This window comes from Borostomias antarcticus (genome assembly GCF_949987555.1).
Source record: "Borostomias antarcticus genome assembly, chromosome: 24".
Taxonomy (NCBI): domain Eukaryota; kingdom Metazoa; phylum Chordata; class Actinopteri; order Stomiiformes; family Stomiidae; genus Borostomias; species Borostomias antarcticus.
The window spans coordinates 11,086,919-11,231,097 of NC_140257.1; the positions used below are offsets into that span (position 1 = coordinate 11,086,919).

The 144,179-nt window shown below is 42.6% G+C and overlaps 11 protein-coding genes across 12 annotated transcripts; 5 read left to right on the plus strand and 6 right to left on the minus strand.

Annotated features, from left to right (window-relative positions):
- Positions 1-13,672: 13,672 nt before the first annotated feature.
- snap47 (synaptosome associated protein 47) lies at positions 13,673-19,809 on the minus strand. Its single transcript, XM_084458441.1, has 6 exons — positions 19,693-19,809; positions 18,845-19,356; positions 17,358-17,866; positions 16,791-16,915; positions 14,444-14,641; positions 13,673-14,023 (listed from the first exon to the last, which is right to left on the minus strand). The coding sequence occupies exons 2-5, from the start codon at positions 19,339-19,341 to the stop codon at positions 14,495-14,497; spliced, it is 1,278 nt and encodes a 425-aa protein (XP_084314567.1). The 5' UTR covers positions 19,342-19,356; positions 19,693-19,809; the 3' UTR covers positions 13,673-14,023; positions 14,444-14,494.
- Positions 19,810-20,060: 251 nt separating this feature from the next.
- On the plus strand, positions 20,061-22,839 carry jmjd4 (jumonji domain containing 4). 2 transcript variants are annotated; one of them, XM_084458404.1, is made up of 6 exons: positions 20,061-20,487; positions 20,577-20,742; positions 20,845-20,970; positions 21,170-21,437; positions 21,592-21,738; positions 22,292-22,839. In XM_084458404.1, exons 1-6 carry the CDS (start codon positions 20,235-20,237, stop codon positions 22,568-22,570), a joined length of 1,239 nt encoding a protein of 412 aa, XP_084314530.1. In that variant the 5' UTR covers positions 20,061-20,234; the 3' UTR covers positions 22,571-22,839. The 2 variants fall into 2 exon arrangements, with proteins under 2 accessions (XP_084314530.1, XP_084314529.1); XM_084458403.1 differs by having other exon boundaries at positions 22,235-22,838.
- Positions 22,840-22,967: 128 nt separating this feature from the next.
- iba57 (iron-sulfur cluster assembly factor IBA57) lies at positions 22,968-24,850 on the minus strand. The gene is made up of 3 exons (XM_084458405.1): positions 24,490-24,850; positions 23,715-24,058; positions 22,968-23,475 (listed from the first exon to the last, which is right to left on the minus strand). Exons 1-3 carry the CDS (start codon positions 24,846-24,848, stop codon positions 23,087-23,089), a joined length of 1,092 nt encoding a protein of 363 aa, XP_084314531.1. The 5' UTR covers positions 24,849-24,850; the 3' UTR covers positions 22,968-23,086.
- A 1,647-nt stretch (positions 24,851-26,497) lies between these two features.
- On the minus strand, positions 26,498-27,760 carry gjc2 (gap junction protein gamma 2; the record flags this gene model as incomplete). The annotated part of the gene is made up of 1 exon (XM_084457799.1): positions 26,498-27,760. One exon carries the CDS (start codon positions 27,758-27,760, stop codon positions 26,498-26,500), a length of 1,263 nt encoding a protein of 420 aa, XP_084313925.1.
- A 14,177-nt stretch (positions 27,761-41,937) lies between these two features.
- LOC311325327 (5-beta-cholestane-3-alpha,7-alpha-diol 12-alpha-hydroxylase-like) lies at positions 41,938-43,536 on the minus strand. Its single transcript, XM_084458004.1, has one exon. It carries the CDS (start codon positions 43,519-43,521, stop codon positions 41,983-41,985), a length of 1,539 nt encoding a protein of 512 aa, XP_084314130.1. The 5' UTR covers positions 43,522-43,536; the 3' UTR covers positions 41,938-41,982.
- Positions 43,537-49,029: 5,493 nt separating this feature from the next.
- Positions 49,030-49,998, plus strand: LOC311325525 (fibronectin type III domain-containing protein 11-like; the record flags this gene model as incomplete). The annotated part of the gene is made up of 1 exon (XM_084458239.1): positions 49,030-49,998. One exon carries the CDS (start codon positions 49,030-49,032, stop codon positions 49,996-49,998), a length of 969 nt encoding a protein of 322 aa, XP_084314365.1.
- Positions 49,999-52,673: 2,675 nt separating this feature from the next.
- LOC311325355 (5-beta-cholestane-3-alpha,7-alpha-diol 12-alpha-hydroxylase-like) lies at positions 52,674-56,162 on the minus strand. The gene has a single exon (XM_084458041.1). It carries the CDS (start codon positions 55,490-55,492, stop codon positions 53,954-53,956), a length of 1,539 nt encoding a protein of 512 aa, XP_084314167.1. The 5' UTR covers positions 55,493-56,162; the 3' UTR covers positions 52,674-53,953.
- Positions 56,163-62,581: 6,419 nt separating this feature from the next.
- On the plus strand, positions 62,582-63,367 carry higd1a (HIG1 hypoxia inducible domain family, member 1A; the record flags this gene model as incomplete). The annotated part of the gene is made up of 3 exons (XM_084458486.1): positions 62,582-62,657; positions 62,843-62,977; positions 63,167-63,367. 3 exons carry the CDS (start codon positions 62,582-62,584, stop codon positions 63,238-63,240), a joined length of 285 nt encoding a protein of 94 aa, XP_084314612.1. The 3' UTR covers positions 63,241-63,367.
- A 1,797-nt stretch (positions 63,368-65,164) lies between these two features.
- Positions 65,165-70,621, plus strand: ccdc13 (coiled-coil domain containing 13; the record flags this gene model as incomplete). The annotated part of the gene is made up of 15 exons (XM_084458240.1): positions 65,165-65,373; positions 65,623-65,771; positions 65,985-66,127; positions 66,271-66,357; positions 66,488-66,601; positions 66,697-66,801; positions 67,408-67,578; positions 67,674-67,850; positions 68,323-68,529; positions 68,792-68,889; positions 69,109-69,171; positions 69,268-69,414; positions 69,690-69,858; positions 69,907-70,067; positions 70,453-70,621. 15 exons carry the CDS (start codon positions 65,165-65,167, stop codon positions 70,619-70,621), a joined length of 2,169 nt encoding a protein of 722 aa, XP_084314366.1.
- A 12,401-nt stretch (positions 70,622-83,022) lies between these two features.
- tmie (transmembrane inner ear) lies at positions 83,023-91,981 on the plus strand (the record flags this gene model as incomplete). Its single annotated transcript, XM_084458241.1, has 4 exons — positions 83,023-83,130; positions 86,353-86,470; positions 87,009-87,158; positions 91,692-91,981. The coding sequence occupies 4 exons, from the start codon at positions 83,023-83,025 to the stop codon at positions 91,979-91,981; spliced, it is 666 nt and encodes a 221-aa protein (XP_084314367.1).
- A 2,875-nt stretch (positions 91,982-94,856) lies between these two features.
- Positions 94,857-133,005, minus strand: pth1r (parathyroid hormone 1 receptor; the record flags this gene model as incomplete). The annotated part of the gene is made up of 13 exons (XM_084458470.1): positions 94,857-95,222; positions 95,310-95,351; positions 95,680-95,821; positions 95,987-96,081; positions 96,213-96,279; positions 97,592-97,652; positions 98,120-98,273; positions 100,551-100,737; positions 102,753-102,847; positions 106,318-106,442; positions 108,737-108,847; positions 113,354-113,456; positions 132,937-133,005. The coding sequence occupies 13 exons, from the start codon at positions 133,003-133,005 to the stop codon at positions 94,857-94,859; spliced, it is 1,617 nt and encodes a 538-aa protein (XP_084314596.1).
- Positions 133,006-144,179: the final 11,174 nt, after the last annotated feature.

The following is a 144,179-nucleotide window of genomic DNA, read 5'->3' on the forward strand; positions in this document are numbered from 1 at the left end:
TCGCGTCCAAGGTCGGACTGGAGACATGGGTTTTCCCATTGCAGACGCATACTGTATTCACTGGGGCCACTAGACTGCACCCCTCCCTCACTGTTAATGAATGTGTCTACTCTCCATCCATTCTCCTTCATTTGTAAATAGACATACTCCCATTATTTCCTGGTGGACGCCCTATACAAATGTCACCACAATACGAAACATACTTGAAGCGGTCCATTATAATCCTATAAAGAGATTTCTTTCAATGCATCCGCACCCAGCGATTGATGGGGTGAGGGATATATCTTCAGTCGCGTGTGTTCGTTCATTCGTCCGTGCCAAGAGTGCTGTTATAGGATCAGATGTTCCTGTCGCAATAGTATGGTCTAAGATGCTAGTAAAGAAAAGTTTAGTAAAGTAATTAGTAATCTGATTACTTTTCATTGAGAGTAATCAGTAAAGCAGTCTAATTAAATTTGTGAGCTGTAATCAGTAACTTTACTTGATTATTTTTATTAAGAAACTTGCCCAAGACTGTTGATCACAGAAGGGCTCTCCTTTCAAATGTAACCGTTCAAAGAAAACATGTTCACCACAAACGTTCACCTCTGTTTGCTGAATTTGAACGCAGCCCTGGTCTTACAGTCAGGAGTCATGGGTTCTAATCCTGATGAAGATTGAGGTGTCAAATGAGGTGCAATGAGGTGTCAAATCAACTTTAAAAAGATAGATGTCAACTTTATTTCAGAATCAGAGTCAGTTTATTGCCATAGTAGTTTTTCTAAATGCTAGGAATTAGCTTTCGGGCGTGGTGCACAACATTGAGACAACATTGGACAGGGTTCAGGGACGAGGTGGGACAGTGCAAAGGGCAAGTACAAAATGCCAGTGCAAAAAAACAAGAAAGGGATAAGCTAAGAGAGAAGAACATTATACAAAAGTAGTGCAGTCAGTGTATACACAGTACAGTGAGTATGCAGAATATAATGTGTGAGTTTGTGTACAGTATGTGTGTGTGGCGTGATGTGTGAGTGCGGTGCATGCGTCCTACACATACATACTTACAACATACATACTTTCAGGTCATGTGTAAGTGTGTGCATGTGTATATGTGTGTGTGTGTGTGTGTGTGTGTGTGTGTGTGTGTGTGTGTGTGTGTGTGTGTGTGTGTGTGTGTGTGTGGCATGATATGTGAGTGCGGTGCGTCCTATACATAACATTCAGGTCATGTGCAAGTGTCTATAGAGTGTCTCTCAACTGTGGTGGGGTCCATGGTGGGGCGGGGGGGGGGGGGCGGGGGGGAGTCAGAGGGGGACACCAGCCTTGTTGAAGAGGCTGATGGCCGTGGGGAAGAAGCTGCCTCTGTGGCGTGCATACGTGGTCCTGATGGACCGCAGCCTCCTGCCTGAGGGGAGCGGCACGAAGAGATTGTGGCCGGGGTGGGAGGGGTCAGCTGCAATCTTCCTGGCCCGCTTCAGGGTCCTGGAGTTGTGCATGACCAGGAGGGAGGGCAGGTTGCAGCCGATCACCTTCTCGGTGGATCGGATGACGCGCTGCAGTCTGGCCCTGTCCTTGGTTGTAGCGGTGGAGTACCAGGTGGTGATGGAGGAGGTGAGGATGGACTCGATGATGGAAGTGTAGAACAATATCATTATTTCCTTTGCTATTTGTTTGCTGTTTAAAGCTCAATGAGCTAACTTTTTATAGTTAAATATTCACCTTTACTTGCTATTAGTTTATGAATTGGCCTTAGCAAGACCCCAAAAATTATTTTCGTGACATGAGACTGCATGAGACCCTGTGAATTTAATATTTTTGAATTTTGGTGTACTGGCTAGTACACTGGCGGGAAATCTTGTGGTGGAAGCGGAAGTGACACGTTTTGCGTGTCACAATATCAGGAAGACAACAAACACTTCGCCCTGCGAATTTATCTACGTGGACATAGAATAAAGAAGACCGGTATATACCTGCATTGAAGCCATTCTTCCAGAAAGTCCATTGAAGTTGCCACAATCTTCCAATCCAGTCTGCTCCATGCACGTTTGTTATCATATTTTTTTCCCATCATTACAGCGAGTGAGTGGGGAATTGTGGGAAGTGTTGTTCTTAAAACGCAGTGCTGATTTTATCACGACCAGAGGGGCCGCCAAAGTGCAGAGATCTCATAGCTTTAAGCAAATAATATTATATTATCTTTCTATGCATGTAAAACTAAATAATATCTGATTCTTGAGAAACAAATCCAATAAACACGGTATTAAGAAAAATAACATTTTCTTAGCCTGGTTCCTTTGGTAGGCTATTACATGTAAACTTGGCTGTGCTCTCTGAGCACCCTTTCTAGTTAAGAATAAAACACTTACAATACATACTATAATATCAGATATTATGTGGTAATTGTACAGGCAATATTACATCTTTGTGTTTCCCCTCTGGTCTAGTATTCCTGAGCCCTCACAGGAATGCATGTGAGGGACAGGCGTGGGACCAAGGCTGTCTCCAAGGTCTCCCAACTGCCTGAATCTAAACTTAAAGGTCATTCCTCCGCTGCCGGACCAATTACACACGCACTCGGCTCTGTGGATTCTCAACCAGACGCCTTGGGTGAATTGTTCCAGCACATCCTCCTGTGGGTTTACATTGGAAATATGGGCTGCCAAGGACTGACATTTTTTCATCAACCACCAATATGGAGAAAAAGGCGAGGAGGACAAGGTGTGGCGTTGGGAATTGATTCTGCACATGCCAATTTAGTGGCTGTCTGACACAAACTGGCACCGTGTGGCTTGAGACTCCGCCTCATTTGTTTCTTATTTTGTTCCGATTTTTTTTCCCCCAATGTGACATTTACAATGTAGTTTAGGGCTGGAATAATATACGCATGCCAAAAATACAATCCTACATTGTGAATCAACGTCTGAGTTGTGGGTTACGACACATTATGAGACACTACTGCATGGACAGGATCTACAAGATCACCAAGTGAGCTGCCAATTGGTAAAGCTTTGTAGGAGCCTGCTGTGTCCATAATATTTCTAGCTGATTAGTGGCACTGGGACAGCTATTTGTTGACACGCATTTTTATTAATCCCAAATCTCTTTGGAGACATGGGATGATTAGATTTGTTTCTCAGAGGACTGTGAATGCTTTTAATGGCTAAGACTCAATGTCATTGACATCAGGCACACACTGCCAGACACCGCTTGGTGGGGTGACTCACCGGACTTGTCTGTATGTGTTCCATAGCCTGACGTCCCTGTAGAGAATCCCATTACAGGGAAAATGGGGCCGGTTGTTTTTGTGATGGGAGGATAAATCTAGAGATGTCAAGGCACAGACGTGCAGAGACTACACTGGGTTCGGAAAATGCGAGATCCCCTCCATGTGTACAGTAAGTGATATTAATGACCAGACACAACCGATGGGTCTGGTGGGACGAAGGTGACGTCAAACTAGCACAACAATCAGAGGCGGGTCTGACTTTTAAATCGGTCTAAAGTCAACCATCATCAATGACAATGAAGTCAAACAAATAATTGGAGATGAGGCAAAGGAAAGGTTTTGTACAGCATTGTTGGAGTTGGACAAATACTTGGTAATCTAATCTATTATTTTTGGTACCAAATAAAACCTTTCCATTGACTGGTGAACTGAAACGTTAATTTCAGGCCCTATTGAAAGTAAATGGTCATTCTCTGTTCCTACTGAAGGCCCCCAGACAGAATATGTCCATTTTGATTTATGGAAAGGAAATAGTTGCGTTCTCATAGCGGGTGGGCCTGTAAACCTTGTGTCCCCCTCGCTCTGGCCCTGGACCTCCTCGCTCACGCTAGCTGCAGCTCTGGCGGGAGGTCACCAGCCCCAAACTCCGGTCCCAAGGCTTAAATTACTGGCCTGCTCACTGTGGGGAAATACCCCCCAGATGGGTCTTTAGCATGAGGAGTCAACCAGAAGGAAGAAGCACAACAATCCCCCTGAGCTCTGAGGGGGCCGGGGGACCGATTTGTGCCATTTTCATCGACAGGCTCGAAGACCCTTGGCCAGAGTGAAAAAAGACACCTCGGGTAGCGTGATTGATCAATGGTTTCCCTTTTCAAAAACATTCCTTTGGCTTAGTTTCAATACTGCAAAGGTCAACTTAACCTAAATGCAGGCAAAGAAAAACTGAGAAATAAACATGTATCTAAGTATTATTTGAGTAGAACGGAGGTTATATCACTTACGCATGTAATCCCAAAACCAGACAGAGTATCATTGCTGAGAACTCTCATTTACTGCATCTATGCCTCTGAGTCCCTCTGAAATGGACTATAAAAAAGCAGCGTGTGTCATATGATTTCCCATAATCGACCGTGGTTATTACCTCCCGAGAGACCTGCAGGCAGACAATGTATCTGGAGCAGGTGTGCACACATTATAAAAAACCTCGTCCTACATCGCAGCATATGACTTTGCAAAAACCAAGAGATTAAATAACTTTATTCAACACCTGGAAGAAATTATAATAATACAGCACACTGGGTATATGAAACTAAAAAATCACCCGAGAAGGCTAACAGGGGTCCCTGACCATGAAGAGAAATATTATGGCTAAGGGCTCCGAAAAACAGGTGTCGAGGTTGGTTTGTCTATATATAAAGGAGGCCATTTTCTGAAGGATGATCTAGGTCAGGCTTCCACAAAGATATGACATCTATCTTGGACCGGTGATGATGTAATGATGATTAGGTGGTGGGTTTTTACATGGACTCTGCTGGTGCTCCCATGCAGTCATGGAGCCATGTGTTAGTCTGCTCCCAGGGTCTACGGGGCCCTACTGGGAGGAAGCTGCTTAATAGTTCTGTAACTGATCTAACGAGCACAAAATTTATTTTTCATATTCTCACAAAGGTCAGGCGTGTCTCTCCGGAAAACAAATTGTGAGGACCAAACTAATAAATTCTCGTTTTTATATTGTGAAATGTTAGACCCTTATAAATCAAGTTAAGAGACTTGTGACAATGGGTGTGAGCTAGTGACCCACGGAACACTGCTGTTTCACTTATTGGGGTTTTGTTGAAGTAAATTGAAGCACTGTTTTAGATATGACGTACTTATTTCCGAATCATGTGATCAAACACAGTTATGGGCAGAATCATAGAAATTGATTTTATATAGTACAAGCTAGGAGAATTGCTCTTAAAGTTAACACCTATTCATTGTACAATTCATCAGGGTTCATTATAAATTGGGCCTCTTACAGAAGTTCTGATCAATTGATGATAAAAAAAAAGAATGTTGAGTGAACTGCAATTTACATATTTCATCATCTCTTCTGAGTGACTGACAGGTAGAGTCATACGTTTATACTGTAGGTACAGGGCAGAAATCTTCATTGCACCATCAAAGTGGGCAGTACCACACTGTCTGTGAGAAGGCTGCTTAATGTTGGTTTTCAGGGTGTGTTATCTGGGTGAGGTTCCCCAATGTTGATGTCTCTTAACTCCAGAATTGTTTTAATTCTGTGTAACCTGTACTCAAATAAATCATGTTTCCCTCACGGAAGCCTTTTGTTGAAGTAGGGCTTTAGAGGACTCAACTAAGTGTTATTTCATCATTAAAATCATGTTTGGTATGCAGTCAAGATTATTGTGTTATTACAGTTTAATAATCAAACATTTTTCCAGCCGTATGGAGAAAGTCAATAGGACTTTCACCACTTTGTATGAACACTAGCATATCCTGAAAAAGTAACCCAATATTACATTAGGGCCATAATACATAGCCCACTCAATAATCCATATGCATCTACCATTACCTGACACCTGGAAGGGTGCAACAGCGGGGGAAAAAAGTATTCTCATCTGCATTTACATTTATGGTTATGTTATATACACTAGATATTCTGACCCACTGGATATAGTGGCATTGTATACATTAGTTAGTCATTCAGGTGCCGGATGGGAAAGAAGGAAAGAAAGCTAGGGAAAGAAGCTCTTCCTGAGTCTCTCCATGTACCACAAAGTGTGTGCGGTACCTTTTCCCTGAGCAAAGCAGACAGACAATCCATTTCCTGGGTGGCAGTGGTTCTTCAGGATCCTGTTGGCCTTGGTCTTGCATCGTCTGGTGTAGATGTCCTCGAGGTGGGGGAGTGGCCCCCCTAGGGTACGTTCAGCTGACCGTACCACTCTCTGTAGGGTCTTGCGACCCTGTGTGCTGTTGTCCCTATACCAGGAGGTGATTCCCATTCAGGATGCTCTTGATCACTCATGGGTAGAAGCTTCCGTCGAATCTGGTAGGACGCTCTGAATTTCCAGTTGTCTGAGGTTGTGACATGCTTTCCTCACCATAGTGTCTATGTGTGTTGACCATGACAGGTCCTTAGCGATCTGGTCACCAAGGTATTTGAAACCGTCCACTCTCTCCACAGGGTGCGTTCATGTGTTGGAGACCTCATGCATTCTTGAATGGTTCTGCATTCATATAGAGCTACTGTATGATCTTGATGTGCTTTATGGACAGGCCTCACCTCAGCCAGGGAGCACTACGAACCACAACCACCCATCAGGCGTCTATCGGAGAGGGGGGGGGGGTTGTCTCTCGACTTAACCCTCTAATTTGGAGATTAAAGCTCACCACTAATGAGAGAACCTCGCAGTAACTTTGACTTAGAATATAGATCTCCCTAGTCCGGCAGAACCGCAGTGGAGGGGAGGAGGGAGGAGAGTGACGCACTTTGTCATATATATAGACGGGGTGATTCCACCTCTCTCTCCTCAGAGCGGAAAGAATGTGAGTGTAGATCCACCCCAGCAAGCGGCTGGGGAGGGAAAACATAAACAACTACAGGATTATTCAGACCACTTCTTCTATCACCTTATGTGCCTCTTTCTCTAGAATGGCACCTAAAAATGTAAGTTATTGCAATACGCATATGGTCAACATAAACAGTGTTTATTCAAGATCAGTCTCCCATGACATTTTGAGGGTCATATTTGTGACATAATGCAGTAAAGTGTCAAAATAAACATCATACAGGTTGTTGTGGCCTGTGAAAACAGTGACATCATATCCTTCCACAATCTGCTAGCTCTCAAATCTGACATGAGATGATCTCAAGGAACTTGGCATGGTAAATGGACTGCACTTATATAGCACTTTTCCACCTTAGCGGCACTCAAAGCGCTTTACAATGGCCTCTCATTCACCCATTCACACACCAATGGCAGTAGCTGCCATGCAAGGTGCTAGCCTGCTCATTGGGGTTAGGTGTCTTGCTTAAGGCCACTTCGACATGTGGACAGTCGGAGCTGGTATTCGAACCACTGACCCTTCGATCATTGAACGACCCGCTCTACCAACTGAGCTACAGCCGCCCCCAAGTTCATGAATGACTACCAGAAATGAACACTGAACACAGCAGTGACACCTTGAGGGCAGCACTAGGTCTCTAGTCACAAAGGTTGCCTTCTAACTGCGGGCAGCACTCATCTTCGATTGAATGGTTGATTCCAGTACTGCGCAATGTATCAAGTATTTAAGGGTCCTAGACTGTACACTGTTCACGTAGGAACCCTATTGTTGGTGGCTTTACAGTTTTCCTGGAAATTCTCGAATAACTCTTGAAGTCCTGGACCAAAAATGCAATAAATCGCCAGGTCCAAACTACAGACCATGAGTAACTAGGTCACAAAGAGTCACCACGATTGGCCGATAGGTGGCGCTATAATAAGCAATTTAGTACACAATGTGCATACAAAAAGTGTCTTCTCATAAACTGTAATTCTGATCAGTCTGAAATTTCACATAGCCTACGTACAGTATGTCTCCCCATGTTAACAGCTAAGAATTCCAATCCAAAATGGCGGAGGGCATAACCATGTTCCACCATGTCGAAGCATTTGCAGATATCTCAAACAAGGACATTTGAAATGTGTGCCCATGGTAAATGTGTGACACAAAATCTGCTGGATTAAGATATGACCTCAACACTCACTCCTCAGTTCAGCTGACCTTCAGGTCATCTAACTCCTTCAGTTCATCTGACTCCTTCAGTTCATCTGACTATTTCAGATTATCAATCCTTCAGTTCATCTGACTCCTTCTGTTTATCTGACTCCTTCAGTTCATCTGACTTTTTCAGTTTATCAATCCTTCAGTTCATTTGACTCCTTCTGTTCATCTGACTCCTTGGCCCCTGTCTGTCAATCTGACCGCTGTCTGATCGTAGGACCCCGCTTCATTGCCGCTTGCGGCTATATTTATTATTACTGTTATTATTATTCATTACTTGTACTGTATTCAGGTAAGAATTTAGGTTTAGGTAAACTTCTTAAATGTCTCTTAAAACTGAGCAGAACCACAATAACCCATCTCGATGGTTCTGCCTAATACACTGTATGGTCAGATGTTGCTTTTAAAATTGTTTTGTAATAAACTCGGACTCCTCCTCAAAGAGCAAAACACAAATATTCAACGTTTCTGACTCTGAAAACATTGGGTCTACCACAGGTGCAAGCTTTCCATACCAATTAGCAAGTGCTCCACCCACAAATTTTCCATCAAAATAAACTGGCGACACATAAAAAATGCACATTAAAATGGGAGTGATATGTCTTTGATATTCAATGCTTTAATTGAAACCAGGCCGCAGAATTACAGAGCTCTGTTTTGACGGCTTCATGGTTTCCATCAGTATAGGGGATTCCTGACTGATATCCCGAGGAACACTAGATTTCCTTGAGAGGAAAACCAACCGCCTTTGCACGTCATTGTTTTCCATTGGCTTCATGGTCAATATGTTTTTTTTTTTCTATGTGTAATGGAGGTCAAAGGTTCACACGCCCTCTCTCTCTCTCTCTCTCTACAACTCAGACATCTCGCACATAAGTTCAGCATCCACCTCACATATGGCGGGACTGGGTATATATACATCTGGTCATTTTTCTTTCAGCTTCTCAATAGCTCACCAGGCTATGGTCTCTCTGTGTGTACTCAATCTTCTCCAATTACATACTTGCTGGCTGTTCCCCTGAGGTTACGTGGACAAACCGTTTGGGATTGCGGAAGGGGTTTCCACAAAATAGGTGTTGTCCAAAAATTCCTTGCAGTTATGGAAATAAACCCAAAGAAGGAGACAGGGAAAGAACAGCGGATGGAGATAGAGACAGAGGAGAGAGAGAGAGAGAGAGAGAGAGAGAGTGTGTGTGTGTGCCCCTGCGCGCAGGCATTCCTGTTTGTGTCTATGCATTCTCGCGTGTTTATGCATCCCACATTGTATATTCAATCTTGGAAATCTTACGTTTCTAATGGAAGCCATCTGTATAGCAGTTTTCCGTGGTCTTCCCATTGAGAGCACCCCAATGTGTCCTTTGTGTCACAATCCAATTGTGAATGATTGCACATAGGGCCAGCAAAATGCAATGTTCAAAATAATGTTCATCCTCACTACTTCTAAGAAAACAGAAATATAAAAAGCATGCAGCTTATGACCATGGCACACCGCCATTATGAGGGAGGGATCTTGTCAAAAGATTGCAACAAGTGCAATCTGAATTCCAGGAACTCTGTGTCAGTAAGTAAGCACAAGAGTCCCTTCATTTATCAACTGCTTAACCTGCGGTATCACTGGTGAAGGGATATCCTCCATAGGGTCTTTTCTTGGCATGGCTGTGTGCAGTTGCCACCTCACGGTCAACAGTATGAGGCTGACGGTTTCCGTTTGGAAGTTCTTTAAAGTCCACGTCACGGTTGATTCCGAGCTGACCTTGTCGGTCCACGCCCTCATTAAAGGCGAACCCCCTTTGTCCTGGCACAGGCCGACTCTGTCGAACAAGCCCCCTGCATTCTGTTGCACAAACCTGTCTGGAGCCCGTTCGGTCTCCTGTGCTGCCGCCTTGGAGTGCATCTGGACAATGAGTTCCCAGGTCGCTCTGTCGAGGCCATGCTTACCATGCTGGCGGGAGGCCAGACGGGCTGCTGGCTGAGAAGCCTTTCCCAAGTCCCACCCAGACGCTGCGTGCGCCGTCATCCAGCTGAAATGTAAACCCAGGATTCAGCTGTGTTTGTTATGGTTGCGCCGGCCTTCGGTGGACACACAACGTTGTCACAACGTAGCTATAACAGCGGGGCAATATTTCAGCAACAATCTGTTTGGTCAGCTGCAATTAGATCACAAGGTGGTCAAACCCAACTTAGCAAGCATGATAATTAGGATTATTTCATGGCCAATCTTAGCAAGGGCAGCGTGTAGGTCCTATTTTCTCTCACACCTGGCCATTCAATACAGCAATTTAAGTAAAGTACCTTTAAGTATGTTGGTACAATGTCTGGGCTTGACCCTGTTGCATTGTGTTTGAAACCCGGCCTCTCATTTTAAAAGGAGCTACTTAATTTGATGACACAAGTTGTATACAATTCTATCCTGTAATCTTATTCAATACACCAAGGATAATAATTTGGATAAGATGCTGTTTTACCCTGGAGAGTACTGACCTCCCACACTAATGGGTGTTTACCAAGTCTCTAGACAAAATGAATAGCCAGACACTCGACCGTATCCTGGAATGACCCCAGTCTCAGCCCCACTGAGGCAAGAGAGGGACATGTCTTGAACCTTTATCAAACTCAGCCAGAGAACACTGCGCCCTAGTGCAACAACCTCCAGGTCAGTGGTTTTGTTCCCTTGTTTACTTGTCTATGGTCAGTTCATGAAACTCATTTTCATTGTACTGTAATACTTTTGTCCTGCCTTGAAAAGGACCTTATCTGAAAATGTTGTTTCCGCGCGCCCATCGAAAAGCACTTTGCGCCATCCTGACTGCGTCGACTGTGACTGGGGGGAGGGGGGGGCAGAGCTGGGGGTCTCAGCAGAGTGGCATCACTGGGGTGGGTAATTTATTGTGGGAGCTAAGTGTTTCCATTTGCAGCAAGAGCCACTAAAAACAGTCTCGCTGAAGGTTTCTGGGGGGCCCACTCGTAAAAGTACAGATGCGGTGTGAGCTGGCTCCTGGCCTGACAACCTGTTTGGGGAGCTGTATAGATGAGATTTTAATGAATATATAATCCAGTCATCACAAAAGGACTCCTCACACCAGCCAAACGTGTACTTCTGACCATTGTGTTTTTGTTCACCCTACGCAGGGTGAAGAGTGTGATGCATTTTTAGCAAGAGGTTTCTGAAAGAAAACAAGACCAGTGAGGAAATTCGGGTGGACGGTTTCCATTACCTTGCTCACTGTACATTTCCATATGTTAGAGAAGAAGAAGAAGAAGAAGAAGAAGGAGGAGCAGGATTTTTAATTTTAGATCATAACATTCAAATGAAAGAACCCTCTATTGGGTTTAAAGCTGAGAGACTGACTCACCCACTAGCCAGTTCCAGTTACCATAGAACATGTTCAAGCAGTAGCTCATAAAAATCCACAAAATCAAATACAAGGTAAGGATTTTATGTTGTAATTTATTTCGGTTGCTATACAATCGCTCACATTGTACATCTATCCCAACTTTGTTGTAATGACCTCATATACAGTGGGTTGGATGCCTTCACGTCAGGACTAATAGTCTATTAATTAATGACACTAAACATCACCTCAAAAAGCAACTCACTGCCGCCCTCTATTGATTCTGTTTTCAACCATGGGACATGTTGTAATGCTGCCACCTCGGCCTCTCTGTGCTCAGACACTCAGCCTCTGAGCATGAGAGATAACAGGCCGTGCTTACTTTGGCCCGGCCGACTAACACTAGCAGAGATGAGACGACTTGCTCTTTGATTTAAGTGAAACACAAATCCAACGAGTACCTCGGAGATGAAAGAAACGATAACAATAACAGGAACGAGAACACGAGCAGATGATATCACTTTGTCTCTCAGGATCTGGTAGGAACAAAACACGCCGTGTAGTCCTGTCTATGAGAATATCAGCGGACAGATAATCATCAATCCAGTCAGTGGTCCAACGTGTACAACCTACAGTATCACCACCACTCACAGGAAGCAGTGTGTCATATCTGTCCTGTATGGAGAGTAGACCCCCCCCCCCCCCCCCCCCCCACACACACACACACACACACACACACACACACACACACACACACACCTCCACCCCGGTTGGACTCAACCATCGTCCAGGAACCTTTTCTCCCAGTTCTAACATTAACCAACAAGCCTGATTTCCTGAAACTGGAGCCTCCCTCGGCAAAGGGGAACGCAGCAACACCTGCGCCAGTCAGCCGCCAGCCAGAACATGAGTCAAGAGACCAGCCATTACAGTCAGACATGCTCTAATAGTGCTCCGAGATGAAAACCTGATGAACACGTCCTCGCGTGTTAATCAATCTAAAATGAACAACATCGGTGCATCAATATTTGGACAACTGCCGATAGGCAAAGCAGTTCATCAACCAGATACACATTAGGGGTCCATGTGTGTACTATTAAGTCGGACGTTATCCCCTACGAGATGTCAAACGCCTCCGAATTCAAATTGATGTTTTTCCCTGAAGGGGAAAAACAAACCAACACCATTCACCTCAGAGGGGAAACGACAACTCCAACTTTGAATCATAATCAAGTCTCCTTATTTTGGAGAGCAGAGCAACCCACATGTGCCTGCACGGCGTCCCACAAAGTCCCTGCAGCTCTTTTCCCAGCGCGCTTGATTGATCGGCCATCAAGAGACACGCTCGCTCATCGTACGGGAACCCCGCCGCAGGACTGAGGCACGTAAACAGAGTTGGAAGTCGAGGCCAGCAGAGTCCCTGGTGTCTCTCCATACCGTCCGCTAGGAAGGCAAAGCCGGATCCCGTGTATCTGTGGTCAGACAAGACCGCCACCGCTTCCTCCTATTGCGAGGCTGCTTCGAAAAAACCAAACCCCAGTGTGTGCTCAGTTTCCCTGGCCTTTTTTTTTTTTTAAGGGGTTGGAATTCACATAACCATGTGGTATGCTTCTGGAGTTCGGAACTTCCAAAATCCGAATGTTTATCACTGAAATCAACAAAAATAAACGGGCCTCAGTGAAAACACATTTTGATCAAGACTGAAGTATTTGGGCCGTCGCCATATTTTTGGCAACACTTTCTATGTCAGGTAGCCTATGACAGACCCTCAATCTATATTAGCTCAAATCAGAAGATCATGATCAACAGAAGTGATAAGAAGCTAATGACTCGAATGGAAGTATTTGGGAAGCTATTGGTCTTCTATTAAATCACTTTAACAAGACTTGTTCCTCCAGTTATAATTGAGAGCGGCCTGTTGGCTGCCAAATCAAATGAATCTGTGCTCTTGGCTCCCGGTGGTCTCGCTTGCTCCTCCGGGGTGGCGAGCAGATGCCAAAACCTTGGTGCCAACAGGATGTTATAATAACAAGCCTGTTTACAAAAGAGACCCGCTCCCAATTCGGGGGGACTCGCAGCACTCAAAACACTAAATAACTTCCACTTCCATGTTTGCCAGTGTTTTGACGTTCCCCGTGCCAATTTGTCACATGTGAGCCTCGTTATAATGGGTGTTGCCCGCCTGCCTTGCCTTGCGTTCTGGTCATTACGATGCTGTTCTCCATATTAATGCTACAACAGAAAGAAAACCAGTGCCTTTTATTCACCAAGGCCAAGCCAACAACTCACAATCTTTCACATGTTCTAATGAGGTAGGCCTATGACACAACAGGACAAAAACATGTCTGATTTTATTTCAGGCCTGAATAAATACACGTTAATCACAAATTCACAATAATAGAACTACATAATTACAACAGAAATGTGCAAGTCATTTATATACAGATAAGATTATACAGACTTATATAACATGGTCGAAGTTAGGGATATGATGTAGTGTGAGCTGCTGCCTGCTTGCACTGCATGTCACAGTAAAACAGTAATACAGTTGTTTATTTCTACTCTGATCTTCAGGGTACCTACAGTATAACTTAAGCACTGGTTATAAAGCAGCACATTCAGGTATGACTCACCAGCAATATGGAGACATGCAACACTTGGAGCTTGAGAAAGCAGACTGTGTGCAGGGAGACATGGGGATGCTTGAAAGCTGCAACTGAAGAAAAATAAAACACACATATTAGCGTATTAGTGACATATTAGTGACAATTCATCATAGGCGGGAGATGGAAGTGAAACACCAGACACTTGTGGTATTATGTTTCCAAGGTCCCTTTGGAGCTAATGAAGCATGCATTGTGCATGGGGCACACAGGGAATGAATGAGCCCGTTTCTTGGCGTAAACGCCATCTAGTGGACGTGGAGGTAACTACTGGTTTGAGATAAGCAGTGGATAATAATAATAAATACATTTCTAAAGCACTTTTAATTGTCAGGCGATCTCAAAGTGCTGACACAATCACAATAGGGGTGCGCCGACAAGTGTTTCAACCTGGTCGCTTCAAGTGACAAAATAAACCATTTCCTTTTCTACCGCCGGACCCCAATATGGCCACTTGCGACGAGCTGACTTACTGTCCATCTCTTGTCAGTGAGCGGGGCCGGTCTGGTCCGGGGTGCGGCTGGCTAGAGCAGCTTCTTCATACGGCAGGTGTGCTTGTCGATGTGCATGGTGGCCCGGTCCGTGGAGCTGGTCAGGACGTCCAGGGCCTCGTCCTGCCGCTCCAACTCCGTCTCGGCCTCTAGGGCCAGGTTCTTCAGCTGCATCAGCATCTGTACGCGCACACACACACACACACGCGCACACACACGTATTAGAGCAAGGAGCTCCAGTGTATTACAGTAGTATACAGTACATACCGTAGACTACCGAAAGAGAAGTGAAGAGGGCTGAGTGAGCAGGTGGGAAGGTGGCTGCTAGAAAAGAATGGAGGAGACTAGCAGGACATGTTTAGACTGGATGAGAATGGATGTGAAATAACAAAGCAGTCTGCTTATGACACAATCATAGCCCACATGTGACAAGTAGGCTACATGACACAACGCACATGGTCAAGAGAGGTCCCTGCTTGTCTCCTGAGGTCATCGATAGCATGCAGTCAATGACATTTGTTATTTCAACTTTCCATGTGCTCAGGGAATTCTGCAACTCCATCTCCATGCTCCAACAACTGTGTATGTTATGGTCAATGGAACAACTTAAATAAACCATGATGTGCCAAGCAAAACCTAATAAACACTCACTCCAAACCCCACCACCATGGTCTCTAAACTAATATTATGTTATCCTACACATGCTCACACACACCCACACTGACATTATGTCAGTGTTCACCGACCAGTAAACGTGGACACAGCAACAGAGTACAGGAACTGGCCCAGACAGCCGTGAGCAAACAGATAGTATTTCAACGCACACCAAATGACAACTGCGTTCACTTATGGTGGATGATTCCCTCTTGTAGGTTTGAGATGAACAGGCCTAGACAGGGTCACTAGAACAGTCCACAACATGCATTAGCGGTGCTTTAGGTTAGGAGGAGCACACTTCATAACGGGATTTGGGTACCAGAACAGCACTTTTTAAAAATTTATAACTGACTACTATAAATAACTGACGTTAGAGATGTTCTACTACATCTATGTCGCTTTTGGAGGACAGAGAATATACAGGTATAACTTCAACAAAAACAATTCTCTAATCGGAAATTCCATATTTTTGACAAAAGGGCCTATTTGCTATACTGTAGGCATTGGCAATGAAATAAGGCTGAGAGTGACTGAAGTGGACTCACTAGGTAGGCATTAATGACTGAGGAATTAATTACTCTGAGTGGGGTGCGTCAAAAAGAGTGCCATTTAGCCAAAATTGGAGCCTTTGATCTGCTGATAAGTTACTATTATAACTTATCAGCATAGACATGCCATTGATAGAGACAATACACAGGCCAATCACGTAATTGACCAAAATGTCACAGCCATGATAGATTTGTTTGAAAAATGATTATAACAACAGAAAGATAAGAGAATTCCATCAAATTATATGGAGATTGTTCTGAAGTGGTAAATAATGATTAACTAGTTGTACCTAACAAACTTACAGCCCACAAAAGCCTCATTGAAGCCTTACTAAACATACAGTATGGTACAAACCTGCTGAAGTACGAGCCTAGGCATTGTGGGTCCAAGTAGGAGCCACCCTATCTTCACCAGCTAATCAGTCTGCAGATTACATACTTGTAATGGTTTGCCAACCAATTACGTAGGGCTGTACTGTACATATTGTACACAAACACAATAGTGTGTTTTGTGGATGTTTAACACACCTTTCACCCTTTCGTGCAAACGATAACCTGTTAAATGAGAGATAATTGACTGCATTTGCGTCACGTCACTGTTTATGTCTTGAAACCATAGACCGTTCAGCAAACCCCGCTCAATGTTACGAGGCTTTGGATGGAAAGACTTTATACAGTCTGACCAAATATGTCTGACCAAATAACTGGTCATGTCTCTCTCTGTCTCTTAACCCGATGGGACTTTGGTTTGTGGTCTCACCGACTAACATTTATAACATAACGCATGAAAAATAAAAATCATTACTCTGAATATCGGTTTGGAATGAAAATAGCACTTATCCTCCCTCCATTTCATGGCTGAACAAGTTATGCTTGTTCTTCCAAACTTGTAACAACAACAGTTTTCCACACAGTGAAATGTTCATCCATCAAGCCATGTGTTCTTCTATATACAAAGCAGGTAACTAAAGGTATAAACACAGTGTATTTAAAGGAGAGAAAATAATCCTCGTTTTGTCACAGTGGCATTAGGTGATTCAGTGCTGTGGAGGAGAGAGGGGGGGGGGGGATGGAGAAGGAGGAAGAGGAGGAAGGGAGGAGAAGGAGCCGGTGAACTCCCTAACCTGCCGGAGCTCCTGGGCCTCTGCCTGGGTGACAGCTGGCTGCAGGACTTGGACCTGCACCTGGGACAGCTCCCCTGCAGGCACCTCCACGGGCACCTCTGTCTCCTGGCAGTGCTGCAGCGAGCCTGGACCCCGGGGCAGAGAACACACACACTGGAGGAAAGCTTGCATGGGGAGCCAAAGCACTGCGAGAGCATGAAGCTAAGTCTATTCAAATGGTGTATCACAAAGGCTATTCAAATCAAGACCCAGTATTATCATGAACATACCGCAATGGTCACATAGCCTTCATCACGTATACAATTTGATAAATCTAGGCAAGCTACATAAACGGCATCAAATGTGCTACGGTACACTTGTTGTTGTTTTTATTGTGTACTGAGCAATAACCAATGTATTGTTAAAAGTTACAAGATGCTACTGTATATCATATGCAATAAGCAATGCTAAAAACATAGACCTTTGCTGCCACTTGGTGGTCAAACTGACAACATGCAACAAGGCTCATAGACCAAGTATCAGTGTAACGTCTTACAGTGACCTAAGAGTTAAATCTATGACGCCTACCCTCGCTCCATATTGAACCCTGACCCTCATAGTCACATGGGGTGGTGGCGGGGGTCGTCCTGAAGGCAGAGTATTCACTGGTGAACTCCACCTTCTTTTTATACTGCATCTCGAGGACCGACAGGGCCTCTGGCATCTTGGCCGACAGGAGCCGGTAGCATATGTCAGGCTTCCCGATGAAACGCTGCCGGACAGTGACCTCGTAAGGGTTGTGCACCCGGACGTCGTCCACCTCGTCCCTCTCGAAGCGGTGCAGGAGCTGGCCGTTGGTGTCGCGCACCTCCAGCGAGGACACCAGCACCATCAGGCAGCCAGGCTTCAGGTGCACGTCCCCCCCTTTGGACACCACAGCCGGGATGCTGGTGATGACCTTCTGCCGCCCGGCTCCCTTCCCAGCAGCGGTAGCACCGGCAGCTCTGGCAGCGTGCTCAGCTTTGGCCTCCTGATGGGCCCTCCAGGGTAGTTTACCAAAGGGCCACCAGGAAGGAGACTCCAGCTCCGACAGTAGCCTGTGTGACAGGTTGCAGGTGAGACAGCGGTTATAAAACAGGGTTATTAATAATGGTAATTACAAATTTTATTTAAACATTTTTTTAAAGAATTTTTTTTTGGGGGGGGGGGGCTATTACAGTATACCATCACTGTGTGGAAAGAAAAAAAATACAGTTTCTGAGGCCACTTTCAAACCTGAATTTGTTCAGATTCAGAGAATAATGTCACAATGTTGCACTCCGACCTTAGCTCGATTCGTGTTCACACAGCAATATGGACAGTCAGAGCAAACGATCTCCAGGTCTGCTCTGGTTCTCGATACGCCTTCAACACCATGCGCTTGTAAACAGTTTTGTGATTGGTTCAAATTTTGCGGGAAGTTTGGATTTCTGGAAATCCTTTCTTCGCTGACACCGGTGATCAACCCGTAATCGAAAATGGACCATCAGCGGCATGAGTGTATACAGTAATTGCGTTGATTGGTCTTCTCTGGTTCATATGTTCGTTCCATGTACAGTATATGTAGTTTGAGTAGTCTAGAGAACAATGTGCTATTGCATTGCATATGATGAGGAGAAGATGCACTGCTCAACAGAACATTGAAAGCCCATTTCCTTCATGCGCTCGCTGAACAGTTTGTAGACTTTGCAGACAGTGCAGTGTACACAATGAGTTGTGTTGGTTTGTGGGTAATGTGCGTTCTCACTGCAAACGAATCATCCCGCAGGGCGATTGCAAGCGGGCTGAGACCACCCTCTCTAGACCACCCTCTCTAGGTGGTCTCAGCCCGCTTGATTTGTTCCGGAGCCGCGAGCGATTGCTGTGTTCACATATGCCTAAACGACCCAGTCTACTGGGGAAATGCTCCCGGTATCAGAACAACAAGCTCTGAATGCACCATGAGAACGGCCTAGCTGAAATGTGTCGGTCTGTTTGTGCTCAGTGTGCTAAAATACAGGATTGACAGGAAAGACATGATTGATAATGAGCATTACTTGTCAGCCACGCCCAAATCCGAGTCGATCTTGTCCAGCCCCTCCATCATGTTTTCAAACTGCTCTCCCTGGTTGTGGAGGACTGTCCCAGTGTCCTCCAGTCTCCTCTGGGCACCCATCACCAGGCCGATCAGCTCTCTGCCTTTAGTGCGCTGAGCCTCAGCCCCCTGGACCTCGGAGGTAGGAGACAGCAAGCGCTCTCTCCAGAAATGCTCCAGGACATTGAACACCACCACCCTGTTGGGGCGGAGTGAGCCGAACCAGTGTTTCACATTGCCCTGCTCCAGCACAGTGAGAGTGCTGAAGATGAAGCTGGAGGCCTCCATCTTGATCTCCATGATCAGGGAGAGGCGAAAGCTGACCAGGCTTTCCTTGCTCTGGTCGGAGGAGAATCGCAGCATGGTTCGGGTGAGGGACAGAGTGCCATTCTCCCAGCGCTTCTCGCTGTTGATGTAGTAGGACCCTGGCCAGCTGTGGATGGCAATGTCACGGCTCATCTTATCTTTGTTCCCCTGAGAGAGAGAGAGAGAGAGAGAGAGAGAGAGAGAGAGAGGCACACATAATATATATCATAATGTTGAATCATATAAAGTTAGTCTCTTGACCCAATAGTTAGCTGCACTATTTGAAACGGATCCAGGCTGATGCTGCACTGTATTAATATAAAGGCTTTTGCAATCACCACCAAGTGTCTCGTTATGATTATTAAATGATCAGTTAACGTTAGCTAGCTTCAAGGGTGCAGTCAAGTGTTTTGCTAGCAAGCATGCGATGCTATCTAGCTATCTTATAAACAAGCGTTTTTATTCTGATTTCGCTAACCTGCCACGTTAACACAAATGCCTTACACTTCTACCAATCAATCCAGTTCCGTTGTGAGTTGTCAAAATGAATAGCTTAGCTAGCTATCTGTGCCATGGGCAAGATAAGCTGGTTAACTCGAACACTGGCGGATTTGTTTATTTCAGAACTGTGAATCACGTGACATCGATGCGGTACAGTCATATTTACAGTCCGTCTAGGGTCAGCTAGAAGAACTGATGTCTATCTTAACATTATTGTATCATTCGATAATTCAATGCTTTGTATTTGCTCAAAACAATACATTTTAAAAGCCTATTGGAATAAAAAGACACAACAAATTTCAGCACAGACTATGAAATATGATGCGCAATCATTATGTGCACCATTTAATTTCTTCCCCCTGCCAAGGCTTTCTCCTGTCGTCGCAGCCTTCGAGTCTGCAATTTTTAAATTGTCTTTACTTTGCAAATGTAGCATGCTACACGTAACGGCGGTGAATGATGTGCTCACATCTTGTCATTATGTAGTTAATTAGTTTGCCTGCTACTGTACATCGTCTAGCTGTCAGTCATAACAGTTATTTACAATGGACAGGGAATGCTATCATAACTGCTGCAGCCTTGTCAAAATACCAAGGCAATCATATGAACAATTTTGGTCATCGCACTTTGTTGATTATATCGAAAAGGAGATAAGCTATTCTAAATTCTTTAAAAAGTACTTGCTCCCCAACCACCCCTGTATGTTCTCGAGGAGATTTACTGAGGACTGGAAATGTAGGAAGCAATGGGTTACTGAAGATGGAAAACCCAATTTCCAGAAACTGCTGCAAGAATTTGGTAGGCCTAAGTATAATCTGTATGCATGCTTATGTCAGTAGTGCTGCATTATTGCTAATTGAAGGATTGCTCTTGTCCTTTTTTTGCAGATGAGACTCCAGTTCCTGTTGCAAACTGCAATGCAAAAGAATACAATGCAAACCCCAAACAAATTATGCCTTTCAAAGAATATATACACTACTGGAAAGAATACATCCAAAATGGTCACTCATCACCAAAAGGATGTCTCTATCTGAAAGACTGGCATGTGTCAAGGTAATGAATTATATCTGTTTCTTTTAGCCTTTTGTGGACATATTGTACTGTACCGTGAACTACTGACTGTTTGGTTAAAGTTCTCTGATTTGTTTGTCACAGGGCTTTTCCTGAGCACAATGCGTACACTACCCCAGTGTTCTTCTCCTCTGATTGGCTCAATGAATATTGGGATACAATGGAGGTTGACGACTATCGTTTTGTCTACATGGGACCTAAAGGCTCATGGTATTGTACAGTACAATCTACTTTACAGCATATCCTAAAATGAATTATCTCTAGAAAGCTATACCTTCCCCTGTCCTTTTCCGAGCCCTTAACACTAGTCATATCCTCTCAAATCTCCGCAAGTATATGGAGGGGTTCATATACTGTAGGATCAAGCCTCTCTCCCTCAAAATCATGTACATAATTCTATCGTTAACAGGACCCCATTCCACGCTGATGTGTTCCGCTCCTATAGCTGGTCAGCCAACATTTGCGGCAGGAAAAAATGGCTCCTCTATCCCCCGGGCCAAGAGGAGTTTCTAAGAGACAGCCATGGCAATCTAGCCTATGACGTCACTGCACCCGAGCTTCAAGACAAAGGGCAGTTTCCACACTCCGATCAGGCTTGTAAACCCCTCGAGATCATTCAGGAGGCTGGGGAAATCATATTTGTGCCTAGTGGTTGGCACCATCAAGTTTACAATTTGGTAAGAACTGATGTGATGAAAAAAAATATATATAATCTGTTAACTCAATCAAGATGTTGGCTGTAACAAATCATAATATGGTCCTTAACTGATTCATTGCTATTGTAATGTTTACTGTTGAATTACATCAAAGAATCCTCTCCAAATCATACAGGAGGACACCATCTCTGTCAATCACAACTGGCTGAATGGATGCAATGTGGACATCATGTGGCAGTTCCTTCAGAGTGAGCTTTCTGCTGTCCAGAGGGAGATAGAAGAATGGAGGAGCACCATGGACTCATGGCATCAGCACTGCCAGGTACAACATATGAAACGCATAACTCATATTGCTTATGCTGCTCTAGTCTCACAATACCAGACATTCGGGATCTCTGCCTTCTGAACGGTCTGTGGTTTTCTATGTTGAAATAGTTCTAGAATGCCGGCGAGAACAGCCTGTAACAAGAATACGCCCACTGATTTGGACTGGTTCAAACCTGAACAAAGCTACGCCCTAAAGACTTTGGATTGGTTCTGAAATGCCGTTTTTTTTTTTTTTTTTTTTTGTAGTTTATTTCAAACCATGCGATGTGCAGATATCCACAAGACAAAACACAACGCACAAAACAATACAATACACAACAATATACAACACACACTCTGCACATAATAGTTTAATCTTTTGGGTTGATTCTCAAATTGTTTCCACCTACTATAAGCGATGGAATCTGAATAGAAGTCCTCACTCTCTAGTTGAGTGAAGCATTTAGAGATTGACTTGTGTAAAACATTTAACTTTGTCCATTTGTTTCCAGGTCATCATGAAGTCTTGCTCTGGTATTGATTATGGAGAGTTTGCCTCCTTCCTGAAGGTCATTGCAGACAACCGCTTGTCCTTCCTGAGCTCCTGCCCAGGCAACTCCTCCAACAATTACCCTCGGCACCTTTCAGAGACCCTTACCACCTTGGGCCCTCACCACGCTGCCTTTGACTTGCAGAGGGTGGCTCATATTCTGGAGTGCATGCTCTGCAATGAGGACTTCAAGAGACTTGACCACTCAAACCTCAGCTCACAACCTGAGAGCCTACTGCAGCAAATTCGAGAGACTATTCACTCCACAAGAGGGCAGCATCTCCCTTACCAGGAATAGTCTACTAGGTCTTTCCTTTTAATTTTGGTCAAATTTCAGTTCACTGTGCTTTGGTTTGCGAGGTAAAAAAAAACAAAAACTGATGTGGTCTTGAATAAAATATGGGTAATAAGTTCATGAATTTTTGTATGTAGTGAAGTTGTTCATACAGGTACAGTGTATATAGCCTACAATCCATGCCAATTGTTTGCCATGTATATGGAGTCTAATATATCCTTTGTGATAAACAACGACCATAAATGTATCATACATGGTTTTACATATTTTTATTACAGCAGAGACGTATGAAGTAACTCAACCATGGTGATCAAATCATGGTGTGCAAAAGGTGAACAGATGTTTAAACCTGGCTTCAGTTAATCACTGCAAGCGAAGCAAGCATGATGGTTCAGGCTTAGTGTGGCACAACATACTGTAGCTGTAGTTGGGAATAAAAATGGTAACAAACAGTGCTATGGACCCTATCCATTACATATGACTTTAAGATTATCTGTTTGACATTTTTGGCATCTGTCTTCATGTGGTTTTAGAGTGACCGGGCCACCAGTCAGGCACAGAGGCCTCTAGAGTTACAGAAGTGTCCTCAGAGGACTTGAGTGTTAGTGTCTCTTTCGCATGAGCCAGGCGGATTAGGCTGATGCCCAGCTCTCCAACCCCCGCCCTGTGCTTCCCAGCTGGTTTGCCAGAATGTGTCTGTAGTGCTGCTCCCTCCGCGCCTTCGGCCGGAGCCGAGAGACGCACAGGCATGAGCCGCTTCCTCACCACCCCGGTGTAATGGGTCCTGGCAGTCAGCTCCTGGCCAATGTAACATCCCTTACTGAAGCTGATGCCTTGCATGTACACCAGGTTGGATTCCAATGGCAGCGCCACCCCCGGAGGTAGGTCCTTTACCCCTTCTGGAAGTCCTAGGACAGCAATGCCAGCAATTATGTTGATTAATAAAGGAACATGGTTATGTAGAGTGTTTTCACAGCCCGTCATCAATCAGGAATTCAGCCATGTTGGAGGTACTGAATGTAAATAGATCAATATCGATCTAGCTATCTATCTACATTCATTACCTCCAACATGGCCGACTTCCTGATTGATGACGTGCCGTGATATGAACCACAGTGAAAATGGATAGTATTTTCTCAGCCCCTACCTATTGCATAGCGATGTCTGTGGTAGTAGTCTATGACACCCTGCTGACTCGATGGAATGATGTCCAAAGGGTCAACTTTACTGTCAGCCACCAACCTCCAGCCCATGGCATGAGTTCTTGGATCGGCTTCCCATATCAGAGCCTTTTCTGGGGTGGTGATATTGGGCTTCTCTTGACCTGCAGCTTTGTCCCGAGGAAGCACTGCCCATAAAGACAGCTCATGGCAGAGGCTGATGTTCACTTTGCGGCGAAGTTTGTACACCTTTAAATGTTTCATAATAGAGTCCTTGACGGCGCTGTCGCACTCAAGTAGAAGATCGCACCCTTCTTCATCGTCTTTCAATCTAAAGAAAATGTAAAGTCTTCATCATAACACACATCTACAAGCTTGTACCTGTATGTGCTTCACCTTGTCCTGTATTCACTGTAAAATAAGTTCAATAAGCTCTAGTACAGATCTCAAAACACATTCCATTTATTTTTTTGTTTTACATTATAGCTACTGTCTAGCTATATAATTATAGCTAGCTATTAGCTAGCTATAATTATATAGCTAGACATGTTTTAAAAATAAAAAAAATAAACATAGCTAGTTAGAGTACTGAAGCTACAGTAGCTAGCTTATCTGTTGTTGCTCACAAGATAGATAAGCCGACACGCCCACATTGGAAGGCTTGGGTAAACAAGCTACTGAAGCGTCAATAGTTCAAAGTCAGATGATTTTATTTTTTAGCAGCATTCAACATTGACTAGCTATAGAGTGTTGATAGCCTACCTGTACAGGATAATGTCAAACAGTGTCCTTCCTTGAACGTTCAGCATGTGCGCATACATAGCACTCTGTTCGGGTTCTTTAAAGAGCTCCATGTCATTGGTTACAATTCCCTGAAGATATGGTCGTGTATCTTGCCCTTGAATTTTTAGTAAGGTCCTGTGCTGCAGGTTGTAACAAACATACTCTCTTGCACCACTCCTGCTTGCATGACTGTTGATGTTTTTGATCCCTTTTGAGTTCCAAGTGTTTGTAACGTTATCCAGCCATCGGTACCGTCCGGTATAACGGTTGGACAGTCGAAATACAGCATTTGAAACTACTGCAGCCCTGGCGAAACAAACAATGCCAACGTTATGCATTGTATGCGGACAAGAAGCCTGTACTGTATAGAGAATATAGCTCGCGATCGTTAAAGGCGTGTGTCAACAAGCTGACTGGAGATCTCATTTGACATCTGAGTTGAAAGACTCCATTTTAACTACCACAATGCACCGCACGATACGACACGTGGGTCCGTTCGTTTGCAGACTCGGCCCACGCCGGTGTGTGTGCGTGTCTCTGTGTGTGCGTGTGTGTGTGTCTGTCTGTGTGTGTGTGTGTGTGTGTGCGTGCGTGCGTGCGTGCGTGTGTGTGTGTACTCAAAATAAAATCATTAAGAATAAGTTTGACACAGAATTTCAGTCAAGTTTTATTTAATCAATAACACACCGGAACAATCATAACTGTATTGAGGCACTTTGGAGATTATAATAGGCCTACATGACACATTTAAACTATAAACTCTTATTAAATGACATGATATCCTGAACATGAGAGAAATGATTACCTTGGATATGTAAGGATTGATTTCTATTGTACTTTATGGTATGTGTACAGTAGGCCTGTAATGTAAAAACATGCATTATATCTGGCCAATGTGGCAGAAATGAATTTATAATTCAAGTTTTCAAGACAATGACTTACCTCTTTTCCCCTTCAAACCTTTTTGGAGGATTTGCCACAATTATAAATCCCATGAGTGTCATTTCAAGAACACTCTTACCTCTTCTGATAAGCTAACACAACATTCAGCCACTATACTTGTCCAATCCAGAGACAGATTGGCCTGCTAGGTTGACTATAGGAAAACCAGTCCCAACCAAAGCCAGTCCATTGCTGAAAATTCAAACTCTATATAAAGCATTATTTCTCTGTGATATACATTTAAATTCTGTTAAAAACGAAAACAAAATAGCCCTTCACATTCTTCAGCAAAACCATACTGTGCTTCAGTGCAAATAAATTAGACAACAGTATACATGTCTCCTTTCACAATATCTGAGAATAACACACCAAACACACCAAAATATAAAATGCAAGTGCAAATCTCGTAATTTTTCAATTTCTTTCTTTCAGTTTGTCTTTCCATTTGAGATCTCACTTCCCATTAGTCAAACAATCAGGATTCAAGCATAGTGCAGTACAGTGCTTTCCATTGCACTGTTATAGATTTTAACTAGGCCACAATTTAAAAGACAAGCACCCTTATTTAGTTTAAGTTTAAATGTCTCAAATTAATCCAGTTCAAGAGCAAGGGTATGTTAATAATCAGTGAAAATAGCCATCACACATTACCAAATCACACAGTTTATTCTCTCTTAATAGCTAAAATTATAAAAGTTTCACATACAGTAGCAACATACAATATGCACAATATTTTGAATATGAACTATACCCAAGTTTTAGCACGAGAAAAGACACTAAGAAGAGAATTCACAATACAGTTTTTTTGTGATGTGTTCGTGTATGTTGTTTTTTCACATACACTAGTCACATACTGTAGACTGTGCTTAGTTTGTATTCTGATCAGACATGCCTTTCTGGTTCATGTTGGTGACACAGATGAGGCCAGACCTGTACAGGCCGTGTGACAGATCTGTTTTCCTCTGTCATCTCACTCATCTTTCAATATGACATGGTGGAGATTCTAACGTGGTCTTCCTCTGGCGCCCTCTGCATCCTCTTGCCTCTAAATCCATACAGACGACTTTCCGTTTTTTACAATGGTCCCAGCTTTCTCTGTGGCCGATTTAGGTCTTGCTCCTTGTTTCTCCTGGACTGTGTTGACCCGGTTTTGCTCCGCCATAGTTCCCCCAGACATAGGACTGCTTGCTCTGGAAGTGGGCTGGTTGTTTTTGGTATTGTAGGTCTGAAAGGCCATGTCCAGTTGCTCCTGTGCCACCCGTAGGTGGCGACGCAGGACAGCTAGATCTGAGGGGATGTTCTCGTCTGGGCTGGTGCACTGCTGCTCCTGAGCCACGTTGGCCATGTTCTGCTCATGGGTCATGAGGCTGTTGGGGATTCTGTCGGGCTTGTCTGACTTCATGACAAGGTTGTACCCAGGCGGAGAGCCAGGGATGTTGCGAGAGTATGGGTAGCCATATGAGGGCCGCCGGCCTGTGTTCCTTCTCTGGCGAAGAGTATCTCGAAAAGTGCCGATGCCCAAGTGGAACATCTCACACACATTGAGTAGCAGGCACAGACAGCTGACCACATACATTATCAGAAGGAAAATAGTTTTCTCTGTGGGCCGGGAGATGAAACAGTCTACCTTGTGAGGACAGGGGACCTTATTGCAGACATACGAGGGGTTAACACGGAAGCCATAGAGAAGATACTGGCCTGCCAGGAAGCCAATCTCAAAGACGGCTCGGGACAGGAGCTGAAGAACATAGATCCTCATCAGTCCCTGTTGCATGATGCGGCGGCGGCCATCATGTTTTGGCGGCCCCTGACAGGGGATGGTGGCCCCTTCAGGCTTGGCCTCCTGCCCCTCCGGCGCATCCTTGTTGATCATGGGCTCCGCATCGTCATCCTCGTCCTCCTCGAGCGTGTCCTCTGGATGGTGGCTCTCTCTCCACCTGCTGTTGGGTGGCTTCTTACGTTGCCTGTGGTACCTCTGCCGCTCCTCCTCTGAGGTGCGGGCTATCTTGTGGATCGCGTAGCCCAGGTACATGACGGAAGGGGTGGAGATCATGATGATCTGGAAGACCCAGAAACGGACGTGCGAGAGTGGGGCGAAGGCATCGTAACAGACGTTGTCGCAGCCGGGCTGCTTGGTGTTGCAGGTGAACTTGGTCTGCTCGTCCGAGTAGATGGACTCGCCCCCCACTGCCGTGAGCACGATGCGGAAGATGATGAGCACTGTCAGCCACACTTTCCCTACGAAGGTGGAGTGGTTGTGAATCTCCTCCAGAAGACGAGTCAGAAAGCTCCAGCTCATGTTGCTCATACGGGCTTTTCAACTAGAAGCTGCAAACAGAAAATGTTTTAATTAGGTGGTTTGTTAGAAAATGTGTTGACTGATCTTACATGCATGTATATGCTGTATTACATGCCAAGTGTGCTTTATGCGACAACCCCAGACATATTTTAATTATTTACTGGGCATCAACAGTGAAGATAATTCAATTAATTTCTCACTATGGCCATGGGCAGACTTCAGAGGGAACCATTAGTTAAAAGCAACCATGAAGGACTTGATTCATTGGTCCCATTTCAAATGAATCAAATCACTGTCAGACCCTTAATACTGAACTGTATGGTTCTTTAGCCCCATTGATTTATTAATTATTAGACCTATTCGATATTTCCCTTATGCAAAGAAAATATATTCCCCTGTATAATAACTGTCAATATATTATAGTATGTACAATACATGGAGGAAATATACAGAATAATATATTATACATACATAATATATTGACATAATTGTTATTGACATAACAATACATAAGGAATTGACACTTTCCATATATTGCAGTATATTGGAAAATATAACCACTAGTTTCCCATATATGATAATATATTTTTTGATATATTACATTATATTCTCCAATATATTGCAATATATATTTCTGTTTCATAAGGGTTATTTTCCTTATACTTTAGCTAATCAAACTGCCACGAAATGTATATATATATATATATATATATATATATTATAAAGATTATCTAAAGATTATTTCTTTAAAATAAAATGACAGAAATAGCACTCCTCACAGCTTGCGTCACACAAATGCCTACCTGCATTTCCCTGATATGACATTGTTTTTGGATAGTTTATATCCTTCCGTAAACCAATGCATGTACCAAAAGGTGATCATTTGATTATGCTGCTATTTATTTCGCTCAAAACCTTTTACTAGAATCACTTCAATTGATGCTGTGTGTGAAGTAGGATCTAACTGTATGATGGCAGAGTGAGATTATGTTTCCTCTCCAAGGTAAAGGAGGATAAATGTATTTACTGTAACTGACCAAGATTTTTTCCCCACCCTTGGTGACCACAGCTGAAAAAACACAGAGATGACATGTGGGTTCCCACAAGGATCAATTATAGGGCCCTAACTTTTCAGACTGTACATGCTACCTCTACGCGATGTCATGAGAAGGACCAACATTAGTTACCATAGCTATGCTGATGACACCCAGCTCTACATTTCTGTGACACCCCTTGACTACAGCTCATTTGACCATTTGACAGAATGTATTGCTGACATAAATGTGTGAATGTCACAGAACATCCTCCAGTTAAACCAGGACAAAACTGAAATATTGATCATTGGTGAAAAAGATGAAAGAGGGAGACCATCGGTGAAGTTAAAAACACTGTCATTGAACACGAAATGCCAGGTAAGAAACTTAGGTGTCGTGCTGGACTCTGACCTTTGAGCTTTGAGGCACATATAAAGAATGGGACAATGACCTCCTTATATAAGGGAGCCCAGAAGGAAGGCTCACATCACACCAGTTTTAAAGTCACTGCACTGGTTACCTGTCAGTTTTAGAATACATTTTAAGATTATTTTATTAGTCTATAAGTCCTTACATAATCAAGCACCTAAATACATGTTTAGGTGCTTTTAAAATATACACCTAATCCCTCCCTCAGGTCCTCTGGCATTCACATGGTCCCTAGAGCCAGGACTAAGAGGCCTGGGGAGGCAGCCTTCAGTTCATTTCCAGCCTTTGGAACACCCTGCCAGGACCTGAAAATGTCTGAGACCGTGGTAACTTTTAAGCAAGATCTTATAACATATCTTTTGAACATTGCTTTTACCACATAGCTTTACTTGTTTTAATATCTTAGTGTTGTTAATTTGTATTCTTTGTTTTTATAGTTTTAATTTGGTTTTACATCTTTTAATTTTTTATTATTTTACTTTGTCTTTTAAATCTGTTCTCACTGTGTTTATATAATTTACATTTTTATCCATCTCTTTTTAAGGAAAGCACTATGTGCTACATTTATTTGTATGAATGGAACTACAAAAATACTAAGGTTGTTGCTGTATGCTATACTTATCATAATATCCCTAAAGGCTCTTCCAAATGTTGACATGGGCCTCAGTCGAATCCTACAGCAATGCCGGTGGAGAGGATGAACAGTAGGCCATATCACTCTCATGAGATTTAAATAAATACTGTAACTGTTATCCCTCTGAGATTTAAAAAAGAAAAAAAAGAAAAAAAACTGAATCACGAGACATTCACTTTGGGGAGGGAAATTATAGGGCACATTGGTATGCCACAAAACAAATGTAAGGGACAGATTCAGCATGTGCATGTACTGTGTCTCTCCATGCTCTTGAAGGATTGGTCCGTAGCTGCTGTGTCTCTCCTCGTCCGTGGAGCACAGCAGACTGTGTTAGTTGATCTCATGACTGAGTCACTGTTCCCTGGCGTGGGACGCGCCATCTCATCCCCTGCCATCTGAGTGAACAGGAGAGGCTTGTTGGTCTGCCACGAGGCCTCCCCTCTAGACCCTGGGCACCGGTCAGGGGCTCTGCCACATGGGCACAGATGGCATCTATGATGGACCTACTAGTAGGTGCTCGAGGACAACATAACAGCAGGGGTCATCAACTAAAACCTGTTCTAGGAGTTACTGTACAACCCCCCCACAGACACACCGACAGACTTATGAGCATTCCTCTCATGCTTTGGCAGTCCTGTTTCGTTGAAAAGTTTTGAATTGTAGACAAAGATGTAGCTGTATTTATAATTTATCAGATGATAGCGTTAAAAGCTGTCAATCCTATAAAACTACTCTGTCGATAATGAAAATGAGGGTCTTATTGCTGCTGGATTGCAAATTCACAGACAATTGTATTCCTATTGCATGCAAGATATTTCATGATGTGCAATAAAGCAATCACATCCTCTTATGCATAAAATCTTGGCAAGAAAAGCCTTTGGGGCAAAGTCTAATGTGTTCGTACTGTTGGATGTGCTATTATCTGCAATAAAGCATACAGTAGGTCTCCATAATGATAATGGGTAAATAAAGGAAATTAGTTTAGCATCCATATTCGTTAATAATAAAAAAAAAATTATCTGAACAAATTAAGATTGGACAAGACCAAAGCAGTGTTCAAAAGACACATGCCCCAATTAATGCTTTGACTGTCTGTTGGAAATGCTTATAATGTACCAGATGAGGGTACACTTAACTCAAACAAAAACCCTCTTCTTTTAGCTTTCATTTCATTTTTCTTTAGTTATTGATCAGATACATAATTTAATCTTTGAATCCAGTGTTTGTTAATTTTTCATCATTGTGTAGCCCACTGTACACATGCATTTAAATATACTGTATTCAGATGTAAAGTAGCATGGACAACAGTCCTTATATTTACATATATATTACATAGATTGAGGGGACGGGTTTCTCAGAGAGCTGCTGTATGTAAATGTGGTTCTATGATACAGGACAGTATTATGTTGAAGGATGGACATTAGGCTTTGAAGCATATTTTACGCATTTGGTTTAAATCTCAAGAGTCAATGTTTCATTCCTAAATTATGTTGTTGTTCTGTCATCTATTTTAACCTCTTCATGTTCATGACTTTCAAAATTCAAACTAGCTCAATCTGCTTCAGATTAAAGCAAGGTCCATCCTACAGCACTTCACCTACAAATCGCTGAAATACAGTTTCCATGACCAAGAAGAATCATTCAGCAGGCATCGTAGGGTTCTGGGATAATGTCAACATAAAACTGACAAAACCCACCTGGAGAGGTTACACACGCTCCGGCCATCCTAAACTCTTGTTCAAGTTTCCTCTGCTGTCTCTAGACCTCCCAAGCAAAGTTTCCTGCATGGCATCGAAGGTCCATCCTAATGCCAAGTGGCCGTATAGCCTACATCTTAACTCCCACATAGTAAAACAACCGACATAAAGACAGAGGAAAGTAGTCCTTTTGTATATCCTATCTCCCCACTCACTGAGGAACTGAGGTCTCTCTCCTGTGAATGCCTCACATTCTGACTCATGTCTGGTTTCTATTACGCCAGCCTTCTGCCCAAGAAGGAAGTATAAAAAAGAGGGGAAAAAACTCCCCTGGCAAGTGACCCCCATCCAAGAGGTCAGACTTAAGGATATCTGACTGCAGATTTAACTGAGCACCCAGCTAAGGGAGCTTCTTGTCAGTGGCAACTCCCTCCAACACCCCCCACCCACCCCCCGGCGTGTACCACACTCCTACAGTGAGTAACACAGACGATGCTGCCTGCTCTTCGGTTGCAGTTACACTGTCTTAGTTATCCTGTCTCAATATGATGATTAACTGTAAAGGTTTTAGAGATGAGAGGTTTTTGAATGACTTCCGTTACAAGGACATACTGGAGTTTGGGAATGTATGTACTTCGCATCTAAACGGACATTCATCAGAACCACACACACACACACACGCACGCACACACACACACACACACACACACACACACACACACACACACACACACACACACACACAATTACACACATTGCCAAGAACCCTTCTATTTGGAATGCAAATACATTGACATTGATTTGTACTTCGACCTGTAACTGTTTTCAATTATTATTATTATTATTATTATTATTATTATTATTATTATTATTATTATTATTATTATTATTATTATTAATATTAATATTATTATTATTATTGTGTATTGTATCTGTTCTGTTGTTATTTTGTTATTTATGTATTTGTGTGAACTCGTCAACACTATAAATGAGAGAAACCTCAGTGCTTTACGAGTATAAATAAAGGTTTGAAATGAAATAAAGTCTAGGCCTGTAACAGGTGGGTTGAACCAAACAGCCCTAGGGAGAGGAGGGCTGGGGGTTTTCGGGACAGAAGAACCCCGCAGAGATAAACCACATTGCCTCAGAGCAGATCCGCTTGAGTATGTCGAACAGGTACGCTCAGTCATATCATGTGTCATAACATTTAGACGTCTCAGCCAGGCACATGGCCAGAGGTTGGCTGGGTAGACAGGTCGCATTCTCCGTTCCATCTCTTTTCCGACGTGATGTTTACACTCTGGGGCTTTTTGTTAGGCCGTAGAACACAATAGAACACAATGTGACTTCACATGTGTCTGATTTTTTCATCTACTATAAGTATGTATATACAGTACATAGCAGTATACAGAAACCATGTCTCTCATTCATACTGTGTGCATCTTTCCCATATTTAAGACCAAGACCAAAATGAAAAATAACTCAAACAAAGAGTCGTACAGCTAAGACCCTGCTGTTTTTAATTGGACAGGAATTCCTCACTCAGTGCTAAACAGAATAAAGAGTCTAATATCTGGCTTGTGTTATAGTGTATCTGCTCTGTGTCACCCTGGCCATATTATTATTACATGACTAACAGCAACCCTCTGAATAAACCCCTCCGATGCCAAGAATCATAATCAAATTCAATATAGCTCAATACAAAGCAGGTGCATTATTCATCTCATTAATTGAGAAAGCAGGTTGTGCGGGTAGCAGATTTGTTTTTTATTTGATTTTTATCACCTCTAATTTGGAAATTGACTCTATAATCCTTCATAAAACAGTTTCAGTTTAGACTTCACAGAAAGCACTGGAAGTCTAGGAGGTGGAAGTAGTTGGATGAGCAAAACACTGCCCATAATACTCAGAACACGACGACCTAGAGAGGTACTGAGTAGTATTTTCAGCTGTAAGAAAATATTCTAGGCATTTCCGTTACACTATTTGTTGTTTTACACATTGAAGTATGAGAATTCTGTGGAGGTCAATAGGGGAGTGGTTTAAGAGTGTGTGTGTGTGTGTGTGTGTGTGTGTGTGTGTGTGTGTGTGTGTGTGTGTGTGTGTGTGTGAGTGTGTGCGTGCGTACGTGTGTGTGTGTGTGTGTGTGTGTGTGTGTGTGTGCGTGCGTGCGTGCGTATGTGTGTGTGCCTACTGTGTAAGAGAGAGTGAGAGAGGGTAGAGCATCTTGGACGTTGTGTTAAGACCTTCAGGCTGTGTGAGTGGGCGGAGTGAGTGGGTTCTGGTTCTGAAACTAAGTCAGCTCGGCCCGCAGGGTCCATCCCCCCAGAGGCCGTGCCTCTAAACGTCCTACCGGACTCTCTGTGTGTGTGTGTGTGTGTGTGTGTGTGTGTGTTTGTCTTGCCTCTAAGCATCCCCCCCTCTGACTGAGGAGACGCGGCGTTGCATGCACCCCTGGTGGCGGGTGAGGGGGCGGGGGCGGAGGGGGGTGCTGCTGGAATGACCGGAGCGTTTGGTGTTCAGCTAGCCGGCCATGTGCCGGCCCCCAGGGGGGGTGCTACGCTGCAGTCTGCCCATCACATGTCTCCCGAGTGAGATCACATGGCTTCGCTCCAAAACCCGTCCTCCACCCAAAAAACATAGATGTGGTATGTATCGGAATGGTGCCGACGCATTTTGTCAATGTGTACTTTATCTTAATGTGGGATCAAGTTGATTGGTTCGTCGGTAGATTTGCTTACAGTGTATCACTTTTGGCAGTATAAAACAACAAATTATGTTTACAATGTGGCACATTATGTTGACTAGGAGAACCTCCTTCACAACTGAGGAAAGGAGAAGAGAGTTTGTAGGCTATTTTTAATGTCACTAATGCTCAAAATCAATTTGGTATCACCTCCCAGAGAGACAATTAGGTTTGTTTACAGGCGGGTTCAAATGATGCTACAAGCCAGGCCGTCTCGACAGCTCTCCTCAGCCCTCTTCAATGTCATCCCAAGAGAGTTTTCTATTTGCTGAGCTAAGTTAATGGGAGCAGACAGACTGGAGGCCACAGAGTCTGCTGTTATATAAAAGATCAGGCCATGTGACTTTGACGAGAAAAGAGTGACACAAGACACCACCAGAGAAAAAAGCATGCCGCTCTGCTCTTACCAGGCAACACCGGGGTGTCCCACAGGCTGCCTGAGAGTGGTGGCAGTCCTCTCTTATTTGCTCACGTTCCTCCCAGCTTTTTCGGCCAGGCCCATCCTACCCCGTGGCAGAGTGCGTCTCGTGCCAGTTTGACCGAGGCTAGCCTCCACTGAAGCGACTGGGATGAAGAGCCTTGAGGTGGATGCCAACATCACCCCAGAAAGAAAGAAAAAAACTTCCCTCAGCTCCGTTTGTTTGTCTCTTAACTGCCAACAAGGCAACCAGCAGTGGCTGTGTTATCAACATGGTTCATAATCTACTAACAGCTGAGAAGAGTCTGGTTCAGATTGCGCCTCAGATTCACATGCTACATACTGTAGTACAGCATACTGTCTATGATATAAGTGAAAATAGAACTGAATGACAAGGCTATTACATTTTCCTTTAAAGAATGTGTGTGCTATGAACACAAGGACGGGCAAAGAAGGACAAAAATGGTCTGTAAACTCAACTGCCCCTAAGAGTTTCAGAATGCCTTTTGAAGGGCACCTCCAGTGATACACTACCCACGGTCTTTAAACACAAGAGGGCAAAAAAGACAGAATACATTTCCACAGCTCAGGAAAAAAAACAAAAAACATCTGGGCCTGCTGTCTATCTCAGAAGGATCTCATAAACACCCCAAGAATGAAAGGCTCTGAAGATGGGTCTCTTCTATCCATAGCCTACATCTCTACACAGTCAGTCAGAACTACGGCAGGAGGAAGAAGCTGAGCCCTGACGTTGCCTCTAAGTTAAACATACAAAATCAGTAATATAGCCTACGTCTCAGTTAAGTTAGGCTATGTCGGATATGTCAGGAAAAGCATATGCTGAGCCAGTTCTGGGTTTGAAGTTGAAGGAAGTGATTCATCATTAGCGTCTTTCAGGCAAATATATGTGCACTGTCTGCTGTGAAACCGCTCCGTGTTGGTATGATTCTAATTGAAGAAAACAAAAAACAAAAAACATTTGGAGTTGTATGTCAAATGGATTGATTCCAAATACATTTTCCTCTCAGGGTGATTTTTCCCTCTGAAGTTTTGATATGAAACATTTATCACCTCATTCCTCACACGTGTATATATTTTAACGAGTGCCGAGGTTTGTCAGCTTGGCATGATCCCTCTCACTCATATCAAAAACACTTTAAGCAGCTTCATATAAAAATGCATGAAAAATGCCAGAGGAGCGCCCAATTTTCCATTCACCTGAGTCTGAGGTGAAAGCACCAGTTCGTCATACTCACTCAGACCATTGTCTTTGAATGAGGCAGCGAGAAAAATGCTGATCTGCATTGATGACTAATCACATTCCTTCGATTGGACGACTCTTATCTTCCTCCAGCTTCATATCTCATCAAGACATCTACGTCGCCTTTATACAACTTTATGCAACCTTGACCTTGACGCCCCAAGCTATAGCAACTTGAGCATTTTGCAATACTGATTTATGACAGTTTATGCTGCAATAGAGTGTTATAAATTAAAGCATTTATGCTGAGCAACTGTAGGGTGATATTAGCCAGATTAAATTGGGCCATCAGGTAAAATGGGCCATTTAAAGTTTGAGCCTCTCAACCCTGTAAAAGTTATCAGCCAATGATTGTAAATGATTTCAAACCGCTGCCACAAGTGTGCTTGATGATCAAGCGGGGGTCCCCGGATGACCGCGCAAAATACTTAGACACAAGTCAGAGCGTCATCGCCCCCGGCTGGGTGACGGTATCTGATGTTGAAAGACCCGAAACACCCAGTGACCTCAGGTTACATCACTGATGATCTGTCGATCAGATGCATCGAGAGGTGTGTTAAAACCAGACGTGCAGCAATTGGTCTGAGGTTGTTAAGGTGGTCTCATGTCGAGACTGCTGAGGAAATGCATGATGAGTGGTCTGACATACCAAATCTGACTTGTCAATGATAAGGTTGATAAATTAATAAGAAACAAATGAACATCTAGACGTAATGATTCATAATCCATGTCTGTATTGCCTCTATAAGACAAAAGGCTGATTTGCTTTTGCTAAATAAACTGTTTATGAAAAAACATTTTTAGTGACTGGCCCAAATTACCTTAATGTGTTAGGTAAAATGGGCCATTCATTTAAGTTAAAATGGGCCACCTTCTGAGTTGAATTTTAGCAGATATTTTGATGGTTCCTCTTATTAAAAACGATTTATATTATTATTCTGGATCTTCCCCTCTGTGTGGTGTGTGTTTGTGTGTGCTCGACTACTGTATGTTTGTGTGTGCATGTGTAACAAGTATCATTATGTCACTTGTCAGTATAGCCACTCTCACATTGCCCACACTAGGTTTGAACTCAGGTCCTTTGACTTACAAACACACATGACCACCTCTTTTAATTCATATAAAAGCAATTCGGTGGCATGGGTGGGCAGTATTTACGCTGACAGAGGAGTGAGTTTAACCAGTGGTGTAGTGGAGGGTATACAGACATATACAGAGATATACGGAGTATACCCACTTCTTCATCCATGGACCCGCAGTATACCCACTTCTTTAAACACAACTAATGTAAAAACTACTAACAATGCTGCTACAGTATACCCACTTCTTTAATCAGAGTATACCCACTTCTTTAATCAGAGTATACCCACTTCTTTAGTCAGAGTATAGCCACCTCTGTACTCACCACTACACCAGAGTTTAACCAATGCAACTCAGTGTATACACACACACACACACACACACACACATACACACACACACACACACACACACACACACACACACACACACACTTAAAAGGGAAAAGGTGAAAGAGGCATGTAGATATAAAATTGAGAGATGTTGAAGTAACATTAAACTATTCATTGTAGATAGTACTGTAGGCCCAGGCCTATGCCAAAAAGAAAGGAACTGGGAGGAGGAGGAATACATTTATGAAATGGTTGTTTTAATGTAATTTAAATGTAATGTTACATTGTTATATTATGTAGTTGTGTATTTAAATCAAAACTTAATTTGATTGTTTTATCAGAAATGACTCTGTTTCACTTACATGTTTGCTGATCTGCTGGCCCATTTTACCTGAACACTGCTCATCTAAAAAATGTGGGACATCTGATGTTTCAACTGCTGTTAGGGCCAGGACAATTATATTTTATTACATTTTAATACAACACAAACATATTAAAAACAGTCCTTATTAATTGTAAGAACACAATTAAATGGCATACAGTACTTTTTTGTTATATGTCCCAAGTGATTTACCAAAAAGTGGCCCAATTTAGCTGATGTAACCCTATATATGTGCAGTACTGTATTTGCATACGATTTTGCCAAGCAGTTAAAATGTATGTCACAGTCATGCAGCCACGGAATAAAACATGAAAAATCTTTAAATCTTGTACATTACCCTCATTGACAGATTTGAACTCTTTTCTGCACCAGCTCACGCAGCTCAAAACCCACCAACTAGAGACAACGAAGCCTTGGTGAGAGTACTGGAGGTCCTTTATCTTTTGCCATTATCTTGTCATAGCGGACCATGTCATCTATTGACCAGGGCAGGCCCCAAGATGCATCAGACCTACTCACGGTCATCTGTACTATCAGAGATGTGCTTGACAGGGCCTCTCGTCCAGAGCCTGCAGGACTCCAGCCCTACTGCAAGTGCAAGGGCAGAACCACCAACACCAACTAAACTTGAGCCACCGACAGCCACGCCACAGGCCTACTATGATTACACCAGCAAATGCACCCTCTCTCATTAGCGTCTCGATAATGGCTGACACCATCTATTTCAAGGGATCTTTCATGGTGTTTGTGATTAGCTATGTCAGCTGTTGACTCAGTGAATAGGTTAGTGTTAGTGTTTTGTCCATATTAATGAAATTAAAACAAAAAGTGTATGTGATTTCAGCCTCAGACTACTCAATTATTTACAGTAATTTTATTTGGAATGTAACATTCATTTTATCATTTTATTAACAGCATAAATGTACAACAAGTGCCATGGCTAGTAAAGACAAATGTTCTGTCGTTAACAGATTGCCTTCAATAAGAATACAGTATATCATTATGTCCAAACTGAGAGACATAATTCTCATAGCCAGATTTCACACCACTAGATGGCAACCTTTCATGCTCACCTCACAGTGCTCTGTTGAAAAACATGAAATTTAGTCTGGGAGTTTACATGCAGGCATATTAGGGGGCAAGAGGAAGATTCACAAAGGACACTTTCAACACAAGAGATTTGATTTGATTTGAATACAGTAGTTCAACATTTGGATGTAATTCTGACTGCAGGTAATTGGTTGAACCTAGGTGCTGTGCCCTCTTAATTAATTAAGTTTGCCAAAGTCTTCTGCTCAAAGGTAACTGACCAATAAGACAGTGATAATGTGGTAACATTTTCCTTTTTCTTTTTATACTATCATTTGAACAACATTTCACACGGTTATATCCTTACTGCCATTTGGTAAAGGGATGCCAGGATGTCTAGGGAGTTAAATACCACAAGTTTCCGAGTCCTCAACAATGACCAGAGACTCTATCTGGTTTATCTCTATCTACCATCTGGGTGGGGTGTTCAGCAATGAAGCTCAGTTCAAAGAGTTGATAACACCCCTCTCTCAGGCAGATATGACAGGAAGCTCATGTGCAGAAAACACCAACTCCACAGGGGGGATGATTATGTACCAGATGGCCTTGTCTCTTTGTATCTTCAAACTGTTCAATGAATGGTTAATGGAGATTTAAATATTATTAGAATGGTTAACTGAATGGTTAGGGATATATCAGTACAGTTTAAAGGGTTATGTTCAAAATGTACCCTTGTTGGACTTTGTGTCTTGCTTGGAAAACTGTCTTCTACTGCAGTGGTAAAGTCTTATGCAACTGAGAAACAATGCTACTTCTTCTTTTGTGTAAATTTTTTCTACCAAAATAAGAAAATAGGCAATATCCAAATAACCAAAGTTCAGTTCAGCATGCAGTTTTCAATAGCAATGCAATTTCAAAACAAGTGAATTTGTGTCAGCAACGCACTGTACAGAGAATGTAGACATGAAGCCTTAGCAGAGGATGGTCAGTGACGCTTGAACAGAGTTTACCTGTAGCTACATTACAGGGACATTTGGTATTTTCTTGATAACAAGAACATTAAATTATCGGGTACCCATTAAAATAAATGTAATTTAACAGGGAGTCAACACAGAGCCAAGAAAACGTTATATATATTAAAATAACATAACATGTTTTAAAAGAATGACTCCAGTCATAGAACAATGAGGTTTCTGGGATATACTGTAATGCATTGTACTTTCCCAAACTTTCTTAGCTGTTTCCATGCCCAGAACCCTTGACTAACATACAAAGCATGCTGCATGCAAACTCTCAGGATGCAAATTTCCTTTGGAGAATATTGAAATTAGTCTTTTTGAAATATAGTGAAACATGGTAATGCGACACATTGACATCCTCCTGAGGTTATCATCTCACAGGCAAAATGAATATGGAAAAAGGCGCACCTACCTCTCCATGGGGAAAATAGGTTTGACTATTCTCCACAGTAGAGCATCCTGCCGAAGACTTGGCATAGCTGCTCAGGCTCGGAAGCAGGATGAGAGAGACAATGGGTCATTTTTCTTCAAAACCCCTCACCACCCAGTACAGGCAGGACACGCAGGAGACCAGCCTCCTGCCAATGGACCCATTGTTCCCCTGCGTGGTCGCCTCCATGACTGGGACTCTGACTACTATTTGTTTATTTCATCCAGGATGATTTCTGTTACAGCTCATCCATTCACCCGGGGGTTTGACTGATGCTGCTGTGCTGTGACCCTCCATAGTCTGGTGCGCTAACCAGTACATGTGATTCTCACAGCAACTCAGATATATCAAAAATGAGCCTGCACAACGTTGACGCAGGCTACACAATTGCACAAAAGGGAAAACATAAAGGTTGGAATTTGACTGATTTCTCTCAACTGAGCATGACACATTAATGAGTCCGTATGAATTCAGAAAGCATGTTGCCCTTCTAGGAGTAGGCTATAACAATTCAAACACAATTCCACTTTCAACACTGTGTTTATTACCTGTAAATGGGTAATTTCACCTGTTAGTACTAAAGGCCTATTCTTACATTACAGTATGTGCTATTGGCAAAACAAAGGCACGTATTATCCGTTGAAATGAAGGATAATGTTGCGCCCGGGGTTACTGTCCCTCTGCCTGTCTTTTGTGTGTGGCCTGTATTATCTAACAGATGGCACGTAGCACAGCTTTCCAAAGGCAGCTGAAATACATGTGGAACTAGTTTGGCTGCATACCTTTGATGTTTTTCCATCAAACTTTCCCATCGGTTCCCACTGACAAATACAAAGCTAATGTATTGCTATTGTTCATGAAGATTCTGGTTGGGTTATCCCGAGGCTCTCATAATACCTGACCCAGTTTAATTCAGTTTAAACTGTTTAATACTTATTGTGCGTCAAAAACAACCACAAACAACCTCAGATCACAACACCAGATTTAATTTTTTTACATTTCCACGGTGGCTTACTGTACACTGTCCATCAGTGTCACAGTAGGGATAAGGGCATACAAAGGTAATTTGGATACATTCATAAAAGGTTTATAGGCTGTTTGCCTTTGTGTATGGCTCACACAAAACACACATTCAGTTTTAATGTTTGTTTGTTTGTTTGTTTGTTTCAATGGTGGGATCTAATTTCTCGAAATTCAGTTTCTACTACTGTAACTAATCAATGAAAACCAGCAACCAAACAATTTTAGTTTTGATAAACAACATCATATTTATTATATGTATTTCATTTTTATTGCACTTCGTTTTGAGGGATTATGTTAAGAATGAAACTAAGAATAGAATGGTGCAACAGTAGTGTTACATTAGTGATACTACAGTAATATTGGCATGTGATGTTACTCATCACAATGTCATCATTTCCAGTAAATTTCAGCATTTCACCATCAGTCACATTAACATCTGCTGGCCATGTTACTGGAAAGATGCCATAGTTTCCAGTAAATTTCAACACATACATTTTCTGTTTTTCAAATGATTGTGCCAAAGATATTGTTTATATTTTGCAAAAATATGATGATATATTATAAGTCTATGTATACCAGCTTTCACAGTAACATATGATGGTCTATAATAATATATTATTCAATGTGGCAAAATGTAAAGCCAAACCTACTGTAATGAGGAACCCTACTGTGAGTTTGGTTAAAAGCTTGTTATTAAATGGAAGCATGCTTTCAAACCTAGAACTTCAGTCTGTACCTAAACTGAATGTCTCTAGTTGGCTGCATGGACCCAAAGCCCCAGCGCTTGTTATCAATATGAGGCATCTCCTCATCTGGATTCTTTAGCTCAAAGTCAAAGTATGTGAGCATGAGGAAAACAAACTGCTTCAGCTCATTGGTGGCGAAGAAACGACCAGGACACATGGTGTTCCCAGCCCCCCACGGCATGTTGTAGTACTTCAGCTTCTTTCCGTCCTTGTAGAAATCATTCTTCTTGCCTCCGTCTGGTGTGAGGAAGCGGTCGTATTTGAACGTGAGCGGATCAGGGTGGACGTCCGGGTCCATCTGAACGGCGGTGTAGGGGAAGAGAGACACCCTGTCGCCTCCCCTGAGGCGGTACTCTTGTCCGTCGGCCATCTTGAGGTTCATGTCCTGGAGCACGGCCCTGGTGAGGACGGGGGCAGCGGTCAGGCGCAGGGTCTCCTCCACGGCGCTGTCCATGACGGGCGTCTTCAGCAGCATGTCCCGGGTCAGGTCGATGAGCGGGCCGCCGCGCCTCACTTCCTGCCCGGTCTCCTTCAGCACCTCCTCTACCTCCGACCGGACCGCCTTCATGGCGTCAGGGTGCTTCATGAGATAGAGGAGCAGCCAGAAGGCTGACGGACCCGTGTTACCCTGGGACGCCCACAGCAGCAGAAACATGTACCTGTCTTGCATGAACTCCTGCATGCCGTTCTCCTCCCTCATCTGCTGCTGATCATGCACCCAGCCGCTGATGTTGTCCTTGGTCCTGACCTTCTGGACCGACAGTGTGTTCCAGAACAGCCTCTTCAGACGTTCCGCCTCCATCTTCTCAGATGGCAGCAGCACCCCGTAGGCCAGCTTGGGGAACAGTTGGTCGTACTTCCGGAACTCCGAGAAGAGCGCCTCAGATTCCACTCTGTCAACCTCTTTGGCTTTCTCCAGGCTCCCTGAGGACTTGGGGGTCTCATTACCGAACAGAGCCAAATAGCCTGCCCTGAAGACGATGTTGTAACTGTAGTTGAAAAGCCCGCCCTCCATCCAGCTCTGAGGGTCCTCGCCTGCCCCCACACTGTGCAACATCAGATTCTGAAGGTTATTCATCATGGCATGTGTCATGACCACCAAACCGTCCCCCATCAGGTGCTTGTTGCTGGATATCTGCAACATCTTGTGGTCATCGTCGCTGTTGGGTTGGTAACCAAACACTTTCAAAACTAGATGCTTCGCAAACTCAGAAAAGTCCAGATTTGTGCGGGCCTCTTTAACAATAGTCCCAAAGGAAAATGGGTCCGTGACGAATGTGAAGTAAAAGCCTCCCAGCTGCACTGTGAAAATATCCCCATGTTTCTTTTTCATTCTCTCCAGGAACTTTGCAGTATCCCTGCGAAACTCCAGGACATGACCCAGCCAAGGGATGGGTCCCTTATCTAAGGGGGGTTCTCCGGGGCGCCTCTGACGGAAGGTCCCCAGGAGATAAAGTCCTCCAAGGAGGGAGGCTAGCAGAGCAAGCAGGAATGGCAGCAGAAAGCCCATCGTTCTCTCCTGTGCTTCTAACAGAGCTCATCTGTCTGCCAGCTCAAATTCCTCCGCATTCGTCGGACACTTTGCTCCTCCCCCTTCCACAACAGATGTCTGAGTACTCCAAGCACTATGTAAGTTAAGCACAACCATTTCAAGGACTAACCTCTTCCTTTAAACTTCAATAGGCCTAAAGTTCACTCATTTGATAAAGGGACTGCAACATAAACCTTACATGATTGCTTTGATACTGTACGTAATCCTAGTTCCTCTTTCCTCATTCTCCTAAATTTGTATAGCGCATTTCATACCCAGAGGCAACACAATGCGCTTTACAGAGAACAAGGGAGGTGGGCATACGTCCCACCCCTACATACTCCAGAGGGAAGAAAAAAAACGGTATCACCCAGGGGCCAGATAAGTGAGCTGTAAAAAATTATTCCCTGACCCCTCTCAACAAGGCGATCGAGCAAACTCCTGGAGTATGTTTGTCTACCGGCTAAGAACATTTATAAAGCAATAAATAACATTAAATTACATTTTCAGAGTAAGAGAGGCTAAAAACATCATAGGAGAGACATGACAAACACTGGTGTATGTCTGTGTGTGCATGAATGTGCCTGGGCCCAGATAGAGGCAGGGGTTGGGGTAGGCAGGGGGTAGGAAAATGAACACTTGGTGTTCCACTGTGGAAGAGCCAAGGTCAGATAAGGGAGATGATAGCAAAATTATTATTGTCCTCCTCTGATTATGATTAGATAGATAGATAGATAGATAGATAGATAGATAGATAGATAGATAGATAGATAGATAGATAGATAGATAGATAGATAGATAGATAGATAGATAGATAGATAGATAGATAGATAGATAGATAGGAAAATATATTAATTTCCAACATGGTCCCTGGTGTCATAAAACAGGACAGACAGTAACACATGACATCAATACAATTCATTTATGAGGAATTGCAAATTGAGGACAGTGACCTCAGCCTTCAGGAGATTTCACCACTTTGTCAATGATGGCAATTTGAAGGCCTTTTGTCAATGAAGGCCATTGATCATTATTCTGGCACTGTATGCTGTATCCTCTTCACTGTGCAGAAGATACACTATATGGAAGTATTGGGACACCTACACATTACACCTACAGGAGCTTTTATGACATCGCACTCTAAATTCATAGGCATTAATATGGAGTCAGTCCAAAGCTGGAAGCATAGCATTGTCCAAAATGTCCTGGTAGGCTGAAGCTGACAATTTTATGCTTCCAACTTTGTATGAAGAGTTTGGGGAAGGCCATTTTCGGTTCCAGCATGACTGTTCCCCAGTCCACAAAGGAAGGTCCATAAAGGCATAGACGGATCATGAAAAAATGGGCCCCTGGGCCGGGATGTGTAGCGAGGCCCCCCTCCCTACCAACTCAAACCACCCCCCTACAGCCTCCGCCGCAACACTGGCGTTCTCATCGTTTGTTTTCTTTAAAAAACTGGAAATGCAAAGAACCTGCTGTAAAGCATCTTACTGCCTTGACACTTTTTATGCCTCCGCCAGGCGATAGCTATGGTAGATATGGTTTTGGGTTGTCCGTCCGTCCGTCCGTCCGTCCGATGTTTGTTAATGCAATATCTCGGGAACGCATTGACGGAATTTCTTCCCCTTTGGTAGAAATGTTCATTGGCACTCAATGATGAACTGCTTAGATCGTGGGGGTCAAAAGTCAAAGTTCAAGGTCACTGTGACCTCACAAAATGTTTTTGGCCTGATGTACACAATATCTCAAGAAAGGCTTAATGGAATTTGTTCATATTTGGTAAAATGTCCAGTTTGACTCAAGGATTAACTGATTACATTGTGGGGTTCAAAGGTCAAGGGTCACTGACCTCACAAAAGGTGTTACCCCCTGCCGTGACCTTCTTTTCCAGGAACCCTCGGACAGCCACACAGGAGCCACACACACATAATTAGAAAAAGCTTACACAGTATTCAGGTTTACATTTTTCTGATAACAGCCAGTTTCATCACTATCCTCCCAAGAGAATTATTATCCTTGACACAGGGGTTACCGTACCAACAAATAATAGAAAAGGAAATAATAGATTCAATAAAAGCGCAGTAGTACAGTTTCATAAAGGTCCTATCGACCTGAAATCTGTCCAGCTTCCTTAGACAGAATGGTATGTAGATGAACAGGATGTCATAAAAGCTCCTGTAGATGTAATGTGTACAGTATGTGTCCTAATAGTTTTGTCCATATAGTGTAGGTGAAGTGTGTACGCCCTCTTCAAACACATATCTTGGAAACTTAAAATTTGATTGAGAGAAAATATCAATAACCTGTGACACACGAGCTGATTGGCTGTGGCCTACATTTGTTCAGCGGTGTGAGCGTATAAGAACATTAAACTTAGCTACTGTAACGATCTACAGTAGGCTGAACGCCCACAGAACCAGACAGCAGACCGGGTGCAAAAAGTAAACAGAATTTATTGAAGGAAAACTCGAAGTGTCCAATTGGCAAAAAGGGTGCACAACTAGGGCTCTGTCTTCAGGGCTGGGAAAAACTCCTCCAGGCGGACCAGTAAACCAGTTGGCAGACGGAGTGGGAGTTAGACAAGAATGTAACATACTTGCTGAGCGCGGCGCGAAAAGTTGACGGACTATTGGACTATTGGGCTTTACTTACAATACAGCATAGCGTTCCCCTCACCACAGGTACCTCAGGGGCAGCGATCCACAGGTACCTCAGGGGCAGCGGTCCACAGGTACCTCAGGGGCAGCGATCCACAGGTACCTCAGGGGCAGCGGTAGCCTAATGTTGGCAGGCAAGTCGCACATTCAAGCTGAATTTGGTTTCAAGTTGGATATTAGAAGCTCACGTTAGCTAGCTGGCTGGTGCCTAATACCCATTATGCTTTATGCTTAAAGGCATTTTTCTACAAAGTTAGGTGTTGGAGTTTGCTATTCTACATTTTGACACCAAGATTTTCATTTTTACTGCAAATGTTTATAGATTCCAAATATCGGTTATTGGTCTCCTTGATTACTAATAATATGTATGGATTCCAAATATCGGTTATCGGTCTCCTTGATTACTAATAATATGTATGGATTCCAAATATCGGTTATCGGTCTCCTTGATTACTAATAATAAGTATGGATTCCAAATATCGGTTATCGGTCTCCTTGATTACTAATAATATGTATGGGTATCAGCCCCGAAGAAAACACATTGGTGGATCCCTAAACCAAACTCTCACTTGTGCAGGTGCTCCAGACCCCCCGCGTCTCACTGCAGTGCTTATTGGCAAGTATGTATGTCTAACATATTAAACATTGTCATGACAAATCCAGCAATTTGATTGAATGGGGGGTAGGTGGGTCTCCCTGAGAGGGCTGGGGTCTCCCTGAGAGAGAGAGACGTTCGGTCACCCGGGAGAGACTCGGAGTAGAGCCGCTGCTCCTTTGCATCGAAAGGAGCTAGTTGAGGTGGTTCGGTCATCTAGTGAGGATGCCTCCTGGGCGCCTCTCTAGGGAGGTGTTCCAGGTGTGTCCGGCTGGGAGGAGGCCGCGGGTAGACCCAGGACTAGGTGGCGGGACTACATCTCCGCACTGGCCTGTGAGGGGCTAAAGATTCCCCAGGCAGAGCTGGTTGATGCTGCCAGGGAAAGGGATGTCTGGAGCCCCCTGCTGGAGCTGCTGCCTCCTCGACCCGACCCCGGATAAGCGGATGAAGATGAATGGATGGTTTCCATGTAACCCTGATAACCTCTGACAACGCTGATGAAACTTGGAGGTAATTCTCGTTCTCGAAACGTTGCCGTGTAACTCAGGCCTTAGTTCCAAATGAGTTTGTATTATGCATGACTTACTGACATTTAGTGGTATGGTCATGAATATATTTAGGATGACTCAGGTCTGGTATTTGGAAAGGATAATCAGTCTTATGAAACAAATTCAAATGCAGTTCAACTTTAAACTCAAGGAAAGACCCCCCTTCCTGCATTATTTGTGATAGGCTGGGTATATTTAAACAATATGCTATTCGATTATATTAACTCTTTGAATGGAATTTTAAAGTCAGCATCCTGTACTTTTTGGCAGTGGCCTACAGTCCATGCCTACAGTACCCCAGACCTGAATCACAGAGGCTTGAAAAAAACAACAACTGCCACCTCCTCTTGGTGCTTTTGAGCAACAGCAAGCACCTACCGCCGCCTAGTGGCCAAGTAGTGTAAATGCACTGAATTTAGACAGCCAGCAATGAACCGCAAGTCTATCTACCGCTCTGCTGGAGGCTTGAAGGCTACTATTTTACTTCCCATTATGCTCCTATTGATAATGAGTTGCCACCCACTTTCACATACTTGTATTCATTCTATTAATATGTGATGTAAGGTTACATACGGGTCGGTATTGGCGAATGGACTACCGTCAACGATGGAGGGCCGATACGCCGATGCCGAGAAAATCTCCCTATTTTTCACCACCCAATGTTGACAGGTAGGTAGGCTATGGTCTGGATCCAGACTAGGATTGACTTTTTACACAACAAATATTTCATACCTCACTCTGTCAATATTCTTTCATCGCACATTTGTGTGAAACAGTAGCCTAGTCTTTCTTGCGGGAAAACTATTAATTGTATTAATAAGTGTCCCATTTTACGTCTGATTGTGCTAAAAGATTGATGGATTGCACATCCAAGTCAAATTTATTCAAATGAATACATTTACTATAATGGTTTCGTTGCCCCCCTGCGCGTTTAGGCTATTACAGGCTAATTATGACGTCAATGCTTCTGTGGCATCTACTCGTAACCATGGGAATTCTGACCAAAATACATTTCAGTCTTTCAAATGTTTTCAAACCTTTCGTGGTGCAAATAGGAATGCAGTAGAAGCACTAACTTTATCAGGTAAGAAATTGAGTAGCCTAGTAGGCTTGGGCTAGAGAAAGTAACGCACAGGGTCACTGGAAGTAGACTGGAGAGTAGCTATAGGGGAAAAGTGTCGCTCACTGGCTCCATGTTTCTCTTTTAGCCTCTTTGATTGACGTTTCGGTCCTTAGGCCCTCTTCAAAATCAAAAAAACAAAACAGACACAGTAACATATCTGACGATGATTAAACAATCATCTTTGAACCATTCTGACCTTTGACTGAACAACATTCCACACCCTTCCATAGAACTGCGTGCCAGTGTTATGAAAGTAAGCAGGCTTATCAAAGCTAGGCTAGTTGTAAAGCTGTTCATGCTTTCTATTTATTACTCCCCCCGTAATTTCCTCTAACGTTAAACACTGGTTGCACTTTTACAGCTGGTTTTATTTTAGTGAACAGAAATTGATGTCTCACATAATGTTATTTGTTGTCAGTGATACGGATACTAATATTAGTCAAGCAGCTCATTGTGACTAATAACCTACAGTATTCAAATAGACATATGTGTCTAAAAGCGATACTACACGCTGAACTGCCCTTGGTTGGATTCTTACCAGTTTTTTTTGTTGTTGCACTAGACATGAAAAGAATGAAGGTGACGCCCCCGAGCGATGACATCAGCGAGCAGCGCAGTCCCACAAAGATGCGCCACGGCGGCGACGCCAGTGGCCCGACAGGAAGTGACCCCCAGACGTTCGCCAGTGACCCCGGCAGCTCCAGCATGGCGCTGCGCCACCACATCCTCCAGCTGCTCTCCACCAAGCTCAGCCCCGCCCACCTGGAGGCCCGCAAGGACCGGCTGGACATCCTGCGGAAGTGCTCCTACTACATGGAGGTCCACCAGGACGCGTCACTGACCCCCCAGTCCGCCCTGTCCCACTCCACCATCCTCCAGCTCATCGACCCCTTGAAGTTGCAGCGCATGAAGAAGCTGGCCAACAGCCAGGTGAAGATCCTGCTGTGCCTCCTGGAGGAGCTGTATGAGCAGATCCTCCGAGACCGCGCCCACCTGCAGGCCGTCCACAACCCGTGCAGCTCGGCCAGCTCGGTCCAGGACGACGCCTCGTTGCGCCACCAGGTGGAGCAGCTGACCCAGTATCTGGTGGACTTCGACACCACGCTGCCGCTGGGCCCGCTGCACGCCAAGCACACGCTCATCTCCAACATGTACAGCGCCATGGTGCCCCGGATCCGGCTGTTCCTCAACGTCAAGATGCCCGTGCTCTTTGACAAGTCGCGGTCGGAGGCGCTGGCGAGCTACACCCGGCTGCACTGGTACATCGCCGGGTCGGAGCAGCAGGAGGCGGGGGAGCAGTTTGAGGTCAGCCACCGGCTCGTCCAGCCCGCCAACGCAGACGAGGGCAGCCAGGTGGGAAAGGTCACGTGCTCCGCCTACTATGTCCATATCAACAACCTGCTGCCCGAGCGCCACTACGAGTTCACGGTCAAGCGGGTGGACACGTGCTACCTGGTGTACAGCGTCTGGAACGAGAGCCTGGTGCTGCGGACGGCTCCGGCGTGCCCAGGGAGCATGATGGGTAGCCAGTAGAAGAAGAGGAGGCTGTATCTCTGGTAGTGTGGATGGACAGTGGACGGACGCATAGCACTATGGGAAAAAAAAGCATTTTACATTTTCTATCTCTCTAATAAAAGATGTGGTTGAGATTTTTGAGCAAGGTGCTTCAATTTAGCAGAACACAGAACATACTGTAAATCCTTGACCTTGAGAACTGGGACTGACATGCAAACATCGTTACTTTCTGTTTTTTTTGTAATTGTTGGTTGGCATGGCCGGTGTTGTGGAGAATCTCACTCCCCTTCACCTGAACGCACGCTCGCGTTTCCCACTTGTCGTCAGTGCAGCTCGTCATTAGTCTGATCTGCGCTCTTCTTCCAACAGGACGAGTGTTTCTACCACTCAAAGACCAGAACATCACAAGAGGTGCAATTATCACAAAAAAGCGATCATGGTCTATATTTTAGGTTTGAAGAGGGCAATGCCAAGCTCATCATAGGCGACCCGTAGAATTTTGGCAGGGGCACTCCGATTTTGGCAACGCCTGCTGAAATCTGCGTCGCCCCCCCTAACTTTTTTTTGCCAAGTCTGACACACTTCAAACTTATTCAGGTGACATCGTTAGGTGCCGGGATGCTACCCTAGAAAGCACAAGCTTGTTGTTTGAACGGGGAGCATTTTGGAAGGGGCACTCCGATTTGGGCATGCGCTTGAAAATGCTCCCAGTTCAAACGACAAGCTTGTGTCAAGATGAGCCTGAAACAGAGGCTCCTCCCACAGACGCTCCACTTGAGGCCAGCCAAGCTCCGCCTCCTGGCCCAGCGCCCAGCCAAGCTCCGCCTCCTTCCGACCCGGGTCAGAGGTCAAAACCTGCCACACCCAATATGACCCTACTGGGCCTCCTGTCCTTAATTCACACCCAGCATCTGAAAGAGGTTTACCCCAATCAATCAGCTGAGAGAATATAGACGATATAATGTCATTATTATTATTGTACTGCTAAGGTGGTCAATGAAAGCCCTGTGGGTATTCCTACTTTTCCTTCAGAGTCATGCATGTGGGTCCTACACCACCAGAGGAGGGAGGGAGGGAGTGTTGGGAGGGGAGGGAGGGGAGGGAGGGAGTGTTGGGAGGGAGGGAGGGAGTGTTGGGAGGGGAGGGAGGGAGGGGAAGGAGGGAGGTAGTGTTGGGAGGGGAGGGAGTGTTGGGAGGGAGGGAGGGAGTGTTGGGAGGGAAGGGAGGGAGTGAGGGAGTGTTGAGAGGGGAGGGAGGGAGTGTTGGGAGGGGAGGGAGGGAGGGGGTGTTGGGAGGGGAGGGAGTGTTGGGAGGGGAGGGAGGGAGTGAGTGTTGGGAGGGGAGGGAGGGAGTGTTGGGAGGGGTTGGGAGAGGATGGGAGGGGAGGGGATGGGAGGGGTTGGGAGGGGTTCCAGGATAGACTTCAGTTTGACATCCTGCCGTTTCATCAGATTGTTTATGGTCTAGCAGCCTATTCTAGCAGCAGCGTTCCGTTCATAACAACGCAGGTGCCGTCATGAGAATCCTGAATTTGGCGTTAATATTATATTAGCCTAATACTCTCTCGTTCAAAGAAAAGTAGTCTAACTGCCAAAAAGTTAAAAAGGCCTTATTGAGATATGCCGCTATACGCATGGGTATATAGGCTCTCCAGATCAGTCTTTAAGTCGCACAGAAACGGAGGTTTGAGATCATCTACAGATTGAATTGTTATTCAGATTCAGGGGCGGGAGCCAGGCTACTGGTCCTCTCCTTCACTGTCCGCGCGCAGCAGAGGGTCGCAGCCTCGCAACACAAAGCAACGGTGTTCTGTTCACGTCACGGCATGACGAGCTCCAGAGTTTACAGATTGCCTCATTGATGTTATGAGGTTCCCCAGCTATTAGCGTTGGGGTTAAATCTGAAATATTGCCAAATAGGCGCTTTTGCTTTTGGAAATCCTCCGTCGCCGTCTATAGTAACCAACTGAGCAGCCCTCAGCCCTTTTACTTTCCTTCACGAAAGTTCTTTGCAAACTACAAAAAATAGACAAGACAAAAATAGGCTATATGCTATACAACATTGATAAAATAGACATGTTTATGAGTTTCCTAATTATATGATTTATAAGACTGTGATGACTGATTGCTTCCATACATAGCCGCGGGAGCGTATTTTGAGCAGGATGCTGCTGACCAAAGTCCAGCCCAATCTCTCTAAAATGCACGGTTGCGCAGCATTGTATAAAGCTGGCCTTTCTGTATTTCATTTTGTTAGGATATTCTATTCGATTTGAATATGTTCTGCTATTCTAAGCTGTTCTGTTATTCTTTTATGCATTATAATAGTCAAAACGCAATTTCCAACGGTCAGAGTAGAGAGATAGAAAAAGCCAGCTGGTATCGATAGTGCGGAAAGTATCAATACTGCGGAAAATTAGTAGGCTATTGAATTTTGAATTATCATGACGTGTTTGAATTTGACTACATAGCAGAAGAAAAAATGCAGGCCCAGCGATGTGACTATTGCGCAAGCGTACATCGCAATGGCGATGCGTAAACGATATATCGTACAGCCCTACTGTAGATGTTTAGAGATAGGGTAAACTATCCGCCCTCTACAAACCAGACTTTGAAGCCCTTTGCAATGATTAACAAAAGAGCACACAATAAACACCAACAACATTCTGGAAACCAGTGAACACCATTATAAAAATAAAAATAAATGCTTTAATTTTTCTTTAGACATATTTTCATACAGTACACAATGAACAGAGCAGAAATCAATGTATGGTGAAATCGGAAACTGTTACTGTACATCCACTTATTTTAATAAATGTGTGGACATGCTGCCCCCATCTGGTTTAAATTGATAGTATTCCTATATAATAATATTCCCTTCTGCCAACTTGAAATGGTCTGTTCAGTATGTCATGGGATTCTGTCTTTTGAGGGTTACATTTCAGAATCAGAAGGGGAACATTCCGCATCTACGTAAGAAGGATTTACTGTACTCATTCATACTGCATATTTTTGACACATTCTCCTATTGTTATATTCTCAAGTGTTTGAGGACTACAGTGCACCTGTTGACACTGAGCTGCTCTTACCATACCCCCATAGGCTGAGGTGATATTTGCTCGCTAGTGCATTCCAGTGTGTACTCTGAAGCTCTACAAAGGAAATGTATTGCTATTGTTTATGAAGACTCTGTATGGATTATCCTGAGGCTCTCATAATTCCTGTCCCATTTTCGTTCAGTTCAAAATACTTAAGTCAATGTATGTCAAAAACAACCACAAACAACCTCAGATCACAACACCAGATCAAGCTTTTCTCCATTTCCATAGTGGCCTACTGTGCTGTACACTGTCCAGTAGTGTCACAATATGGATTAGGGTACACTTAATGGTGACACAGGTAATTTGGATACATTCATAAAAGGTTTATATGCTGTTTGCCTTTATGGATGGCTCATACTGTACAAAACATCCATATGTTCAGTTTTAATGTTCGTTTGTTCCAGTGGTGAGATCTAATTCAGTTTCTATAACGAAATTAAGAATACAATGGTGCAACAGTACTATTATATTAGTCATAACACAAAAACATCTGCTCACCATGTCCTGTTGAGCATCAGGATGTCATTTCCAGCAAATTTCAGCATCTCACCATCATATTAGTCAAAATATAATAACATGCTGACCATTTCATGTTACAACAGGATTTCATAATTTCCAGTAAATTTCAGCACTGATACTGTACATTTTCTGTTTTTCAAATGATTGTGCCAAGGATTATGCTAACATTTTGCAGAAATATTATAATATATTATGAGATATTATACATCTACGTATATCAGCTTTCACAGTAACATATTATAATCTATAGTACTGTATTATTCAATGTGGCAAAATTTAAAACCTACTGTAATGAGGAACCCTACTGTGAGTTTGGTTAAAAGCTTGTTATTAAATGGAAGCATGCTTTCAAACCTAGAACTTGAGTCTGTACCTAAACTGAATGTCTCTAGTTGGCTGCATGGACCCAAAGCCCCAGCGCTTGATGTCAATATGAGGCATCTCCTCATCTGGATTCTTTAGCTCAAAGTCAAAGTATGTGAGCATGAGGAAAACAAACTGCTTCAGCTCATTGGTGGCGAAGAAACGACCAGGACACATGGTGTTCCCAGCCCCCCACGGCATGTTGTAGTACTTCAGCTTCTTTCCGTCCTTGTAGAAATCATTCTTCTTGCCTCCGTCTGGTGTGAGGAAGCGGTCGTATTTGAACGTGAGCGGATCAGGGTGGACGTCCGGGTCCATCTGAACGGCGGTGTAGGGGAAGAGAGACACCCTGTCGCCCCCCCTGAGGCGGTACTCTTGTCCGTCGGCCATCTTGAGGTTCATGTCCTGGAGCACGGCCCTGGTGAGGACGGGGGCAGCGGTCAGGCGCAGGGTCTCCTCCACGGCGCTGTCCATGACGGGCGTCTTCAGCAGCATGTCCCGGGTCAGGTCGATGAGCGGGCCGCCGCGCCTCACTTCCTGCCCGGTCTCCTTCAGCACCTCCTCTACCTCCGACCGGACCGCCTTCATGGCGTCAGGGTGCTTCATGAGATAGAGGAGCAGCCAGAAGGCTGACGGACCCGTGTTACCCTGGGACGCCCACAGCAGCAGAAACATGTACCTGTCTTGCATGAACTCCTGCATGCCGTTCTCCTCCCTCATCTGCTGCTGATCATGCACCCAGCCGCTGATGTTGTCCTTGGTCCTGACCTTCTGGACCGACAGTGTGTTCCAGAACAGCCTCTTCAGACGTTCCGCCTCCATCTTCTCAGACGGCAGCAGCACCCCGTAGGCCAGCTTGGGGAACAGTTGGTCGTACTTCCGGAACTCCGAGAAGAGCGCCTCAGATTCCACTCTGTCAACCTCTTTGGCTTTCTCGAGGCTCCCCGAGGACTTGGGGGTCTCATTACCGAACAGAGCCAAGTAGCCTGCCCTGAAGACGATGTTGTAACTGTAGTTGAAAAGCCCGCCCTCCATCCAGCTCTGAGGGTCCTCGCCTGCCCCCACACTGTGCAACATCAGATTCTGAAGGTTATTCATCATGGCATGTGTCATGACCACCAAACCGTCCCCCATCAGGTGCTTGTTGCTGGATATCTGCAACATCTTATGGTCATCTTCGGTGTTGGGTTGGTAACCAAACACTTTCAAAACTAGATGCTTCGCAAACTCTAAGAAGTCCAGCTTTGTGCGGGCCTCTTTCACAATAGTCCCAAAGGAAAATGGGTCCGTGACGAATGTGAAGTAAAATCCTCCCAGCTGCACTGTGAAAATATCCCCATGTTTCTTTTTCATTCTCTCCAGGAACTTTGCAGTATCCCTGCGAAACTCCAGGACATGACCCAGCCAAGGGATGGGTCCCTTATCTAAGGGGGGTTCTCCGGGGCGCCTCTGACGGAAGGTCCCCAGGAGATAAAGTCCTCCAAGGAGGGAGGCTAGCAGAGCAAGCAGGAATGGCAGCAGAAAGCCCATCGTTCTCTCCTGTGTAACTAACAGTTAATCTGTTCTCCAGCTCAAATTCCTTTGGAGTAGTCAAACACTATGCTCCTCCCCCTTGCACAACTCATGCCTGAGTACTCCAAGCACTAAGTAATTCAAACCTTATTTCAAGGACTAAACTTTAATAGGCCTAAAGTTCGCTCATTTGATAAAGGGACTGCAACATAAACCTTACATGATTGCTTTGTTACTGTACGGCATCCTAGTTCAGCTCTTTCATCATTCTCCTAAATCAACACTTGGTGTTCCACTGTGGAAGAGCCAAGGTCAGATAAGGGAGATGACAGCAAAATTATTACTGACCACTCTGATTATGATTGATTGATTGGTTGGTTGGTTGATTGATTGTTTTTATGTCAAAAGACAACGAATCCAAGGGATAACATGTAAAAGAGTATACTTATTTCCAACATGTTTTCTGGTGTCATAAAAACAGGACAGGCAGTAACACGACATCAATAAAATTCATTTATGAGGAATGATGCAAACTGGGGACAATGACCTCAGCCTTCCGTAGCCTTCACCACTTTGTCAATGACGGCAATTTGAAGGCCTTTTGTCAATGAAGGCCATTCATCAATACAGTTTGTTGGCACTGTATGCTATACCGTCTTCACTATGCAGTGTTGCCAACTCCTCTGTAAGGGAAGTTGCTGTTGGTTCTCCCAAAGGTAGCTAGAAGTAGCTAGATGGTGTAATCAACTAATTTTCATAATATGCTGAAAGAGGAAAAAATTATAGAAAAGGCTGACCAGGTAGTTGACAAACTAACTATGTAGTCCAGGGGCCAATCCATATTTTGGTACCACCTAAGGTGACCAAAGAATATTGGTATTTTTGTTTCTTACATGTGTGTACAGTAGTTTGTATTTTGGTATGATAACCCTGCCTATCTAGTAGCACGAAATGTTAATAAACCTTAACTTGACCCATATGTTAAAAACTTAGCTTATGGAATACCACTCTCAATGTATTTATTTACAAATATCAAATGGTAATGGTAAATGGTAAATATCAATAATCACAACAACATGTTTTTATTCAAAGTAAAAAAAAGAAGTAAGGAGTAATGTAGCAAATATGAAAATACATAAGACAGCTGTAGAATATGAATAAATAGCTGTAGAATATGAATAACCTATATAAAAAATTATAGATCTGAAATATATTGATCATGTGATCAGTATTTTCATTACAGGTCATGTGACCATGCATTTTACAGTAAATATGTTTGTGTTTAATTACATGGAAATTACGTGGAAAATATAGGAAAGTGGCCAATATTGAATATTTACATGTGTAAGAAATATAATGGCAGTACATGGGAATGTATGAACATTAAATATATTAACATGTATTTATCTAGCATAGATGCCTACACCAAAAAGAAATGTATGTAAAATATTTGTACATATGAATATGAATATATGCAAATATTACAAATTGGCAGCTTAAAATATGTAAAAGAAATATATGTAGATATTTAAATATATGTTTTAAAAATGTATGCAAATATTAAAAATCAGCACCTTAAAATATATATAAAATAAATATATTTAAATGTATGTTTTATATCAATAGTCAGTAATTGCATTCACTACAAAGGACATATTCAATTGAGTTCAAAATGTATTATTGTAATAACAAGCAGCTGATATTTAATACATAGGCCTATCAAAATATTTTATCTAAATTTGTGAGTGTAACTTGCCTCTTAATTACCTAACCAGCCCATGTCACGGAAACTCTATACACTTCTCACACTTTAACATCAAAAAATTGTAATTGTAATTATTAGGATCATGCCAACTTTTGGGGAAGTTAGCTTGTTTGCCATCATCCCCAGAGTCAGACAAGACAATATCGAACAAAGCACTAACACCATTGGGGGTAAGGAGAAAGGAGCCCTTTTCCAAAGTACTGGCCTGAGAGTGTAGTGGTGGTGGTGGTGGTGTTGCCTAGAGATAAAAGACAAAATAAATCAAATATCTATTCAGTATATCATAAGTCATACTAAGGCACTGCAGTTTTCTATTACCTTATGCAGTTGCCAGCTGGTCCTCAGTGGCCTTCTTTTGATATCCACGCTGTTTGAGCCAGCCTCTCAGGATCTATGGAAGACAAAAACATGAAGGTGATCATTACTAATGTTGTGTTTTTTTCTGTATATGATATGGTCTACTGTATGGGTTTGACCAATAATTCATAGCTACATATTCAAGTATCAATTTCTGCCCATATTAAATGTTGGCTGAACTTTGTAACTGAATGCTGAATAGACAGTCTTTTGTGTGTGTTTTGTTGTAGCCTACTTTGGACTGCACACCAAACACCTGGCAAACACCACTGTCTAGGGTCTGTAACCTGTCACAACAATCGCTGCACCTTGGTAACCCGGTAATCGGCCCACTTGTGTGTCCAATCAGGTATTGATGAAATGCCATTCCCTAAATGTTCTCTGGGGCTAGAGTAGGCTCGGGCACTGAGTCAGGCACTGAGTCTTTTACAGTGTTTGATCTCACCCTTTATGCTCTTTGAGCTTCTGTAGCCAAGTTGAATTCGTTTAAACCCACTCCTCATTATGAATACTGCTCACTTGCACCATCGAAGAGTTAGCTTTTCGGTGGCATAATTGGTAGTGGTGCTTATGAGAGGTAGTCATGTACATTCGCAAATCACAGGACCCCAGGTTCGATCCCAGTGTGGGTAAGTTGCGTTACTGACGAGAGGCGCGCTGTGCTCCAAATGTGAATTACAATGAAATACAAGCATGACTCAACTGTCAGACGGGAACCTTTTCTTACGTCACTTAATTTCCCCGAAATGCTTCTCTGAACCATGCCCAGCTGGTCCTCAGTGGTCTCCTTCTGATACGCATTGTTTGAGCTGGTCTCTCTGGCTCTGTGGAAGCCAAAAACATGACAGTGATTATTACTAATTTACCTCAGCTCAACGTCAACTTGTCACAGGCATCACGTCCCTTGCCATGGTGTAGGCAGCCCCTCGCTGCCAGTTTCTATTGAAACATTTTCATATGCCATGTTGCAGGCTTCTATAATGAAGATCAAATGAAGATTCAATGTGGCAAAATGTAAAGCCAAAAATGAAGACACAATGTATTATGAACTAAAACGGTATTAATATAAAGGCAACTCAAAATAAAGTTTTTTGCTAGTAGCCTACAGATGTAGCCTATAGGTCTTCATGGCATGGTAGCCCCCCATAGCTGTTATAAAATCACTATAACACACGGCCTCGAGTGGTTTATTGCTTTTATACAACGGTTACTACAGCTATTAGTGTAAAATAAACACACAGCAATGTAAAATATTAACATTTATTCAAAACGAAGCATCATTCCCTCAATTCCGCCGAGCAAAATAGTTCCCCTATCAACAATGCATTGGATCAAATGGGAGGCGCATTAATACTGAAAATGGAATGATATGCGGTCCCAGGTGTGTTACAAAGTATTTTAACACGGCTTCCAGCCAATCAGAATCAAGAACCAGAACTAACCGTTGTATAATATAACATATTTTGTAAAGCTGAATATACCTGTCCACTGTGTGGGTACCAGCCACCTCTATGCCACTTAAACCCTCTAACTGATGGCATTTAAGTCCAAGCCTCCCAGTTAGTTACATTTTAGATTCCATCCAAACCTCCCCCCAGCACAGACTTGGGCAGTCATTTGGTTATGATTTATGACATATTAGTTCATGTTTTACCCCCTACACTTCACATGCCTCTTCACTCCAGAATCATGCCTCTGGAAATCCTCCGAAGCCATTGTTTACAGCTCTAGCTCCCCCTGTTGTCCTTCCCTGGTATCACCCTCATCAGCTCTGCTGTCATTTGTGATCCAATCACGCGATATCTGCGCCCCACTCGGGTCCCTGTTGTTGAGAGCCCTGTACCATCTGATTCAGAATCGGCCCCACTTTGTCTAAATAATCCAAATGCCTTTAGGGAAAGGAAAGGTCTGGGACTGATTCACCTGAACATAAGAAGTCTCTTTAAGCATCAAAAATTAGACTAAAAATTCTGGTTTCACAGGCTGATTCAAGATTGTGTATGTATCATGTGTAATGTAAGTACACATTTCCAAATTTACAAACAATTTACAAAATTACAATTTTACAAATTAACACAAATTATACAATAGAGTATTCTCTAGGCGGGCTGCGGGATTACTTTTCGCAAGGATTACTTTTCGTTTAGCAAGAACACCATTGAGTTTAGGGTTAAGGTTATGGTTAGGGTGAGGGTCAGGTTTAGGGTTAGGGTTAAGGTTAGGGTCTTCCTTAACCCTAAACTCAATGGTGTTATCGCTAAACTGGGTTGCGAAACGCGTAGACGCAGGCGGGCTCTAGAGACCTGAACCAAGGGTGTAGTAGGCGGGCTCTACATCGGAATCAAAGTAAATAGAAACCAGGCGTGACCATGGATGTGACGCGAGGCTACAGTAAATAGAAACCAGGCGTGACCATGGATGTGACGCGAGGCTAGAATAAATAGAAACCAGGCTGGTGACGCAAGGCTACATTCAGCACTACGTTTAGGCAGATAGCATTTCAGTCATTTCATAGCAGTTCCAGACAGCTGCCTACGATGTAGCCTACGATAGCAAGTTAGATAATCTAGTTGACCTTAGCCTAGCCCTGACGTGTTGCGTTTGAATTATTAATTAAAGTATAATGGTCAGCACCTGTGACGTTAGCCATCTTTCCAGAACAATATGTTACCCAAGCAAATGAGCAAGTAAATTATCTGAAGTTGCTGACTAGGCTATGACACAGATACTGTACAGTATAATTTCATAACTGACTCTGAAGATAATATTAGTGTGCTACACAGCATGCCAGACAGTGTGACAGAAAAACACAAGTAAATGATAATAGCTTCCTCTATTTAAATTTCTAGTCTTTGTGTTAAGGTTTGAGGGTGGTGAAGGTTCAAAAACAAAGTTTAATTTCAAAACTCAAAAGAAAACTGAGGAACACTGGGAGTAACACATTAACTTAGACAATGAACCGAGGACAAAGGAAACAGGAGGGCATATATACTCAAGGAGAACATAAGGAACAACATAGGCTACAGGTGTGCAACAAGACCTGACGAAACAGGGGTGCAGACAATCACCCAGACAAGGAAGGAGAGATTCCAAACAAGACACCAACACAAGAACAGAGGAAATTAGGACACAAGGGCAGGGAACAAGGCTGGGACTGGACAGGAAACTAGGGGAAACCAGAAGGGGGACCAGAGAACTAAAGAGGACTGAGGGGACTATAACTAGGGACAGGGAGTGGAGAGGGACTTGTGGGGAACTGGTGGCTAGAGCTGGGGCAGGGAGGATGCAAACCAACATAGACATAGAAGACAAGACAATGAACACAAGACGAAACACATGGAGGCAGAACAAAACCAGGTGACAATGTGAACAAAGTTCAAAATTATCTTGGGGGAGTGTAGGAACAGTCACTAGGAAGGGAGGTGCTCAGGGTCAGGAATCCAGTCCGGGAACAGGGGGTGAGCAGGGCGAACCAGGGGTCTGGGGCAGGGGCGAGGGTCTGAACCGGAAGCAGGGGGCGAGCAGAACGAACCAGGGGACAGGGACGAGCAGAGCGAACCAGGGGTCCAAGGCAGGGGCGAAGGTCCAGACTGGGAGAAGGGGTCGAGCCGGGGTGGACCTGGCCCGAACCATAACACTTGAATAATTCCTTTTAATAATGGACAATGGTGATGGACTGAAGGATATCTTAAGGCTACAGTCCAAGCCTCAAGGAACAACAAGAGAAACATCTCCAGAGAAGAGAAACAAAAGGAAGAGTTGGAGAAGAGAAACGCATCCACCAACACCAGGATGACTTGAACCTAGCTGGGCAAGATCATGTGACAGAAATACTTGGCGAAAAGTAGCCTTCATAACAATGCTAATGATGACTAAGATATCCAAGCTCTAATGGTGCAGATAGCATAATGCTGGCACATTACATAAGCCCAATGGCTTGGTTCATACATGATAGGCTACATAAATTAATGATGAATAAACGTATTTTTGGTAAGGGCAGAGCTAATCTAAATATGAGTCGGCTATGAGTGCTAGGCTACTTAATAATGGATTAGCCTTGAGTAGAAATACTAGTCCAGGGCCTGGACCAGGGTGTGGACCAGCTGTTAAACCATGATTGCTTTTACTGTAGTGTGGTCCATTAAGTTTCCTCCTTACCACCAGAGCCGGGCATATCAGCAGCACATCTTGTCCCACAGCAGACAGCACATTGCGATCTCACAAGCCACCAGTTACATCACACCACACAACACCTCCCACATGTGACGCGTTGCGCTAGAACTTTGGGAAATTGTGTTTCCGCTTTAATGAAAATACATTTTACAGTGTTCCAGTGGCAAAACAAACGAATGGAGAACCTGATATTGAAATACGTCTGGATGTGTGTAGTGGGGACCATGTTTAGTTTATTGAACGACAGTCTATTGTGAAATATAATCTACATTCTTGTTAATCCCGGACTACACTCATTTTATCCCCACCGCGACTTCGCAGGTTACGTCACAGGTTTTTAGGCTACGTATGAGAAGTTATATCACCCATGATCGCCGCTACAGTGGTTGTGAGAGAAAACGTTACCGGTGTCTTCTCAAAACTAATTTTTATTCACTTGTAGGTCAACGAAACAAAACGGTAAGGAGGTGAACGCTGTCTTTTTTAAATAGCCTAATGTCATTCATTCAACAACTATGGGCAACGTGGTGGCTTGTATTAAACTGGTTTGGCTCTAGTTTGACCTTCGATCAAAATGTATCCACGAGGTTTGAGAGGGTTCTGATTATGTACTATGGGTTTAGGACAGCTTGGACCGACAGTTGTCAGTCACTGGGTGCCCTTGTTGTATAGCCTATTATTAGAAACCCAAAGAATTTAGCCCATCCTTTTCACGTGCCAGATAGGCCTAGAATCAGTAACAAAATAGGTTAGTTGTTATCACAGATATGAATTTAAAATGAATCCTGCTTTCTCTTTTAACTTTAGCAAAGATGTCTTCAGATGACTATGGCGAGAATGAGTCCAAGTTTATGCGAAAGGCAAAGGAAAATCCATTTGTTCCTATAGGTGAGTAACTAATGCAGCTTCACTCATGGTAATTACATAATCAAAAAAGAAATACTGTTCTGAAGAGTCATAGCATGCATTGCTACATACAGGTGCATCTCTTCTTAATCTTAAGTAGGCTTAATGGTGTTCTATATTGTGACAAAACGTTCAATTTACTGTATGGATTGTGTCTGTTACTGAAGGGATGGCTGGATTCTTTGCCATTGTGGGATACAGACTTTGGAAGATGAATCAACGTGGAAACGTGAAGATGTCAGTCCATCTAATCCACATGCGTGTAGCTGCTCAAGGATTTGTAGTGGGATCTATGACTATTGGTATGTGTCGTAATGTAGGCACATCATGTTATGTATCATTATGCTTAGTTAGAAAACGTCAGTGTTGATGCTCTTTAGCTGTGTAATAACAGTTACTACTGTATACACCAGTGTCAACACCAGCATTCATTACCACAGTTCATTACAGTGTGTTGGATTAGTAACTTATTTTACTTTCTTTTGTTTCAGGTGTCCTCTATTCAATGTACAACGATTACATTGTGAAGCCCAGAGAAGCACAGAAAGCATTAGATCACAAATGAATATGGACTCCCTTGGACTGATATTTTTTTATATTTATCCCTTAATATTACCTCATATTAAGGTGTTACAGTGTATTTAATTTATTATGGATGTGCCATAATTTGTACAGTAGGCTATACACATTGTTTCTACAACACACCTAGGAAGATATTTATGGTATTGTCTTCAAACTTGACAGTAGTGCCTTAAATGAACTCACTTTTCTAACTTTGTTTTAACCCTAAATGTCATAACATTGCATATAATGACTCCGCTATTAAACCCCTATTCAGTAGGTATTAAGTCCTAGTTACCCAAATTGAGGCTGTGCTGCACTTTGAAAAGTGACAAATTATCGGTTTGGGGAAGTGTAAATGTAATGATTGTGATTGGACTAGATGAAATGTGATGTAAGGGGTTAAGAAAAAGTATTCAAGTGAAAAAATGTTGTGTATGCATATAGGTTACATATTGGATAGGCCTATATATCTATAGGTTACAGAATATGCTTCAGTTGTACTTTGATTGTGCATAGCTAAGGAAGCTGGTTAAATCAAAGGGGGAAATGCTTATATGCTGGTTGTACACAATAGGCAGATGATGAGGTGTTATCAAGATGACCAGGTGCAAGTTTGACTCAAACCAAGATACTCAATCTGTTGTGTAGGAGGGTGTGTCGTTTTTTATGATTATTTTCCCCCGATAATTCCATTATTTGATTTATTATGTTTTATTTCTGTTTGTCAATGCAAAATCTCTGTTGCACCTTACTTGGCAATGGCATCAAGAGTGTATGGGGCCTATGTGAGCTATTTAAAATGGAGTTGCCAGTGCACAGTCGGCGGTTTCACTCAAGGTCTGCACACTCTGACTACCTTAAAAGGTCAATTGGGAACATGGTTGGGGTTCAACTCTATTTTTAATTCAGTAAATTCAGAAGAATGAGAAGAAGAATGTTTGTCAAGGTGGGGATTTTCATGGAAATCCCTTCCAAAGGAGACTGGATCTGAATATGAATTAACCCCACCCACTAAGTCACTTTTGGTAATTAAAATTCAGTGACTTTTACTATAAGTAGGACTACACTAGCCTACTGTATCTACAATAACTGTTTGCACTGAAATAGACTAGTATGTTTTGGAATTCAATAAAATTATGAAATTTTAAACTATAAAATATATGAATATATACTCAGTCAAATAAGCGTAGGCCTTTGCTTAAGCATGTTAAGATGCTGCAATGAGTTGTGTCTGTTGCACGCGCTGCACATCCCCCACCTGTAGCGTTTTCAGGAACACGTTACCATGGATACGATAGCGTCCGCAGGGATGAGGAAGTGTCGCAAAACAAGTCTGCAGTGCTCCACTCTGTTTGAGGCCTATAACGCCATAGCAGACGACGTGTGTGGCTCATTACTGTGCCTGAATCTACTGGGGTGAGTTATTTCTCAGCTTTAGAGTGTTAAGTTGCGAGTATATAAGACCAGTGACTTCCTTATTCAGCTAATGTTATCCTAGCTAACGTTAGCTGCCTTTGCTGTTTGCTTGACTGACATGACCTGCCTAGGAAAAGCAACAAATCAACCCAAAATGTAACATATGTCTAAATGTAATTATTGTCCAACCCGCATGATGACATCTCAAGTTTCTGGAGCCTTATCTGTTTGTCACAAATGTACTTCCAAAGTTAGTGGCTAGCTAGCAAGCTAGATACTCTAGTTAAATTATTAATGAAAACATCATGGTCATCACTCGTTAGCTATCTTCCCTGAACACTAGCTAATGTTACCCAAGCAAGTAAATTATCTGAAGGGAATATTGCTGACTATGGCAGAGATACAGTATCATTTCATAACTGACTTTGAAGATAAGGTTAGTGTGCTACAGCATGCAAGCAATTAATTTAAATATTTACGTTCTAGGCTTTGCTATTTCCCCATTAATAATGGAGGATGATGATGGACTGAAGGATAGCTTAAGGCTACAGTTCAAGGCTCTTCAGGAACAACAAGAGAAACGTCTCCAGAGAAGATTAGAGAAACAAAAACAAAAGGAAGAGTTGGAGAAGAGAAACGCATCCACCAACACCCTCCAAGACCAGGATGACTTGAACCTAGCTGGGCAAGATCATGTGACAGAAACACTTGCCGAAAAGTAAGCTTTCATAACAATGCTAATGATGACTAAGATATTCAATCTCTATGGTGCAGATAGTGTCATGCTCGCACATTACATAACCCCAATGGCTTGGTTCATGATACATGATGTATTCTGGATCTCTTGGGTGGGAATGCCTTCAATGAATGTGAGACCCTGAAAAGCTAGCTAGTGAACCTCTGGCTTCCAATGGGTGATCAATTATCCTCTATGTGAAATGTCCTGCCATTTTAATTGCTTCCCTAGACTACTGCAGAATGAAAATGAGCTGTTGCAGGACCAGGTGAGGGAGCTAAGAGATGAAAATGGACGCCTCTTCAAACTTATTAGTGAGAAAGACTTTGAAATAAAACACCTAAAGAAGAAGAGAGAGGAAGACAGACTGGCACTAGCAGGTATGTAAAGTAACGAAAAGGCTACACACAATTTATTATGTTGAAGCACACTGGGTTAATTTGAGGTATGCATACATGCTAGGTGAATAACCCAGAGATGTCATTATGAATGGAAACAACAAGTTCATCTCTTTTTTTACTTTATGGCCCTTTTTTGAGCATTTCATTGTACGTGGTACTGCGCCTATGACAAATAAACATCCTTTTTGTCAGGAACGTCTGGCATGGCAGGTGATGCAGCAGCCACCAAGATTGTGGAACTTTCTAAGAGAAATCGAGAGTTAGCTGCTGAAATTCAACGAGAAAAGGTTAAATCAAAGCAATCCAGCAACAGAGTCAGTGACCTTGAGAAAGAGGTAATGGATATTGGTAGGCTACATTTTACAGTGATACAGTAATCCAAATATTCATTATTTGAGCACTGTGCTATGGCCGCAACAGTGAAGTTTGATCTGAGACTCAAATACCCTGAATCTACAATCATTTTTTAATTTACCAGCTCCAGGCTGCTTTGTCCGTTAATCCTCTGGGACAAAAGAAGGATCTAAAGGCCCAGGATGTATGGTCATCTCAGGATTTGCATGAGGTACAGCAATTCTGTTACAAATTGACAAGGAGTTATTGTTCTTTTGTAATAAAAAAAATCATCCCTCAGAAACATACCAACTTTTTCTGTGACAGTATTTACTATATTGCATGCAACCTCTTATCAGCAGAACAGCCCAATGGTGAAAACTCTTCAAGAGAAACTATCTGCTGCTCAGTTCAAAATGACGGAATATCGCAACCAGATTCAGGCTGTCAAACAAGAATTGAAAATAGCTCAGAAGGTAGTATCTAAACAATGAATCTTCCCTCCCATAGAGTAGAAGTAATACTACTCTGAACTATTACTACTTTGAAGCTACCTGTGTGTCTGCTGTAGGTATTAACCAGTGAGGTGGGAGAGGAGGTCAACATCCAGCAGCTACTGAGCAGCCCAGGGCACTGGAGGGGTCGCTCCCAGCAGATACTGGCCCTCCAGAGCAGGGTGAGTTTGCTGCAATACCAAACTCTTGATCAGATATTGGTAGACTGTATTCCCCAGTACATTAAAGGGACAACGAGGAGTTTATTTTTGGTTACGGAACAGTCTCATTTTAATGTGGGTGAATTACCCACACTTGTTTACGTGTCCATTTTCGACAAATGTCGTTTCTTGTATGTAGTTTATTTTTAGATTATTATTTCGTGGTCGGTTCGTCCAGAACTTCCTTGGAATGACGAAACGATTTACTGCAGTAGCCTACGCCGCCAACAAGAGACAGCGCCAGCATATATATACCGTTATATATTGTCAAAAGTAACGTTACTAGTAAGACCTATGTAATTACCTCATCGGTGGCCATCGTTCCGTCTTCAAAACACCCGGTTCAGGTAGCTAAGGTTTACGCGGGGAGGCTCATGGGAAATGTGGTCTTTTTGGGCGGAAAACACTTCCGCTTCCCGAAACTCCTCGTAGGGCCTTTAAATACAGTTTTACACGTTTGCGTCATTGAACACCTCCAGATGACCGTTTTAACATATATTTCGACATATCACAGCAGCAGTGGTTAAAATGGATTTGTTGAAACGTTTGTGCACATGGGATGCCTAGGTGCGTGACTTGGAGCAGCAGCTGAACCAATCAGCTCAGCGGAAGCAGCCTAGTGTCCTGAGTTTGGAGGAGGAGCTACTAGGGGTCGGGGTCCTGCAGAAAGGGGCCACCCAGGACCGGAACCTCAGCTATATCCGCTCCATAGAGAAAGAAAAGAGAGAAACACTTGAGGTAGCATTGTCAGTTCACACCCTATCAGTCTTTACCATGTCAAAACGTATGTCACAGAGTAGCTGAACTGTCTCTCACCTGCCATGGCTCAACAGAGGCTCACAGGGGACTATGAGTCTCTCCTGAAAGACCACGAGGAGGTGAAGAAGAAGCTGGAAGGGTCCAAGGCCAGAAACAAAGCCCTGACCACTGAGGTGAAGTCCCTGAAGACCCAGATCTCTACCCTCCAGGACAAGGGGAAGCATGATGATGAGCTGGTGGATGCCTTGCTGGTAAGATCCCAGATATCGCTGGGAAATGAGTCCCATCTTAATTCATCATTATATCCACACCTTCAGGAACAATTGATTTTCACAGTAAGATACAATGAGTCTGTAAACATCTGGACCACAGTTTTCCCCATGGATTTGATAAATGGAACTTCTATGTTACAATATGTAGCCTGACTAACAGTCCTTATGGAGCTTTCTGTCAGATATGAGTCTGGCTTTGGCCTGCATCAGGTACTACATTATGTTAAGATGTAATGTGTCACCGTTTGTTTGCAATGGGATAAAAGGTTGTTCTGAGATGAATGTATGTTGTTGCTGGCATGAACAACATAAAAGCAAATAGATACAGAGAAGCTCAGAGAGTGAAGTGTCCTTACTGATGTGTCCCCCGCCTCGCCCCGAACCCTGTACCCTCTCTCTGGGCCCTGTCCTCTGTCTGTGTCTTGCCCCACGCCCCCGTCTGGATGAGTAGAAGCAGCAAAACCAGCTGCACGAGGCTCTGACCCGGCTCAGTCAGCAGGACGAGCAGAGCAAGGAGAGGCGGAAGGACCTGGGGCAGCAGCTGAGCAGCGAGGCCCAGAGGCACGGCTCCCTCGTCCAGCAGCTCAGGCAGATGGTCTCTGAGAGGGAGGCCAAAGTCAAAGAACTGGAGGAGGAGATCCGACAGCTCTCCCTCAAGGTCGGGAGACCTCTAAGTGACGGTGTCGTCACATAGCCCACAAGCCGCCATGACTTTAGTCTAGGTTGCACGTTTACTTTCATGTCAGTGCAGGGGTGAAATTGGGCCTGGAATCCTGCATGTCTGCTGTATATCTAAGTCCATTCACTCAGATCAAATCAGACCAAGGCTAGAGTTGACATAGAGTTGATCCTGAATCTGCCAAGTCTTTAAATTATGCTGTCGACCAATTTGTTCCGTCGTGCTTGTAATTATGTTGCAGAGAGAGGATGCCAGTCAGTCAAGCTCGAAGGCGGCCATTTGCAGCTCCGGGCCTTCAACAGCAGGGGGCGTCGGTAACAAGAGATTGAGCTCTGCGTGGTATGTTTGCATGTGGTAGTTGAAAGAATTTGTGCCATAAATGTGAGACAGTCTCACTCACCCTCACGTTTCCTTCAAACTGCTGTTAATTGACTACATCCATATCTCGTAAACCCTACAACACTCAATGATTATGTCCATAATGCTAGTATAATGGCAATGCAATGACTATACTCGCATAACAATTCTCTTATATTCTGTACGCGTCTTCTCTTGTAGTTCTGTTTCCAAACTCGGACATAAGCTGGTCGAGTCTGTGGTAGGGAGCAGTGTAGACAGCAGGTCAGTTTTCAACTCCAGTAACAGACAATCACACAGCCAACGGGTCCCATCTTTGTTAACCCTAACCCTAACAACAACATTTTGATTTGATCTCAGAGACTCGGGACCTCCTTCTAGCTGTCAGCACTGTCCTGCGGAGATGAAATCTCTTCTGGCCCAGTGTACCGAGTATAAAACCCTCTACCATGCTGTCAGCGTAGAGAGAGATCGGCTGCTAGAACTAGTCAAGGTCCAGCAAGCCAGGTATAACATGGGCTTCAACAGTGGACTTAATATCTGCAACATTCCTTAGTTTCAGTCTTGTGTTTTGCCGTCTTTTCTGGTCCTCTGTGGGTGTGTGGAATACTGATTATGAGCATTGTGTGAGGGCTTTTAATTGACCCAAAATCGTAATCATTTTGCATCAAACAAGAATCACAAAATGTTTTCCCTCCACCTGTTCGTTCGCTGTACCTGCAATTAGCGCCCACGCATGTTGAGACTTAGCGCCTCTGTTTGATGTGATGTGACCCGCTCAGGGAGGGGGAGGTGCAGCACAGGTGTGCGGAGGCGGAGCAACGGTGGCAGGGAGAGCGGCGGAGGGCGGCGGTCCTGGAGCAGCAGATGGAGAAGGCGAAGCTGGATTTTGGGAACGGACGGACGCCGGGCAAAGCCAGTAACAGAAGCCGGGGGGGTACGGCCGTGGCGGCGCGCTTGTCAGGGCGCACAGATGGTCTCTTCTCCCACTGAGCTCAGGTTGATATCTTCCGTTTCTGTATTGTAGCTGCTCTCTTTCTTCTCCTCCACACAGGAACCTCCTCCAGTCTGACCACCCTCTCCGGGAGAGAGGAGTTATCCCCCAGAAGCCCTCCAGACCTGACCAAGGATGCAAAAGGAATCAGTGAACTGAGTACACAGTGAGTCTGGCTTCATTCTGTTTCTTGGAGGTTCGGCATGGTGATGTGTTGGAATAACAACAGCGTGTTGGTCAACTCACAAATCTCTTAAAGAAATCATAGAAGAACACATCATCATCCGTACCTACACAGTATGCACACATGAAGCCAATGTTGTTATGTATCAAGGTCTGGTGCAAAAGAAAACAGTCCATATAAAAGTGTCTTTGATAAATAGCATGAGGAAAGGTGTGTGTGTGTGTGTGTGTGTGTGTGTGTGTGTGTGCGTGTGTGCATGTGTGCATGTGCATGACCTGTGAAAACCGTGAAAATAACATGGAGGATTTTCACCTCAACGGCTCATTGGAGAAGTGTACAGACACTGACGTGAGCGTGTGGCCCTCAGGCTGGCCGTTCAGCTGGAGGAGACCGAGGCCCTGAAGGCAGCGCTGAAGAGCACTCTCCAGGCCAAAGAGGAGGACCTTCAGCTCTACAATGACATGATGAGCCAAGTCAAGCATGTTTTCCTGCAGGCACTGCGACAGCACAAACAGGACACTTCCCAGGGGAGCTAGCTAGCTGAGCAGGGGTCCCGCTGGACGTGACTTGGGGCAGAGCGCATCCTCCTCCTGTCACGTCTCCTCCGAGGAAGGACATTCTGAGTGAAACAGGCCGGTCCGTGTCAGCGTCACACGACGTCACAGCTGATTCACTGGATTCTGTGTACTGTCAACCGCCCTGACCAAGGAGAGAAATGCTCTGTTCGATGGACACTTGTAAGGAATACTGTATACACCGACCAATCTGAATGAAAAGACCTTGAGCAGCACAGCTTATCGATACCCTGCAGGCATCAAAGAAGTGCTCTGATTGTTGACTGCAAAAATGATGAACACTAGTAGAATGTCCTCCGTCATTGTGCTCATGGCTTTTCACTGTCACACTGTATTCAAAGCAAGCTGTACCTTGTGCACCTACTGTAGCATACAGTGTATTATAGGCACATACTGTAACACAATGTAACAATGTTCATGTATACAGTAGCTTTAATGTATTGTGCAACTTTTATAATTATAAAGGAATGGAAAATGTATCCAACAATGTTTGCTTAATGAAATTATTTTTTATCTCCAAATATATATTTCACTGATATATTTCAAGTATAGGCTACCATGTACTGTATATTTCACAGTTTTCTTGGCTGACACAACTATTTGACTGCCGAAACCAAACCTGCATACTGAGTTCCTAAATAGTTTAATGCTGCTAATCTCTTCTGACTTGAAACCAGCTGTGTGGGAATAGTGGTTGAAAACTAATGCAGACCTGAGATTTACGAACTCCCACTTTGACCCTCAATGCGTTTCCCTGACTGGGTCAAATGTATAGGCTACAGTACGACCCGAGCTTCTCGTTCCACGTGAATTCCGTAGAGCTGTCTCGTCCGCGTATCGTGGGACGTCCCAACATTCATACCAACATCCGAGTTATTTTCTTCCTGTGTAGCCGAAAGCATTTCAGCAAAACCCCCCTCCCTCCTCCACTCCTCCACATCACGCTTAATTTAAACCCATGGCTGAGTTAGTGTGCTGCTTCAAATACCGCACTATTTCTTCCAGAACCCTGTGGGAGATTGGCAGGTCCCGGCTGGACCGAGCGAAAAAGTGCCACAAGACAAAAATATCAGACTTTGGACGTGATGAAGAAAGCCTTTATGCTCTAAGAAACAAAAAACAGCTTGTGTCGAACACCTCCTGGATTGAAGGCACCAGTAGTACCAGTTGCCGATGTGACTGACAAGGTAATGATAGCCTGGGCTCACTGTCTACGCTCAGTTTAGTGGTGCCAAACTTGTATCTAAGGTACCTCACATCATTAGTTAATGGATAAAGTGATTGTCATGCTCCTAAACTGCCACAAAAACCTTTGAATAGGGATTGAAAGAAAACAGAATTAATGTAAAGTAATCAACTCAAGATGTATACTGTAGAGTGGTTTGTGGGGTACCATTACATCCTGATCGGTTCAGATTTGAATATGGGACAAAACAACACATGGTTGTTTGATCTGTTAATATCAACCCTTTATTTCTCAACCGGATTAGTGTATTTGAGTCAATCATGTAAAGATGTATCATGTCATTCAATACAACGCTGAGTGCCCCCTCGAAAAATACATTTTTTCCTAATCACAAGTTTATATATCCATGCGTAGACTGGCAGAACCATAACAACCCAGAAAAAATGCATTATTTTATTTTGAATACCTTTAAAAATAAAAATAAAAACTCAGCGTTACACTGAATGACATATACGTCATTGACCCATTTACAGTATGTCTATAAGGGCTGTCACATAGGGCGCACTCGTGTGTGTCTCTCAGGGGCAAACCCATATGTTATCTTTGCATTAATATGCCTATTCCTGATGACCTCAGTAATCAAAGGGTGTCATCACTCTCAAATAAATTACATTTCACCAAACAGATTAATATTGTTTTATGAAGCTGGATTACGCAGAAAGGTGTAGATTTATTCCAAAATGCCCAATAACCCACCAAGCCAAACACAAACTTATGTAAACACAGCATACGTAAACAGCCTCACCTATTTGTCATTCCAGGTTTGAATGACTCCTTTCTCCATCCTTCTCCTCAGAGGTATTCCCTCGTTCTGGACCAATGCTTCCTGCAGACCATTGACTGCATCCAGAAACTTGAGTAAACAGCGGGCCTGTGAACGCAGAGGTTAAAGTTAGCCATCCGCATATGAGGGATCTGAGAGCTGTTCTCAGGCACTGAAAGCAGTGTGCGCTTCTATGACTCCATTCATTTCACAGCAGAAAGAAACCTCTCATTTACATGTAATGGAAAGAAAATAAACAACTGGCACATCTGAGCCGCTAATCTGCTCATTTACACTAATGAAGCAAAGAGGTGGTTTTGTAACAGAGGCTGGAGATCAAGAAAAAGCAAAGCCACAATCTCTCAGCGAGGCTTTACCCTGCATGATAAGGTTATTGGGAATAATGTTGATCTTGGTATTGATATCCAATATACTAGGGGAGATGTTCTGTCACTGTCAGGCATCCTGGCTCCATGCGTCCATTCAGACTGCTCAAAACAAAACCAGTCCCCCTACAATAGAAAGATATCAACATAAGTGAGTGTTGTTTCTTCATTGGATGGTCATGTCATTTGATTTCATCTTTGTTATCTTTTCAGGCCACTATCACAGTGTTCTGGTAGAATTACATAAATATCTTACTATTATCTCTAACCCTAACCCTAATGCTTAAGCTACAGTAAGCTATGGGTATGGGGACATGGAAGGATTATGGGGTGTGTGGGCCCCTGGGCCGGGCGTCTGTGGAGGCCCCCCCATCCTCCTCCCCACGACAGCCCCCCGCCCCCGCTACAGTCACAGCATTTTTCTTTAAAAATTATTGGTCCAAGCACATCTTAAACGAAAAAACCCACTGATCCATTAGGTCCCGTGTGCAGCGCATTCCCTGAATTTAGTTGGCGTTAACGCTGTAGACAGCTTGGAGACATTGTGCACAACTGAGAGAGGTCAGAGGGCTTGGAGGGCTAGGGGCACTAGAGCCCTCTGACTACCAGGGCCCCCGGCCCTCCTATAGGGCCCTATGACTACCAGGGCCCCCAGCCCTCCTATAAAGCCCTCTGACTACCAGGGCCCCCAGCCCTCCTATAAAGCCCTCTGACTACCAGGGCCCCCAGCCCTCCTATAAAGCCCTCTGACTACCAGGGCACCTGGCCCTCTACTGGACCCTCCTACTACCAGGGCCACCGTCTCAGGCCCTCTGACTAGAATATGGTCCTAGTAGTCAGAGGGCTCTATAGAGGGCCAGGGGCCCTGGTAGTCAGAGAGCCCTAAAGAATGGGCATCAAAAAATAAAAAAAGATTGTCGATGGGCTTCGCGAACTGCCGCGAAAGGCCCAAGGCCCCCCCGGGGCCCCTGGTAGTCAAGGGCCCCTGGGCGCCGGCCCTATTGGCCCGGTCCGTAATCCGTCTCTGTATGGGGACATTTAGCCATACAAAACAAAACATTTAACTGTCCGTGTCATTTTGGGTTGTATTACAATACATCAAGATAATGTAATAGAAGGTAAGTGAAAATCGATGGCTTGTCTCAGCACAGCATTTTGTCTCATGATCAACATTCAGTACACATCACTAGATGGCAGCATGATCTGTATGTAAATGTATGCTTTACAATGGCCTCTCATTCATACATTCACACAACCACTCACGCACTAATGGCAGCCAGTTGCCATGCAAGGTGCCAGCCTGCTCTTTGGGAACAATTTGGGGTTCAGTGTCTTGCTCAAGGAAAATTTGACATGTGGACAGGAGGAGCCGGGAAACAAACTGCCGACCCTACGGTCATTGGACGACCCGCTCTGCCTCTTGAGCCGCAGGCGCCCCATACTTAACTGTATGTTCTCCCCTAGTGACATGTTTTAACAGGGAATTATCATTTCATTTCCTGCACTTATTGTATCTATACATAGCGCCAAGCTCTCTAGTAAAATGTATTATTTATTGTTCATTGTTTGAATTGCTCAGACCAATGTAATTTGGAGAATTCTTAATTAAAGGGAATCTATATTGGGATAATTCCTCAGTGCACACATAATTGACAAATGAACAAATGAATGCAATCATTGTAAGTCGCTTTAGATAAAATTGTAAGCTAAATGACAGTAATGTAATGTAATGAACCATAATATTTCTTTGCAATACCAGAATTTGGTCAGATAAGATTACAGTAGCATGGGTCTATATTTGTCCCTATTTAAACTCTTCAGAACTACCCTGTGTATTCGCAGTGTCAGCTGCACAGTTCACCCCAGTAAGCTAATATCCTTCAATTGCAATCTTTTTGGAATACCCATTTAACCTTTAATAGATCCCCACACAGGTCTGTAACCTCCATGAGGGTCGAGCGGGCATGTATATAACAACCCCAGATAGCAAGCGGATCTGGGCCATATACAGGCCAGCAGATCTGGCCCTTGTGTCTTAGTTCCGGCCCATATATGGCCCAGATCCGCTTGCTATCTGGGACGGGCAATATACATTTTAAATATGTATTCTAGTCTGTGTTACTTTGTTGTCTTTTGGTTCTGTAACAGTGCCACCCCCCCTCCCCTCCCCAGGGATGAAGTACTACCACTACTACTACCACTACTACCACTACTACCACTACTACTACTACTACTACTACTACTACTACTACTTATAAGGGTAAGAACAGGAGGACTGGAAGTTGGAATCACTAACTGTGCAATGGCTGTAGCTACTGATGCACATATCCTTTATGCCCAGTTGACTTGTCAATAACAATGGCTCATCAAACAACTGAGGCAAGAGAAGTCCTGTTACAAGTCCCCAACACATGCAGTCCTAGGCACATGTGCAAGGATATCTGGCAGATCTACTGGACATCACTTGGGACCACAGCTTTACAGTTCACAATATGATCCTATCAGGAAATGTCAGATCCCCTGTAAAATGACAGATTAATAATTCAGAGTCTGGCAAACCTGTTAAAAACCCATTGTATCTGCACAGTACACCAAGATGTGTTCATGCCAAAATGATGCAATCATAGATAGTTGAAATATTGTGCTGCGGCCACTGATGCAGATATCCTCAGCTCACTTGTGAGTAACAATGACTCATCAAACAACTGAGGCAAGAGAAGTCCTGTGATACAGTACGTAGCTCGGATCCCCAACACGTTCCGTCCTAGGCACACGTACAAGGACATCTGGCAGATATGCGGGATATCGCTGGGGACCACAGAGCAAATTAGTTTGTCACAGTCAGTCCTGCCCCCCAGCTTCAAACCTAGTCTCCGTCCCCTCAGCCTGTGTGTGTGTGTCACGTAGCGCCCTTCTTCCTGTTACTTTTGGTGACTTTGCTTTGGCTCTAGTGTTTATGTGGAGTAATGCTCATAATTAGCTAGATTACTCCTGGCGGTCCTGTCATATCTAAGCAGGTAGCTGATATACATCCCAGATAGCAAGCGGATCTGGGCCATATACATGCCAGATCTGGCCCTTGTGGCTTAGTTCCGGCCCATATATGGCCCAGAATCATTACACATCCGCTTGCTATCTGGGATCAGAGAGCAGAGGTGAAGAGCATCTGTTCGGCTAACCCCAGATGTGTTGAACCCAGCTGCTCATAAACTGCAACGATGATGCACCACTTGCCTATTTTGTCACCTCTAACTTTGACATTTGACCACAGGGCTTAGCCTCTATCAAGAGTCGTATTGACATGGACATGACACAGCATAAGTGCAACACAAGAGCAAGCATTGCATATCATGCAGTGTTCCTTGTGTTAGAGGTAAGATAGCAAGAAGCTCCCTATACTGGGATCTCTTTATAGACCAATCTGCCCCTTCATATTAAAGAAAGCCAAACAAAGGCAATGTTTAAAACAAAAGTAAAGCGAGATGGGGACAACTGAAGGATCACTAAGGCTGTGAGTTTTAATCTTGAGCGTGGGTGGCAAGAGGAACTAGGTAGGTTTATCTTGTATTTAGTGTGTCTTCTTGTATCTGTTTACATGCATTGTGTGTTGTTTGTTTCCATTGAGGACCACTTTGGAAAAAAATGTTTTTTCCTCCGCCCCAGCGACAGCACCCAGGGCGAGAGTGTCAGGGAGGATCCATGAATGAAAACCAAACTTCCTGTGTGGTTGGTGCTAGAGACACAGGGTTTGGACTGCTCGACCTAACAAATGCAGCAATGCCGTGTCCTGCTCGCACGCATGTGCGTGCGCACAGAGCCACACAATGTATTGATGGGCAGAGGTCTGTGCTCTCTGTCTTTCTAGTTAGTAATGCTTTAAAGTGCTATACTCTGGGTTTTCTTTGTATCATATTCCTTTGAGATATTATGCATTTGAAATTCCATTCAAAAATCTAATATAATCGGTACCCCAATGTACGGGCTGACCATGTGCATTCATAGACAGATGGACAGATGGAATGAGTTCCAGAGATCATTGTCCCTCGGACCCCCAATGATGTCTACCGGGTCCAGGTTATTACCTCCTTGAGTTATATTTCCAGCCATGTTCTTTTTTGTTTGTTTGTTTGTCCTTTAGTTAGTTAGTTGTAGTTAGTTAGTTAGTTAGTTAGGTTAGATAGTTAGTAAGCAGGATTACACAAAAACTACCAGACTAATTTTCCTAAAACTCGGTGGAGAGGTGTATCATGGCCCAAGGCAGACATTTTGGATCCGCCCGGAATCATGCCCGAATCACGCCCCGACTTATGGGGTAGATCCATGAATTAAAACAAAACTCTAGAGGCATAGGGTTTGGATTGGGGTGTGCTGTGCAGGGGGAGAGCCTGTAGTTCACCGAACCACCCCCCACTGGCTGTGACCCGTCACAGAGCCACCCAAACACGGCCATCCATTCATTTTTTGGACTTAAAAGAGTAGTAAAGGGAAAATGCATGTTTAGCCCTGTTTTAAGGTTACTTATGATCATATACAATGGTTCAGATCAAAACGTTGAACTAGCACTTTTGAGAAAGTCGGATAATTGCTCTACCACCGTTTAGGTCATACAATGGATGTGGGTGGGCACCTTGAAAAATCTTTCAAAAACATGTTAAACTCTTGATTTCAAAGACAAGAAGCTCACCGAGGGGGTAATTGGTGTCCGTTGGTGTTCTGACATCAAATTTGCCGCAAACTTTAGGGTTTTATTGATCATTTTATGAAATCCATTGACTTGTATTGAAGCGACCGTTGTAGATGTGTAGATCAATCCGCAGAGGGGATTCAGGAAGCGGAACTACTTACGGTAGCTATTGTTATTGTTTATGTTGCTAGGCTACCTAGTTTGCGGAAGTTTACACACGTATGTGCTGCGACTAAATAGTTATATGCTAAATATTTAAAAAAGCCTTTCCAGATGAACTAGAATCTTACTTTTTGGCAAATTATATGTCAGAACGCCAACTAACACCTCGGTGAGTTTCTTTTCTTTGAAATTGAGATTTTTTTGTTTTGAATGGTTTTTCATGGTGCGCACCCACATCCATTGTATGACCAAAACGGTGGTAGAGAAATTATCAGACTTTCTCAAAAGTGCTAGTTTTGTAAACGTTTTGATCTGAACCATTGTATATGATCATAAGTAACCTTAAAACAGAGCTAAACATGCATTTTCCCTTTACTACTCCTTTAAGCTCAGAAGAGAAAAATTGTCAATGGGGGGACTGAAATGGCCATATCTCGATGTGGGAGATTTTTTTTTTCCCACAATGATTTTTGTATATGTTGCACAGCAATTACTTTTTTCCCAGAATGATTTCTGTAACTTTCTGTCATCTATTTTTCATTGCGTCTAGGAGTTATAATACTTCCCACCGACCACCACTGCTCACAGATGTACAGTATGTTGACACAAATAATCAGTGGCGTCTGGTGGGTACTGGCTCAGAAATTTGGTGGTGCAATTTTTTTGGTGGTGGCTTTCAAAGCATGCTCTGACGGGAGGCTTCTAGGCACCAGTGGCAGTGAGCAGTGAGCAGTGAACAGTATTTTATGTAAAAATAAAATAAAATAAAAACATACAGGAAAATAACAGTAGCCTAAATTAGGACACTGCAAAACTGCATTGCACTTAGAAATTACACCTCCACAGGAAAACTACTGCAAGAGTTGAAGAGTTTGAGGCCAGGGAAGGGCAACAGCTAATGTATTTTTCTTGTATATTATCGTGATGTTTTGTATGTGTTTTTTGTGTTTTGTAAATTATGTATATAGCTTAATAAAAGTGTCAATATGTATCTATTGTTGTGTTTTTATTGTACCATAGGCCTACTAAATGGGCTTTGATAGCCTAGATAGAGAAAGAGAGAGGGAGAGAGCTGCTGCTCTCTCAATCACTGTCTGTTGATTTTTTCCACTTACACTTTCAACAACTGCACATACTGAAGAAATGCATTCATGGGTGGAGGTCTGTGCTCTCCGAGAACCCTAATTGAAACTATGACCTGCAATTCCCAACCTCCTGCTAACATCACTGCAATGCTTGCCATGAGAAAACTAAATGTTGTCGTGTTTTTGCGAAATGTCTTAGTGTTTTGTGAAATGTCGTGTTTTGCAAATATCATTGTTTTGTGAAATGTGTTTTGCGTAATGTTGTGTTTTGCAAAATGTCGACGTGTTTTGCAAATGTCGTGTTTTTGAAATGTCGGCAAATCCATAGATCAGCCATTCTCAACCAGTTGGCTACGGCCTACTGGTGGTCCACAGAGCGCCATCTAGTGGGCCACAGAGGCAGTGGTAGCCTACTGGCAAATGGTTAGAATTTTTGTAAAGTAAAGGTAATTTACAAAGCTAGTTATTTTTATACATAAATGTACTCAATTCACATATAAATAAACGAAAAAGTGACGACAACCCTGTTGGAGTAAAATCTCCAAAGGGTGTGGTGAGGAAATATGATTTTAATACATTACAGTACATTAGGATTCATAATGGCAGGCAGTGATGCTGAACCAAAAGCACATATTAAGCACATATTTACTGCCCAATTCATTTTAATGTTGTGTGTCTCTGTCTACCATGTTTGTCTCTTGTCTGTTATTGCCCCTATGTAAAGCGACCTTGGGTTTTATGAAAGGCGCTATATAAATGAAAGTTATTATTATTATTATTATTATTATTTGTCATGTTATGTATTTGGGAAGGCGGTCCTCAGATTTTTTTTACCAATCAAAAATGGGTCTTAAGTTACAAAAGGTTGAGAACCCCTGCCATACACCAAACGCCAACCCAACGCCAACGAGATGGAGACCAGCAGGTTCTGGGACTCGGACCTATCAGCTAAGACCTTAGTGACAAAGACACCCAATGACACCCAATGCCCACCAGAGGACAGGAGTATAGCCCTGGTCATTCCCATGATCGAAACACCGACAAGGATCAGGCCTCTGGACAGCGGCACACAGATGGAGACCAGGATGTTCTGGGACCTCTCAGCTAAGACCTCGATGAGAAAGATTCTTTACTGTGGGAGTTACTCTGCCCAAGAGCTGCAATCTTCTGCCTTTTAGGAGAAATTCATCTGGGCAGTCCTACAGGAAGACTGGGGCACCATGGAAGAGCACTGACAATACAGTGGGAGGAGTACTTGGATTCATAAACATGGCTTTAGTTTCATGACTTAGTAATGGTTTACTCCCCTCCTCGGGTTAAACAGGAACTGCGACAGGACAGAGAGAAAGGACAGAAAACTGCTAACAGAAACCTCTGAAGCTGTGACTGTTGACACAAAAGACTTATTTGACAACAATCTGTACTTATTTCTCCAATGTACAGTATATTGCTTTTGGAATACAATGTGATCAGACATGTTCCTCATTATTTTTTGCACCACCTGCACCTTATTGTCCCTTGCTAGCGTCCCTTTATATTTTTCCTCAGTTCCTTTGGTCCTTGTCCGTTAGTTCTTTGGTGTCGAACTGCGTGTAAGGTGCAATTACAGTATAAGACTAAGTGGCTTAAATATTATTTAGTAATTATTGTTGTAGAATAGTATTCATTCTTTTTTTTTCTTCTCAAGCTAGATTTGTCACATTTTGTTGCTTCATAGTATAGGTGGTTGGTTGCAGTTCTCTCTCTGGTTCATAATACCACCCTATTGCCCCAGAATATGGAATGAATGAGCATGAAGACTGACCTCAGAACACGTGACCTTTTAGGACCCCTAGAGGACTACCACATTGCCTATTCTCCCTCTTCCGCCAGCACTTTAATGGCCTGAAGAGGTTTTTTTGTCCTAACGTTAGAATGCCCTTCCACTTCTGCTGATGTGGGGAGGTCACAGGGAAGAAGGATGTTAAAACTCCACCAGACAACGTTTATATTCCCCAGATGGCAATGGCAGCGGACCTTAACATTTCGACCCTATGTGGTTGATTCTCTTGTTTGTCCCTTTGACCTGTCATTTTGTCACGTGACGTAATAGCTGAGACATTGAACGCAGCTGGAAAACAGCTTGAGGGTGCAGGGAACAAAAGCGCACCTCTTGAACAGTATGAATTGATGTCAGAATCGAAATGATTTATGATTGTATTGCTGGAGTCAAGAAGTAATGTCTATGAGACGAGAACTCACTGGAATACAGTAGACAGCGAAAGGAAAAGAGAATACGCCTCCCAAAACATGTTATTGTTGATGCCCGTCAGCAAGGAGAAAATCAAAACCCATTTACACATGTGGTATATTCTCTTTTCTTCTATGACAGCTACTGTATCCTTGTATTTCCCAATCAGATTCTGACAGGCTTTGAGGCTGGTTATCAACATTTTCCTGTGGCACTGGCAGTCCAATCGATTTTACTATTTGCCATGTCAAATCCCACACGATCATTTCTCACCAATGACTCAAGGCCAATCTAAGAAGGATTCTTATATGCTATATGGATGTCTTTGTTTTGCACATCAGTCGCCAATGCCTTACAAGATATGGTCCTTATGTTGCTGAGAAGACCTGACTGGTAGTACCTGGTCACAGTTGTGCTTCCGCCCGCTTGGAAATATACCTGTATATATTTTTATAAGCATTGATAACTGTCCATCCATCCCATTCACTCCAGTCCAACTAATCTAATGGTTAACAGACAACCCATTCCAGCCTACTTACGTCGTCGCCCAACAGTTGGAACAATCAGGCCAAATGTGTCATTTGTCCCTTGCACGACCAGGGGAGTTGGCTGGACTTAAACCACCATAGTAATGATGAACCACCATGACCCTGCCGGGGTGAGAGACTGGTGGTGGCAGCCAGAGGACAGAGATCCCCTCCCTGGTCACTGCGTGGACTGTCCCTGCTGTGACCTTCTTTCTCACAGGAGGATGACAACAAAGATCTCCACAGGTTGGAAAGGATCAGCCCTGAGTGTCCAGGAATGGATGGAATGGTGACAGAGCAGATCACGTGAGCTCCAGGAACCCACACTCTTCACACGGGACAGCAAACACAACAAGAGGGCAACCTCAAAACAGTATACCAGTGGTTATAATGTTTATAGTATTAGATCCAGTCACCATGCCTTTAAAATAACTAGTGCAGTGCCCGTTCAAAACCCAACACAGTGCCCTAGGTGGTATATAACATTGTGCCTGTTCGGAACGGGCCGATTGCTTGGCCTCCGGTATTGCTGCTTGCCTTTTTTTCTCAAGAACCGCCCAAGTATAAAGTGCAGTTTCACACTCAATAATGCACTTTATACTTGGTTCCTGAACAATACAATTCAACTTCATACAGTGCCCGGTTCTCTAAAAAATTGAAATACAGACAGACAGACAGACTCCTGGAATTAGAAGATAAATAGACAAAGCCCACTTATGTAGACAATGTATTCCTTATGTCTTGTTAATCTGGTGAATACTATTTATAAGACAGCAAGCACAATTCATCTTATAGAACATAAGGCTCTGTAGCCAGACACGTATTGCAGCCTATTTTTTGACAGCGTCACACGGAGAGCACAATTTTAAGATTATGTCACTCAGGTCTCTCTGGTCTTCCTCAAGGCTGCCCATCCCCCATATTGAACTCACCGTCCCCGGCTGCACAGGCTGTAAACGACACCGGGCCTGTTAATTAATTAACGTCCCCTATTTGCAAGGGCCGGCGCCGCGGCGTACCGGAACTGACTGCCTGTCTGCCCAGGAGAGGACGGAGGATCCTGCGTGAGCCGGGGTTGGTGGGAGGGACGAGGCAGGGGAGGAGAGTGCCGGTGCACCCGACGAGAGGAAGTAGTCAGCGCCATTCTGACCATCAATCACCCGGGGCCATTGTGGTCCACTATACAGCGGCGTTGCACAGGCAGCAGGGAGAGAGAAAGAGAGAGAGAGAGAGAGAGAGAGGGGGAAGGGAGCTGAAGGGAGAAAAGGGGGGGAGAAGAATGATGCAGGAGCGGCCTGTGTGTCCTCAGCCTGCACTGCTGGGCTTGGGGACAGCACTGCTGTCCCACTGCGTCTTCTGCGTGCTCTCCCAGGTCCTGGACCCAGAGGTAAGAAGCTGGACGCGCCTGTCCATCGGTTCTCAGGAACCGTCATCGGATTACGGCGAACAAAGGCGTCGGTGTCCTGCTCCGTTCGCCTCTTTTTATGGGATTGCGTCATGCGATTTATGTATGCCGTTCACTCGCTTGTTGTACAACGTTTGCAGCTTGATGGCCAGCCGCCCCAACAGACAACGTTTTGTTGAATCGGCGTGTGTCGAAACGTGATATGTTAGGTTCTACGCGAAATGAACAAGGGGGTTGTTAAAGGATGCACAAACGTTATGATAGAAGCAAGGCGCCACTTCATTTGTTTGTAGCTTGGAATCACGCTTAACTGTAGATTATGTGGTGGTTGGATGTGCCAAGGGAGAGTAGTGTAGAGGCATCAGTGAACTGTTTTGAAATGTGAGACAGACATAGAGTGTAGATAGACAGGACATAGCCTGTGGCATCACATTGAAACTGCCAGATCAGAGAATAAACAGGAAAGTTCCAGAAACACGCTGTTTGTACTGTCAAAGCTTCTGAGTAGTGTCAACACAATCATGGCTCACAGATACTCTTCATAGAATACTTAACAGGAAGAGAATGTTAATTTCTTGAATGTTTACCATTCAGTGTACCCTCAGAATTTGTTGTTTGTGAGTGATAGAGAAAAGAGCCTCAGAGGAAGACTTTTTTCTGCATCTGTGTACGTGACTTCACTGTCAAGTGTACACAAATTAAAAATTCAATCTTCAGTGTTAATTAACTTTCTTCACCTCAGTGTCACTGCCCGCTTCAGTAATGTGCGGGGGACATCTTAACACTGTGAAATAGATTATCAGAAATTACTGATTCATGACCATGATTGATTGTGTTGAAATTAAACATCATAAGCTGGTTTGTTATGATTCTCTGTATGTATATGTTTTGAGGCAATATATTATTTAAGCTATTATACACTATCCTTCAAAACTATTTGCACCAACCAACCTCATCTGGCTTAGCCACTAATTCTATCACATGATGTACCCTTGAGGCAGAGAGTACTTTTAGCATTACATTATAATTTTGAACTAAAGTGAACTCACTAATGTGAAACAAGGGCAAAACCACCCAAACAATTCTCATTAAAAGTTTTCATTTGTTTGGTGTCTAATGCCCCCTCGTAGCCCTGGCAGCACAGACTCAGATGTTTTCTGATGTTGTGTAACTCAGCAAAGCCCAGACATCTGATTGTCATGTTGTGTCACTCAAGCCATCCGTGCTTGAGTCATAAGCAGCAGCAGCAAACTCCAGCAAACAACCCCCAGATCTGTCACACTGCACAGAACAGAAAACAAGAACCAAGAAACAGAAAAGTTTATACCTTGCTAAACATACAATATCAAATTAATCATGTAAGAGCTTTCCTTTTTCATAACATGAAAACCCTGTTGCACATTTTCTGTTTGCTTTCTGTAAACTATACCACAACAAAGGTGCCTTTTATTCCTTCTAAACATGAGGCCATTATCTACAATGGCAGGCAATGTAATAAGAGGCTATTTTCTGAGCCAACATGTATTGATTTGGGGACATCTAAAAAGATTACAAATGAAACTGACCGGGGTTACATTACAAGTAGTCAATATTAAAAATTGGTGGATGCCTTCCAGAGAGGCAGGCATACCAGCCACCTACTGATCTGATGAAAATCACACCCTGTTTCATCACAGTCTGGCCACTTTCACAGAATCATGTACTCAACAGCAGATATCATGCTTTGCCTGAGACTAGTAATACAATATCAGGATTTTGAATTCATCCAGAGCAAGGTTATTATAGTTTACTAGGCTTTACAAAAAATGATAACTAACTACAACTGTATTGTGTGTTTACAAAACTAACTAAAATAAACTAAAATTATTGAGAAAATGTCCTTAGTTTTAGTCTTTTTCATTTCATACATAAGCCTAGTATTTTGGGTGGATATGAAATCTATCCTGCATTTTTTCTTTAGCTGTGTCCCTGCGCTGAAGTAACCTGACGTGAGCCAGATGGTTTGTTTCACACAGAGTGAAACAACGTGAGCTCGCAAGATCAGGATGGTCTCATGAGGCCAGCGCAGAAGAAAAAAAAACTAATACTAATACTGAAACTAATTAAAACTAAACTACAACCAAGCATTTTCAAAAAATAAAAAATAAACTAAACTAGCAAACTTGCTTTAAAAACTAATCAATCATAATCATGAAATTGAAAACAAAAAGTTAAAACGATATAAAAATAAAAACTAATGAAAAAAACAAAACTATTATAACCTTGACCCAGAGACTGTTGTTGACCTGCTAAAGGTCAGCATGTGCAGGCCGCTTGAGGCAAGAGATGTGGACATCAATGCCATGTATTAAATGCCATGTATGAAGCGGGCCACGGTGCATGCAGCGAGCCGGGTCGTACCGAGTAGCCTGACGGTATCCTCCTCCTCCAGGAGCCATGTTTCCTGGAGGGACCTCCTGTCGCATCTGCCGCAAAGTGTCAAGGAAGCTCTAATGTAAAATTCATGAGATGATACAGTACAAAATGTTTTTATTCGTTGTACATGGGGGGAATCATGGTGAGACCCAGCTGCCAACTGCTGTAGACCAGTAGAGATTTTCTGTCACCATCTCGATGTTTGTCCGCTCTGCTTTTTATTTCACTGACAGGATTAATAATAATAATAATAATAATAATAATAATAATAAATGAGATTTATATAGCACCTTTCTAGACACCCAGGGACGCTTTACAAGAACAGAGAAGACAAATCAGACAAAACAACAGACAGGACTAACAACACAGGGTAGACTAACTGAGGAGTTAACTGGCTAACTACGGGCCCAAGGCCCTCATTTATTCTTGTGGTCCTTCTCACATGCTACATTGTACTGTGTGGTACGCCATACTATAGTAATGTAATTACTTGAGTGTAGTGATACTAAACATTTACAAGGAAAAGTTGTCAAGGCTATCCAAAATCACCTGTTCAAGCCTGTAGTATGCCCTTTATCATTCCAAACTTGTCTTGTCAGAGTATCGCTCTGAAACTGACGGGATGAAAAACAGCTCATACGTTCATAAGCAGAAGTGTATTTAAACGTTGCCTTCTTGTAACTGTGTAGCAATATAGCACCTTAACCTGTCCTGCATATTGTATATATTTTATACATGGAATACTGTATGTGGGAAGTTATTTAACAGTGTTTTCTCTTCCTCCAATAGCTTCAACCCACAGACCCCCCTAAGAAGCCTGACCCAGTCACCTCTGAGACGGTGGTTTTTTGGGGACTGCGACTATGGCAGGTCATTGGAATCTTTTCCATGTTCATTCTTGCAATAAGTAAGTAGAGCCGAACCTGTCGTGAAATCCCATTGTCATGACAACATAAGCTGTTGACGTGATAGAACCCAGATAGCAAGCGGATCTGGGCCATATATGGGCCGGAACTAAACCACAAGGGCCAGTTCTGGCCTGTATATGGCCCAGATCCGCTTGCTATCTGGGAAGAGATGACATACTGACACGGACACAGGGCTATCACGGCACTGCAAAATCAGTTACTGTACGCAGAATGGTCATGATGGAGAAATAGTTACTGTACAAACGGCCATTAAATCTTTCTATGAGCCGATGATTGTTTTGTTGACCAAGTGAGTCTCGGATCAATAGTAACAGGACAGTAATCACATCACTTAAAGATGTTTTTACTTAAAGATGTCTTTCTACTATGCAAATTAATCAGAAGCTACTGTGATTTTCCTCTATCAAGGCCTGTGACCAAAACAACAGACGTAGCAGAGCCATTCCAAGCACTCAGGTCATTCATAACATTTTTCCCGGGTAATTTTTGCTCCCTTTATCTGCTTCCATTTGCCAGTCATCACTCTGTGCTGCATCTTCAAATGCCGAATCCCCCGAACCAAGAAGGAGATTGAGGCGCGGAGCGTACAAAGATTGGCGGCGAAAACCTACGCCGACACACTGGAGACGGTGCCCCCTCTGAGCGAGCTCACAGAGATCCCGGGATGTAAGTGCTTTTCACCTGTCCTCCGTTACCTTCCCAGCGACTCTGCCTTGAGAACCCCCCTTTCAAGAGTAGATCCGAGCAAGATGCCCACCCATACCCTTCACCAGGCATCTTGTTCCTATTTGGGACCTGGAGAGTACACAAAGCAGCAGAGTGACTGTGTCAAACTGTTTGTTGATAAAATAGGCTACCTCCTGCTAAGCCTGTTGATGCTTTCCTTCGGTACACACAAGCGACCACTTATAGTTTTCATAACACTTTTGTATTCATTCCTCTGGATGTCTCATAGGGGCTGTCGAACTGAAAAATTCACTTCAGACCTCGATGTGAGTTTACCGTAAGAACATTCTAAAGTGATGGACGAAAGTCAAACGTAGAGGACTTCCCCACAAACAACCACATTTTCCTACAAACATCATGGCTGTGAAAGCTCTGTTTAAAGTTTGCGGCGGTCAGAGAGAAACAATCCCAAAGCCTGGATGTTTGACGCGTCCAACCTTTTCTAGTGAGCAAACGATTTGAGATTATTTTAATGGTGGTGTCCAGTACACTTTTTAAGCATTTCATTGTACTTGGAACCCATATCATGTACAGTACATTCTGTATGATAAACAAACCACCTTGAACCTTGAACCCACTGTACTTCACTGGGGGGCCTACCACAGAGAGTAGGCTCTGGAAGAAACATGCTGCCAGTAGGAACATACTTCTTACACAACAGCAGATTGACTCCTTTCATCTAGTTTCACCGTTAATTATTCTCTGATTCCCCTCTCTATCTCTGTTTTTAACTGCCTTTTCTGTTCTCTGGATTTAAGCAGCTACCCCATCAATGCCAATCCTCTCTATTTCTAAAATCTCTATTCTCTATTTCTGCTTAATATCCTATTCTATCCTTATAGCTAACTCTCCTCTTTTCTCTTCAAACCCTGTCCCTTCCCCTTCCTCTCGTCTCTATCCTCTGGGAACCCCGTTGTTCTCTCCTCGAATCCTATTATTCCCCCTCCCTCCCTGTCCTCCCTGCCTGTCTCCTCTCGGACTGTCCAGCCGACGCGGACGCTACAGGCGTTGTGCAGACGGTCTCTGAGCAGGTGCAGGCTCACGGCGGCGGCGGCGGCAGCAACCAGCTTCCCGCGGTCAGAGAGGAGGATGAGCACGGCGGGGCCCTCGCACTGCCTGAGACAGGATGACGGTCCTCCTTCTCCTTCTCTCTCCACTTGACTGCTCTCTCTCTCTCTCTCCCTCTCTCTCTCCCTCTCGCCGTTCCTATTGCTGCCCACAAAAGAGTATACCCCAGTGAAGAATTCTGGGGAAATTATTATTAAATACTATTACTATATATTCTCATTTCCTGCAAAGGAGGACTTGAAATTGGCAGCTTAAGTATTGATTAATGTTTTTCTCTCTTATTGCCTGTTCTTTGTTGACAAGTGTCCATGTGTAGGATATTGCAGGGAGGACATGGCAACTTGCATTGTTTTTTTGGTAGGCTATTGTGATGGACAGGAATAGAAATGAATGATCATGGCTTATGTGAGTGATGATGCATGTCTGTGGTCATTACTTGTGTGTATGTGTGTTCTGTTCTCTTGTTCTCTTTCTCTTTTTCTGTTTCCTCTAAGTCTGTAAGATCAGCTTAAAATAAAACAAACGTAGTCCTTCTTTTTCACAAAGTAAGACAATATGAACAACGCACGTTAGGGGCCTGCATCAGTGTTTCTCGGGAAGGAACTGTGAACATAAATGCGACAATGATTTCGAAAATAATCCATGCCAGACAAAGACATCATGGGATAACCAAGCAGGAAGAGCATGTATGGTAATTTAACCACTAGAACATTAGAGGTGGGGGCTTGATGACATGCATTTGATGGCAGCCTTCTTCCCTCCCTAAGTCTGAGATAGTGGTAAAAAGCTCCCTGGCTATTATAGAAGAGAGCACTTCTCTCTAATCTAAGCGCTCAACCATGCAGCCCGCACTCTCCATAATGTTTATCTCTGACTCCACAGAGAGGAATGTGCATGTGCAGGGTGATGCAAATTGTGTCAGGAGGCCACTCTCCACAAACTAGTAAGCCTCACCTGACAAACAATTTAAAATATGCAACTGTGTTACAAATGACCTAATGTATGTGTGCCCACACGTGGAGCAAATGATAAATAGTGAATAAAATGTGTTAGATATTTAACGTTTCACTAATGGATGTACTACATGCTATGCTCGTTCTGTGAAATCAAATCATGATGGTATAGCAGAATCATAGTCAGGGTCGTATTCAGCCTTCAAGCTTTTGAGCCCCACAGTCATATGAAAAACACTCCTTCTTTTAGCAGAGCTCTTGTACTGTAGCTACAATCATGTTAACTATGCAGAACACACTTAAATTATTGAGGCATGATTAATGCTTTAGATGTGTCGCCTACCAAAATAAGCCAGGAGCAATTTTATCTCTTGTGTCATACTATGGCAACCTGTGACCTGAGCTCATGGGTATTTCAGTCCCAAAGACAATTACACCAACAAATAGTGGCCCTCCAACCTTACTCTCTTGTATGTGTGGTGAAAGAAGAAATACGTTGCATTTCATTCAGGTTATTCCCTACATGTCTTCTTAAAGAGCATTCAGGCTTTGTTCCCATTCATGTAACACAATGATCAGTAAATACTATTCTTGACTTGCTGCATCCTTGACTAATGTACAGCAAGAATAGATAATGGGAACACTGAGATTTTCATTTCCGTACGTGTAGGGGATATTCATGAGACGCAGTGAAGGGAAAATACGGAGAGGTAGGATTAGAGACGAAGCGCACTTCCCCTCGTCCTCTCCATCACACAAGTGTGAGCCCTATTAAAGTGTATGGTGAGTCTGACCATCTGACCTTTCACCATGGCGTCATGTTGACAGCACCACCTGATGCCACAGTTCATGGTGCCTGGGCAGTCAGAGAGACTGATAGGTTCTCACATCCCTGCTGTCAGTGTTGCAACACACACATATTTCACACATTAAGATCCTTGTACAAGGAGGAGGTCGAGTGGGAGGGGAGCAGGGAGAGAGGTCATTTGAGGGTCATTTCTGACTGGCGGGTGTTACGGGACTTGCTCAGGAGACAGCTGGGGGTCAGGGGCTTGCAAGAATGTTTGCACCCTTCATCCCCCAGGAGAGGGAGAGGATAAGATGAGAGGTAAGATAGGTGAGAAACCCTGAAGATTTCTGGCTTTGGACTGATAAAGATCCAGCTAGGAAAAGAAAAGCCTGTCCTGCTTATACAGGGTGGGGGGGGGCAGGTTTCCTGTTGCCAATGCTGTCAAAGGTGACTTTTCTTTGTACTGTCTGACTTTGTTCTCTTGTCAAAGGTGGACCCTGTATGGTTACCCCTGGTTGTGAATAATCTTTTTAGTTGGCTCCCTTATGATTGTAGTACTTAAAGTCAGAACTGAGGGAAAGATGCATTTTAGAGAATTCACCAGGTGTCCATTCTGCTCCAACAGTAAGAACCTACATGTCTTTCCTGCAGTGAAGAGGAAAATGCTTTTTCACAGCAGTAGGTGTTACAGTACATGGTCATGTCTGAACATCTCCCCACAGAAATCATCCAACAGTATTTCTGTCTGAAAAACAAGAACTGATTCTAACTTTGTTATTCTACCATACATACTTGGGTGTAGCTTTTTACATCTGTCTAAATGTGCGTGTCTAAATCGATGCAGTATTTCTATCCTTCTTTCATCTACCATAAAGTCGCTATCCTTACATCTAAATGACAGATGTAATCACTTACAACACAGAAATGCTTAACCCACATGAGATTTTATGTCATTTGCAGTTTGACTTGTTTCAAGTCCTCATTACATTGGTATTCCAGATGAAGCAGATAAAAACAAAAGGAATTAACAAATAAACTCCCATTCTGGTTTTACTTTGTCTTTTAAGAGCATGATGATCTTAAAGTCTAAGATCAACGAACATCTGGAAGGGAGGAGGGTTATTCTGGAGTGCAGACTCCCATTCTTGTTTCAACACAGTGGCTGGACTCAAAACCCCGAAAGGTTCTTTCTCAGTCACTGCACTTATTAAATCTCATTAAGACAATAAATAGGCCATACTCATCAGACTATAGACTGATGCAAACTCGTTATAACGTGACCCACGTAAAGTATCATATTGTGGGGCAGCTAGAGTAGCCCTTTGGGAATCTAAAAGTTCCCAGTTCGATTCCAGCTCCTCCCTTGAGCCCTGGACTCGAAATCCCCCCCCCCCCCCCCCCCCCCCCAATGAGCAGGCTAGCGCCTTGCATGGCAGCTGTTGCCATTGGTGTGTGAGTATATGTGAGAGACCACTGTAAAGTGCTTTGGATAAAAAACACTATATAAGTGCACTCCATTTATATTATTCTATCAATCACTGGGATTCTATTTTCCTTTCCACTTATCACAGATTGCAGTAGGCAGGCAGGCAGGCGCAGATCGAAGCCGCTGTGGCGCCCCTGTCATTGACTGCTGCTGTCGCTCTCTCTCTCTCTTTCCAGCTGCGAAAGTAGAGGCCAAAGAAGAGGTGACAACAGTCTCTGGAAAAGTGGACGCTGAAAAAGGAGAGAAGAAAAAAGAAGGCAAGAAGAGTACTAAAGAAGAAAAGGAGGAGAATGATGGGCCAGCAAAGAAAAAGGGTGAAAAAGGTGAAAAGGGGCCTGCAAAGAAAGGAGAAGGTGAAGGGAAGGGAACGAAGACTGGAGAGAAAGGGGATGACAAAGGAAGTGTTAAAGGAGGTGTGAAGGGAGGAGCCAAGGGAGGAGCCAAGAAAGCCCCTGCAAAAAAGTGAACACTGATCTCAGTGTACGGTGCTAAATGACTTTTCATAACATTTTTTTCACTTGTAAATATTTTGATACTTTTTCAAAAAATTATATTTTTGGTATGATATTGTATATAAAGGTATATAAAATGTATTAAAGTACATATCACCTGAAATGTATTTGCGTTGAACTGGCTACTCAATATACACAGCACAACCTGATTCCAATCATATTTCATTGTCTTTGATATTGATGCTGTCAAGGTCATTCACTATTTGAAATTCAACAGACAGTTGTTACAGTACAATACTACATTTATTGTCTTATTCACAATACAATGATTAACATTAGAGACTCAAAACATCTTCCTTTTAAATCCAAGTTTACATGTACTGTACATTGACTTGCTCATAAACATGGAGTGATATGAATTATGATGTATCTGATGCAAATAGTTGCACCAATACGCACATGGCATTTAGCAGATTCATACAAAACATCAGTTTTTATTCCACTGAGGACCGAATACATTTCAATGAGATAAATAAACAAACAATGAAAATAAGTGTTTTTAAAACTTCCATGAGAGGTAATTCAAAAACCAAGAGTACAACAATAGCTCTGAAAATATTGGTGTTTACACACTGAATTCAAAAACACAATCAATTTGCATGATACAATCAATACAATATGATTAGGGTATTAAAGTGCTCAAATAGAAAAATGTCCAAATGTTTTTTTGAAGGGATCATAGCGACCTTGTATTGGCTCTAATGTTGCCTTCAAACTGCCCTAACACCAGGCAGTTATAACATACGGCACTACCAGTCAATTTACTAAACTAACCTCTGAAGGGAAGGGATATGTAACTTTTACTTTTTTCAAAAGGGTACCCTCTGCCCTAGACTTGTCTGTCTCTACTCAGCTTAATTTCTTTGGTATAAAAGGTAATGTGCCCTTAACCAGTAAACCATGACATCAACAGAGCAACCACACTGAGAGGGCAAGAAAGAAAGAAACATTGCAATTCAGGACCAACACATCTGACACTTACTAAGACACATACAGTAAAGGCTCTGTGACAAACAAGTATTAAACTGTAGGTCTCTCCCTGTTCAGGTAGATATCTACAGGTTTACTGATGGAATGAATATAGAAGGTGATGACTTGAATGGACTCATCATGATCAGCAACTGTTCCTTGTGTAAACGTGTGAATGTTGAGGGAGAGGGATATTAGGGCTTTTGGGAAATCATCAAACAAAGCACTGCCACACTCCAACACTAAAATGTGTTATTGGTAAGTTACTATGACCTTTGTACATTTTATGGAATCCTTCATTGAAATTAGTTTTAGAATATCCTGTCCCTCACCAGCAAATATACGTTGCATGTATTTAACCAGTTTGAATGTATTTAAGACTATATACAGTATGAAATATTCAAAATATGTCACATCGCATTTCAATTTCATTTTCTGTACATAATACTTTAGTTTGATTACATACCCATGAACACTATTTTAGCTCACAACTAGAATGGATTTATTATCTTTGTAAACATTGTGACTTCTATATGTATATACAGTATATACAAAAAAGCAGCATAACACTGGACCATGTATAACTTGCTGTGTGTTATTTCGTTCTGGTGCATACCAAACCTTATTCTCCTTGGGAATTCCAATGGAATTTGAGATTGTCTTAGAATTCCTCATTTGATTAACATTCCTTTGGAAATTAGGACCGTTTCCTGCACCCTGCATTTCTGGGAGGGTCGCCCCCCTTTGACAAGTCTTTTATGGTAATCTGCTACAATTCTATAACACCATACACTATCTTCCCCACGTCTTATCTCCAAAATGAAGTCAGTCTCCAAAGAATTGTTCAATTTTGGCATTATATAATGTTTCATTAAATAATATCATTCAAGAATGTTTTCATGAAAACGGTGGAATCAATTTCCTTTAGAAACTCACCATTAAATACTGATCAATGGTGGGTTGGTATGAATAGCTAAATGTGTCCAGGGCTTTGTACACTGGCCATGACACCACAACTGATACACAATAATGGTGGAGCTGGATTACCTGAGTCATGTTCTCTTTTACATTGAAGTGGGTTGGGTTATCTAAATGTACATCCATATTTCAAACCACTGGAAACAGTGTGAGAGCTCCTCTACTATATCAGGCAGAATGAAGAGATCCCTTTAACGAAAATAACAAGAATCGAATGTTTAAGAGAGGATATACTGTTCTTCTGTTGTATATGTGCTATAAGCCACTGCTAGAAAAATGCTAACACTGACCTGAACCCTGCAAGCCTGTTGTTACAGTAAAAGTAAGTAAGTCATAGAATATAGTGTACTTTCTTGTCAACAAAGAACAAATCCACAATGTCTGAGTAGGCTTTACATATGGGGTTAGAACTGATCGTAGCACTCCTTCACTTAAGAACTGACATTGAGACTTGAGTAAAGTTGTGTAAATACTTGACGGTCAAAAGTTTTTAACTACAGAAGGTACAAGTAGGTAATTAGCCATTACAAAATAGCTGCGATACAAGGACAGCAGTGGAAATCGAATATGAAACAGTTACGCTTTGTTCTCAGTCAGCAAATGATTTGCTTGGCAGGTGGACATAGTCCGAGAGCACAGTGTCTGCTTAAATACATGTATAAGTCATCGTCCTGGTGGCCCCACCTCAAACAGTGATACACCCTTTAGCCTTGAGCCTCATCTGTCCTCCAAGTCCCGGCTCAATTCACAGGAGAGAAACTCGCAGTGTCACCGCCGCTGCCTCGCACGACATGCTGAGAACAGCGACTTATCTGTGGCGTTTCGTGACTCGGCGCCGCGGACACGCCGACCAGGCGGCGGGCGGGTTAAGACCGTGCGCGGTCACATGACCGTCTCCCTCTCCTCCTCCACCACGGGCGAGGGTTTCTCCTCCTCGCAGGGGCGCTGCGTAGCAGTAGAGGGCTCCTCCTCGGGGACGTGCAGCTCCTGTCCCGAGGAAGGGACGGAGTTCTCCGACACGGAGCCGTTCTTCACGTAGCCCGGTAGGTTCCGGTGGCCGTTGACGGTGACAGGTCCCAGACGCGTGGTGAGGTGGTGGGCCAGGGGGCCTCTGGCGGTGACGTTGGTCACGCTGGTGTGTGACACCATGGGTCCATAGCTGTAGGTATTACTGCCACTCCTAGCTTTCCTCTTAAAGTCCAGAGCTAGTGTCCTCCTACTCCAGGACTTCTTGATCTCTGCTTGGACCTAATAGAACAGATAAAGATGTGACTGACTGGTTTCTACATTGATATCCCGTCACAGATGAATAGAAATAAAATGCCACGTTCTTACCTCGCCATTGCAGAAGCAATATATAATTGCAACAAAGAATCCCTGAAAAAAATAAAAAAATAAATAAATATATAACTTTATAATTTTCTGCTTATCTTAGCCATTTCAGTCCAATCACAGCTGAGTACCTCATACTGCAATCACAAGTCTTGCAAGTTTCTCAGCTCTATTCTTGGAGACCCAAAGGGATGCACTTCACTCACTAAGAAAACCCATGCTTCAGCCAATCATGTCACATCCCTCACTACGAAAACCCATGCTGGACCCAATCATGTAATACTCAAGTCCTTGATTAATGTAATCAAGTGCGTTAGCACTGGGCTGAAGCAATGCTGCTAGCTTCCCATGTCATCTACATTCAGAACCTCACCTGGAAAGAGTTGAAGAGCATCTCATAGTGCATTTGTATCTGCCAGGGAACCCCGGTCACCTCTGTGTAGGGCATGGCCATGAATACAATGTAGTGGACACCGAAGAGAGGCATCAGGACCAATGTTGACTTCAGCAGTTTTCTGTGGAGCAGATATTTTAACATTATCATTCACATCGGAGAGCATCTTAAACATGGTACTGCACTTAAACAGTGAATAAATAACTGGACAATGCCACATCTACAGCCCGAATAAATACATAGATCAAGAGAGGGCTATCAGTCGCACGATGCTGCCGTTACATACCTGTACTGCTGTCGCGTGTCACATCTGCCAGCGTTGGTCTCTCTTAGTTTGGTTGCCAAAACCCTGATTATATTCAGGAACAGCACAAAATTGACCTGGAGGGAAAGGTGAGACGAATTCCACATGGATTGAGGATAATTACAACCCGAGAACAGAAAGTGGAGCCCCTATATCCAGGTATCCTGTAACATAACACTCGCTGAACAGGGTGGGCTGGTTTCCTTACCACTATGGCGGTCAGGATGGGTATTTGGACGATCCATTTCAAATTGCCCGCACTTAAGTCCCAGCATCTGCAAGGGACAAAAATGATACCAATTAGTAGGTCTAATTATTCTGCAGGTACTCCCTGGGTTTGTGATGATCATTCAGATGTTATGTGAGCATGGTGGGAGATCAGGAAGGACAGCTGAAAAGACTAGGTACATAATCGTCTGGATATTCAATCATTATGGTCATCAGCCTTTAGACCTCATTCAGATTGTCGTCCGCTGGGCATACACCTGCAGCAGAGTTCACTAAATCACTGAACTGTTCTTTTAATATATATATATATATATATATATATATATATATATATATTAGGGGTGTAACGATACACTAATCTCACTATACGATACGATACACGATATTGGGTTGACGATAACAATACGATACGATACACTAAGGGCAGGTGTGAAGCGTTGCAGTAGCGCTGCTGTTCACACCAATAGTGCATTTTTTCACATTTCTACTCCAATACACTTTGTGAATTTAGAGCTTAACTGTTGTAATATCATGGATAGGCCTAGAGACAAAAGATGTGTTTGTTACCAGCGTTGTGTAGCCAGCGTTCACTGATATACAATAAACATATCACAATATTGTTTTCACCTTGACAATACGTATTGTGACGTTTCTGTATCGCGATCTATATATTTATAGATATATTGTTACACCCCTAATATATATATATATATATATATATATATATATATATATATATATATATTACAGGACCCGATGGGGGGGGGTCTTTATTCGGCCACACGTGACACACACATTGCACACAGTGAGCGGTGACATGGCACACAGAACACACACACGCAATTTTCGAGGGTCGCTGGTGGAAACTGTTCTCTGCGTTTCTCCCATCAAAGCTGTCCTCCTCCAGGGGAAGTCATGCAGGAGCAGTGGGCAGCCATCGTTCACGGCGCCCGGGGACTAAGTCCAAGTGCTTAGTCCAGGTCTTGGTCAGGGACCGGACTCAAGAGCATCTGTTCTTCTGCATGTTTTTTGTATTGGGTTCTTTGGGAGGAAACTCTTGCGATCACGGCGAGAACATGAAAACTCTGCACAGAAAGGCCCAGGACCTTCTTGCTGTGAGGCGACAGTACTAAGCACTGCACCACCGTGCCGTGCGTGAGTGATTTTGGGGTTCAGTGTCTTGCTTGCTTTGGCACAATGCCAGAAGCTGGGATCGAACCGGGGACCTTGCGATCCCCAGCTAGCCGCTCTACCTCCCAAGCCTTATGCCGGCCCATTAATGTTCTTTAATCAAGAATAAAAGTACAAAAGTAACACAAATCCCCCTCTGCGCTGTGGTAGGCATTTTGATTCACTTACTCTGTGTCTGCCAAGGTGGCTCGAACGCTTGCCCAAACCGTCACAAACATAGCAGGGACACCTGCCAAACAAAATAATAGCATGTTAACACAGTCTATTATCTGGGAACTGTTCTAATCTACAGCTCCCTACCGTGCAACTCAATAATGCCATTTTCTTTTTGTGTTTTCTTGCAGTGACGAAATTGGCCATCACAGCATCCACATTGTATGCGCTGTGCTTAGACATCTAATTCGCACAGTGTGTACAATGCAGGAGCTGTAAGGCCTATTTCTTTGTCGTCCAGTTCTTATAGATTTGTCACTCAACAGTGTGAGTCATTTTCCTTTGTTCTATAGCCTATTGTTTGTTTTTGGCCTGGCCCACATTATAACATAATTTGAGCACATCGGTTTTCTGAGCAATTACATCAAATATTTGTCAAATCCTCTTTGAAATGTATTGACTGATAAATGTTTGTAAGCTCAGACTGTCACAGTCACCTCCATCAAAAGCTATGAAACTGGCATTAAGATCGGTAAGACTCACCCCAACCAATCAGAGTAAATCCCCAAAGATACTTCCTGTCGGAGAAAAAGGTCATGAAGATCAGACTGTGGAGGTAAAGGCCTTCCACTAGGATCCAGTAGTAGTTGGTGGCCAGGAAGTACAGAAACAAGGTCACAGCCACCTTACAGCCAATCTGAGTAAACCAAACAGATAGAGAAATCAAACACACGTAAAAATGTATTCAAGCATTTCACTGTCATGGCAGCTACTGTATATCTTGTACACACAACAAATAAAACACATTTGAACCTTGAGTTGATTTTCTGTGTGCAGTCTCTTTGCATGACCCTTGCAAATCTAATTAGCATTCAGTAGCTACGTTTACATGCACACGTTTTCTCAATCTGATTTGATTCAATCCGATTGAACATTTTGGGGCAACTGTTTACACGGGAGGTGATCTAATACTACGCCAACGCATGTTATCCGAAAAGCTGTGTGACATGCGCGATCAGGCAGGAGTGAGTGAGTTACTATGGTTACGGAAACCCAAGTCAAAACTTTGCTAATGGATATCTATCGTCTGTTTGTTATTGTGGTGCTCTTAATGAAGCAACAGCTTGATAACAACCGACTCTCCTACTGGACCTTTTGTGGTCGTTATTCCTCATTTTCCTGCCATCTAGGCATCCAATAATGTTCAGTTCTGCGTTATGGATTAAAAACAAATTATCTGCTGCGGTCCAGTTCTGCTTGGAAGTAATTTACCCACCATAGACTTTGACTGAGTGCATGCACAGAAATAACACAGCCAGAGAGTAATCCGTTTCATCGTTTACATGATATGTGATCGGTTTATGAAAGGGTTTACACTACCCCTCTGCAACTCGGTTTGGGACTTTTTATTGAGGTTTGTATGGAGCATTTTTATTTGGTTTGGGCTTTTAAACCTATTATAATTGCATTTTTAGGCTCCATGTAAACGTGCCTAGTGTTCTTGCGGCAATAGAATGTATCAGTTATCACAGATCCTGTGTGTTTCTCGAGGGAAGCCAACCTCTACATCCAATCAAGCTCTGATGTGGTTGTGTGATCTAACATGGCTCACTAACTAGAGATAACGCACCAGACGTTAAGGACTGGTGGTCTTTTTTTAACCGTTTTCTCATACTCTTATCTTAATCAGACGTCATCATGCTTTATTGGCTGAAAGCAGAAATCCTTCTGCATAATCCCCTGGCATTAGTGGGAAGGACAGCATTAAAAGATGTAAAAATAGAAATGAGTCATGCAGTATTAACACACACCAGACCGAGCATGACATTAGCAACTCATTACATAATGGTTGTATAGGGTTCGTTGGAGTACAGTTAGGTTATAAATAAAGTTGACCTTGACCTTGACCTTATACTGCCTTAGTGTGTATTTATTGCTCAGATCAGATTTTTTGTTTGGATGTTCACATAATTCTTTTTAAATGTGGCCAATATCAGATTGATTCTAGTGTGAACTGGTCACGGTCCTGAACTGACCCACAAATGCAAAAGAACAATAACAAAGATGTCACACGCAGCACACTGTCGTACAGAAGTAAACATTGAGGCCACTGAAGTCAGCGTTTACGGTTTCATTAATAAGTTGGTGTGAAGTGGAAGCCAGTGCATTTGTGAGCAGATGATAATGAGGACAAAGATGATTATGGCTTTTTGTGCACAATAATTTTTTCAAATTTTTAAAATTATGGATTTAACATCTGTGTGTGGGTGCGGAGTCGGAGTCAGAAGTGGTGGGATCATGATGTTAAACATATTTCATCCAGAACTTCACAGAGTGACCCCCAGCGCAGAATTGTGACAAATGTTGGAACTAGAGTGACGTAAAAGTTTGAATTCCAATATGAGGTCACATTGCAAAAAATCTGACCTGTATCTGATTTAGGACCACATATGGAATCAGAATTAAAAAGATCAGATTTCGATGTGTGCTATAGTATTCACACTGCTATGGAAAAAAACAAAACAGATCAGTCACATGAGGAAAAAAAATGATTTGGCCCACTTTTGCCTGCAGTCTGAGATCCAATTCATCAGCTGCTTAACAACACTCATTCGGAAAAATAAAGGTTTTCTATGGAGAAACGCCAGCACAGTACAATTTCTCAGCTACACTGGGGCGCCAATGTCACTGACAAGGTTTTTGAGCAATGTAGGAGTTTCTATATGAGACAAGTGTGTCCGTCTGTGTGTCCATTTGTAGCATGAGACAACCAATCAGGAGTTGCCAACGCAAATCAGGAGTAGGCAGGGTAAACACAGGTGTAATAAATCAAATAAATGATGGTCCTGTTCTATTTGTGTCACAGCCAAATGGTACAGGGCCATTAATCAATTTTCAGAAACCTGCACTGTTTACTTCATCAACTGGGTATGATCCCCCCCCCCTCCACCCCACCCCATTTCTCAGCACTTACAAACTGGGTTTTATTGGCTGGAGGTGCTTCAGTGATGGACTTGAGATCTTCCACACTGACTCTTTCCATGTCCTCCAAGGCTGAGCCGGAGTACAAAACCACGTCCTTCACAAAGATACTGATCGCCCGCAGCATAAACGACACAAACAGGTGCATGTGGATGTAGTTCCTGGTGCAATGCAGCCGTCTAGAGGGGGAAACACATGGAAATAAATCGACTTATTAGTTCTGTTCTCTGAGCTTATTTCTGAGATACCGTAGCAACATATTCATAATCACTGGAAGATGTACGGATCCTTTAAAACTATCCCAGAGGCAATTACATTAGAAACCAAGTGTGAACCTTATCTGTGGTGTTAATCTGCCTGTGTGTGTGTGTGTGTGTGTGTGTGTGTGTGTGTGTGTGTGTGTAACACTCATGAACAATACTCAGCCTAATTAGAGCCAGATGAAGTCTGCGCTGACTATAACACATTCTTGAGATTTAGAGGCTCGAAAAGCACAAATATTGAATTGCAGGGCTCAAAGTGAGCTGTAAAAACTAAATTGCAAACATATGTTGAGCAGATCCAAGAACATGTGAGTTTCCTTCCAGACATGCAAAAGTGTATCTTATGCACAATATCCTCATAACATCCTTTCAAAAGATCTAAAATGGATGGAGCTTTTGAGGTTATTGTATCATATTGAAACCAACTGTTGGTGTGTCAACACTATTGCTGTTTATCATAGCTAAAATGTATTATCTCTATTCTGATACATCCCCCCTCACATTCAATTATATATTTAATTATATGTCTAATATGCCTATTTATACTTGTATGGATTATTTAGATTCCATCATTTAGAATTATGTAAATGCTATGATTTACAGGCTTACCAAAGACAGGCATACATACAGGCTTACCAAAGACAACCAATTGTCGCTAATAAATTATTTACTCATTATTGGCATGTGTGTAACCCTGGCACTTGTGCTCATTAAAGAACGGGCTTCCTCTGGGAACTATTGATTTGGAAGCTTCGAGGGAAAATTAAGCCGGACCGTTCCCCTGTGTATGCTGAAACAAAGCCTCTAATGTGAAGTATCCTTCAGTCTCTACCCAGAAAACATTTATGAACTCCCATGTCTGATGGCTTAGAAGCGGACATGTTGGAGCCCAGGCATGGCTGGAGTGCAGCAGCACGGTGCAGGAACGTCAGCAAGGTCTCCTGGGATCTCCTATTAAAGTCATTTGACTCATAGAGTTGCTGGTGCCAGTTTGGAGCAGTCTGAAAAGGCTGCTCCTTCAGAGTGCCTGGGAGTACAGTTAGGCACGTTGACCAGAGCATTGGTAAACAACCTCTTTGCACCCAGTCCTGATATTCCCTCAGCTAAACAAAATGAACTAATAATGGAGAGCTACCCTTGCATTAATCAGTGGAGGAAAAAAAAACGATCTGTTCACAGTGAAAAAACTGTTCGGCTTCATGAGAAGCTTGTCCATGAGAAATAAGAGGTCTAAAAGAACACAGGGACAACAGTAGTGTTCTTCCCGCTCTCATTTTGCAAAAACATTGTTCTTGTCTCCCTAGGATGGAAGCCTTTGATCAGCAAGATGATGAATATTTGCTGGGATCTTAATGTGATTGTACAGAGAGAAACCTGAGATCAATATGTATCAAAATAACAACTCATAAATCTCAAGACGGTGGAGTGCATACTGTACTACATACTGTATTGTAGTATATACATACTGTACTACATACTGTACTGTAGTATATACATACTGTACTACATACTGTACTGTAGTATGTACATACTGTGGTGCATACTGTACTACAAAGGTCTTCAAAGGTACGTCTCTCTAATCCCTTTAAAAGTCAAGCGCACACGCAAAAGTCAAAGGTAGATATGGTTTTGCACGCTTCTCTTTGCACAAAAATAAGATTTGCTTGCACACTAGAGTAGCACTTTAAGCTATTATGTAGACCCTTTTTTCCATTGACTAAGTTAACAAAGCTATACTTTCATCCATTTCATTAGATCTCTTTCCATGCTTCTTTATTTTTTTACTGAGGTTACATAGAAAATAGTGTGTTTAGATAACAAACTGCTTCTCTTGGTTTTCTATCACCATTGTGGGCTGTGACCGCTAGCTCTGACCCTGGGTGCTGTATAAATCTGAGCCCAGGGGGCTTGGTGGGGGAGAGGCTACTCACCGGAAATATCCCAAGATGACCACAGCCACCATAAGTGATCCCAGAGAGATGGAGTATCCCACCGTGTAAATGAGATACAGGCGGTCGAAGACTTCCTGTGGTGAGGGACAGAGAGGAGAGTTGCTGGATGTCAAAAATACTGGGCTCTACACCACATAAAGAAGTGTACTGACTGTACCGTTGAGTACTGTTGAAATGCACACACACACTATTTTGATAGCATCAAAACACAGAAAAAGCTAGTCAGCTAGTCACTAAACACTGTATTAAGGCTAAGGATTAATATACACACAACAACATGACTGTTCCCTCAAGAGTCCCAAATGCCACAGACGTGCATCCCTCACTGTTTTCATTTTTCCAAAGAGCAAAGGGAGAGCATTACTTCGACAAATGACCCACATTCGGACACCGCATTGCAACACAGAAACAGCGAAACAAAAACAGCACAGCGTGCACCCAAAGGTCAACATTTCATACAAGTTCCCTGGACTTTGACTGGACCGATATACTGTAAATCAGAATTGCTTTTGACAACAAGCTGCCAACAGGCCACTGAGGTGTGTCTCCCGTGAGAGGGATGTTTCCAATCAAAATAGCATTTGGCTGAATGATGCGGCTGACGAAAAAGCTGGGCGGGGTCGGCTTGGGGCTCCAGCAGGGATGCCTGCCGAGAACAGGCAGCCAGAGGACAAGCTGGGGTAGCGAGAGTCTCAAACCGGGGTCTTTGGATCAACGCGGCCCCCGTGGAAGGGGCCAAGCTCAGGGTGAGGTAACCAGACACTCCACTGCTGCTATCATTTAGCGCCGCCACTCCGGGCCAAACGGAGGGTCTCTAAGTTGTGGTGGTGGCGGTGTGCGGCGCGGTAATTGGGCCGTGAAGGGGTTTCGTTTATGCATGTGCATTTTTCATTACGCTGCCGCAATGGACCCTGGGATCCCATCAACGTAAACAGTCGAAGTCTGGGAATGAGGGGCCTGGAAATAGTAGATATGCCCATGAACGCCCACATCCTTCACTAGTTGAGTCCCAATTTAAGATGGGAGGGAAAAGATTGCAATGAGGGAGAGTCACTTGGTTTAATGTTCATATCAAGTACATGTTTGGTTTCTCATGCATATATTTCGAACATTTGACATAAAGCAGCGGCATGGAGAAAGGAGAAAATCAATCCTATTCAAAAACAACAGACTTTGTCCAACAGAATTCCGAAGGCCAATGCTCTACGCTTTTAGTACAGTATGTACAGTAAGGGATGCTTCTAAGCTTCCTCCAGCGTTAGTCTTGACCTTGATACTGTAGCTGCTGTATACTAACAATGGCCATTTCACTTGGCTCTTCAGGTACATTCATCATACAGTATGTCTACCTTTTCAAAATGGTTGGTGAAAATATTGACACCTATAATTTGGTGATGATAATGGAATAAGGCTCAGTATATTGTACACTTTGCTAGTGTAGATTGTCATGGATGTGAACAGTTTGTATATTTCTCCAATCAGCAGATCCAGTACATTTGATCACATTATTAGGCTTGTCCCTTTCCCTGCAGGGAACGGAAGGGCTGGTCACACACTGATAATACCAATGTTGTGTAAATCACTGGAACATGATTTATATCAACTACATGAATGGATATATCTGGTTGGAGGACATGGGCCCCAGGGTGTTAAGCCAGAGATAATCAGTAAACTGAGCAGATTCTGAGAGTTCACATGCAGCAGCTAGGGAATCTTTACATAATGTACAGCAGGGAAATTATTCACAAAAGCACCTTCTTTCCATTTTTAAATAAAATTGGTCTAGGGACAAGATTTTCCATTTGACAACTTCCATCATCTACAGAAAGCGCTAAAACAATCTTCTTAATTTTGCGTCTTATTTTTTTCACAAACAAGGAGAGGAAATGTCAGAAAATGTGAGACAAACAAAAAAGATAAAGAACACAGCCCATTAGCCTCTTGGTGATCGGACATGAGAGGTTCCAGAATGACTGACCCCTCATAGGGCCATATCTACTTAATCTAAGTTTTGTATAAATGTGTGCAAATGCCTTAAAACCCGCAAATAAATGTGCAAGGTGATCTATGAACAGTGTGCATGGAGGATTGCGTCCTTTAAGTGTGCAAATTTGCACGCTCTCTCCAATTAGTACTTTTGGCTGAAATTAATATGTAATAAGGGGCGTGCCTACCCTAGCGTGCAAAATATCGGAGGAGAAAATGCAAATACATAATTGTAGCACACGATCAGTGACTTACCAACCCTGAAAGAAGTTTCAGTGATGATGATTGCGTTTGCTATTTAATACCTTTGAAGGACAGGTACTAATTCCTTCATTGTGAAGACCTGTGTTCTCTTCTCCCAGTTGTGAGATGGCTTATACAGTAGGTAACACTATTTGGAAAATATTTGAGTCTATAAGGTTGCAGAGTCTACTATGTGCTATTTTTGTATTCACGGTCTCATGAATAATTGTACTCTTTTTATGTTTGTGCGCTGCAGTAGGCTTAACTTTTATTTTGCAAAACGTTTTGTTCATCAGAGTCAGGCTATACATAGGCAACAGTAGGCCTGTTTAACTTTTATTTATTTATAATAGGCCCATATGCTATTTTTTCCCCAGGTGTGGGTCGTGATAAATTAATGGGTGTGTGTGAGCCGAGGGAGGGGGAAATCCAGTCTCATCATAGGCCAACGTTCTCCTGATAAGTGTTTTGTTTTAGGTTCGGTTAACGTTTTATTGGTTAACCTTACTCATCCTTAAACAGAACCAAAGCATCATCTCAGTTCATATCTCATGTTCCTTTTTAGGTGACTATCCCCTACAGCCCTTCTCTTCTATTCCAGTTCTATACCCAAATACTCCCGGGGAGCGCAGGTACTGTACAATGCGGCCCATATCCGCGCGAGGAACATCATTGAGCGCACCTTTGGCGTGTGGCAGAACAAAATAATGGTTAAGCCTACTGCTTTTGCGTTTTCGCTCCTCGTCCATGGTGCAATTGTGGGATACAACATGCAAAACCCCTCATTTAAATATGGCTGTCTTCACACTTTTGCCCCTGTTGTCACTGACACGATAATCCTTGATAGATCACCTGCAAAATGCATTCCAATTAAACGTCCAATCTGAAGGACTGCCACAACAATCACAACAATTATGCGCTCTTTATTTGGGATCTTAGTAGATAAGGGCCCCAGAGTGCTGCTCAAGTACGCTTTGACACAATCTGCCCTACAGACCTCCTCTGCAGTACCAGACATGAAAACATGTCCTCCTGTAAACCAGTCAACAGAGGGCTTTGTTAAGAATGTGTTACAAATTCCAATGATTTATTGTATTGTACTGTGTAACAAGACAGCTTGACAGCTACAGTAATTCTTTTTTTCGCCCAAACTCACACACACACACACACACACACACACACACACACACACACACACACACACACACAAACACAAAAGCTATTGTCTTGTCCGCAACTATGATGCTGAGAAGCTGACAAAGTTTTCATTGTTTTAAAGAACAGAGTAGTGCTGCTGGGATGGGTCAAATCTCACCTTCTCATGGTTCTGGTTGTAGTGGGAGAGGAATTTAGCACATTCGCTGTAATTGGCCCAGGTCTTATTGTTGGTGGTGGCAATCTCCCATGTCCCATTGTTGTCACAGCGACGATAGGCCAGGCCTGTGAATGAAGCGAACCTCTAGTTAAAACAGCTCTCCACTCATTTTTGGGAAAGTAGCCATGCAATACTTCATTCATAAACCAGACGTGATGTGAATGTGCTTGTTAAAATGATTGGACCTCATTCCTGAACATTTTCTTAAGTGTCTTCTTAAATGTCTTCTTACGAACTTCATAAGACCAACCCTAAGAAAGATCCCCGCCGGATTCATGAACACGTGGAAATGTGTTCACCGCCAAAGTGTTCTCAGCTGTGCTCCCCTTCTTAAGTTGAATGTGCGTTCTCGTACACCTGAATTTGCATACATATAGTAAACGTCCCGCTAGCTCCTTACTACAGGGTCGTGTTCACACAGAATCCCCAGACAGCGCGGAAAAAGTTGAGAGGTTCCCAATTGACATGATTGATATTCAAGGTCACATGCAAATTCGACGTTTTATTCGTCACATGCAACATACCAGTAAAATGAGCAGTGAGATGTTTCTCCGCTGGCTCTTACAACGTGCACACTAAGCTTAAGCAAGGTAAAAAAAAAAAAATACAAAATAACAATAGAAAACAAGATGGTATATGGACTTTTAATACAAAATGCAAAATATAAAGCCTACATGAAAGGGATGGGATGTGCTGAGAGCAGATTAAATTGTACAGTTTAGTTAAATGCATGAGTACTGTAGGCTACTTGTGGATCTTGATAGCCGCTATCTATATTATGTAGGCCCATGTGATATATTTTAGTTATGGATATTCACATGTTTATTTACAGAATGTAGATGTGTTCATTCTGACGACTATAGAATATAAGGTGCTGTTGTGCTGAGTCTGAGTATGGTTTTTTACCAGGCTTTAACATCTAGCCCAGGGACTGCAGGTGAAAATTAGCAACCCTGGTAATGCTGGCATATTTACAGTTGTATTCATGCTTCATGTCAATCACGGTGGATTGGTATGCACTGTACCTGCTCGAATAAACTCAATAAAGTAAAAGTAAAGTGACTAAGTTTAGTGCTTATTTATTCATTCACTGCCATTTGCAGTGTTTGTGTAGTGCTTTTATTTATTTTAGGACACCACGATGCCTCGTAGAATCATGACTGAAACGTGAAACGTAATTGGAAATGATACAAATATTATCGTATTTATTATTATTTCAAGCCTAGGATGTCTGTAGAATTGATGTGAACGCAATCACCTCAGATTTCTCATAAATTCAGCCCTTGCGAACATGGGCGCACTCCAATCTGGCCTACCTACGACTGCATTTCCGCATTCTTAAATCCTGTTCTTAGTTAAGAACAAATTCCAGATAAGAAACCATTCAGGAATGCCAGAATTGTAAATGGAGTTAAGAAGAAATTTCTTCAGTTTTTTTTTCCTCAGTTTTTTTTTCAATTTCAGAAGGTGGTCCCCGAAAATTGCTTATACTTCATATCATACGTCATATGGCACGAGCAAGCGCATGAACACGCGCCGAGCACATAATAGTGACGTTATACCCACATCTTCCAGGAGTTCGTTGCTGATTGGCTCAATTTCACAGGAAAAGAAAGGGATCTATGGAGGCAGGGTATATTTGAAAGAACTTGGAGAGACAAGTTAGCTAACTAGCTACAGTATGTCTGCTAGATACAGTATGTCTGCCGGAGGAGATGGCGAAAAGAAAAGGAAGCCGGACAGGGACGGACATCCTCCTTCCAATCAAACTCAACTGGCAGGAACCGCCCGCTCAGCGGAAGTAAACTTCGTTGTATATAAAACATTAGCTAAATATCATTTAGCAAAGAAAATACAAGGTAGGACATACATTTGAGTTATTTAACATGTTTATTAGACAACAAGGAACCATTTAATCGAGGAATTTGGAAAATAAAGAAAAAACTGATTTTTTTATTCACGTTACATTGGGTACCTTTAACTTTTTCTTAACTGCGTTCAGGAATGAGGTCCATTGTTCTCCAAAATGACATATTTGTTCATCCCACCTTGAATTGATGAACAAGGGGACACAGCGGTGTTGCCTTTGTTACATTTATCTAGCCACTGCCAACAATTGCTAGCATTTGCATTTTTGAACCAAATACCAACAGAAATGGATATACTGTACCAATATTTGCAGACTTTGAGTATTTAAAAATCATCTCAAGTTGACTTGCGTAAGGGAGTTGCATAAATCAATGTCTGTTTAGGTGTTTCACTTAGAAAATGCATTTTTTATTCTGTACTGTGCACTTGCTCAACTCTGGAAAGAGCTGAATTGTTTGAAATGTTGAGTTGCATTTAGGGATAGGCTTACCTTTATGGTTGAAATCATAGATGTACTCTGGACATGAAGTGGACACCAGCTTTCCAGGAGCTCCCTCAGGCCAGCAAACAATACCATCCCACTCCGGTGAGCAGAACCCATCTGTTCAGACAAAAGCAATGGTGACATTTAAATACCAGTGACTTCAGGTGTTGGCTATTTGGCTTCTTTGTTATTTTCCACTGTGTCAGTGAGCATAGTGTTTCAAGGTTTATGTTATGCTCTTGATCAGTGAAGATAATTGGAATTCAACATAATGCCATGACCTTACAGGGAATTGTGGGTAAAATACAATGGCCCAGCAATCTTGCAATTAGTGGCTAAGGAATGCTATACAGTACATTATGCACGTGTCAAAGCATCCTCAGTTGTGATGTCTGCTGGGTACATACTTGGTCTTTAGATTGGAGGCTGTGACTGCTATTTATAAAACAATCAAAATAAATAAATAACTCACACACATAAACTAATCAATAATCCTACTTGGAATTCGTAAAAAGACACCCTCCATACTGTAGCTGTAGAGCACAATAAATCACTTTCTAAACTGTAACCTAGCCACAGCAAAAATGCAACGGTGAGCTGTAACTGCCTCCACTGTCAGCTGGACTGAATGCAGCGAGAGCTGGCACATTTCTAATCACCCATAGTAACGGCGAGTGGATAAGTGGAGGTTTGTGATCTCACTGCCAATATGTAAGTGTGTATTGTTCTGTTTCTGGTAAGTGGTATCAAAATTGATTATATTCTCTAGATTTCATGTGTAATCAAGTAAACAACAGCAACAGTGAGGAACATAACAACAACAACAACCGTGGTGCAGTTTTCTGGCTGTCTGGGAGGAAACAAAGGTACCGGGTCACGCCGCTATCAGGACTGAGCTGGCATGTGGGAGAAGCAGAGTAAGAGACCAGCCTCTCTCACTTCTGCCTCTTGCAAACTCTGTAGCATCCTGGGTGCACTATTCAATCGAGCTGCTGTCTGTACCGTCTTGGCAAAAGGAGGGGGGTGTAAAAAAAAAAAGGTACTGTACTTGCTTGGGTGAAGCTTCTTAAATGTGTAAGTAATACCTGTTCACCACTAACCTCTCTAAATTAATGAACATTCCTTTAGAACAAAAGATTCATAATTGTTCACTAAGCCCTTGTCTGCAGAAAGCCCAGGCCTCCGATAGTGGGAGCAAAGTCCCTCACAGCACAGATTCCTGGCAAAAGCCACTTTTTGGCTTGGCATTTATTTTCTATTATTGAAAACAGCTGCCCCACTCTCACCACTAATAACTAGTTAAGGATAAAACTAAAACTGTGCTCTCTTTGCTGTAGATCTATTATTTTCTCATTCCTGTAATCAAACGTTACAAAGAAACTTCTGAGGCTATGACGACATGCTTTTTTATGTGCCTTCAAACTGGCCAGTCACTTGGTCTAATTAGAGAGCCACATGTATTTGACTGATTTCAGTAGATTTCTGGCTAGGGAAGGAGAGAGCTCCGCGTTTTCAAAATCACGCCAACCACATGTCCTTGAGTAAAAGTCCAACCGGCCTATGGTTTTGCCATAGGTTTTTATTACCATAGGACCACCTACTAACAGGCTTAAATTAAACACCAAACACACACATATATAATTTCCTGTAAATTCCATGACCATGATTTAAATATAAACTAAACGTGACCATGGGAGACTTTGCTATTGGTGATGTAATTGAGGTTTTTAATAAGGTTTTCTTTTCCCTCCCCTCTTTTGACGCAAGCCTGCAGATGTCAAAACACATATCGCACGGAGTCCTGATAGACGCAAGCTTTTATGATGATTGCTGATGTTATTCTACACTCAGACCAAAGGTTTGAACGCTATTTTCACACACACTCTGTAAGGTCTGGGGCCTTGAGCCCACATCCCTCCACTGTCCTAACCCTGGCCAACCTCAGTGTCTCCCTCAATGAAAACCTTGTCCCGGGGAGGTAATGAAGACCTCTGTGTATTTTAAGGCACAAATTAAAAATAATAACAAATAGATGGGATGTGAAGGAGAAACGTTGCAACGTATACAAGACCTTGGCCTTCAGCGCGGTTGGCCCTGCCATTTCCAGAATAGCTTAAAAAACACAGTCAATTCATTACCATTTGATAACCCTTACCGCACGCTGCAAACCATTTACTGTAAAATAGACATCACTCCACAGTTCTTAGAATAGTCTGTCTAACCACGGGTTTACGGTGGCAGAGACCTCCGAGGGTGGTCAAACAAGAGATGGGCAAAAAAAGCCTGGACCAAAAGCCAAAGTCCTCAAATATGCATCTAGTTGCTATTCTTTGAGTTTGACTCAGCACGTGGTTGAGTGGTTTTACCACAATAGGAGACCAAAATGAACAAACATTCCAAATCAAGGACAGCTTTTTATTTTAAGCTAAGAGATTATCAAAATGACACACAAACAAAATCATGAATCCAAATGGCCTGAGTAAGAGTTTCCAAACTTCGTACAGGCCATTGGTTTTAGTCGAGCCTACAGTAAATCATAAAAACTGATAGTTCCATGTACAGCATGAACTATTTGATGGGTTAGGCCTATCTGACAAACACCAGATAAAAAAAAAAAAAATCACCAGATGAGCCTTGTAGGTTGAAGATCAATAAGAGCCTTGTAAGTACCAACTCTGAAATCGAACACATACAATTCCATTTTCAGGCATGAAGCGCACAAAGTACTCTTTTCTCTTGAAGGAACACATGGCTACTCTAATTTTTCATCCGTGCTATGTTTGGAAAGATGGGTGCAACCTTCCAAAAGTGGACGGTAAACAGCCACCAGAAAAAAGGGTAAGCCTGATCCAGAGCTCATATACAGTACATCACAGTGGGGGGGTCTCTGACGCACCGTGCCACTGGAGAGAGAGAGAGGTCGTCCAGCTCCACCAGCATCCTCCCATACACACTTTCACTGACATCATAGTGGGACCATATGACACAGAAACCGAGTGATTTGCCACCATCTTGACAGTAAACAATACATTATTTACAAGGACATTTCACAATTTTCACTAGTTCTACAGTATCTGACCACACTGGGGATAAGATTTGTCTTGTCAAAAACGATTTACTTATAAACTGTTAAGTAATTGCTATACAGAGACAACAGGTTTAAAAAGTAACTATACAGCAAAAACACTTTTTTGGTCTTTTAATAGTAAATCTGACACCTTTTACAGTAAGTGGTCCTACTGTACATCATCTCGGGTAGTGGCACTGTATACAGTAGGCTAGGCTGCCTTCTAGGAGGCAAGAGGTTGGGCAAAGTTTAAAATTGGGGTAGAGGGCTACACTTTAAATGAAGGAATATACAGTAGGTACAGTACCCCAAGGTATGTGGACTGGTGTAGCGCATGGTTTGACACTGACACACCAGACATGTCAGGCCAGATTAGAGGTGACGGTGGTCAAATGAGGAAACTAGACTCTCATCTTAGCAAGCCTCTGGGTGCTCTGCTCAGTGTTACCTCGGATCAATACACAGTGAGAAACTGCACATGTGCTTTTCCTATAAACACCAAAACCATCTTATACAAACAATCTTTTGACGGTTGCCACCTCAGAGGGTGTTTGATGTCATATTGCGAGTAGAATGTGAAAGCTGTGGAATTTGCTAACACTTTTTTACATTTTGTAAATATTGTGAAAGATACAGTATTGCTGTATAACTACCGGGAGACACCAACAATTCTCTTTGTGTCTATAGTCTAAGAATAAACACATATAATTATGTCTCCCATTTGCAGCGACATTGTGCTTGGAAAGTCTGAGCACCGAAAAAACAAAGAGACCACAATGCACCAGAGTTAAAGAGAAAATAATATGACTGGTTGGACATGGAATTCGAGAAGTCCTAAGAACAATCAATCAGGCAAAGTGACATTGACCACAGAGAGAGTGGGAATGGGGTCTGCACAAAAACAACACTCTTCTTCACTCACCCAAAAGTAAATCAGACCCTTAAAATTCCTCCACAATCTGAACCTCTCAGAAGCGAACAGGAAGACGAGGCCTCTGCCTCTGTGAAGGAGGTGTGAGAAACATCGCCTCCATGAGCACGGACACTACAAAGGGGATCGAGTGCCACCATGCACGGTGCTGGCATGCGTCATGAACCTGAACGTTTGTCATGTATGCCGTGGGCTGGGACTCATAAAGACATGTTATTTTCCATACATATCTTATATATATTGTATAGGTCTGTGAGCTTCTTCCATACTACTGTATAATCTTGCCGGGGGGGTGGTGGGTGAGGGGGAGGTTGTCTAGTGTCAACACCATCATGCTGCTTTTGTCAGTCCATTCAGACCTCATTTCCACTGGGGAGAATAGACAATATGCTTCCACTCTCGTGCCCTCAGGTGCTAATGTGACATAATGATTTTGGCGTCTGGTTAAAGGAGCACGCCGTGGACCAGCGGACGTTAGCTGCAGAGGGAACGCAGATGTCATTTATCCAACGCAAATGTGACAGGGCTGTTTCTTGTCAATAAAACACTTTTTTTTTTTCAAAGCATCCATTCAGCGTTCCTAGTTTATGTTGTTGTGTATTTATCCAGCGCCACAAATACTCACCAGGGATCTTGTATTTGGACTTAATGGCACCCTCACATTTCCTCTTTGCTTTGAACAACAGGCCGATCTGTTCCTCTTTGGTGAGCACGTCATCTGCATATCCCTGCAGAAAAGGACAGCGATATTCAGGTTATTGTCATTTCCGTTGCCTATAGGGAGACATTCTGAACGTTTGTTGAACATGAGAATTGCATTGGGAAACAAACACTGCATGCGGCAATAGCGATGTTTCCGTAATAAAAAAATATGCAACAGTGACGATGTATGACATGATAGAATTGTACATAAGTCACCAAAATATGATGAAATGCATCATACCAAAGCCTACAGTAACAGCTGCATCCCACACCCCACCTACACTGAAAACTCCAGCCCCAGCCAAGAACAGTACAGTAGGCGGTGGAGGTGTGTACATCATTGTAAACATGATCAAATTCCCATTATCCCGTCTCTCTTACAACAGCTCTCTTAAAACACTGAATATTTTCCTCCTCAGTACATTTAAGACAAAGTAAATTCAGGGAACGTGTCCAATTGGAAGTCAAGATGATTTGTGCAAACGTAAGCTGGTTACACATTTTTATTCCTGTTGTAACTGCCCATGAAGAGAAGGGTTATAAAATACCTTGCGGTTCTACTCTTGTCTAAACAGTATCGGTTTCATTCTTTGTTTATAATCCCAGCTGGTACCTGCACTCCTGTGATTTTAGGCACTTTGTGGTCAGTATCCTTTTGCCACTAATCAGGTATGACACCGTCTGAACAGGGAAATACACATTTTACACCTTTTTTTTTGTTGCCCTTTTACACCTCACAACATTTTCTCAGCTTTCAAACACTGGACTAGAAAGCCCATAATAGCTCAGGTGTGGTTTTCCATTTGAGGAAACATTTTCCCTTCTAATACTGTAGGTCTCACTCACCCACTGTTTGCTCTGGGATCAGTCTGCATTAATCACAAATACTGTTGTATTAACTTTGACAAGTGCCCTCTTTTGTATAGTGTGAGAAGAAATGCTGTATTTTATAGCACCTATCTAGCAGCTGAAAAGTATTGCCACTGATATTAATCAGTGCACGGCACACAAAAACTGCTTTTCTCAACAAAGTCCAAATTTACTTATGTGACACTTCAAATTGTTTGGAGAGGAAGTACAGTAGGTAATCTGATTCAAAGGGAATGTTTTACTCTTTACTCATTCTTTTCCTCAGTATTTTGCACTAACAGCACGTCATTTTGAATCAGACTATTGTACTTCCTCTCCAAACACCTTAGAAACATCACCTTTTAAGATTTCAATTGATTCTGTTAACAAATGCAGTTGTTGATGTGCTTCGAGGCTGGGTGCTATGTAGTAAGCCAGGGTGACAGCATACAGGTATGCTCTTAAAGAGATAGGTCACTTCTGTTTAAAACCATCTTTGATTATTCAAGGTGACTTTGAAGCCAAATAGATGTTTGGCTTAGACTATTACTGGAGATGATTTCAATAAGGGATTTCTCATCAAAACTGATTACTTAACTCGCAGAATAGCCACTTAAGCCAATTTGAGTCATTAATCTTGATCTCTGTACATCTTGTATGTACTATTTAAAATGTCCTCTGGTTGTCAGTAAACTTAACACACCACATAACCTGAATAAAAATCATCTACAGTATATTCTTTTGTGAACAAGGATATTTTATGTGTTTTTGTCTATGAAGGCATGGCATGTTTGCAGAGTTTGCAAACACCAGGCCCCTAAAAGGTTGCTGGACTTCAAACCATAATACCTCCATCTATCAATATTTTTACTACTTTCGGGCTTGAAATAAGGTTGTCCATTTTGAGACTGAATGGCTTTACAGAGGGAAGACATTTATGGCTTTGCACAGTAAACAACCACGGATGGAACAACATTTCACCACGAGCGAACAAGGATAGATACACGCTGTTTACTGTACTGGCTATGCCAATATAGAATATTCCAACCTCTATTCCCGAGGAGCTCAGATCATATTCATTTGAACTGCTGACGTCTGTTTCTGTGTGCAGGAGCCCTGCCAGTGACAAGGTGGGTGCTACATTGGTTGTGGATGAGGTGAGCCCACCCACAATGAATTATTATTATCATCATCATTATATTATTATATAATTATAATTATTATTAAGATAAACAAAACCAGATGGGCATGCTAACTTCAGATTACTACAAACAGGTGATAGAGAGAGACAACAAACAAACTCGATGCACTGTAATGGATAATTGTGTTGAATGATCAGTCAGGATGGCTGTTTCTGATGTTTATTCCAGGTAGCTTTGAAATGCATTTCAAAGTTGGTGTCTTAGCAAAAAGCATGAAAAAAACACTTTGATAAAATATGAAAGAATCCAATATGTGCTTGCAGGACATGAAGATCAATATCAGTAACTAGTGTAAGTCTGCTTCCTTGTTTCTTCTCTACACAGTAAATTAATCCCTTCTGCTACAGTAAGTATGCGACAAGTAATCTGCTTTTTGATAGATAGATAGATAGATAGATAGATAGATAGATTCCTAGTATGTTGAAAAACTACAATGCCAATAAAAACTCTGATTCTGATAGATAGATAGATAGATAGATAGATAGATAGATAGATAGATAGATAGATAGATAGATAGATAGATAGATAGATAGATAGATAGATCCCCCTGGGATCAATAAAGTTGATATCTATACTGTATCTATCACTTGTATGTAGACTCTACTCCATGGATCCCAGCCAGTGGAGAAGGAATCTTTAGCCAGGAAGCTTGACGGTTTAAATCCTAAGTGATACTTCACATTAACAGAGGTTATATCTCTTCACCTTTTGCCTGCAGCTCTGTAATGATGTTCGAGCTTACAGAGCTACAGAAAGTCTAGGTGAAGAGATAACCTCTGTCTGTCAATGTGAAGTATCACTTACGAGTAAAACCATCAAGCTTCCTGGGTAATACGTTAGCCCCACATGATTATTTTAGAAAACGATTCCTTCTCCACTGGCTGGGGTCCAAACCACCAAAGTAAACAGAACTCTCACAGGGAGAAACTTGCACATTCTTATTTACAACATTTCATTCAAAATACAGTATTCTTTTTGTTAAATACATTTGAGTGTATGCCAAGAAGAAAATTAGAAAAATACACATCATATATGAGTTTTCACCACTGGTACTCAAAATACCAGCTCTACTTGAATGAACCCCGCAGTCTCCGTTTGTCTTCAGAGACTGTGGATCACTGACCAATCTCTCTTCAATGTGTTGACCAATATGGTAATTTACTGTACTTTAAGCCTGACATGATTGTATACAATTTGCAGATAACCTTAGGACACTGAATTAAGCCCTGAGGCTTTACACATATTGGCCAGGGGTTTATTTACAATAGAGGGAAATCAGCATTGAGTGGAGACAGGATGAAATAACAGCATTTCTGAGTGGAGACATTGGCTTTCCCCTACATTAGCATCAGTCTTGATTGTGGACATCTTATACAATGGCATCATTTTTTTTTTAAAGTTGTGGTAAACCAAAACCATTTCCTGAAATGTTCCTTGGTGTACAGTATTGGTGAGTGAAATTGAGACTCATTCAGACACATAGCAACAGTCTATGTCTGTACACAAAGCAGATTCAATGCAGTGAATGAACAGCCAATACAGTAGGCAATGTATGATGTATTCATATTGTATGTTGTGTAGGAAAAGTTGTTAGCAGAGCAGAAGCCACAGTTCCACTATACATTACATAACTCAGTTGACAAATGAAGCGACGATTAGTCGTTTTAAGATGTGTCTTCTAAGATCAAGGTTCTGATTGAATTGAATTGAATTGAAACCTTTATTGCCCCAGAGGGGAATTTGTTTAGCACACATCAAGCATACAGAAAACATTAAAATGTATGCCCATCACCAACACCACAATGTCACCAACCACTATCATCGTCATCACCATCCTCACCAACATCATCGCGTCAACATCATCATCACTGCAACAGGCATCAACAGCTGTTCAACAATTTAATGCTTCTTGGAACAAAATAAGTGCTGGCTCCTTTTGTCTACAATTAATCATACAGTAGCAAATTGTAACACAGTTGTTATTGTTGATGATAATGATGTGATGTTGAGACACATCAATCAGTTGAAATAACTAAGACATTAAGCCCAATTATATCACAGCAGTTCTTACATTTTCATTCAATGCTCATTTACACCTACATTGTTTAGCTGAGGGCAAATTCAGAGACCTACTGTATGAGAGGAAGAAGGATGTATTCTTGTTTAGGAAAATCATCTTTATATCACTTCATAAATTCATAATTGCCTTCCCTCTGAGGGGGTTTGGGGGCAGCTTAAACAGTAGGTGTAGGTGTACTCTAGCCTTCAGAGCTACTGTATAGCATAAGGTGTGAATAACCAACATCCCAGCTTACACAGGGAAACATGTTTGTGGATTTTGCTGCTTTTCATTTCATGGCAAATTTCACTCGACCAATATTCAAAACCTGGGGTCATTTAGGGATAAGCAAGCCAGCCAACTAACATTAAATCATTTTTATTGCAATGAGAGTGGGGGTGGAGGGGAAACTGTGTTCTATTGACAGAAAAGGTCCGTGTTCTTCTTCACAGCTTTGACAGCAGTTGCACGATTTGCTTGTCAACGCTGCACTGATCAAAACTGTGTGCCATTTTAATACTGCGGAAAATATTGTATCCCTCTTCATATCAGTGCCCTACAGTAAATCAGTCTATACTTCAGTGTTAATGCTGCTCTCTGTTGGTTAACTCATTACTGAGGATGAGATTCTTGGGCAAATGACTGTAAAGTGAGACTTTCCGTTCCAGATCACACTTCGTCACATGGATGATAAATAATATACAGATAATATTTACCCTGGTCGCCATAAAGCGCCTGTATTATGGGAATACAGACATATGTTTGTTTTATGTACTTGTTTTGGTCATTTGCCCTTCTTTACACCATACACTAACATTTCCTTCCTTGTTCTTGGCTTATTTTCAAAATGCGATCCCAGGGGCTTTTTTGACTTTCCCCTAGTTTTTTTCCTCACAAAATAGGGGGATCTTGAAAATTATAGCTCTACCGAATCTTGTTTTTAATGGCTTGTCCACTATCTGGAAAAAACATGAATATGTTACTCTTGACATATTGCACCGCATGAATGTTTTAGCGGATGAAGTTCCTGGATATTATAAACTCTATGAGTCAGTGCCACTCCTCTTCAACTGTGCAATTTGCATTTGATGATAAAAACCACAAACCGCAAGACTGGTTGTCCTTTGGAAATGCTCGCAGACCACATTCTGACTTAAAGCAGCATTCAGTTCCTAATTATACCCTGCCCTGGTCCTAAGCCTGAAGAACAGCACTCTTGTCCCTGATGGAAACATTGTGTGCTCTGAGAAGCAGCGTAGCCTATATATCATGGGTCCAGGATAGGTCTGACTGGGTTGTTCTCTTTAAACACTTGTTTCTCTGTTATATAAATGATTTAATACACATAGTAATTGCTTATCTCAATGCCGGCACAACATTTGATTTTGCATCAAAACATTACATAAAAATAAAAGGCACAAGATATACAGTATCATAATATCCTAATGGATGGTACAAAAACAAAGATTAACACATGGGGAGTGGACTGGATCACTATCACGACAGTAGGTTATATTTACATGCACTTGAAAAATATATGCACAAGCTGCAGCTGTGAATGCATTATCTAGATTATCAAGATTATGGATTTATATATATAAATTCTCTTAAGAGCTTTCTATTTTGAGATGCAACAAATCTGGGGCATTTCACACTTGACTGTTACATTACGGCCACTCAGTTACTCTATACAGTAAAAATCCTCAACAGCAATCCATTATCATTTGAGTGAATCTGTTGAATAACACACTTTTACATTATGGCACCTTGTGAAATGTACATTACTACAATACAACAGTATGCAGTGCATAAAACCTCAGATTTATTCTGATTTTTTATCAGATTTGTGAGAGTGTGTCTGTGTTGTGTTTGATCAGAGCACAAATTCAAGACGAATCTTGAAAGGTAAGAAGAGGTCATAGAGATAGGATGAGAATAACTACACATTGGACCAATGCTGATGTAGGCTATATACTCATTACCTTATTGTGAAAAACAAATGGAAAAAGGTTAGCACACAGAAAGCTTTATGCTACAATATTTATGACCCACACAAGGACTTCAGGTGGGCTCTAATGGGTTCATTCATATTTTAAAGCCACTGACCAGACACAAAATCATCAAGAGCAACAAGACCCCTGAAATGTCTGAAAGCTTTCTGAAGGTAAATGTTTTTTCTTACAAAAGGTTGTATAAATGAATGATGACAGCGAATGGAAGGGCTACTGTAGGTATAGAACCTGGACGATTTGCCATGATTCCCTTCTAGTAACTGGGTAACTTTCACAACCCTAATATTAATACAGTGATATTTGGTCATTTCCCCCACATGTTCAGGCTCTATTAATATTAATAATTACTTCAACTTAAAATATTCAACCCAGCACTGTATACTAGCTAGCAAAAAACATTAAATAGCAAAAACATTAAATGGGATAGATCCTATTATCAACAGTATGATGACAGGCAACAACTGGGAGGTACACTGTGCCAAGCTGGGATTTTTACAGTAGGTGCCTTGCAGTCAGCATTCGAAGCCTGCATCCAATGTTAGAGAATTGTTGAGGTTCATTTTTTGATTTTTAGCTGACGCTGATAGTTGATGCTGATGTACGCAGTGGAGCCAAGGGGTTAGACTACTACAGTACATATTGCAATTGCCGGCACGTACAGCACACAATGAAGAATGGGAAATGGTTCAATGGGAAAGTCCAATTAGTTCAAGTGAAAGGGTGGTTTCTGCCTGTCCATGTTAAATCAATACGTTGTTCATCAGGTCCTCTGAATGACTGCCCAAGTGTGGTGCACAATCAATTAATGTTTTGCGCTCAAAGACAGTGCGACTGCCTTCCCAATAAAGAAAGATCGAAATTGGAGGATAATCAAGCACTGCATAATTATCCAAGGTGTCCCTTCCGTTTGATTCGCTCGGTGAGGGGTCTTTTGTGGGTGAACCTTGACGAGAAGGTCAGACACCATCAACTGTTTCAAACGGGCTCCACTGGCAGTGGAATCACAGAGGTTTTGTGATGTGAAATCCTGTCAAAATTAAGGTACAACTATTGGGAAGATCTGGAGTACAGAACTTTGTCCTGTGATTCGAGGCTCTTTAACCCTGGGTCAGTAAGGGACTGGACTGCTGTACTATGCACAGTTTTAAACATTACACACTGTATCAAAGATGTAGAGAACAGCTTATAGCTCAACAAGAAGAGCATTTTTTTTCCTTAGGAAATGTGAAGCCCGCCATAGTTGTAATACAGTATATTAATGTTAAGAAGGTGTGACGTTTATTAACCTCTTAGAAGACAATGAATCACATCCATTAGCATGTGTTGTATCTGGGCTGTGGCTGTACTGCAGGGGTCAGCAGGGGTCAGCAGGGGTCAGCTGAAATAGCAGGTTTTCATGGTTTTCATGACAAAACCAGAGCAGGTCCAGCCTGGCCTGTTCTTTTGATAGTCCTGGACAAATTTCATTGACAGCCCTTCATTGCCTAATCACTCCCCTTTAGTTGGTGAAGTAAGTAGAGCAAGACAATGGCTGTACACATATTTGATTGAGTCAACAATGAAATGTGTGTCTTCTTTCAGCTCGTTTATCTTGTGATGTCATGCAAGAAATTACCATTCCCTTAAACTGTCTAATCATCCATCCACACCCACAAAAGAAAAGAAAAAAGTGAACTTGAATTTTGCGCTACCCATTGGTACCCAGATAGCAAGCGGATCTGGGCCATATACAGGCCAGATCTGGCCCTGGTGGCTTAGTTCCGGCCAATATATGGCCCAGAATCATTACACATCCGCTTGCTATCTGGGTAGGTTCACAGCCTTGTTACTGCTTTAACACAGAGCATGACTGATTACTATCACACCAACCAATGATCACACTAATGAATGACCTTAGCTCGATAAAGGTTACCAACATTCGCTTATTCTCTCTCGCTCAAACTAGCCTACATTTGATGTGCTGTAGATCTACCATGTTGTAATTTATGCTGTTTTGTATATGCAAAATAACTATGCTATTATTACTAATCGATTTTATGATTTCCCCCCTTTTCTTGTAGCTCGATCACTACATTTCCAATAGAGGGGTCGGCCACAATCTTTCTTGCCCGTGCAGGGCTCTGGAGGTGTGCAGGTCCAGGTTGCCGCCAATGTCACCTAATGATATTATTATAAATATTTTAGAACATTCCACCGTTTTGTATGTCTTCGTTTTATGTCATGTTGTATTATTTTATGCGCAACAATTATCTCTGGGACAATAAAGATGTAGGGCTACAGTACCAGTGCAGTTTTATGTCACATATTTATTCTGGAAAACATAGCCTACAGTACTTTTGCACACATAGTGCACGGCGACATAGAAATTGTTCGCTGTTAGAAATTGTTCCACATATTTCTCCCATCCAACCTGTCCTCCTCCAGGGGCAGCCAGGAGCAGGGATCTCGATCTAAGTGTTCAGTCTAGGTCTTGGTCAGGGACCGAACTGAAGAGCATCTGTTCTTCTGCCTGTTTTTTGTATCGGGTTCTTTGGGAGGAAATCCTTGCAAGCACTGGGAGAACATGCAAACTCCGCACAGAAAGGCCCGGAGACCTTTTTTTGCTGTGAGGTGACAGTACTAGGTACTATGCCACCATGCCGCACGTGAGAGATTTTGGGCTTCAGTGTGTTGCTCAGTGTGTTGCTCAAGGACACTTCGGCACAATGCCGGGAGCTGGGATCGAACCGGGGACCTTGCGATCCCTGGCCGCTCTACCTTCCGAGTTTCGTGCCGCCCGGCTCAGTTATTATATGACTTGTGTAAAGTAAATTAAATGTCATTGGAGGGGGGGTGGGTAGATATTACTGTAAGTCAAAGTTTTTATTTTCCCTTTATACACCAAAGAACTGTAATGTCTGCAAACCATTGTCAAGCATATTGATCCATCCCAGCAACAAACGTCTAAAATACACAAAACTGCTTTCCTAGATCAATCAATCTTGTATTAAAGGGCACCGCATATGCTGTTTTTACCTACCTAAAATCGGTTTCTGGGGGTCTCAGAAAAGTGAATTTTGATGTCTTATGCAGAAAAAAACTCTGTATGTCTGAATGGATTCCTGTGAAAGCCCCGTTGACCAATGAGATGGAGGGGGAGGGGCGGGGGAGGGATGACAATTTCTTCACGAAGAGTTGGGACAAGATGTAGCGATACGTGTGGATTTTTGCAGCTGAAAACAGAACAGCGATGTGGCATAATTCCTGATGTGACGCACTCGACTCGGCTGGAAAAAAATGGTGGAGTTCAGAGCGGAAGCAAACCTGGCCGCTAGGGCGGGACCTGGGCGGGACTATGATAATGCTCCTCAATCTACGTCACTAAAACATCACTAACAACACAGAAAACTCTGAAAATCCAAATGGATTGTTGAAGGGTGGAGCTTCCAGGGCAGGAGAAAGTGTGCTGACCATAAACAAACGACTGGGTTGTTTAAAATCAACTTTTGTACATTGGTAGGACCATCAGAGACCAACATGTATATGATAAACACATTACAAAATTGATTTAGCATGTGCGGTACCCTTTAACTAAGATATTCGCTGGACAGATTGTCTGCGAATTTATCTTTGCATTGACTGAACTGGCTTCTCCTCTTCTGCATTTCTGTCATTGAGCTCAATATGTTTCTGCCACGCTATCAGCCACTGCTGGTCGGAAGCTATAGTGCAAGGGTTAACAAGCCACAGAGCGAGCAATCAACTGAGAATTAGACAATCCAGAGTAATGGCGCTGATGTGCCATCAGCCAAAAATGACTACAAACAGAATAATTCTGGCATTCTTAATCAAGGAGGCCATCCAAACATTTTGGGAGTGAAAGCATAATGTGGGAGAAGCACTTGGACTTGGTCCCCAGGCGCCAATGACGAGGCTGCCCACTGCTCCTGGCTGCCCCTGGAGGACAGTTTCGATGGGAAAATGCAGTGGACAAATTCCATTGGCAACCCCTGAAGTTGCATGTATATGTGTGTGTGTGTGTGTGTGTGTGTGTGTGTTTGTGTGTGTGTTTGTGTTGGGTGCTGTGTCGCTGCTCACGTGTGTACTTGTGCGTGTCACTGCCGTGTGGTTGATTTAAGACATCTTGAGGCCCTGTAATTAATTTATGCTTAGAAATTAAAGTGATTGATGTGCCAATCATATTACTTACAGAACAATGTCCATCACTGAACAGACCAGACATCAAACAGATCAGACAAATCAACCGGGACTGTACATCCTGTCAACCACCCAGACACAGAACCAGTCATTACTTATCCCTTTAGCTTTTATATGGCAAATCATGGGCTGCACACCTGCTGTGCTGCACATGCAAATGTTTGAAGTTGTAGTCCTGACGAACGGGAGGTGTCACCATACAGTATGAGTCAGTGTGTGTGTGTGTGTGTGTGTGTGTGTGTGTGTGTGTGTGTGTGTTTGCATACGTGCGTACGTGCATGTATGTGTGTAGTGAGACAGGGTGTTGATTGCTTGCTCCTTTCAAGTTATACTGTCCGTGTCATGTACAAATGCTGGAAGAGCATTGGGTAGATTGCATCTGAGATCTCTGCTACTAGTCTTTCAGCATGAGCTTTCCAGTTTCCACTTACCGCAAGGCCACTGCTACTAAGGCCTTTGAGACCTGTATTTATATTTGACCAAAAATGACTGGGGTCCCTCGAGAAAAAGGAGTCATAGTTTAAGTCAATAGGCAACAGTGTGCTAGAATGTGGCCATCGAAAACTGGACAAGTTGATAACACACATTTGCAGTATACTGTATGGTCTTAGCATACATTAATGTTCAGTCATGAAGGCTAAAACGGCACTGGATAAATGAGGCCCAGTGTTTCACTTCACTTCAGTGAAATAGGCTTTTTCAACTCAATGAGTCACTGATTCACCGTATGTTCATATTTCTGGTAGCGACATGACTTTAAAGACAGCAACAGGGATTCATGTTATATAATATATAATACATGAACTGTTGTTTGGGGGGAGGGGGCGACTTCAAAAAAAGTAGTTCAAATCTGATTGCCCTTTCCCCATTCAGTGCATCATGTTCAGAACAAAATGCTAGCAAACTCCCATTGGAGCCAGAGTTCCATTTACACGGATTGCATGAACTGTGAGACTATCAGCCTGCAGCACCACAGAGATGTCCTGCTCTCATTGGATCATGCTGCTATTGAGCTAATGCTGCAATATGGGCCGGCCTCTTGCTGTTATCTGAATTTGAATTGGCTCAGATCTGCCCTGTGCTTCAACCAGAGGATTTCTTACTCTTTGCTGGAAAATGTGGAGCTGTGAATTGCATACTTATAAGCTCATAAGCCCCCGAGGTGCTATGAAACGTATAGAGGTGCTTTTAAGAAATCTTCCCTCCTCTCTGCCAAAAGCCATGTGCCCAAAATTGAGTTGCATCCTACAGTACTGAGCTCACTTTGTAAACAACTGTACTGTATTAGATTAGATTCATCATTCATCATTCATTCATATAATCTTTTGATCTAATAAATTGACGTAGGGATGACTCTTTAATGTTGCATGAAACAAATTAACTAAAAGTCTAGGTCTTCAAAGCTCTGAAGAGTGGTTGAGAGGCTGTCCCTTGTGGAACAGTGAGGGGAGGGTGTCACAGTACTTTCTGTCAGTGGGAAAGGCCACAAAATGGCTGAGAATTTTCACAAGTCAACGCAATTGAGGTGCTCTGGGATTTAAGGAATGTTCCCCACATGGACTCCACTACGCCAGAATATTCACACTGAAAGTAGCTAAAGGAAAGAAGATCACGCAGGAGAAGACATTAATATGGTGATTTTTTACTATAATGAAAGAAACGGTCGAATGGCGTCTGCCTGTATCCTAAATTATCTCCACAACCCCACAACCAAAAAATGCTATAAATCACCAGGTCAAAACTGGTTACTATGCCAGAAAGAATGGCCTTGATTCGTCCATAGGTGGCACAGTAACCTAGCTTCGTGAGACCATCCTTATTTCGCGAGCTCACATTCTGTTTCCCTCGCAAATCAGTCTGGATTCTCTCCATAGATATCAGTTTGTGCCAGATCAGAATCAGTGTTGGTTCTGAGGAATTCTACGGTGGGCAGGTTTAGGTGCGACAACAGCAAGGAGCGTTTGAAATTAGCGTGTGACAGACGGTGATAGACAGATGGTTCATCCAATCACCTACCTATAAGTATTTTTGAAAGTGCCTGTCATTTTCCAAACAGTATCCGAAGGATAGTTCCCATGCAAAGCAAAACTCTCTGGCGTGTCAGATTAACAGTAACCGATTCAAAGTGGACATTTCAAAAAGTGGGGATTTCAACCTCGTTTGATGAAATTTTATGACATTTTGTTTCATAGTGTGTTTCCTCATGGGAAACCAATTTGCCTCAAGAAACCATGAAGTCCACCATGATGGATTTTTCTTCAGGTTGCAAATTTGGCAATCCTATAAAAATGTTTATTCTAATAAACCGTAAGTCTGATATGTATTGTGCATGTCTCCCTATAGGGTGTTAATACGTACTGTAGCTAAGAGATCCATTCCAAAATGAGGGGGAAACTGGTGTTTATTTAATTATTTTAAATTCAAATGCATTTGAAATTTGACCATTTTGACAGGAAGCTAATGCTAACATAATACTTTAAAACTCATCTTCTCATGAATGCTTCATCAGATTCCGTCACCATCGCACATGTGTACTCTTGGGTATTCTCTCCATGGTGATAAGGACAAGTTGTTTCATCAACACTTGTGCGGTTTGCAGTGTGAGAAAGTCCTGAATATCTTTACAGACCCACAACCATGGCACTGTATGAGGTTAATAAGTGGCAGGTGTATTGCTCAGGACCAAAGGACGTGCATGTGCTGCTGAGAAAATTTATGTTTTGGCTAATTTTAACATAATACTACTCGGCTTTCTCAAAACGTGTGCTATGTGTCAGTCAACATGAAATTAATGACTGTGTAATGGTGAAGGATACATTTCTAATGAGAATTTAAGAGATCAAATTGAAATACTACTCCGTTGATGCCTAGAAATACTGCTCAGAATAGAACCGAGGTTGATACAAACGGTGCTTTTGTCATCCTGTACGCGTTTCACTATAGTCTGAGAGAAGTTGTTTTGTTCCCTGCCTGACTTCCTCTTGGCTGCAATACTATGAAAACAGAAAACACTTTCCACGGGGGACTTTTTGGATATTTCAGTAAATAGTGGACAACTGCCTTATTGTGCTATATAGTTGATTTTGATTGATTTGATTTGTATTAGCACCATACAGAAAAAGGCAAACAAGAACAACAAAATAAATAAATAAATAACAGTGCAGGGAGAGAAAGGAAGCCCAGTGGGCTTATTCAAAGCCCTCTCCCATTATAAAATCTAACTTTTTCTACAGGTTTAAGAAAGAAATTTAAAAAAAGAAAAAGAAAGAATAGGTATATTCTAAATTAACAGGATCTAAAGTAACGGGATACATTGTGAAGCTTGCCATTCTTTCTTGGTAATTAGCTTTAGAGAGCAGACTGGGCTGCCTTTACAGTTAAAGTGCAATTATTAATGGCATGGGCACATTAACTAATGGCAGGGGCACATGTTCAACGGCTATGTAGCTATGTGTTGTGGACAGTGGCATTCAAGTTAGCTAACCAGCTAGTTAGTTACTTCAATTTGAATGCAACAGGGGACCTCTGCAGTCAAGATTCTTTCAAACACATGTACTGTACATCCTACTACAGTATAATGGAAGGGCGCACCCAACTATCTCATGGCAAGTGCACTTTTCTAAAGGTAAACTAATTGGGGAGCAAGTTGGTTCGTTGCCTCTTACAGCATTCTTACTAATACGTTTAATCATTCACTTATTCACGTCATATGACAAGAAAATATTTGCCATGATCTCAACAGCTTTCCATGCTTCTAAATTGTTCAAAATGTATTTTAATAAAGCATATTTCTGCATTTGAGCCTTTAGAAGAACCAGGTATCATGCTGTGTAACATTTATCTGTGCTAGAGCCATACAATTCATTCATAACTAGAAATGGTACAGTACTGAGAGAGCACAGACCTCTGCTGCTGAATGCATTTTGTGGTTCTGTGTGTGCCAAAATTGTGATGGGTTCTAAATTGGCCCATGTTACCCCCCCCCAGCCCCCACCGAGTTTCATGAAAAACGGTCTGGTAGTTTTTGTGTAATCCTAGTCCAAAAAATGATTACAGTGTGATCTAGCGCTACCATATTGCAGTCTGAGGTATGTCAACACTTCAGGGGCTCAGCATGAATTGTGCATTTATTTGTATGAAAGGTGCTAAGGTACCGAACATACAACAGCCATCCCTTCACGCTGTAATCTGTCAATAAAGTTGGTGCGCACACCCTGGCTCGTTGCTAGCTATGGGCACACTTGAAAAACACTAAAAAGTATGATATACGTGGATTTCAAGTTCAGGAATTACATGGTTTATGCTTACCAAGCTCTGAAGTCGTCCTGTAAACACCATAGGTCCTTTCGCCTCTGCATTTCGAAACAACAGTAACTTGTAAACAGTACTCATTTCACCGAACATACAACAGCCATCCCTTCACGCTGTTTATGGTCAAAGCATCACCCATAGGCTTTACAATTTAAGAGATCCCCCACATGTACATTTTTGGTCTTTCCTTTTTATACTTGACAACTTCCCACTACAAAATCAATTATTTAATCTCTGTACAAAGTCCAAACACAAAGGCAAGATAAGCCTTTTGTACATTTGAATAGCTCAGCACAGCCAAACCCAAAGTCTGTGGCCTTTCTTCGCCTTAAGAGTCACAAAGCAGATATAAGTATTATCTTTAACCCCACTCAGAGAGGCATGATTATTTGAACAATGAAGACTCAAAATGAGAGACTTTGATATTTCAAATCATATCGCTGATTAATAGAGATGGCAGAGATCATGTGTCAGTTGAGAACTGGATTGGCTTCCTGTTAGGAACAACTACTACTGATCTTATTTTAGGCCACTAGTGACACCAATAATAGCTCTCTAAAATCTACACTTAAATCAATTATCTACTTGAATGTATAATCTATTCACAATATCCTTATCACAATACTGTATCTTGCTAGCTGACCAACATGTAGGATATTGCATGTACAGTACAGGTAATACTTAATAATAGCTATCCTTTACGAGCCTTCATCAACTCATTTGTACAGTTAATTAACTTGACAAATGGTTTGTAAATAGTTCTTAAATGATTATCAATCCTTTACTCATAGTTTTTTTTTTTTATGTGTAGCCTTGTCTTGTGTATCAAGCAGTTCCACGGGATATATTCCTGATACATGCAATTGGACCTGGCAAATAAATAATTCAGATTCTCTTTTGTAAAAACCTATGAAGCCACAGACACTTTTGTCATGAAAGTTAAAACGTCTTCAAGCCAAAGGTTTGTTTTGTTTGTTTTCTGAAAAAACATATGTCACGTGAATACACACTGCAGAACTGTATCCATACAATTCTTTAAACAAAACAAAAAAAGTTACTTTTTGCTCAAGAGAGTGAGAGAGAGAGAGAGCTTTAGGACCCAGCGTAGGTCTTACAACACATCATTAAAATATCTGTGTTAGTGGTGTAACTTTTTCAGTGAAGTGTAAAAAAGGCATTGAGTTACTCACACTCCTGCATTCTTTAAGAGGAAAAGTTGGAAAAAAAGACAAGGTCAGGGGAAGTCAAGAAAACACGTTCCTTTCCTGAGTCAAACACAGCCATGCTATAACCTTACCACGCCAGTGAAACTGAAGACTCCACTGTTGACAACCCAGCTAGGAGACTGAGTCACAGGCTTTCTCAGAACGTGTGCTATGTGTCAGTCAACATGAAATTAATGACTGTCTAATAGTGAAGGATACATTTCTAATGAGAATTTAAGAGATCAAATTGAAATATTACCAACTATAGGAAAGACTATTAAGAGCTATAGGAGGTTGCGAGGGTATAATGACACCGTATGTTGTGAGTGTTTTTCCTCTAAAAGTTTACTCAGAGTGAGGAATCTTAATCCAAGGAAAAATCTGGCAAATGTGTTTGAGGAGCTCAGTGACAGTATGGCCTTTTCACACCTGAAGAATTGGGAGGATGTTTGTAAGAATTCAGCTGCAATCAGAGGTTAGGCAAAATAAAAGCATAGCCGTTTTTCACTGTGCCGGCAACATACTTTCACTTTTCTTTTCCTTTTCTGTACCGTAAAAAACTACACAATATTCAATTTTTTAGAGAGAGTGCAAGTCAATGGAATGTAAACCTTGTCACATCCATAAAGAAAGCCTTGTTCAGCTCCATCAGTTTCTTAGCAGTCCTTCACACAATCAAGCTCTACTCATCCCGCCAGAGCCAGGCTCAGGGTCAACATAATGTCAAGGTGGAAGCCTTGTACCTGTGAGTAATAAATACTGTCTATATAGAGCCAATTGCTTCAAATTAGAGCACTACACCGATTCAGCACTGAACACAACCTCAAGAAATTCCATGTAAGCGTGAACATTTGTTTTCGCAATTCGAGAGCAACCCTTGGGAGGTTAGTCAATCGAGCGGACAACTGAAAGGGGGGATTGCAATCAGTTAATTAGAACCTGATAATGGAGAAACACAGGGAAGACCATGAAAAGACTATTCTCGCCAAGCTTCAAGACCACCGTGGCCACTGCAAGGGTGACAACACTTCCTATGTAATGATGGTTACCTGTTGGTGGTAAACAAACATACATAACCTGTCCTACATCCATCCTCTCCATCCTCTGTGAGAGCTGAGGAAGTGCCACAGTGAAACCTGTGGGTTGCGCATGTGAAGCCTGCAGTGCAGAAGACTCACTGATACGTGATGTCATCTGATATTACTGTGTAAGCTTGCTGCACGGCGGGTTCTTTTAAGGTGCTTTATGTTACTGATGATATCTTCAAATGTCAAAGAAGGATCAAACCGGATCGGAAAAAAAAAAGAACTAAACCGGATTGAAACATCTTCCCAAACTGCACTTTATGGATGGATATGCATCCAATATGGATGCTGACCAGAATGATGGGTGTCTAATGTGGACATGAAAGCAGTTAAATGCTATGGTGGCAGTGGCAACTGTTCTGACGTCAAGGAAAGGGTAAGGAATGCAGGTGTGAGTAGCTAATGGCTTTCATATCATATCAGCATCTTCTCAGATCAATTAACACCAGCCAGGGGGAGAGGATAAGAGACAGCCCCAACTGGTGAATCATTAACTGCTCTCTTCCCAGGAAATGAACTGAGCTGTTGTGGACCGGAATTCCATGGCAACGGTAACATGGATCAGAGGCACACTTCTGATTCCACAAATTACCTCCAGCCCATTAGTTCAACCTCTTTCTGGGTGTGCTTTAAAGTAGATCAACTCTACAGAAAGACTGAAAAAGAATAACATGACAATGTGTTACAGTATGGTGTATACATATAGTGAATAAGCTGTATCGGTTTAGATGGTGAATCTGACGTCTGAAAAAAATGACTATTATTATAAGTCACTGTCCTTGGCCTTTTTTTTTGCATCTTACAGATTCTTTAGGATTTAACTTTCATTTTGTGGACTTAGACACACGCAAATCATCAAGGAAGAAAAGTACAGTCATGAGGTACGAATTACATGCTTCCCAAGGTTCCTACTTAGTACTCCTCGTACTACTTAGGCTCTTAGTAGTAGCTTGAGCTTCCTCTAATAAACACAATAACCGAGTGAGTCACTCAAACTGAGACGAAAACAAAAAGTGGTGGCTCTGTCTGCTAGTTGTCACCAAGTGTCTGGGTGAAAACACAGCAGAAAATGACATGGTCTGCCTACATCAACAGATAGAATGCACATGTAATGCATAGCTAGTCCATGCACATACTATAAGTAGTATGTTGTACTGTGTGTACTGTACATGATCACATATTTCTTAATATTTGACAAACAGGGTAGAGCACCTTTCAGGTCCCTTTTTAACTTCAAAGTTGCATGTGAAGTTCCTAGCCTTGGCATGCAGGTGATCTGTGTCACTTTTGGTCAAATGAAAAAAGAGAGGGAAAAAAAAAGGATTTTTTGTGCGTGAAGATCACAAACTAAACATCAGACTAAAAAGAGTAAACAAAAATTCACAGACACAGCCTTTAACGGCTAAATGTTGAATCAGCTATAAATACGCAGCAATGTTATAATTGTTTTCCTCTGCCATCCCAACCAATGAGCGTGGAAGTCTTCTGCGGCACAGTGATGAACCACATCACTGGGAAAACGCACTGTACCTCAGAGCCCGGGCGAACTGCCTGTTGAATGCAGCACACTGCAGCCGGCCAAAAAACACAGACGCTTGGTGCACTGCTCCTCCTGCAGAGCCACTGTGCATATAGGGAGGCCCTTTGCACGTTGAGTGGCTACATCCCAACTACTCTGTGACACTATGGGTAGGGCATTTTATAAAGTTATACCTATGGTATATAGCTACTGTAGAGGAAGACCCATATGTATGAGCAAGAAGTTAACATTTATAATGTTCAAATGATGAAAGGGTTGATACAGTAAATCACATGTGATGCGTGTAGACATGTAGACTCCAATTGTCGAGGTGAACAGAAATTCTATGTTATGATTATGAACAAGGAATCCGTTAAAGCTACTGCAAGTGTTTTTTATCCGATGACACACACACATCCCATTTAAGAGAGGAACAACCATATTGCATGTTGGATAATATTACTCATAGCTGGAACAATAGTAGCCTACTGTATGCTTCATTTGAATTAAACACATCTGTCGGTAGGCTACAATAAGCTGCTGGGATCATTTCTCCCATCTTTATATTTGCAGAACTGTTTTATAATGGATCTTGTTTAAGTGAACCAAAGCAACAATGCAACAATGAGTGTGAACTAATTGGAGGGAACGTGTGAACCCTGGCAGGTGAATGTGAAGCAGTATCAGTGTGCTCCTGGCACTGAAACACAGACTGGATAGTGGGCAGGCTGCAGCCTTGCTTCACCATACTGGGTCAGGATGCCTATGTCACTAGGTCTGCTCAAGCATAAGTGTAGTCAACTGAGCTTGTCATTTCCACTGAGACCTACTAAAAAGCTTGCTACAGTATCTAGACAGTTAGACACAGGCTGCAAAGTGATGAATAGCTTTACAATGAAGTTATATACATAATTTAAACATGCATATTGTTTTCTGCATCCTTCTATTATGAATGAACGTCCACAACTCAGGGACAACACACAATGATTTACCATAGGGAGCCTTCACACACAATCCAAGACATAAACCACAGGCTTACTGTATTAAGGAGAAAAAACAACACTTACCAGACAGGCACTGCCGAGAAGCGAAATGAGAAGTAAGCCCAAATTGTGGGAGACGAGAATGGGTCCCATCCCTTACTCCTCCAAGTGTTCAAAGAGCAAGTGTAGGAGACTGATGCGCAGTTCAGATTTATAAAGCTACTTAACTGTCTTGATGGAGCGAGTCATCTTTTTACTCCATCGGTCCTCTCAATGATGATAATGGCTTGTAGAATATATTTATCTCTATAATCTCTTTGCTTGGCCTCGTTTTTGAACTCTACAATACGTTCAAACTAAGCTCGCGCTGTTTATTTCTCAACATCTGTCTGTTTTTTTCTTCCTCTTCTGAAATTACATCCACATGTCAGAACTATTTATGTCGCTCTCGTTCTGCGGTGGGAAGTTCAAATGATTCTTTGTAGGGAAGAAACCAACGCTGTATTTTTAGGTCTTTTAAATTTCCCTTCAGACTAACCTAAATACTTCAGTATGGAGCTACAGTGTGCGCCGTTAGGCTATACCCAAACTTTCCTTTCAACGAAGTAATGTCCAAGTCAATGGACGAAATAAGAAAATCTCACTTCATCACATGCCTCGTCGTTGACTTGAGGTCCACAATTTCAGATCGTCTTATGCCTCACTCATGCCATCTATGAAAAGCACAAGCATGTAACTACTCTGAAAAGCTCGTAAGATGTCTATAATTCGACAACCTTAGCTACATGTAAACGTAAATCCTACTGTAGCCTACGAAATACAATTACAACTTTTCTAATTAGGGTATCACCTACCTACCCTGCCATACTTCATTGCATGTAGGCTGTTTCTCTGATACGGAATACATGACTAACTATTAAATGAATAACTGCTTTAGACGTGTCGACCTAATAGAAGTAGAACTTCATGACTATCTCGGTTATGTGAATGAAACTCCCGGACCTACTCTGTTTACGCATGGTGATGTAGACAGTCCAAGGAAAACGCCAACAAGGCTATCAAGATCACTTTTAGACTACTATTAACTACTGACAAAAACAAACAAAAACTAAGAAACTGCGATAGCCTACATCTATCTCGCTACAATTTCAGTCTTTCAACACAGTCCCATTTCAGAGTTCATCTGAAAGTTGAGTTTTCTCAATGTGGAAGGCGGCTCCATATGTGGACGACAGCGGTTCGTGATCAGCTATGTGTAGGCTGTGTGTGGATGGAAAGGGGGATGGAAAGAGGCAGGTATTAGAAGGGAGCGTGAAAGCTTCTCATTGGTCCGCGCTCTCTTGCGTTAGATTAAACCACGACTCTAAACTGACATATTTTCTCACTCCTCACACAATCTCTACATTCAACAGACCTCATAGTCTTGCCAACTTATTTCTGAAAACTCTGACAAGTTGCATATTGTGTGACAACTACCAAATACAGAAGACATCAATCATTTCACAAAGGTTATGATATTGTTTCTTGAAATTTCAATTCACATTCATATCACAACCCAATCTTAAGGTCAGCCAATTTAAAAACGGTTTGCATGTCAGAAATAGAGAATTAAACAAGAATCCCTCGAATTGCCTCATAAATCCTGTCCAAATAAAATTTGGTTTGATTCTGAGGTCATTCAACTCTAAGACATATCAGTTCACCAACTGAATGGCTAAATCCAATATCCCACAAAGTTTTTTTTTCTGTAGCCTAACCACTACCGACCAATAACAGTGTCATTTCTGTAGTTCAAAAGTGCAGTTTCAACCAACCGCACCTGGAAAACCTCTAAAGCCTTGGTATTATCAGTTCCAGTCCTGAGTAAACATAATATTGATAATTATATTGATTATAATTGATTTAATTATATTGATCATAATAATGATAATAATAATAATAATTAAAGCTGCTTCGCAGCGATGAGGCGGGGCCAGGCAATTTCCGACAAGTTTAGGAGCAATAAGCGAGAGAATAGGACAACAAGAAAGTTGACATTCCAATGTTCATTTTGTACATTCGTATCGTAAAACATTTGTAAAACATTTTGATGCGTTTCAAATTTTGATAATTCAACAATCTGGTCAATGAGTTTGTGAATTACAGTCTGAAGATCCAGTGTAGCAAGTTTGGTGTTAATTGATTGAAAAATGTGGGATGAGATATGTTTATTAATTTTTACAGGTTTTGTTGGCTTTTCTTCATAATTGAACATTAACTTCAGCAGCTGTGTACTCAGTCAGTTGCCAATCAATCGATTTAGTCATTGTAATCCTCGGCGGGGGTTGGGTAGGGTTGCCAACAGCGATGTCTCCAATTCGTGGAGCTTGCGTTGGATTGTGGGTAACGTAGTTTTCTCTGTATGAAGTGTTGGTTTCAGAGGACAGAATTAAACATATTTTAAAAAATTCAATTTCTGAGAAAAAATTCTGAAAAAAATCATACTACATCTTGGATATGTGGCTAATGTTGTCACTTTTTATGAGGATGATCAGACATTGATTTGGCGAGAATTAATAGGAACTATATACAGAACTGTTAACAGTTAAACTTTTTGATGTGCTGTGGGCTCCATTTTTCATATTTCAAAAATCTGTGAGGATCCTTTGGTAAGGACAGTCTGAAGATACAGTAGATCAATTTTGGTGTCAATTGAACTAAAAATGTGGGAGGAGATAGGTTTGATAGGTTTAACAGTTTATGAAGAAATCCGAGTGATGGACTTCAAAATTCCTGCAAGGTCAAAGCGTATGAAAGTTTTGTCTCACTTGGGCCTACATTCTCGTGGTGGTTTTACAGTGATAGCACCTATGGCTGATTTGTTATGATTTTTTTAAGTTTTAAACTTTAGACTGTTGCTGTAGCGCCACCTTCAGGTTTATTGACCTACAATGCAGGTTGAGGACTTTGGGTATAGTACTGGAGCTATGTGCAAATTTTGGTGATTTTTTGTCCACGGGAAGTTAGACTTCAGTGGAAGATGGAGAATAATAATAATAATCAAAATTCCTGCAAGGTCAGTGTATGAAAGTTTTGTCTCACTTGGGACTACATTCACGTGGTGGTTTTACAGTGATAGCACCTATGGCTGATTTGTTATGATTTTTTAAAGTTTTAAACTTTAGACTGTTGCTGTAGCGCCACCTTCAGCTTTATTGACCTACAATGCAGGTTGAGGACTTTGGGTATAGTACTGGAGCTATGTGCAAATTTTGGTGATTTTTTGTCCACAGGAAGTTAGACTCGAGTGGAAGATGGAGAATAATAATAATAAGTAAAACATTTTGATGCATTGTAAGATCAATTTTGATAATTCAATAATCTGGTCAATGAGTTTGTGAATGACAGTTTGAAGATCCAGTGTAGCAACTTTAGTGTTAATTGATTGAAAAATGTGGGTTACAGGTTTTGTTAGATTTTTTTTCATAATTGAACATTAACTTCAGCTGTGTACTCAGTCAGTTGCCAATCAATCGATTTAGTCATTGTAATCCTCGGCGGGGGTTGGGTAGGGTTGCCAACAGCGATGTCTCAGATTCGTGGAGCTTGCGTTGGATTGTGGGTAACGTAGTTTTCTCTGTATGAAGTGTTGGTTTCAGAGGACAGAATTAAACATATTTTTAAAAATTCAATTTTTGAGATAAAATTCTGAAAAAAATCATACTACATCTTGGATATGTGGCCAATGTTGTCACTTTTTATGAGGATGATCAGACATTGATTTGGCGAGAATTATTGGAACTGTATACAAAACTGTTAACAGTGAAACTTTTTGATGTGCTATGGGCTCAATTTTTCATATTTCAAAAATCTGTGAGGATCCTTTGGTAAGGACAGTCTGTAGATACAGTATATTAATTTTGGTGTCAATTGAACAAAAAATGTGGGAGGAGATATGTTTGATAGGTTTTACAGTTTATGAAGAAATCAGAGTGATGGACTTCAAAATTCCTGCAAGCTCAAAGCGTATGAAAGTTTTGTCTCACTTGGGACTACATTCACGTGGTGGTTTTACAGTGATGGCACCTATGGCTGATTTGTTATGATTTTTTAAAGTTTTAAACTTTAGACTGTTGCTGTAGCGCCACCTTCAGGTTTTTTGACCTACAATGCAGGTTGAGGACTTTGGGTATAGTACTGGAGCTATGTGCAAATTTTGGTGATTTTTTGTCCACGGGAAGTTAGACTTCAGTGGAAGGAGAATAATAATAATAATAATATAGGCAAATACAATAGGGTTCCGGCAGCTACGCTGCCTGGCCCCTAATAACATATAATAACTAGAGCTTCCAATGCGAAGTGGCAAAGTAATATATTAAGGCGCCATAAGTGCTGTGATAGACGTGATTGTGATGTAGACAACATATTATGCATTAGGGTGAATTTACTTATTCTCAACCATATGCCGCAAGCTGACAGACTTGGCATAAAAGAGATAATTCAATTCCAATATAGTGTAATCCAGAATGAGTATTATAGAAGAGTACTCATACTTCACAGCTTTCCTGTATTCAAATCATATGCAAATGTGGCTCAGAAGCTCAGACCTCTGCCCATGAATGCACTTCGTAGCTCTGTGCGAGTACACGTGCATGCGAGCAGGACATGTTTGGTATTGCTACATTTGTTAGGTCAAGAGATTTATGCCAGCCCAAACCCCATGTCTCTGTGACCGTGCATGTCAAGATATGTCAGTTTCAATTCCCACCCATTGACAATGAATGGGGGTAATTTTTCGCTCCCTAGCCAAAGTCCAAAAAATGAATGGAGTTGAATGGGTGGCCATGTATGGACGGCTCTGTGGCGTCCCTTTGGGTCAGAGCAAGCGGGGGGCAGTTTGGTGCACTACAGCCCCCCCCCCCCCTTCCCCCCAGTCTAAACTCTGTCTCTCTAGCACCTTACCCTCACACGTGGAGCTGGGTTCACCCTTTCACCAAGTTTTGTTTTAATTTGTGGATTCACCCTGTGATTCGGAGCCCACTCCAAAATTAAATGGGTTCTAAGCTGGACAATGCTACATGCCTCCACCGAGTTTCATGAACATCGGTCTGGTAGTTTTTGCATAATTCTGCTAACAAACAAACAAATAAATGAACAAACAAACAAACAAACACATGCCTTCAAAAGGCAGATAACCTGCATAGGGTCTAGTCTTTGTTGTCAAAGTTATATATAAAAATCACACTGGCATGTATGTTGAATACCATGTACTGTATGTGCAGCATGCTGCTCTCATCTCAGATGAACTCGGTTGAACTTGGGGCACTATTGGCTGGATGAATCAGGTTGAGTTAAACGTGAATAGGGCAGTGGGCAGGGCCATACTATTGTCTACTGTGACCGACTAAAACACAGAACAGTGTGTTTGGTGTCTTTTCAGTGAGTGACCTAGAAACATTAGTTAAATAGGGTTAGAACCGACTGATCAATGACTCTTGGGCGATCCCCTAAAAAAATCAGCATAAAATAATGTGTGGGGTCATTCCATGTCAAATCAACCAGGCATTGTTCTAATGTTATCTGTGTAGTTGAACATAGATAATCAAAGTATATGTCAGTGACAAACATATTTTGAAACTTAAAAACACAAATTATTAATTAGTGAAAAATAAGCTAATTACTATATGTGACATTCACTGACACGTATCGACTCCAAGCTGCTCAAAAAAATAGACTAGCTCTGTAAGGCTGAGAGGAATCCATTGATTTCCAGCTCTTGGCATGTTGGTCGATTTTACTGACTGCTAGATCGAAGAGAAGACCACCAAAGGCCAATTACAGACTAAACACATTAGGTTTCAAGTGGGACACCCAACTGCATGGGAGCCAGAGGGACTGTTATACTATGTGCCTATAAGAAGGTGAAATCAACTTAAAACAGCTCCTTTGGGTTTGCTGGATTCTGTGGGCCAAGACAAATTCAACAACATAAATCCTCTTGACATTTGCTCAATGACCCGGACCGTTAGAATGCCAAATAGTGTGGGATACGCTCCATATGAATGGGAGTCGTTATGGTCTTTATATTTCACATCATAGTCTAATCCTGTTGAATAGATCAGAGATAGCTAGATCATAAATGGGATCATTAGCCGAGAATTTGCTTTTTCATTAAACAACTGTACATGATGACGACCTGCATCATGGGGTGGGGGTCGACAGGTTCTCCTGTGTTTTACAGCTAGTTTTGTGATGTGTTTGTGATGGCAGTGCTCCCCTGTTCAAAGAAATTGATCACTGTGAAGACTAGCTTGCTGCTCTCTGTACAGTAGGCTATATATGTTTTCCCACTCCCCATGAAGAAGAAATACAATACATTATACTGTTACATTAGCAAGGCAAGGCAAGGCAAGGCAAGGCAAGGCAAGTTTATTTATATAGCACATTTCAGCCACAGGGCAATTCAAGGTGCTTTACATGAGACATTAAAAGCATTAAAACAAAAAGCATTTTCATTTAGCTGATGCTTTTATCCACAGTGATTTACAAAAATTGCATTTAATGTAGGAATAGCCAATGAACTACAGTACTATACTACTTGCCAGAACTCACATGTGCATCTCATTTCTAAAATAAGTTACTAAGAGACACAAGGTAGATGCCTACATAGAGACAGGGACACATACAGACACAAACACTGAGGTTCACAAATGAACAATTGCATCTGGTATAGCATTTCAAATGGTTTTAGTCATAGTTATAAACCAACCAATGTATTTTTACTTGAACAATGCAGCTCTTCCCATTGTATGCCACACAATCATCAAGTTCACTCAAACATAACTATATCAGGGCCAAATGAATTCCATAAAACAAAGATGTGTGTTGGCATTGATAGAAAACTTTGCTTTGTTTTCTATCAATGTCAACACACATCTTTGTCTTATGGAATGAATTTGGCCCCAATATAGTCGAATCTAAGTCTTCGGTGAAAAATTGTTTAATGGGTACCACCATTGTTTATGTTTTCCAAGTGACAACCCAACCACAATGCTGAGAGTGATAGTCCTACTTTTGTGAGCAAAGTAGTGTGGAGAACGAGGAAGTTGCAAATAAAGTATACCAACGGCCGCACTGATCCTCTGGGTAAAAAGATAAATGGAAAACATTAGGCCTAGCTAGATCGACCTAGCTAGATAAACTGCTGTGCCTGGACGCACTCACTGTATGAGTAAACAACTCATGGAAAGAAAAAAATCTGCCTCCAATTTTATGAGGTTTGCTTAGATAATGAATCTAAAAGAAAAAACATCAAGTAATTGACAACTTTGGCTGGTTGACAATTACTGGTTTGAACAGCATGTTAATGTATCACAACCTGTGACCATGTAGCCTGGCTTCGCCAGACCCAATTCGCAAAAATGCGAAGGGTCTGGAAACTCACAGTTGCTTTCCGATTCCTAAGGGGCGTTACCAACGGGCAAAAATCAAAAACCCTCTGGACACAAAGGGATACACCTACAACCAATCAGCGAAAATGCCTCTACAGCGCTCCTCTGTTCCGTCATCTTATTAAACCTGCCCCATATCAGATAAATGGTTGTGATTGGCACAAACAAATGTCCGTTCGAGCGGATTCCGTTAACGGTTGGATGTCCAGACTGATCTGCGGAGCTCGCGAGATCAGGATGGCGACGCCAGGCTAGTGACCATGTGCATCCAAACAACATATCATTCACAAGGGAATACCTGAGGTTCCAGAAAACACTACTGGATGGATGGATGGATGGATGGATGGATGGATGGATGGATGGATGGATGGATGGATGGATGGATGGATGGATGATGGATGGATGGATGGATGGATGGATGGATGGATGGATGGATGGATGGATGGATGGATGGATGGATGGATGGATAGATAGATAGATAGATAGATAGATAGAAGGACATACATACATAAAGACAATGTACAGAATAAATAGAATCACAATAAAATGTAAGCGTCCAAGTAAATCGGTATAAAATCACCGCAAGGTGTGAGCTTAAAATGAGTGGTAAGAGCTTTGTACTATAAATATAGGCTAATAAATATGTGGCTATTTAGAAGCAGACTAAAATAGCACACTGTGGCCTGTTGCACATGATCAAAGTCCATTAAACAGTCTGATGGCCGCTGGGACGAAGGACCGCCTGTGACGCTCAGTCCTCGATCTCAGCGTGATGAACCGCCCGCAGCGTCGGCTGCTGGTCTGGTCAGCCAGGACGTGGTGAAGAAGGTGGTTGATGTTGTCTCTGATGGCCAGGAACTTGCTCTGCGTCCGTCTCTCCACCACAGTCCCGAGTGAGGCCAGACTCCGCCCCACCACTGAACTGCCCCACATCAGCCCCACGCGGGCATTCGATTGGTAGTGCGTAGTCACATCCCATCAAACTGCTGTGGCCATGACCTCAGTATCAATCAGCCATACTCCATCCATCCATCCATACTGCACCTTGCATGGCAGCTGACCCCATTGGTGTATGTGTGAATGGGTGAATGAGAGGCCATTGTAAAGCACTTTGGATAAAAGCACTATACGTGCAGTCCATTTACCATGTGCTGCATGACTCAATTTCAGATGATGCCATATGGCTCTCCTCTGATCCTGTGAGTATACAACTGATGGATCGGAGGTAGCAGTTGCCATTAACTTTGGTCTTGTACATTCATCATGGCTGTGATAGTTCAGAGGGTTGGCCAAAGTATACTGACTTTGTGACAGATGTCTATTGTATAATTGAACATATTTACTTATCAAAGTTGTATTACATCAAGAGTGCAGTGTAAAGTTTAAATGAATATTTCAAGCCGATACTACAACAAAGTGGAAAAAGAAACAAACGAAATAGGTGTGTGTGTGTGTGGGGGGGGGGGGTTATATATGGCCATCACCTTGTTAATATGGGACTTGAAGCTTAAATCTGAATATAGAATAACACCAAGGCTTGTAACCTGGATTTCAGTTTTGTCCTCATTTAGCTTTAAGAAGTTATTGCTCATCCATTCATTTATTGCTAGAAGACAGATAGTAATAAGGTTTATAGCTGCAGCATCATTTGGCTTAGCAGAGATGTATAGTTGTGCGTAATCTGCATAACTATGGAAAGATGCATTGTGCTCTCTAATGATCTCCCTGAGTGGCATTATATGTAAAGTGAGAATAGTAATGGACATGGTCAGTGGCGTTCAAGCTTATATGCCAACCTGGGCGAACCCCCGCTTCGGCGCCCCGCCCCCCTGTCACCCCCAGGGACGGTCTGGGGAAATAATTCACGAGCCGACACGGTGAGATGGAACACTTTCAGTTTCGTTTTGTAAACGTGAAATGAACGGGCTTTCCGATTGTGAATAATAAACTGTCGGCAAGTTGTTGAGCCGGGGAGGGGTGGGGGTCTAGCCTCGCGTCACCAGTCTCTGGTGAGCTTGGTATCTATTTAGCATGGATGTATTAATAGAACTGGATTCACTGAGCGCTATCACAAATGAAGCCCTATTGAACCGCGCCATCTTGGCAAATTTGTAGTCATTTGACTATTTCCGGTGACTTTTGTACTTGCGCAGTTGTGCTTTTCTGGCTTTCCGGTGACTTTTGTACTTGCGCAGTTGTGCTTTTCTGGCCTACGTGCGTCCACGAACAAGTTCACGAAATGTAGACGCACGTTCCCAGCTCTCCGCGCTTTGATTTAGCAATGAAAACCGGCTTGCATATTAACCTGTTTTTGTCAAATATATCCATTGGAGACATTATTTTTTTATCCAGGCATCTTAGTTTTAACAGGTTAATTACAGCTGAACATGTTTTGTTTGCTAGTAGATGGTATTCATTCCGTTAGCGATAACGTTATTGCAGCCAGGCTAAATTCCTCCAGGGAGCCAGTGACAGGCGAGTTGAAAAGCTTTACTCCCCGCCAGCAGGAGCTTTGGCCGCTGCTACCGCATCTCGGATAACCCGCTGAGTTTGTGGCTGCTATTTCACACTCGCCCTTGATCAATCCCAATACCGATCCATCACATCAATGGTAATTTGTACTTTTATATGATTGTATCTTTCTATATATTAAATGCAGTTATTATTACATGTAGTATCTCATTACATTACAGGGAATGAGGGGAGGGAAGTTGTGTGGGAGAATTTGGGGTGGTTGAACACCAGGCGAGCAGCAGCTTTCTGGACAAGTTCCAGAGGTTTAATGGCTGACGCCGGTGCCCCAGCGAGGAGGGAGTTGCAGTAGTCCAGGCGGGAGATGACCAGGGCCTGGATAAGTACCTGCGCCGTTTCATTAGTGAGGAAAGGGCGAATCCTCCTGATGTTGTAGAGCATGAATCTGCAGGAACGTGTGACGGATGTGACATGTGAGGAAAATGACAGTTGGTCATCCAGGGTCACACACAGATTCCTCGCAGTCCGAGTCGGGGTCACCACTGTGTCTTCAATGGTGCTGGCCAGGTCCCGGTGCGGACAGCCCTTCCCCGGGAGGAACAGCAGCTCAGTCTTGTCCAGATTGAGCTTGAGGTGATGTGTCGTCATCCACTCCGAGATGTCAGCCAAGCACCCAGCTATGCGTGTCTCCACTTTTGTATCAGAAGGGGGAAATGACAGAACCAGTTGGGTGTCATCGGCATAGCAGTGATAGGAGAAGCCATGCGAGCGAATGACAGAGCCCAGAGATGTAGTGTAGAGGGAAAACAGGAGAGGACCCAGGACAGACCCTTGTGGAATCCCCGTAGTCAGACTACGCGGTTCCGACGTCGACCCTCTCCATGTCACCTGGTAGGAGTGGCCCGTCAGGTAGGATGCATCTCAGCCTCTCCAAGACTTATAAGATTGTTATTGGATTTATATGATAGAATACACTTGAAAAACTTGTTAGAATAAGTGCATATTGGTTGAGGGCAACATACTGTAGATCCAATCAAGAATCATCATTTTTGGCAGTCTGAAGGTGGACCATCTATGATGCAACCATTGACTGTAATATCATCAGATCATGCAGATCAGTTCATTTTGCTCTCTGTAGTACCCTATCCTCCATGTTGTTTGTCATAAGGCCACTGATATTTGATTTCCATCTGAAATTATTACTATCCACCCACAGCAAATCTCCCACAGAGCACACAGAAAATGCCAGCCAGCCTCAGTTACAAAACAGAGGGGATTATGTCAGGAAATGTAAGCCTCTTTAAGGTGTAAGAGCTGCTCTAAGTTGGTTCAAGTTGACCCATGCTACACCCGTCCACCTGAGTTTCATGAAAATCGGTCTGCTAGTTTATTGCGTAATCCTGCTAACAAACCAACCAATATTGT

Excerpts from the sequence above, each read along its gene's own strand:
- snap47 (XM_084458441.1), bottom strand. The coding sequence starts at position 19,341 with ATGAGCCGTGACATTGCCATCCACAGCTGGCCAGGGTCCTACTACATC. Across the intron at positions 17,867-18,844 it reads GATTTGGGCGTGGCTGACAA|GCTACTGTCGGAGCTGGAGT; the intron begins GTAATGCTCATT and ends CCTGTCACACAG. Across the intron at positions 16,916-17,357 it reads GGGTTCAATATGGAGCGAGG|GCTCGCTGCAGCACTGCCAG; the intron begins GTAGGCGTCATA and ends CCCGGGGTCCAG.
- jmjd4 (XM_084458403.1), top strand. The coding sequence starts at position 20,235 with ATGGACAGGGAATGCTATCATAACTGCTGCAGCCTTGTCAAAATACCA. Across the intron at positions 20,488-20,576 it reads GAAACTGCTGCAAGAATTTG|ATGAGACTCCAGTTCCTGTT; the intron begins GTAGGCCTAAGT and ends CTTTTTTTGCAG. Across the intron at positions 20,971-21,169 it reads ATGGGACCTAAAGGCTCATG|GACCCCATTCCACGCTGATG; the intron begins GTATTGTACAGT and ends TATCGTTAACAG.
- iba57 (XM_084458405.1), bottom strand. The coding sequence starts at position 24,848 with ATGCATAACGTTGGCATTGTTTGTTTCGCCAGGGCTGCAGTAGTTTCA. Across the intron at positions 24,059-24,489 it reads TTTGACATTATCCTGTACAG|ATTGAAAGACGATGAAGAAG; the intron begins GTAGGCTATCAA and ends CATTTTCTTTAG. Across the intron at positions 23,476-23,714 it reads CAGACATCGCTATGCAATAG|GACTTCCAGAAGGGGTAAAG; the intron begins GTAGGGGCTGAG and ends TTGCTGTCCTAG.
- LOC311325327 (XM_084458004.1), bottom strand. The coding sequence starts at position 43,521 with ATGGGCTTTCTGCTGCCATTCCTGCTTGCTCTGCTAGCCTCCCTCCTT.
- LOC311325355 (XM_084458041.1), bottom strand. The coding sequence starts at position 55,492 with ATGGGCTTTCTGCTGCCATTCCTGCTTGCTCTGCTAGCCTCCCTCCTT.